Below are 117,440 nucleotides of genomic sequence, written 5' to 3' on the forward strand. Positions count from 1 at the left end.
AGTTTTTTTACATATTTTGCAAGAATTAACATTTTTCGCGAAGATCTTTAACCTTGTATACGTAACATGTAAGCAAAATGTTTTCTGTTCGGAAATTATGGAAACATCGAAAACAACTGTATGATTTTCGTTCATAACATAAAAATAACAAATGACTACTGATTATTATCTATTCGGATTAAACTCAACTTTGGCATTTTTATTTATTCTGAATTATGTGTTGACAGAAAAAATAATGTCCGCATTACTTTAAGTATTAATCAATGTTTAAGCTATAAGAGTAGCGCTTTTATAACAATTCGATAATTTTTCGTTAGTAACACAATTTGACCATTAAACTATTGCAAAAATTCATTAATAAATAAATGTTTTATTGCTAAGACGTGTGTGATTATAATATAAACAATATTCGCAAGTTTACATTAAATCTCTTCTGCAAAATTGTGCAATCAGAAATTTTGCGAAATTAAATTTAGTTGCGTATATTTGCATATTATTTTAATTAGATTATAAAGAATGTGAAATACTACCGCTGAATGCACATTATATTTTGCAACAACAATATCGATGGATCTATTGGGTTATTTATTGTGTTTTTATTTTCATTTGAAGCGTAAGAAATTCCATATAATACTAATTTACTTTCATTTATTGATGCCTGCTGTTGTAATAATGGACATTAATCAATAACTTCTGCAGCTGTCATAATGGGACAGGAAGCAATCTTTAGGTCGTTATTACAGGATCAGTTACCTTCAAACAAAAAGTAAGTATTATTATTGTACCTACTGAGCTTTAGACTGCTACTACTTTAAAGATATATTTTATACAATGTTTTTGGAGACCGAGGACAACCGAAGAGAAACAGAAAACTTTTTCAGTCTTCAAATTCGTACTAGTGCTTAATGTTGTTAACAAGTTGAATACAGCGACGGCTCCTCCTTTCTTGGCAATTTCTTATTGAACTGAATCACTACTAACTCATACGCAAAAACTCCTCCTGTTAGCTAAAACACATGATTGTGTGATTACAAGTTTCATGTGAACACCTTAAACTTACACTTAGCACAAGATTTTTTGTTATGAGGAACAATTTTTTCCCTGAAATTCCTATAGTTTGATATCTGCAACTTTCTATAAGTCTGACGATCTAAAACCCTACAATGTAAAACAATCTCTTAAGTTCTTAAATTTACCTCTGTGTTGTAAATCTCAATCGGAGTAGAAGCGAGAATATCCAGCGGTAGTTTACTTTGTTCGTGTACACGACTGGCATACAAACAAATAGAAACTATTCGCAAAATTAGCAAACCCAGAGATATGAAATAATAAGTGATTTCTAACGGTGTGGTCATGACCAAAGTCAAACTCGCGTGAACTTGAAAAATGATGAAATAGAAATTGTTGAAAAAAGAAACCAAGATGAGCCAAGATATTTTATCGTTGAGGTAATCGCAAAAACTACACAGTCGGTTATAATCTTCAGTTACTAACATCCACTTCTTCACCTGTCTTACCTGAAATGTTAAAGAGTGTCATGTTGGTAAACTAGTAAGTGATAATTATTACTTTGGAGTCGCTTAAATGCCGAATTCGTTGATTAATCTGAGCGAATCTTGCTGTCAAGGCGCAACTCATTAAAATAATGAACAAGTCAATAAACGTCCATGAAAAAGCCATTCGCGTGTTCATACACTGAAGGATGATGGCTAGCAAAGGAATGTAAGGAAGCGTATCAAATACCATTGAAAAAGACATATTGACAGCGTAATGTTCGAAACCTTTTGAAAAAGAACCATTACGACAGTATATCGCAACTATTAATTTGTTAGCTTGGATGGAAAAGTGTTCAGCTGAAAACGATTTCGTAGTGATAAATTAAACCTAGAAACGCATTTTACTACCTGCTTCTAATATCAAAAACATCAATGATATTTTTTTCAAGCTTCGATCTAGATCTTTAGGCCACCCATACCACGACATTTCATGATCCAATTTGATCCACTTTAACATAATTTGTTTCCATTCTGTGGCAAGTTTTATAAAGCAGATTCCAGATAACGTTCCAGAAACATAGAAAACAATAGCATCTGGAAAAATATAAGTTATAATTATTATTACCAAACGACCTTCTAATTTTACTCATTTGGTGCTGCTCAAACCCATCCACAAGTGCCATTTTTCTAATATGACCCACAGCTATCCCAAGTCCCACTGTGAAAGTTATTATCGATGAGAAAACTCGAATCGAGAGCCAAGAAAATCCCAAGCGCGATACATCAGTCTGAAGGACCCCCTGGATTGGAAAAAACCCAAAAACTTGGGCAAGTACGAAGATAAATCTGAGAGATCTCTGCAAGTTATGTTGAGGATGTTCGCCCGACAGTTTAGTTTCTCTTATTTCCATGATGTCCAACGAACTTGATGAAATAAAGTTTGGACAAGGGTGTACTTGAAGTTTTATATATTTATTGATTTTCACAAAACACTGTTGCAGCATAAAAGAGGTTAATGGCGTTTAACATTAGTGTTTACGGGTCTAAGAATTGAGAAAATGTGTTTATTACATTACGAAAGCCGAATAAAAAGTTTTTTGCTAAAGCGGACCCATCAACTTGCTTGTAAATATATTTCGACATGGTCGTAATGCATTTTTAATAGTATTTTTTCTGACGAAAGTGTTCGGTCAATCAAAATATACCTATGTAAACAAATATTTCCCGTGTATTATAGGGTTGAGTTATATCGACATTTATAAAGAATTTACATAATTGTGTAGGAAAGCCACTTTGACCGAAATATTTATTTCGCGTGGTTTTCTGACGTTAGATTTTAGTGTGGAATAAAACCTCATGTTTGGATATGAATGTATTTACAAAACAAAAATCTATTTACAAAATGGGTTTAGACAGTTCTTAGTATCTCCTTTGTTGGGGGGCGGCACTTTTGTAAACAGGTTGCAAATTACTGGCAGCTGGTTGTTCAGGTTCAGGGTGGGCAGCAATCCATTCCAGGGCTCTTTGGATCGCTGGTGGGATTGGTGGGGGAGTGGGTAAATGGTCTCCTTGGGGCTGGAATCCCTCTTCGTTGGCAATGTAGTTTATGGAAATTGGAGTACCATCAGGAGCAGTCCATTGAGCAGACCCTTGAACTTCAGAGGCTTCGTTTTCAGAGCCGGCGTTTTTGAGCTGACCTTGTTCTTGGGCTGTAATTCCGTTTCCAGTTTCATAGCTGTAAACAAAGTTGTTAGAATTTGTGTTTTTTGTAATTAGAGCAGCTAACCTCCATTGGTATGATCCATCAGCGTTAACTCCCTCGTTATCGTATTTGACTATGGGTATGGGTTCTTCAGCCTTTTGGGCGTGGGCGACCACGAAAAGTACACAGAGAGCAATTATCTGCAAAAATTACTTACTTTAGTCACTTTAATCCCGAAAATTCCACTATGGATGAGTATGATCTAGTTTGAGTATGAACAATCACTAACACCGTGTCACTAATAATAAACACTTAAACGTGTGACTACCTACCACTTTCATTTTGATTTTGCTGATAAAGTGGCGAAGAAGCAACTAAAGTTATTAGTGAAATTTTCGTATTTATAGTGGTTTGGTTATCCCTCCTCACTTCAAGAAGGCAATATAATACCTTAAAACTATTATTAGAAGATTAAATAATCATTACATGCAACACACATGAACTTTAAATTATGTGGCGAAATACGGTTTAAGACGATGGTAAATTGACATTCAATTGTAGAAGATTGATGCGTAATATTGATTTTTGTATAGATCGTTTGAGGGTATTGTTATCTTGTCTGCAACGGGTTAGATAACATCGACTTTCCACTGTATGCAAAATATGGGGTTAATTAAAAACAGTCCGACTCTGTCTGCACTATTCATTTGCTCACACCCACGAACTCGTAATTGTTATTGTCGTGGCGGCAAATCTAGGTTGAGCAAAACACCTAATTATCAAATTCAAATTAACGATAATAATTTGTCGAGATAATTTTTTTACACTCCTGATAAAATCTCACCAGATAAACACTATAAATAATGAAAATTTGGGAATTTGATAAGGCACCTTCGCATTTTCTACCCAGTTACGAAATTTAATTAAAAAGATTATTTGTTTTTGCTTCTTTAACGCGTTTGAATCAAGGCCTAGGCGAACGCGTTGAGCAACATGAATATTTTTTTATAACAGTCGATAAATAAAACTGCATTTATTACTTGTCACACAGACAGTTAAATATTTGAAGAGTCGCGTGTAAAATAAATATAATTAATTATCGGCAAACATTACAAAATAATATTGGATGTTATAAACAAGATGAAAGCTGACCTTTGTGTATTACTTATTTCATTTGGGTCATTGCGACTCAGTAATAAATTCTACAGTAAGCGTTTAAAAACATATTAATTTCCGTTTTTTTGTCTCTGAGCACTTTGTGGCTTCTGCTTGTCTGCAAACATCGACGTGTATTCGCTGCAATTTGCACCTATACTTTCGATTGAAGATTGCAACATCTCTATTGCATGTTTTGTCTACATGCTATGAAGAGACATTTTCGCACCACGTTGTGAAATGCGTTAATTAAGGAATTGAGAACGAGAAGTTTAGAAAAGAGCAAAAAAATTTTCACAGTTTTCATCACGAAGAAATGTATGAAAAGTGAAGGAAATTTCAAAAGACAATATTAAGGATGCTCCGAATTGTGACACGATGACTTCATCTCCCTTTGGTAACACGCTGACTTGCGATTACTGATTACATTCTCACGAGAATAATTGTCGGGATGGTCAGTTCTGTGGATAGTTGCGGAAGAGCCGAGGTCAAAAAATTTGAATGTTCGTCTGTCACAATGTGAATATTATTTGTGTAAATAAAAAGAACATTCAGGAAATAATGTTGTCTGGGTTTATTTCTTCGGTTCAACTTCATCTACGTAACTTGATACTGATATGGAATGTACCTGTCGCTTTAAATTATAATAAAGTTATTTTAAGCAACTGGTAAAGTTCAAAAGCTCTAAGAATGAAGCAGGTTAAAGTGATGGGTTTTATTGATGAAATTAATACTCTTTTGACGGTTTTATTATTTTCCTTTTTCCGTAACTATTAACCTAAGACCTGGGTATTGGGTACAACTCGTGACTAATCCAGTGAATTTAAAATTTAGGTACGTTCTTTGCAACACCCGGAATGACATAGCTATATTCACATATGGTGCTGAGTTATTTAATAGTTCAAATTGTTACTATCATCTGGATGGATCTTATTGAGTTGATTAGAGGTTGTTGACCGATGGATTTTTACTTCCTCCCACTAATTTGTCTTAAATATTAGAAGGTATTCTATTCCAGACGACGATAGAGTGTGGGTGTATTGTCAAGTATTTGCGTAAATATTACATCTGGATATTTATTTGTCATTTATTTTGAAAGAGGAAGAATTTTAAATTATGAATAGTTCTTACATCTGCTTCACATTATTACAAAATTTCACATTTTACTATAGCTATAGCCAAGACAGTTACGTCATCGCCACAAGCGTGTGCTCAAAGCTGACCTTGCACTGATTAAACAAAAACGATTCTACGGTCAATTTAACCTATCTATTTGTTAATGTATAAGTATTTCTTCAATAGTCTTTACGTTTTGGCATAGTTATGCGGATCATTTAAGACTGTTGGATTAAAAGTTTTTGAAGAACTTTTTTTTCGATTAAATGTAAAAAACTTTTAATGAAATAAAAGTATGAGTGGAAGCCAAAAGCCAGGAAAGGCGGAACGCATTATAGCATGTTTGTCAATGGAACTAAACTTAAACTGGATCGATTTCTGATTCTAATAAAAATAATTGAACAATTTACCACTAAGAAAAATAAGCTACTAATTTCATTTATACATGTAACACAGTTTGTTTATCTGTTTTCATAAAGTTACTTACAAAATAAACAGATTTTTTTTAAGAAAATATTTATGTCGTATTATCTTATTTATGAATTTATTTTAGCTGTTTTTAAATTCTGCATGATTGTTAAATTTTAAAGTCACGATTAGCTAGTGCTTGTAATTTGTGCTACAGTAATCTATCACAGATTTTTATTTCCCGAGCGTAAGCTAAGAAAGTATTGTAATAAGGGTCCATCGGGCGACTGGCTACTCTAATGTTTTCTCGACGTTTCATGATTCTTAGAGTACGAAAAAACAGATTTCCCATTTCCTTATACACATCTGCCTATTTAAATGATGTTTATGCAAAATGTTTTTTTCGTAAAGGCCATTTGAATTTTATAAACTAACATACTTCTTTAATTATGGTTTATGAATCTACCTTGATTTTGTTTATTGTTACTATATTTTTTTTATTGTTACTATATTTTTTTTATTGTTACTATATTCTTTTATTGTTTAAACCGCTTGTTCTTTGACCGTGTAAGAGTAAAAAAAGTAGATCTTCCCTTTCCCTCTGTCTGCCTGTCTATCTGTCTGTAGTTTGTCGTTTGTCTATCTATCTGTCGTCTGTCCGGATTTTTGTTAGACAGAACATGTTCGAAGCTACTGGACCGATTGTTGTCAAATTGGACGAGGTCATCGTAGAATTTTGCACCATAAATTCTATTTAATATAAATTTTATAATTTTTCTTTACATATAGGACCCCAAATATTTTATTTCTAGAAGGCTGATACAAGTTCATCTGTCTGATGAATCACAAAAATATGTATTTAAAAAGATCTATAATATGCTATTTTTGTCTCTAGTTTAATATTTTTACTTATTGGCTAATCATTTCCATAAATAATTATTTGATGACCTCATCTTCAAAATTCGCAATAGTAAATTTGCTTATATTGTTATAAAATAAGATACTCCTGCACTTGTGGTGTACGAAACCTTATTAGACATCTAAATTTTTTGAAAAAGTCAAAATTGTATAACAGTGTTAATCCAAATGTATTCGTTTATCTCGTCTAGAAATTGATGACGTCATCTTAAAATTTTGCCAAATAAATCCCCTCTCAAATATGCAAAATATTATGACTCTATACTTGTGATTTATTAATGCACTCATAGTTTTTAAAATTACGCATTCAGGATGACTCAAAAAATTAATGAATGGTGCAATTTATTGTACTGATTAAATCAAAAACGACTCACTCCACTTTTCCGAAAATTTTGGAATACAGTACTGTTATTTTTAGTATTACACTGCATCTATCCAAATTGGTATTTTGTAATGGAATATGTCTGTCTGTCTGTCCGTCTGTCCGTTTGTCTGTGTGTCCGTCTGTCCGTCTGTCAGTCTCTTTGCCGTCTCGGATTTTTATTAGACTTCGAAAGTACAGGGCCGATTGTTGTCAAATCTTGTATTTATATTAGGAATATCATGCAGATGGTAAGACCCTAACCAAAATTTGTGTAATCATCCCCACCAATAATGTGATGACGTCACTTCAAAATTATACATAATAAATGGGTTTTAAATTGTATAAAATAACATAGTCCTACACATGTAGTTTATGAATCCATGTTGAGTTTTTACCTGAAACGTACAAATTTTTGGAAAAAAAATCAAAATTGTAAAATAACATTTTGTAATTACATTTTGAATCTGGCAAAACAAATGCTTTGAAATCTTGCAGATGTTTTAATTATGAAGAGCATAATAAATTTTTAGTCAAAATATATTATTTGCTTATCCCCTGTAAAAAATTGATGAACTCAGCTCAAAATTTTGTCGTATACATCCTAATTAAAATGTGCAAAATGATGAGTTTTTACTTGTGATTTATCATTCCTTTAATATATTTTGGATTTGCTTATACAGAGTGACTAAAAAAAATTGAATTTATTTTATTGATTTAATCAGGAACTGCAAAATCGACTGCTTTGAAATCTTGGAGATGTTTTAAAGTTATCATAGGCATGGTAAATTTTTTATGAAAATCTTTTTGCTCATCCCCCCTAAAAAATTGATGACGTCACTTCAAAATATTGCTGAATAAATCATATCTTTAATGTGCAAAATATCATGAGTTTATACTTTTTGTCACTGCATTAATATTTTTTAAATTTATTTATACAGGGTGGCTCAAAAAATGTATTAAATCAGTCAATTTATTTTATTGAATAAATCAACAATTGAAATTTTGCAAACGTTTTAAAGTTATTGTAAGCATGGTAAATTGTTAATTAAAATATATCTGTATATTCCCCCAGAAAATTGATGACCTCATTTTGAAATTTTGTCGAATAAAATTTATTAAATCAGGAACGACTCATTCCATTTTCCCAGAAAATTTTGGGAATAATACTGTTGTTTTTAGTACTACACTGCACCAATCTAAGCTGATATAAGTGTCCTTGCAAAAATGTTGATGACGTCATCACAACTATTGCGTAAAGGAAAAACTCAACTCGAAAATGATGGATATGTTTTATTGTACTTCAGGAGCGAGGAAAGTTCTGTCGAAACAACTTTCGACCAATCTATTCTTCTTTACTTTTTACTTTACAAAAAGTTTATTTTATTAAAAACTTAAGTTTAGACCACAAAATTATAAAGTTTCACAGTTACCTTACGCGTTTTTTCGAAAATTTAGTTAACACAAAAATTTCGTTACAGAATTTTTTTATCCCTAACTAAAAATTGATTACGTCATTTCAAAAATTACTAAACAGATTTTTATTATAAAATACGTCTTTCATGAAGTGGTGGTTAGCACAATCCGGATCTATATTTTGTCACGGGTCAAGACCTTAATCAGTGTAGTTTACTATTGAATAAATTTTTAAATGTTTAGCGATAAAAAATACTTCTGATTTATGCTGTAACGCAACTACGACATTTTCAGACACCTGCTGTCCAAATTTTGTCGAAATATTCTGTCAAAATTAGTTAGCGGTAATTTTGAGTGTCCTTAAGAATTTTCAACCATGCTAAGTTGCCTCCTTGGAATGGAGAATTGCATGATTTGCATTGCGATAAGTTGTAAATTATTTAACATTTTACTTAAGAAAGTGATAAATATGTGATGATAGCAATTATCTAATAATTTAAGAAGATTTAAATATTACAAACATTTGTTACAACCTGACAACAGTTTCACAACAGATACTTTTTGCTATGTCTATTAACGCTGAAGCCATATTTCAAACATAATCCTTGTATTATAATGTATACTGTGAAAACTACTAATGGAATTAATTCAGTGTTTTAAGACTAATATTTATCAGCTACTTTTTTGGAATGTCAACAGAATTTTTGAACACTTCATCAGGAAACCTATTTCATCTTATTCGACTTTATTAGTAGTTTAGAATTGTGTTTATAATTTGACTAAGTATTTTAGCCACCATGAAAATTTAACGCTTGTGGCTAGTAAGTCCTCATAAGTAATCACTATGATTATACGCTCGTTGAAAAACATGCTATTATAGCGCCAGTTTTATTTGCTCCAAACGTAGGGAAATTACGTAGGTTCGCCAACTGAACAAATTGGTACGCTTTTCAAAATTATGAATTATTGATTGGTAGTGTCAAAATTACTTAACAAACCAAATATACTTTACAACATACATTTATAAATCGTGGACTGTTTATTAAAAATATTTCTTATAATATTAACGCAATTTTTGTACGAATAAATATTCAATAAATGTTGTAATATTCAAGGGTACAGATTCTGCTACTTATTCGTTGCAAAATTACTTGAATTATTGGAATTTTATAAACATCTTACCCAATAACAAGGATTAAATTAATTTTACATGAATGAAATTTTTCAGGCTCGTGTTTACCTACATTTTTATGAAGATGAGTGGCTTGTATAGATAATATTTAGTTGATAATTTTTTAAGTCAACATAAAATATTTATTTTTTCTGTTTGTTTATAAAATACTACACAAAATACGGTACACAACAAATCTGGCAATAAAAGGTGTGAATTCGAAGAACAATAAACAATAAAAAAATAGCAACAAAAACAATTGAAAAAAATTGTAGAATATAGTCAAGGTTGAAAAAACAAGTTATAGCTACCATAGAATTTAAATTAAAGTATAGAGTCAAAGTTTGAATCAGCAGACTTCGCTAGTCTGTTCACACATAAATAATTTGTAGGGATCGTGAAACAATTAGACACTGAGTTTCCAGTCTCTTTTAAAAATGCACCATTTAATCGTTTCCAATGACAGTGCAGTTTGGAAGTTCACAGCGCATTCATTACAAAAAATAATTATTGACTGTGCGAAATTTATCTCAGATTGTATCTATATAGCGTAATTTTAATTAAAATTAATTTATTTGTGGTATTATTAAAAAGTAAAAGGTATACATATTTACATCAAACATTCCAGCTTTCAGCAACCCCCACGGTCACTTTCAGCCCGCGGCGAAAGATGACATTTACATCAGATTTCGCTACGTGGGACAAAAATATGAAGGATTTATCCAATTAATGTTGACATCGTGACTTCGAAAAATGAAGCAAGCATAAATTTGCGTAGGCACCTTGAAAAATTAGCTTCCTTAAAGTTTACTCCTTTTGAATAATTTTGGTAATTTTTCAGAATATCGTGTAAAGCATGTCACAACTTGTAATCCGCTTTAGAGGTCTATTTCTTGCACACAGTTTTTTATATCAAAACAAATTATTACATAACGGAAAATGTGTCTTACACAATGGCTAAATAGTGTCGCTTGAGGATGCTTCTCAAATTGAAGCGATTAGCAGATGTGGGCTAAAGGTTATTGCAGTGGTATATTCCCATGTGTGAATGACTGATGTCCATTATTTTCATAAGTTGTTTATTTTTAATTAGAAGAGAAAATCAAGCGTTACTTGCAGTTGTGTTAATGGCTTCGATCATTAATTTTCGTTACATTTTATAATCACACAAATATCTAATTCTCATCTTTATTTAAACTACAGCTCTTTATACAAATTTTTTTTGAACACTAACGTTGTTTTAGTGACTGTAAAAGACTGATACATATTTGTTTTATGATCTCTCTCTTTGGTTTTTACAACTACAGTCCTGTCTCAATAATTTTACACCAAATTCTTTGGTTTCCATTCTTCCGTGAACTTGAGAGTTCATATTGCTATAAATCAATGAACTTTAAGCTGGTTGTAAAGTGAATTTATAGAAGGAAACTTTTTAAATGTCGCTAAAAGATTTCTGTAAAATAACTGGTTCGTAGCAGATATTCATGCAGATATTTTATATGTTATGCTTTAAGTCAATAGATGGCTAAGATGCGTTCTAATTATAATAAATGATTCTGACCCTCGTCGAATTTTGAAAAAATAAATATTTAATTAAATAAATCAATGTTAAAATTTACAGTTCATCTGTAACTTTATGTGTAGTGTAAGTTAAGTCGTTTTAAATTTCTCTATTTCGATTTCGTGGCAAATTGAAGAAATTATGTTTTCTATAAGAAGAAAACAACGTATACGTATATGGAATTGTAAACTGATATTGCTTGTTACTTATTCCAGGCGTTATAGAAAATAATAATTGTAATGCTTTGTAATCAATCACTGCTTATTTTAACTTTCATTTGTTGATTAAAGTCCTTTATATTGTCGGTCACAGGTTACATACTGTTTAAAACCGCAGTTCATTTCGAAATCAAATACGTGGGAACAGCGCAGGATTAAATGAAAACTTTTTTTTGCTGTTAAGCACAGAAATGTAATTTCATTTTTTACAACTTTGATGTTGATACAATGACTTCAATTTCAGAGGTGATAAATTATTAATCTGTTGGTGTCAAGCTGCATCATCGTTAGATGATTACAGGTATAACTGTTAATAGTGTCACTAATATGAATTAACACTTCTTGGATTCTGTTACGTGAACGAATGTTTAAGTGACACTATTTTTAGTTTCGTCACCATATAGGCAAATTAGACCAGATGTTCATCAATCCAAGGGCTACACCTACGAAAGTTTGAAACAAAAACTCATGGAACCCAGTGGACATTCATTTTACAGTTCTTTTTCACATGAAATTATACCTTAATTCGTAATCGGAACGAGAAAATTTTAGATGAACAGCAACATAAAACCTTGGATGTTAATGTAATCATTCCCTGTATTCATATCATGTCATACACCTTTACGATATCACTGTAGATTCTAGGGAAATAATATTATCTAGCGTGGATTTGTGAAACCACTTTAGATGTTTGTCAAGACAGGTCAGTTCAGGTCAGGTCAGGTCAGATCACTTCAGATCTGAAACCATTTGGATGTTGGTCAAGTCAGATCAGGTCAGGTCAGGTTAGGTCACGTTAAGTTGGTTAGGTCAGAAGACTCAATATGGATTTACCAAGGAGCAAAATAAAAGAAGCACGCCTTCGACTACGACTTCGCAAGATCTGGAAGAACAATACGCAAACATGAAAAGAGCCCTACGCAACGCATTAAAAGATCTAAGAACGAACATTGGAAACGAAGATACATGGAGCAAAGGCTACCAAATAGTTGTAGGGAAATTGTGTCTTAGACGACTGTATGACATGCCAGATGATATAACGAAAGCCATTATACCAAAACTATTCGATGTAGGCAGAGAAAACAGCAGCTGTAGAACGTTTGAGTGGAAGGAACCACAAATTACGCCTTTTGATACAGAGGAACTAGAGTTGGTGGCCAAAAAAATGAAAAGTGGTGAGGCGCCTGGATTAGATGGTGTGCCACCAGAGGTTATCAAAGAAATCGTAAGAATAAACACCGATTGGATATTAGGCGTTATAAATGACCAGCTTAAGAAACGGTCGTTTCTCCGCGTATGGAAGGTCGCAAAAGTCATACTGCTACTAAAACAAGGAAAAGATCCTGAACAAGCGAAGTCTTAGTCGAGAAAACTTTGGTTCCGATCCCGGTATAGAGCCAAAAAAAGGTTAGGTTAAGTCAGTCAGATCAGGTCAAATCAGATCAAATCACGTCAGGTCGGGTCACGTCAGATCAAGTTAGATCTAGTTCGGTCAGGTCGGTTCAGATTTTTTGTTTCAAGATAACATAGTAGGCTTTTGAGAATTTTTCAAATATTTTGCACATACCTAAGGAGACTGGTCTCTACGAAAAATGGTTAAAAGTAATCAAATTTTGGTTTTAGGATAGGTATGTATGACAATGGATTTCGACCAAATTGAATGAAGCGATCGGGTTATCCAAATGCAATTGAATAATTTGACTTGAGATCATTTTTACTTGCTGGAGGTAGGTTGGTGCCGAAGGAATATCCCAGGAACATCATTCGGTTCAGAGCTGGTTCAAGTTCATCTTGGTCGAAGTTTAAGTTTTTTTACTTTTCTTAAGTGTGAAACGCCTATGTCCTTTTACACTGATGAACAGCCTCAAAGTACGCGATATTCTATCATGGGATTGATTTGGTAGGATTGTTTAATTTTTTTTTATTCAATTACGTCCCCAACAGACCGGAGGCCCAATTACACAACACCCAGAAGCAGGGCGGAGTAGTAAGGGAGGGCAATTAGTGCATTTTTAATTACTTTTTAATTACCAGCGCGGCAAATTAGCGAGGTCTTAATGACCAGCGCTGCAAATTAGCGATGCCTTAATCACCAGCGCTTTCACCCTAAATTACCAGTGCTGCAAATTAGCGAAGTCTTAATTACCAGCGCTGCAAATTAGCAAAATATCTAAATTATCAGCGTCATTATATCCTTTTAGTTACCATTATGGTTTGTTAAAATTATTTTAGATAAATTAAGGAATTAAATAAAAATATTGACATTTTGGGAATCACGAGAGTAAATAATTCATGCATTTATTTTGTGTAATAAATGCATGAATTATTTAATCTCGTTATCAAATTAATAATACGCTAGTAATTAAGGGTTGAAAAGCTCTGGTAATTTAGATATTTTCCTAATTTACAGCGCTGGTAATTAAGACTTTGCTAATTTGCAGCACTGGTCATTAAGACCTCGCTAATTTGCAGCGCTGGTCATTAAGGGTGAAAGCGCTGCTGATTAAGACATCGCTAATTTGCACCGCTGGTCATTAAGACCTCGCTAATTTGCCGCGCTGGTAATTAAAAAGCAATTAAAAATGCACTAATTGCCCTCTCTTACTACTCATGTAGCAGCATTAGACTTTAGAAGAACAAATTCTTCCTGGCTCATATCCCCTGGTGTTTTTTTGCCTGCTAGTGTTGTGGCTTTTCTGGATTTTAATCATATAGTGGCTGACCGTAGCCAGCCGGCACTTAGATCTCGTCTTTGGACTCATTGTGCCTTCTCCAGGTTCATATTTCGATGCCTTTCCGCTCCTCTACTCGTCAAGACAACCACCTTCCTGAATGTGCTTGAGCCACTATTCTAGCTCTACACTGATTTGTGCGTTCAGTTGTTCGGAATAGATGCCGGCACCTAAACCACCATCTGTTCTGGTAGCATCGACATCGGCTCCTTCTTCTGAATTATCATTCTATGTTTTCTTATATATTAATTTTGAGCCCATTCGGTCCCAACCCATCCCTAACAGAGGTATTCGGTTGAACCTCTTCGTCAAGATACGAGTATTTCCACTACCCTACGACATTCGCTGCCAGTATTTCTTCAAATATGTTTTTATGTTCAAGTGTGTCATCCACTCCGCTCCTAAAAAATTTAACGCGCAGCCAAAACTACAAGTTCAAAAGCATGTTTGGTACGTAGTTCTCTGTTTTAATGTATAATAACAACATTCAAGTAATGTCAGTTACTAATATGTTACAACTGAAATTTTGGCAGATTTGATACAAAATGTATTCAGATAACGAAAAAGACTTATATCAGGGACCGTCCAGGTCTCCCCGACATCTTGGGGGTGGTGCCCAGACCAATTAGTACCGCTGAGAAACGTTTGGCCGGTCTAGACGATGTGGTCGCTTTCACCTCACGGGGCTGGCGCCTTCGACGGGGCGGTTTGCTCGGACGCCAGTTTTCTCTCCGGAAAGGGAATACTTCGAGGCGCAGTCTCGTTATAAATAATACTCTGATTCAAATGTAAAAATAAGTGGTCTTTATTCCCTACCACGAGCTATACGGGTACAATAAAAAATTTTACCTCATTGGCGGTGGTTCATCACTGGACGGAACTACTTCAGGACTCTCTCCTGAACAGAAATAGGCATCTTCCGGTTTGTCTCGATGGGGCGGTTCCGGATTAACTCCTTGTTCTTGGTACCCTTATCACGATTTTCGGCCCGCCAAAATTTGCATCGTTACATTTTGATATATGGTGAATGCAGAGAAAATTTGGCTACTACTTCAAATTTGTAGTGAGAACAATATCCGTATAGGAGACGAGTTCTTGTTTTGAATTTGTTTGCTTTTGCTTTGCTTTGTAAAAACTGATGTTTATTTCCAAATTACCAAAATCAAATAGCTAATTATGTTTTATTTAAAAAAATACTGATAGTAAATCAACGACTAGTACACAAGTGTATTGTTGGTTGCGTTTTGAGCTTTTAAGAGAGGAGCTTCTAAATAACCTTGTGTGAAGCTTTATTATCGGTTAGTTGGTCCTTAAATGCGCTGTTGTTCTAACAGGCACCAGGATCGTCGTAGTAGGATGAATCTTGTTTAGCTTAAAATAAGGGTGTTCGGGCCAAAATGCAGTTATAAGTAGGTATATTTAGGTAGTACTTTAGTTAACTTGTGTTGTAATAATACTTACCGGAGGCAGACGAAATAAGGAAAATAGTTGTCAAAGCAAAATGAAAGAGAACATTTTTTAAAACATATTTAAATGCATGTATTCAACAGGATTAAACAACAAATATGTAAAAGTTCACATTTTTTACTGCTTATATGGGTACTCGACAACTTAATAAGAACAAATGGTTATGCATTAGCTCTGCTATTTTGCACTGATAGTATTTCTTGACCCAAAATTAATGAATTTTTGAAAAAAATAATAACTTTAGTTTCGTAACAAATGCTACAAAATTTTAATGTGTATGTATACAGGGTTAAGCTCCACGTCCCAAAAATTGTAAAGGCCCTCGACAGGGTAGACTGACGGAAATATGGGAAATATTACACAGAAGGTAAATAGAAGAAACAACAATTAAATATATAATTATAGAAAAAGAAGAAATCATGTTATAATGAAACATGAACAGTCAGGGTACTTTGAAACAACAAAACGAGTTCGGCGAAGATGCATTTTGAGCCCGTTACTATTTGAAGATTCATTTCTTAAACCAAAGTATAAAAGAAGCAGGGAAACAAAATGACAAAAAATCTTCTTTGACCACTCGCTGTACGATAACACAGAAAAAGATAAAGATCTCAACTAGAAACAACGATAACGAGAACTTTAGAATACTCAGTAAAAAAGAGGAAAAGATAATATCCATATAAATACAAACAATGATAAGAAGCAACAGGGAGAAAAAAAATCAAGGAAACCTAAAGGGTACAAAACTAGAAGAAGTACAGAGTTTCGTATGCTAAGTAACAAAAGTGACACCAGAAAATTTTATAATGAAATTTTATCGACAAGCTAAAGGTTGTCAAACTAAGAATTGATTAGAATTTCAGTGTAACATTTCAAGCAGTTTTAATTTTTTTTTAATGTGTGCGCTGAAAGTGTATAAGTATATTCATGGGATCATTGATGTCTTCCTGGGAGATTTAAGCCCATGCTACCTATACTTGGTCCTTCCAAAGTTCCCTCCTATCCCAAACATTTTCGACTGGGGATAGGTCAACAGATCTTGGAGGACAAGAGAAAAGATTGATTTCAGCTTCTTTAAAGGGTCTACACTCTAGAGTAACCCTACCAATATGTGGTTGCACATTGTCTTGTTGAAAAACATATATTTGCAGGATGTGAAGAAATAGAAAAAGATGGGTCTAACGAAAACCAGTGGTGATCTAGACACTGTTATATTGTGTCCAATATTTTACTAAGACCGTTTAGAAATGAAAATCAAACACAAAATCAGATTTAAAGTATTTAATATTTGAAATTAGTGACAAGTCACATTCGTCTAAAATGAAATATGTATTTATTATTATTACTCTCTTAGAATTAACACGACTAATGGCGCTAAAAAGTCCCCTCAAATCCTAGTTTCGTCAAAAGTAGTCTAAGTACTTTCTTCATTAAATAAATGAGAAATTTAAATATAAATATCAACTAAACATGCATATTTCTGCAAACAAACTTAATGGAGATAAATCAGTAACGGTGCATTTTAGCAAATATTGTAGCAAATATCTAATTGTAAAGCTGGAACAAAGCAAACAGTCAAATGCACTCTAATGTAGTTCTAACTATTTAATTGATTTTGCTTTTTGTTGCTAAAACTGTCGTTTAAACATATAAGCAGATATTTATACCTTAATCTGTCCGTATTCCGGCGTTTTTCTTGAAATTTCTAGGTGTAACTTTTGATCTAATCTTAAATTGTTCCAAATTTAAGAACACACTATTATGTACAAGGAAATATATATTTAAGTTCTTTTCAAGGAAAAAATAATCAGCTAATAATAATGGATAAATTAAATGAGCGAATTATTCAGTCTATTTAAAATTACTTATTGAACATAAAAAATAAATCACAGAATGTTTCTATAAATTACTGTCGAAACTGTCCATTAAACTCCTGTGGAGGCCCATTGTTCCTAGGTCCTTGGGGTCTGTCACGGGCTTCTCTTTCGTCAGCTTCCTAAAATTAGAACCAAATTAGTCGTAATTAACCCTAAGTAAAAAAGATCTTACTTGTTGGGCCTTAATTCCAGCATAAATTAAATCAAGGCCTTTTTGTACTTCTGGACTAACAGGTGGTGGGGTGGGTAAATGATCTCCCGAGGGATGGAATCCTTTTTCATCAGCAATGTAATTTACTGTAATGACTTGGCCTTCAGGAGATGTGTAAGTGTAAGATCCTTGTTGTACTTGAGCGTTTAGGTTTTCGCCTTGGGAGTCTGGATCTGGTCCCAAATCCTTAATGTAACCCTCTTCTTGGGCGATAATGTTGTTTCCGGTTTCCCATCTACAAAAAAATATATATTAATAAGAAATAAGAAATTCGCTTCATAAGTATTCAGTTTAAAAATAATAGTTTTAACAATAGATTAACCAGGAAATAAACCTAATTTTAAATGATATCTTTTAGCCCTAAATTAATGGGTGATCACTTTCACTACGTTCTTTTGTATAATGCATATAATTAACAATAATTAATCAAACTGTTCTATCTAAAAAATTTGTAGATATTCTGTATTCAAATATGTAGATAAAAATCTATCCTTGTATTCAAATAAAAAAAAGTGCGTTTAGTCGTACACTTGGGTAGTTAACGAAATTTAATTTAGTGGAGGGTTTGACTCTGATCATTTTTGGGTGCGGTTTTCGAAGTTATGACGTCATAAATAAATTTTTACATGGGCGTAACAAAATAAAATTTTTGCAAGTTACAGAAGCGGTACTATTAATGTTCATCAGTGTTAATCAAGTTCTAATATATTTCATATGAAAAATTGTATATCTTTTAAGTGTTTTCAGAGTAACTACTATCACATTTTTGTTCTTTTTTAACATACTTTTTTTCATACAGTTTATACTTAGCTACTTAACTTCTTTTAAATACAATAGACAAATGGGGTTATCATTTCAAAAAGTTATCGACGTCATAACTTTGACAATATGAACAAGACAGTTTCAAATTTTTTCCTTATCTTCCTAGATTTTTTCCATTTGTTAGGGACAACTGTGTACGTTACGGGAATAAATTAATTACTAATGGGTAATCGTGTTTTTAGTACAGAGAATAAAAATTTGCTACACTCCCATTGGAGAAAAAGTAAACTGGCGCTAAATTTAAATGCGAACTGTATTAAGTACTTACGCTGCTTTGTAGCTTCCATCAGCGCCCTGTTCCTTGTCAAATCTTATGATGGGAATAAACGTGGTGGAATCGTGTGCTCTTGGGCGTTGGTCTTGATTCTGTTGCTGCTGCGGCTGTGGCTGATGCTGCGGCCGCGGTTGGTACTGCTGGTCGTCTTCGTATTGGTCTGGGCGTCTTTGTGGTGGGCCTTGAGCGAGACACGCTCCGATTAGGAAACTCGTGAGGATCTGAAGCAAGAACCTTACGGGTCAAGACGAGTCATTACCATAGCAAACAGAGGATGGGCACTAATTTGGGTTGGATTATTAGTTATCGGTGTGAAAAATGCACCGAAGATCAAACAATTACTTGCGTAATGTTTAACCTTTATCTAGAAATTGCACCACCTACAATCAACGAAAGTGGGATCCTCCTTATGTAACAGTTTAGAAATTTCAAAAGTCAGAGGTCAGGAAAGTGAAAGGTAAGTATGACTTACCAAAAACTTCATGATGATGCTCGAGAGGGACTAACACATATACAAATTGTCGATAAGAGAAATCTGTATTTATACCCTCTCTACTGGAGCAGCTCCACTCTTCTAGAGCGCCACCACGATTCTAAGCACTCATCCTTAAATAGTCTAACATTATGATACAATTCCCATAAAAATGTTATGGGTGTGTGAACATCATCTCCATTTGTGCAATAAAATTTTCTGAATACCAATAGTACACGCTGACATTTTCACGAATTTATGTGTGCGGTTTAATAAACGGCTTTGTTTTTCGAAGAAATGATAGGCACCTTTCTTTGTGGCGAAAGAATTTCGTCAATCTGAGATATTATTAATGTTAAAGTCATTAAAGTATTAAACAGAATTCTTTTGTATTGCAACAAAACGATTAACTAAACAGCTGGGAAAAGTTAATTACGTGTCATACACAAAGACCAGGTTTTGAAAAAAAGTCATGTAATAATAAGCTAACCAAAGACGAAAGCATTGATGATAAATGAATTTCACTATTTTAGTACTAAATTTCTAAATATTTCTTTTAGGAGTACAATACTAGTAAACAATACAACGATCCAAATTTCTACACCCCTGACTTTTTTTGCTAGTTGTATTTTCGTATTTAAAATTTTACTAATCTTTTTAGAGATTAGGATTTTAATTGTTGTTATTTTCTAGTTATGTATGAATTATATTATATAATAAGGTAAACGTTTTTTGTTCTTCTCTATTAAGATTCCCAACGCACTGCCATAAAGTGATTTATAATTTGTTTGTCTTTACATTTTTTTATTCACTCCCTATCCTTGAACTTTATTTTTCATGAAGTTCCTTTTAATATAATTTATTTTTTAGTACCAAGTGTTTATTTCAAAAATCGTACTTTTGTTCGAATTTTTACCAATAAACGTCATTAGTCATGACCTTTTAGAAGACTTTCAAGCATCTTCCAGTGTGTAACTAATAGCAGTGCATTTAAATTAATATACGGTGAGAGAATCAAGATTCTTCCATATCGTATGAATGGTTAAATTAAAATTTATTCCAATCGTTTATTCTTGCAAAATAACTTAAAATAAGTGTAAACAACCCAAGGAAAAAGAAAAGTTAATGTGAAAATGAATAAAAGTGCGAATAATAAATACGTGCTTAGAGAATACTTGCACTACTTTTAACTTGTTTTTTCTAAAGTTGGTGTTTAAATCGCACTTCGTACACTTCTCTCTATGATGTTGTAATGGAAAGTATGCAGGATCTAATGTCTAACTCATAATTAAAGCATCAAAGTGACATTTAAACCACCACATATTTTACAGATTTCAGGAAGTGATGAAGTTTATTCGTGTCTTGATTCACAAATACGTTTTCTTTTAATACAAAATATAATACTACTCGTATTTAAACAGCACAGTAGTAATCGTGATTAAATTTATTTTTATATAATTCTAACAACACTGTATACAATTATAGTGATAAGTATTTGTGAAATATGTACGTAATATGCGATTAAACTTCTTATGAAATTGTTTGTGGATTTAGGAAAAACTGCCCAAAAAACTATAATATATAGTATTTAATTTGCGGCTATGCAAGTTTACGTAATTTAATAGAAAAGCGGAATGCACAACTTTTTGCTTTCAGGAAAAAGACTGGTTTAAATGATCTTTTTTTCTAGCATTTTTAGAAACTTGTTTTATTTTCGTTATCACGATTTCTGTTTATTTTTTGTTTATTAGTTCGTTGAATAACGATGAACGCTTCTATAGTCTTATATAATAAAAAAATCCGCCTTTGTATTTACTTTTCTGTAAAGTGAAAGAACTAAATAGTTTCTGAGACATCTGTAGGAATAATTTAAATAAAATTATTCAGCATCTGTAATTTAAATATTCCAAATATTATAATTAAGCTTCCTACAACGTGTATAATGGAAGAATTTGGAAAGATTTCGTTTCGAAATGTCTCGCATAAAAGGAAGAGAGAAAATGGATGTCTATTAGCTTACCTTACTGCACCTGGTTGGTTATAATGAAGAGAATTATTATCTTTAACTTAGTTTATCGCCTAATAATGAGAGATTTCACTCATGCTTTAAAATATCGGAGTGTGCTAAAAAATACGAAAATTAAATGTTCAGTAGTTTGTTGTTTGAAATTATATGTAAATTATACTAAATTAGTGTGTCGTTTTGCAGTTTGAGGTATGTTGTAATTCTGGGCTCTATTGTAAGGTAAATCATGAACACTACACAACAAATAAACTACAATGAAATTTTAAATTCGTTTTAAAGGCTTTTCAACACTCCTACAAATTTTATCTGTTCATCCCCTTTAAAATATGATGACGTGCAAAAAAAAATAGTAGACGTATGGCCTAATTTGGAGCACACATGAACATCATATTTAAAAAACCAATAAGAAAAATGACACTAAATACAAACGGCAATTGATCTGCGCCCTACGTCTTTTACTGCTTTGCCTTTCACCGCCATTCTTGATGAGAAATTTTTTTAATCATATACCTAGTATTACAGTACTTGTTTCTCTTAGCTGTGGTAGTATTTTCTGAGTAATACACTGTAGATAAAATATAATCTCTGTTGAACCTTGGGACTTTTTGGATGCATAATTTGTTTCTTGCTAATGTTGCAAAAAAGACCGAAACAGATATGATCGTAACACATAACCTCAATTCGTCTTCAACTGTATTACTGTACATCGATCAGTATTATCATTAATATGAAGACAACGTTTAACGTTGAACATATTTTATACTTTGTTACTTATTTATATTAATAAAAAAACACTTTTAAGTACCATTTAATATGAAAGATGATTTTATTAATGAAAATGTAATCACGTTTTACAAAAATACATCTCCGTATGCACACCAATCCACATAAAGCTCAGCGTTTTAAAAATAAAACTTATTCTAAAATACTTTCACAATTCACAAATTTAAACTTGTGTGACTGGACTAGGATGATCGGTGACAGCGGCAGCTAATGCCTGTGGTTGTTGATGTTGCAGAGGCTGTCCAGGTTGACCAGCAGGTTGACCAGGCTGCTGTGGCTGCTGTTCTAAACTACGAGCAATCCCTTCTGGTACTGGTGGAGCAGTAGGCAAATGGTCCCCTTGAGGTTGGAACCCGTTATCATCAGCTACGTACCTAAAAAATCAACTGCATTAGCTTATCTAGTGAAGGAAAATAACTGACTTAAGAGAAATTTCTTGTCCATCAGGGGCGGTGTATGAGAAGGCACCTTGGATAACTTGAACGTCGCCACCGGCATCTGGGTTGTTGGGGTCTACAGATTTGGGCTGAGCACCCTGTTTCACATAACCACCTTGTTCAACATGGATACCGTTGCTGGTGTCGTAACTAGAAGTACAACAAGTTTAGAATAAAGTCTTTTGCTAGGTTACAATTTGCCTGTAATTGAAACTTCCATCGGGGCCTATAACTTCAGCCTGATTGACTATCGTCACAGGGGTTGTAGCACCTCCACTGGCCGCATTTGGTTGAGGGTGGGGCTGGGCTGCTACAGGGGCATGTTGGGGGGCGGCTGCCTGGGGTTGTGGGGGTGCTTGAGGACGAGCAAAGATAGGGGCTATCAAAGCAAAAATTGCGACCTAAAAACGAATTGAATCACCGTCTGAAACTGTTTGTTTATTTTGAAACACTTGATACACAAAAAACACATTTTGATTAATCACATTAAAAATTAAAGAACTCACTAGATGATACTTCATCTTGATAAGAATCTACACAGTGCACAGTTGTACTACAACCACTAAGCACGTATTTTGGCTATTTATACTAAGCAGTATTTGTAGAACCTTTGGTAATATTTTCCCATAAAACGTGCTAACTGATGTAACCTCGTTAAAAATTTAACGCTAGACAAACATTACACAAACAGAAAGTATTGCGAATAAAGAAGAAATGGGCAATAGAAAATTAACTAACTTACCTCAGAGACTTCAAATTTCAAATATTAGTACAAAATAAAACACAAACATTTTTCAAAAAAGCTTTATTGCGTCGTTAACAAAATATACAAATCACAAACACAGCTAGATATGTGGCAGTTCACAAATTGTAACGAAATCAGTATTTGGAATCTTTTGGTGGAGGAGCTGTAGCCAGGTAAGCCAAAGCGCGCTGTATCAGGGGTGGTGTCTGAGGAATATGTTCCCCTTGTGGAACGTAGCCATTCTCATCAGCAGTATAACTGACCTTGTAAGTTTTGCCATCTTCGCCCTTATATTCGTAGAACCCTTGGACGGCTTCACCTGCGTTTTCTTTGTCGATGGTTTTCAATTCTCCATCCTGTTGCACTTTACTTCCGTCACCCGATTCGTAACTAAAATGGAACTTTCCATTGTAGTCCACTTCACTTTCTTGGTTTAAAATCGGAATTGGGTCTTTTTCTGCTGGGGCTGCTGAAACAACAGCCACCAGAGTAGCGATGAACACAATCTGTTTTATCATTTTGGACAATCGCATATAGTCTCTCGGTAGTATTTATACAAAAGTCCCTCCTTCGATTACATAATAACAGGTAGAAGTACTCTTTTGCATATTAAAAAAAGTCCTGTTTATTGTTTTTTTGTAAATGAGTGATTTGTTTTTAATATTAAGAGGCAGTGATGATACTGGAATTTGGCTATTTATAGATGATGGCTTAACTGCAGAAATGTTAAATGTCCAAAGGTTGTACGTTTTTCAATGAATGAATGTTCATAGTGATTTTAGACGGAGTTTTCGAGTAAGATAGTCCTGTTAGGTGTGAGTATTATGGTTATTAGTACAATAAATAACTTAATCAATTTGTATTACGTAGATAATAACTAAAGTAACCTTGGTTTTCTTTTGCCACTTTGTAGTGATGAGAATGACAATTGCATTAAACCCATACGTATAGACTGAAAATGTTAAACATAAATATTACTCAACTTTTCAAATATCTATAATTACTAAATAAATATTTATGATCTTTTTCATGTAATTTATCTGAATTAGTGGTTCTGTGCTGCCGCTAGTCATTAATAATGAAAATGTTATTTAGTGCCACTATGAACAAACAAATCCTACAGTGGTCAAAAATTTTAATAGGAATACTGTTATCTCACAAGTTACTTTAAATTGGATCATTTCTTTTGAATTGCTAGTACATTTTGTATTACTTAAGTACATGAATTGTAAAATATTTAGTTTAAACAAATACTAGGAGTTTATGGATTTTTTTAACCTTAACTGTGTACTAATATTTTAGCTTTTTAGTTTCCAAGTTATTTAAGACAAATCCAAATTCTGAAGTTAATACTGGAAAAAATTGCTAGTTTTTCTAAGCTACCACACCCTTAAGTTTTAAAACTATTAAAAGTTGTGATGAGATTGGTAAAGAAAACAGCAAGAATAATATAACAGAATACTTTACCATGTGGTAAACATAATAATTCAAATAATAAGGAAGTAACATCTATAACTTTTATTTTGGAGCTGATTTTAGGAATAATTACTTTATAAAAACTTAAAAGCTTAATACTTAAATCACACAGCTAAGGATAGATACACGTAATCTCACTTAATCGGTTTCATAATAGAAAGTACGATGTCCTTGCAAGGTTGCTCCTAAATCGACGTTCATTTTCGTCCTAAGAACGTTCCTAATAGAATTTAAATCAGTTCATCTGATATTTTTACCAAGTCGTGTTACACCACATTTCATTATTAAAATTCCAGACATTTATATCACCGTGAAATTTATAGGTACCATCACACCGTGAAGTTCAGGGTTTATCTTAGAACTGACCATGACTCTCACAAACTGGTTAATTTGTTACACAGACGAAAAAAAAAAGAAGTCAAGTTCACAGAAAAACGGTAAACACAAAATTTCGGTGAAGTATGTCAAAACGATTTCATTTGATTCGAGAATATTTTGCAATTTGTTCAGTGAGAACAATTTTTTCTAGGCAGAAATAATCGGTGGAACCTTTCACGATTCGATAAAACACGTCCTAATTTAAATAACGTGAAGCGAAGATTCGTAGTGACGTCTTGCAGCTGAAAGTAAAATCGGTCCATAATCTTGCAAACTTGAAACTATGTGGATCGATATTTCATCTGCAAAAAGAAAAAAAGTCATGTTTGCTCAATGCAAAATAAACCGCTGAAGGTGCGTAATATCTGTGTACATATTTGTTCAAAATTCTAGCTGTCAATTAAATGTTAAATATTTTATTGTCGGTTATAAAAAGCGTTAGCGTTACAGCAAACAAAATTGGCAATTTTGTAACGAGATATCCGGTTCCGACCATTGTTCTTTAAGGTCGAATGTGTTACTTTTAACAAAACCAATAACATTGTTGGAATGGTGCCAGATAAAATCTGGACGACCATAGCAATAAACAGATTTCCACCTTCATATGGGTTATGCACGCGTCTCCTTGACAATGCCGTTCACAAGATGAAACTTTAGTGAAAGTGTCGTCTCCGAGTTTCAATTATTAAGCGAAACATATTTATAATTCAATTAGTCAAGTAACTAATGGTTAAATTAATTTATCGAATAAATTATCAAATTAATAAATAATTAATTAGTTGTTAAAATTGTTTTCGACGCATAGATCAGGCACCACTGGGTCACTAGGTGATGACTGGTGATGAAATTAATTTCGTATCATTTGTGTACACATTTGCAAATTAATGTAATTGCGTAAGTACTAGTGTGCAAAATTTTATCTGGGATGTTGTGTGTTTATTGCAGATATTGAGAGACCTCTGTTGCAGAGAAACAATACTTTCCATTTATGGTGTGGCGGTAAAGATGTCTCTACTGTAATTTCATCTTGGTTGTTTATAAACAATTAAACGTATTTTCCATGATTCTCATTTACTTTATTATGTATAAGTAATTTAGAGGTTAAATATTTACTGAAGAATTTTGTAGAGTTAACTTAAAAATTAAAAACGCAGTTGATAAGTGCTTACAAAATTGAAATTACAAATTTTAGATTTCTCTTCTTAATGCCTATACATCATTTTGCGTACAACATTTTAACGCTGAATTTTAATAAGAAAATTGTTATCATTACTAATCGAAAATGTAAAGGCGTTAATGAGAAATCAAACAAGTTTGATCTATTACTAAAGAACTAACTATTTGAGTTTTCATTATATAAATATTTTATTATATGTACACAGTACATATTTTCGCTTACCCAATAGTTGACTCATTTTAGTTTACAATATTTAGAAATTTCAAGACAGTCCTTGAAAATGGAACAACTAATGTGAGAATTATTATTAATCGATGGTTTGTACATTTGGTAAGCTTTATTTCCAGAAACGAGCGTATAAGGCAAAACCACAACCTGGAATTTCTTTCGCAAGACGATTTTCTTATTATTCGTATATATTCATCCTGACTATAAAACACTTGTAGCATATTTTGTAAAATAATAATTACTGTTTATTTTTTAATTGTTGTCTTTGGAAAGAAAATGACTTTGGTTATATTAATGATCTAGCTGAATTGAGTCGAAAAACACGTTGTTCTTCGTTTTTGGGTTCGTCCTATGCAGGCAACGTTACACTATCGGCAAGCTATCATGCTATCCTGCACACTTCTGTTGCAACAATTTATAAATCCTTTCAATGTTGTGTATCGTTTCTTACATTAGCGATATAAAAAACATTTTATAGTTGTGCCCTCGGTTAATTAGCGATATAAACACAGTGCACTATTCGTGTCTATTGAATGCCACTATTGAAAAATTTAATGATTAATTTTTTGCTTCAGGCAAGGTTAAACTCTCTGTGAAGATACAAAAGATGGTTCTATTACTATTAACCAGGTACAACAATAGGTTAAGGTTTTAATGTTAACACTAAGAATATTTCAAAACATTGTCTTCTGTTATTGTAGATGTTTTAATTATAAAACAACAATATACGTATTAGTAATGGAATAATTACAAGTCTTCAACGTTTATTATAAAAGTACCTACTTAATTAAATAAATACGTTCAATATTTAATGCAATTAAAATATAACACAGCTACACAGCCTTATTCTGCAATTGAGCACGAACGGTGACCATTTGTAGTGATTACTTGAATGTTACCCTCATGAGCCCGGTCTCTGACTGGTATAAAAAATAAAAACACACAAAAACTGATATCATTGCTATATCTACCATGTTTACAATGTTTTTGAATAGCTTATATACGATAGTACAGAAAGATTAAAACATAAAATAAGAAAACTATTATGAGAAAAAGAAAACTTTTTTTGAGACATTTCAGAAACCCTAATAAATGTCAAACGAATATTTCTCCCCAAATTTCTCAGGAGGATTCTTTGATAAAGTTTAGTGTAACCCCAAGTGAACATTAGTACTTATCCCAAAATGACGAAGAATTGTGAAATCTTCAAGGTACCTAGATGGTAAAATTTGATGGTGTTAAATGTTTTTTGGGTCAACTTTTAAACGTGAAGTAGAAATAAAATCGGTTGTACAAATGAACGAGCGTGTTATTACGCTGCACCTTTAAACTGAGATTTATTTAACAATATTTTTAAATGAAGTCACCTTTTTTGGAAAGGTTACATTTATTTTATGTGGTTAAGTTTTACTATCTGTTCGATTTCATTTCAAAGAATGCCATATTTTTCTTGATAAGCGACATACTCGTAGTATTAAAATTTTGAAAAAACAGAATGACAATCGGCACCGTTTTTCATATTTTATGTTTAAAATTTTTACAAAAGTCACTCTGAGCTGACATTACGACTATTTAATGAAACACCTTTGCTTGTATTACGATTTTGTTAATATTGAGGGAGCTAGAAAAATGCGATTAAAGGTAGCCATGGATTTTTGAAGATTTGTCTTTGATATAATTTTCATCTTGTCTGATTACCGTCAGTTTTAAAGGTCAAAGTGAAAAAACAGCGACTAAAAATACAAATCTCTCTCGGTACTTACGTTACTTTAGGAAATTAAAAAGTTGATCGATGGTTTTTTTGACAGAACTTCCCTCGCCCCTGAAGTGCAGTATAATTTATAAAATTTGATCTTTTTTTATGATAACTCCTATAAGTTAAAATAAAGATATCTGTGTAGTAAAATAAAGGCAAAGAAGGATTTTATTCGCATGTCTCAAGAAAATTGTGATGACCATTTCAACAAGGACACGTATCTCAATTTGGATAACAGTAACATTACTATATTCACACATTTTCTGAAAAGTCGGGGTAGCCATTTTTTATTTAAACAAAAAAATAAATTGTTTATTGGCAATTCTAAATAAAGTGTCAGTTAGAGCAACCACACGCATCAAAATACCAAAAACAAAAAAAAAACTAGATTTTACATTGATTCAAATGCATTGTTCTAATAAACCATAAATGCATAAGAGGCCGAAGGGGACAATTCACAATTGTTTCTATTCGATTGATAACTTGCCTAATTTTTTGATTTCAAAAATATTATTTTAGCATTTTGTAATCAAAGAAAAACAAATTCAGTTTTATGGAAAAATTATAAATTAAAATAATCTTAACTAGTTAGTCACAGTGTAAGGGAAAAAGATCTAGTCTTTTTTCCCTTATTGGAAGATCGAACCTGAGATCCTTTAGATGCCAAGCTAACCTAGTGGTCACTGAGCCATCACCCATGTTTCCAGTACTTAGTTGAATAATAGAAATTATAATAATAACAAACCAAATCAAGACGGATTCATAAACCACAAATGAAGGAATATGTTAATTTATAAAATTTTTATACTAAGATCACTTTAAATACATACTAATAATATCTTACAACTTTAGTCAAAGAAACTAATCTGCAAAACTCTAAAAGCATAAATTATACAGATACGACCGCCAAAAACCGTCTGCTTGGGGCAACACAGGAAATTCTGTAGGCACGCAACATGGCTTACAAGTTTAAAGCCGACTCAGCATTGTCAACCAAATAATCCTACTTATGTCATAAAATTTTATCAGTATGCATTTAAAGTGATCTTCTAGTACTATACACAATTTTGATGTGACTTCATCAATATATGTTTTTTATAGGAAAATCTCTGTTCGAAAATTAAATCTAAGGATGGAATATTAAATCTGGAATAAAGAATAATATTATGTTAAAATATTTTTTAATTTATTAAGATGACGTTATCAAGTTTTGGAGATGAGCTTTTTCGTATCTCCATCAGACTTCTAAAGGATGCTTAAAATTTCAAAAGAATCGGTTCCATAATTTTGAAGTTATCTCTCTAATAATTTCAAGCTGGAAAAATCGATAGATTGCCTTGTCTGTAAATCAGACTCATATCAGGTTTTCTGTAATTTATAATTATAAGTAATTAGCGAGTGTTCAAATAATATGTGTATGGTAAAATTGCCATTAAGTTACATTTTCATTGTGCTAACTGTATTATAAATATGCTGGATTCTTCATCACATACCCTTTCAATTCGTTGTAATAATGATTATTAAGTATTCGAAATTGTTTAATTTAATGGAGAGCAGCTATTTTTTATGTTGTTATGAGATTACTTTCTGCTAAAACCAGTTCTTGTACTTATTATTAGAAATAAAATTTTCTAAAAATGTCATGTTACTTCCTGACTGTACTTTCATGTTTCCTCACGTTCCATGACAGCTAGAATACGAAAAAATAGGTCTCCCGTTTCCGTGTGCTTTTTATCAGTCTGTCTGTCTCTTCATCTGTCGTCTATGTCGATTGTTATTAGACAGATTTCCAGAAGTGCCAAACCGCCTGTGTGAAATTCAGTAATCTAACTTCTAAGTTTGTCTGACTAGCCACATCAACAATTCCATGTAACCCCCCCCCCCCCTCCCTGTGAAAATTTCGGCCAATTTTCGAAATTTATTCAAAGACATCTTTTGGTCTCATTTTTTCAGAATTGCCCACTAAAATACTGCAGTTTTTTGATACCTTTTTTCAAAACAAGCATTATTAAATCTTGTTAAATTTCGATCTTTACAACTTAGTTTTGTACTCATTTCTTCGATAGCTCCTACCCTTTATCCAGAATTTCCTACTGAAATATTGCACTTTTTCGCTTTAAAATTTTGTCTGGTAAATACTGTTTAAATTTGATAAAATAATATACCTCTGTATTTGTAGTTTATGAATCCACCTTGAGTTTTACCCTAGGCATCCAAACTTTCCCAAATTATATAATAATAACATTTTATACCAGTATAAGGGCAATCTCAGAGTTTTTTTTCTTACACTGTGATTACTATATTTTTTAACTTATAGGGGTCATCATAAAAAACTAATTTTCGCAAAATCAATTTTTATAAATTTTCGGGAAAGTTTTATTTAAATAATCTTAGAGCATTTTTTTTTTTTCAAAACTTAAACTGGAATTTATCTAAATCCATGATAAAAAATTGATCGAAGGTTATTTCGAAAGAACTTCCCTCACCCCTGAAGTGCAATAATAATCACAATAAAATTGAAGAAAAATTGTAAAGTTTGATTTTGCGTATTTAATTTTTTTTATGAAAACTAAAAAATTGAAGTAAATGTAAAGACACATTCTACGTGTGTATTCAAATGGGTTTTCCTTTCCATAATTTTGAGATGACGCCATCAACATTTGTGGAAGGCCAAATTTTCCGGAAAATGGAGTGAGCCGTTCCTGATTTATCCAATAAAATAGGGGTAATAAAATAGACAAATATACACTGAGTCTCAAAAGGAAAAGAACACCAAGAAGGAATCGTGATTTTCTAATGAAATTTTGTGCACATAGTAAAGGTTGTCAGAATAAGAATTGATAAGAATTTTAATGTGATGGGTCCAGTGATTTTAAGAAAAACATTTTTGTTTGTGCACTGAAGAAGTACAATTACATTTCATCTTATGCCGCCTATACTTGGTGCTGAAATCCTTCTGAAGACTCTGAAGGGCGGGATACATTGGGTAGCTTAATGCCTATCAAATCCCAAACATTTTTGATCAAATTTTGGATGGCAAGGGTTAAGATTTTATTAAGACTTCAACTTCTTCCACAGGGTCTAGAGTGACGCAAATTCTAAACAAATCTTATTTTAACAATCCGTAGCCTATATATAAAATTTTATTACAAAATTATTATTCCTTCATGGTGTTCTTTTATTTATGTCACTCGGTATATTTTGATTAAAAATGTACACTACAAGATTTCAAAGAATTCGGTTTTGCAAATTCATAATTATAGTGCAAAATATTGTTATACAATTTTTTTTTTTTCCAAAAATGTATATATCTGGGGTAAAAACCCAACAGGGATTCATAAACTACACGTCTAGGACTATGTTATCTTATACAATTTAAAACTCATTTACTATGTTCAGTTTTGAAGTCGTCGCATTATTGGTGGAGGTGACTAGAGGAAGTTGAGTTCGGTCTCCAGTAGTTTCGAAGATTTTCTACACAACAAAAATTGACACAAACGGCGGACAGACACACAGACGGAAACGGGAGACCTATTTTATCATACTCTGCGGATCACGACACGAGAAAATATGAAAGTAGCTAGCCAGTCGTTCGATGAAGGAAGTAAATAAATGAGCCCTCGAAGCATCTAAAGTTATTTAGATCGAACTTTCCTTGTCCCTGAAGCACATTGAAGCAAGTTATATATAAATTATAAAAGTTGACTCTGCACATTTTATTTCTATGAACATGTCTGTAAATAAAATAAAAAATACTATCCCACAATTTTGGAAAAAATAAATAATCCATATGTGATTTAATCAATATAAACAAATTCATTAAACATTATTTCTTGTTTAACAATACAAAAAATTCAAATTACATTACTGAACCTTATATCTTTTGCTAGATTTATAAAAAAAATATTCGTGTTAGTTTTTGACTTTAAAAGATGCTATAAAATTTGTTTTTAAAATTTATTTATTCATAATGTTTAAAAACATGCATGCATTATTAAACCACAAAGAAAGAAGCTTAACTTTTTACTACGATACTCTTAAAACAGGTAAATTGCACAACAATCAGTTCAGTAATATTGGAGATTGTCTGTCTATAAATGCTAATAGACTATGTATGCCAGACAAACATAATTGGAAGACCTACTTTTTCATATTCTTCGAGATACGACGAATCTATAAAATATGAAAGTAGTCATTCGTCAAACTGACGTTCCTTACATATACCTCAATTACACGAAAACTAAAGTCGTTTACAAGATAAAAAAACCTGAAGACAACAATTCGTGACAGATGTAATACCTTCAGAGTTAATGCATGTAAAAAGTGCTGCTCTCATCTTTATCACCTTTTGTTTACTGTGATTTTATGGTGAGCGATTCTAAACTTTTATCTTATATAAAATCATTAACATTCCTCTTATAGTTATAGTCAGTTAATTAAGTAAACACATTCCAGATACAGGTACACCAAAATAATGACCCATTGTTTATGTGTATGTAAGTCATTGATCAATTTTGACTTCTGCATCATAAAACTAAAACCCCATACAACCACAGAGTCATTATATTTATTATCTTCGTATTTGCAGTAATAGTGTAGTAAAACCACGGATTGTCACCTCCTCACGATGTTTACCAGCGCGTTAACATTAATTACAGATGAAGCGCAGTTGAAAGGTCAAAACTGCAACCACAAAAAGTTGTTTTGTAAGTGTAAATTATCATAAGTGAGTAAAACAAGATGTTAAGACTTGCACAAAATAAAGCATTTATTTTTTATGAAATAGTATAATACAAGGGATATAAATAAAGTAGAAACCGAGTCATGATAAATGTCCGTAAGCAGTAAATCCAGAAATTGCTGCCACCACAGGTTTCCTCTGTACCTGCATCCGAGTTTGCTTATATGTGTCATTTTCAATTACATAACTTAATCACAGAAACATGCATATTTACAATCGTTTGCAAGGTCGACAGCAATACACATACAAGAATCCCATTTCAGCCTATTTTCGTTTTCCCGCTCTTTCGGTGGTGGACGGCTGGGACGCTATCCAGTCCAGCGCCCTTTTGATATTGGGCGGAATTGGGGGCGGCGTGGGCAGATGCGCTCCCTGTGGCTGGAAGCCGCCCTCGTCGTCGGCCACATACGTAAGCGAAATTTGGTTGCCCTCGGGATCCGTGTAAGAGTAGCCCCCGTTTGCGACGATGACGTCCCCGTTTTCGGGATCCTTCGTCTTCTTCAGCGTCCCAGTTTCTTGCGCTTTGATCCCGTTTTCGGCTTCATAACTGCAAAAATCATTGTGTGGTAATTACAACAGTACACAAAAGCAAAACCAATTGCATTATCCAATTTCGACACGGATTCCTACAAATGTCATTTCCACACAATATAACAATGTTGTGTGATAAGTATCTTTATGCAATTTTGAGCTTATTATTTTCTGGGATTGAAGAAGAAGCAAATGACCTTTAACTTTCTCCGGATTTTTCACCCTGAATGCGAATATCGCAAGGATAATTATTGTGATAGTTTTATTAGTTGTCGTGGTGGGTTTTGCTAGGTGTCATCAGGCTACAGGTCAATTAAAGGTTTCAGATAGTTTATATTACCTCCACTCGTAACCGCCGTCTGGCTGGATGTTGTTGGTTTGGCTGATTATCTTAATTTCTCTTTGCGGGGACTGGCCGACCTGAGGAGCTCCACTTGCCAAGTACAACCACGTCGTCAAAAATAAGACCTACATTTCAAAAAAAAAAAGTTATAAATTTTGTTATTTTTGACACACATTCCAATATCAAGAATTTGGACAAACTTTTTCACTTTTGTAATATTTTTCAAAAAAACCACCCCTTATCAAGTCAAATTAATTTGATAAAAGGTATGGAATTTTCCAGTAGAAATAAGTTTGGTCATTGCAAGCCAACGAAAATTAAACTTTAAGATAATAATTTGTTCAGTTAATATTTATTTAAATGCAAAATTGTGTAATAAAAATTTCAAGTAGACCATAAAATAAACAACATCTAGATTAAATATTGATAACTTAAATTTGAATGAAATTTAAAAAATGTTTACAGTCAACATTAAAAAAAAAGTTAATAGTATCAAGACTTCAGGATTTTTTTTGTGATAATATTAATAAAAAATGACCCTTTGAATCACATCACTGTACTTACGTTGGTCCAGTCCATCGTCACAATGGGCACAGTAACAAATGGCAACAAAACAATATTTAAAACACGGACTGTTGAGTCTTCTCCTATTTATACTACCACATGTATGTACTCGGTGTTATTACTTCCCCCTTCAATTGCATATCGAAGACGTTTATTACAACATTGTAAATGGCATCATGCTGCGTCTTCCCACATCGTTATAATCTGTCATTGTTTGTAGAGAAGTGCGATTATTTACATGGTCCATTGTAACTCACTGTACGCAGTACATTTTATTTTTTCTAAACAATGCGACGCATCTTTATGCCTCTTTGCTGGTGTATTTCATTATCGATGCTAACGATATGATAATGGTGACTTAAGTAATCTCAAAGAATGAAATGAATGAGATTATGAGATCAGATTTATTGACGCGCTGTCAAAGGTTGCACCCTGTTTATGAGCGTCGTTGCGGGCACAAAGCATTAAGAAATTCGAAACATTTCTGTGAATTTATAAATTCATTATAATTTAGCATGGTTTGCGCCCACTGTCGGTAAATATCAAAATAAATTTCTTCTCATGCGTGCATTGTTGAAGCGAGTGTTGTGGATGCCCTTAAGGGAGATTCATTATAAATACTGTTTTTACATAAATTGGAAAAAATGGTGTTGGAGAGTCCGGTCACGACACATCTTGCAAATTTAATCATTTTTAATGAAAATTGATAATAATCTGGAGTTTCCAAGAATTTAGTAACCTTGGACGTTTTCAGAATACGGATGCTCTAAAATCTCCATGATGTTATCAAGAAAAAAACAGTTAGTGCGTGACGAATTGTTGTGTAATTATCAGAAAGGTGAAGTTTAGTTGCATGTTTGGCAGCGCGAAATAACTGTTATGTAGGAAGAGAGAAGTATTTGGCAGGCACAAAGGACCAGCTGGCGTGGATTAATTGATAATTATCAATTGATTATAATAATCAACACCACGTTACAAATAAAAAAGAAAAGTGTATAGTGTATATAAATAATTGCTGGTCCGAACAACCAAGGGAAATTTTAATTTTATTACCTATTCTATTCATGTTTCCACAAGATAACACAAAATTCCAAGTCAATCCTGCTTATAAAGATTTTTTAGCAAAAATTCTCCAACGTCTTCATTTTAAATGCATCAGCAGTTCTTATAAAAATCTTTTTTTTTTAACAATTTATCGTCATTCATCACAAGCGTTGGTTTAACATAAGAAATCAAATATATTTTATTCCATGGGTAATACAGAAAGTTTCTAAAATGCTGTGATGAAGAAATACCAACATTTTTTTTATCCTTCAGATGTGTTGCCAATCCAGATAATAAGGCGTTATAAAATAGTTCTTACAAAAACTCTAGACCACTCGAATTATATTGACAATGGTGCGAAAGTAATCTAAGAACAAGGTTTAATTAAATCCCACAATTGTTTCTTCGAAATTTTTGTAACAAATTCGACACTAGATATTCCTGTGACTTTTGTACTACAAAAGGCGTGTGGTTTTGGAACTGAACGTAATATACGGTGCATTATCCATAACCACCACACATTCTTGGTTTAACTTGGCCAAAAAAAGTAATAATAAGCTCTCTAACCACCCCATTTTGTAAAATTGTTCCGTACATCGTTGTGCGGTAGCCTTTGTCGTCATTTTTTAATTTAATACATTGTCACAACACTCTAAAAACACCGTAGAACAACTTAAATTGTGAATGGTGAAGGTCCATCCTTAATTTTTAATTTTAGTAAGTTCACGTTGTAGATCTGTGTCATGCACCCAGCGACTAATGAAAGAATCGTTTTGATAAATCCATGTTTCATCGAGGTACACAAAAGTCAAATTTTGACTAGAATTTAGAAGTTGTGAATATCTTTTCGAAAAAGTAATTTGGGTTACGATATTTTTTTCTTAAGAATGTTGTACAATTTTTCAATTGCCAAATCCATCGTTGTAGGTATTTTCTCAAAATATAACTTGTGAATAACTGGGTTGGTTTCGGCTGGCAGATAATCATTTTTTAATTTTCTTCTTTTGTTGACAACACTTGTACACAGTTTTTCTTCCAACTTACGACGGAAAAAGAAATTAACAAATATTTTACGATATACTTTTTATCCCACAGAAAATAGTCTATCTATAGTCGCAGCCAGAAATTCTTGGACATTATTTTTCTGTCATTTTTAAAATTTTGATATAGTCCATGGCTTACTGTCACTTTGACGTCTGAAGTTTCAAAAATTTATGAAGCTGCATCCAGTGTCAGCACGCCCGCCGAACTGTGCACTGAATGAATAAAAAATGACGAATAAGATCGATGTTAAAAAATCTCTGCACCAAATTTTAAAAAACATTTAACTTCGAAGTTGAAGAATAAATTTCTTAATTCAATTCCGATTTGCTTTAGTGAACTGCATCTCTAACGCACAGTTAAATATTTAGTGATTTATAATTTAATAACAAATTGTTTGATTAAATGATTATTATCCACAAAGGCATTTTTTACTGTTGACAAATGTCATTTTGGAATGACAATTAAATTCACATTAACATATATCAGAATTACGTAGTTAATTGTTCAAATTTGAAGTTTAATATTTTAAAAAATTTGGCTCAGGGATTCTTTTAACAATTTTTCTCGAGTCTTTAAAGGCTTCTTAACAACTTACCATAGAGCTTATCCGTCATTTTTTAATCACCCTGTATAATCACTTCATAATGAAGATCCGGCTTATCCTTACAAAGTTGAAAAAACACCTTTGTAAGTATTGTTTTTATTGCAGTATATTAAACGTTTTGTTTATGTCGTTAAAAAAATGCATTTAACAACTGAAGTAACTAGAAAACTGTCAAACTAGCTCAAAGAAAATGTTGGAAAATTATTTCTGACTACTATGACTATGACTATGACAGACGAAAAACTATATCATCCAATCAGTTTACCCACAGTTTAAAATCAAGAACCCCAGCTTAATATACCCGCGATTTTTTAAATTTCTGATCCAGTTTTTGCCGTTCATTGCGTCACCTAATTACGTAGGTCGTCTCTTAAAACATCCACTTGTGTTGTGGTAGGTTGCCTAAAATCAGTGCCATTTCGCAAGTTCAACCTTCTTTTCCGCTGAATTCTTTTTTTTGTCAACAAATTCTTGGATGACTAGGTCAAAACTTAAACCGGTATTTTATATGCATTATGTAATAACTAATAATAATTTTTAAATATTGCAACGAAGATCGTTAATTAAAAATCAGCTTGGGTAAAAGTCAGCAATTTATTTCTCGGTAATACAAAACTACAGGCCTAACAGTATGTACAGCAATTATGTACAGAATAATTCCGACTCGACTGGAGTGGATTTGACTAGACGCTACTTCTCCCATTGTCTGGACTCCAATGACTTGTTTCTGACAGTGGTCGCTGTTTAAATCATCCTGTGTTCCTCTGGAGTTGCGTCGAGGGTTTTCTGGAGCCCGCGATCGAGACTTCCGGCAACCCGCTCCAGGCCGTACATACAAAGAAAGCCCTTGAGAAAACTCATAGGCGTCGTACCGGGGTGGCGTTATTTCGTAACAATATAATGGTTCTGGGAGTGTTTTAAAAGGGTGCACAATTATTATCGCTAAAGAATTTTTCAACTCATTGAAAAGCTGAAGACTGAAATATAAATTGTAGAATAATGTTACGAAACATGGTTTAACAATAATAAAAAAAATGGTCGAAAGTTGTTTCGACAGAACTTCCCTCGCTCCTGTCTTACAATGAAACATATCCAGCATTTTCGAGTTGAGTTTTTTCTTTACACAATTTTGTGATGACGTCATCAACATTTTTACAAGGACACGTATATCAACTTGGATTTTTTTTGGGGTGGCGTCATCAATGTTTACATACATTTTGATCAAAAATTTACCATGCTTATGATAACTTTAAAAATATCCAAGATCTCAAAGCATTCGGTTTTGTCGTTCCTGCTTAAATCAATAAAATAAATTCACGCATTCATTAATTTTTTGAGTCACCCTGTATATGCAAATCCAAATAATATTAATGAAATGATAAATCACAAGTACAGACTCATAATATCATGTACATTTTAGATAGAATTTATTTGGCAAACTTTTGAGCTGACGTCATCAATTTTTTGGAGGGGATAAGTAAATATATTTTGATTATAAATATATCATTCTTATCATAACTGTAAATCATCTTCAAGATTTCAAAGCATTCGGTTAGGCAGATTCTAAATTAAATTGCAAAATGTTGTTTTACAATTTTGATTTTTTTCCAAAAATTTGGACGTTTCAGGTAAAAACTCAATACGGAATCGTACATTACATTATGATATTTCATACAATTTAAAACCCATTTACTATGTGCAATTTTAAAATGACATCACCATATTATTGGTGAGGATGATTAGGCAAATTTTGGTTAGCCTTTTACCATCTACATAATATTCCTAATATAAATACAAAATTTGACAACAATCGGCCCAGTACTTTCGGAGATTATCTAACTAATAAAAATCCGGGACGGCAGACAGACGGATAGACAGACGGACAGACAGACGGAAACGAGAGACCTATTTCTTCGTACTCTAGGGGTCATGAACGGTCGGAAAACTTAAAAGTAGAGCGTCGGCCGACGTACTCGATTACAACACTTCCTTTGCTTACGCTCAGGAAGTAAAAAGTGTGATCTCTGAAGTTCGAAGTGGGAGAGTAATTAAAGTAAAGTAAAATCAGAACTAAAACAAGAAAAATACAATACAGCGTAAGCGAATTAAATAGCCGGAAATTGTAGGAAGCTATAGAGCGAAACTTAATTAAGAAATAAACCAGGAAAATCAGGACATGCATATTGAGGATAGATGGAAGTGGATAAAAACTACATTTACTAAAGACAGACAGACAGCCATACGAAGTTAAATATGAAAAGACAGGACAAAAGGTGCTCCGACGAAGACTGCAGAGAACAGACAGAAATAAAGAGCAACCTACGGAAGCAAATACTAACAAACAATAGTGAAGAAATAACCCAGAAATATAGAAAAATAAGAAAAAAATTGAAAAATACATATATCCAGACAACATATCGATAACAAGCTACACATGATAGAAGACAAATTACTGGAAAAAAAAGAAATAAGATCATTTTATGAAGGAGAGAAAAAAATCAGTGTGTAACTGCGTGGTCGTACAAGAAGTTTATTAATATATGTATATTTACAATTAAAAATAGGGACTGATCCTCTTGTGAACGTCAGGGTCCGGAGGGGACTGCACTACTCCAAGGAATTTGCAGCTTCGTGAGTCGGGTTGAATTAGGTCACGGTTTCAGTGAATTGCAGCTCTCCGCTCAATTCGCTCTTCGCGCAAAAAATTATGTCACTCGGCATAAGTGCAATTCTAAGAGGAGCAGCGAAAATTACGTAACCCCTGACAAGCGTCCCTTCCACCCTGGATGATGGTAAGGGTGACAATCAAGCCTTAGAAGGTCCGTTGGGGTTGCCTCGATACGCCCCGGTACTAATCGTATATACAGTGGTAATTAATACAAATTCGAAATAGTCAAAAAATTAATCCACTTAGCGATAACAATAGAGGATGATGGAAAAGAAGAATAGGATAGCGACGGGGAGTCAACATTTTGGTACTCTATGCATGCTAATGTTGTCAAAATCAAGAAAAATAAAAGTGAGAATACACCAGACAATCATTAGATCAACAGTAATTTACGCGAGCGAAACCTGGGTGCTAAATAAATCAGAGGAAACAATTTTACAGAGATGCGAAAGAAAATAGTAATGGTTCCCATGAAGGATAGATAATAATTAATTACAAAAAGCTCTGAGAAAAACTAAAATCTAAAAATTCTTGCATATTATAGAAACATTTGTTCAAAGGTAAATTGTTAAATTTTACTAAAATTTGCCAGTCAAAAATTTCAAATAATAGGGTGTTGTAAAATTGCTATTTTTGAAAAGTTGCCAAAAAGTTCTCCGAAAATTCTGAAATACAGATCCCGACGAGCTGATTCTGGAAACATTACGTGTTAGTATCCCGAAACAATATTTGCAAAATATTCGATTTAAAACTGAAATTTTTTAAATATCTCGAAAATTGTCATTTTCTTACAGACCAATTAGCTTAACATCATTCTTGCTGAAAACGCTAGAAAGACTAAGCGAAAAAGAGATTCGGGAGGCTGCTTTGAGCAAGCAACCTCTACATCCGAACCAACATGCCTACATCCAAGGAAGATCCACCGATACGGCCTTACACACAGTTGTAAACCGTATAGAGTGGGCGATGGAGAACAAACTCTTCACCTTAGGAATGTTTTTGGATATTGAAGGAGCGTTTGATAAAACGACCTTCAAAAGCATAGAACTAGCCCTACGAAAGCACGACGTGGACCCCACCCTAAGTAGGTGGGTGGCCAGTATGCTGAGGAATAGGGAAGTAATGATTAATGTAGGTGGCACTGAGATCGAGGCTGTTGTAGACAGGGGATGTCCTCAGGGAGGAGTTCTCTCTCCTGTACTGTGGGATACTGTCGTTGACAGCCTGATACGATGCCTCAATGATCTTGGCTACCACACAATTGGATACGCGGACGATCTGGTCATTCTGCTAACAGGAAAAAACGCAGATACATTATGTGAGATAATGCAAGCTGCAGTAAAAATAGTCGAGGAATGGTGCAACAGACATACCCTCTCCGTTAACGGAGAAAAGACGAAACTAATCCTGTTCACCAGGAAAAGGAAAATTGGCACACTACAGATGCCAAAAATATTTAACACAACGCTTCAACTTTCGGACGAAGTCAAATACCTGGGAGTTGTATTGGACTGGCGACTGAATTGGAAGAAGCATGTAGATGATAAAGTAGAAAAGGCACGCTCGGCTCTTTGGCAATGTCGTAGGGTGGTGGGAAGGTCGTGGGGTTTAAATCCCAAGATCGCCCTCTGGATCTACACGGCAATAGTCAGACCGATGCTGTGCTATGGAGCTTTAGTTTGGTGGCCCAGAGCCAGACAAAAAACAACAGCCCTGCAACTTGAACACGTTCAGAGAATGGCGTGTCTCAGTGTTACAGGAGCAATGAGGACCACTCCCACAGCGGCTCTGGAGACTCTCCTTTGCTTAGCACCTCTTAACCTTTACATAGAGGAAGCGGCAATGACGACGTCTCTAAGACTTCACTCTCTGGGAGTATGGAACAAGCAAGGCCGCACAACGAAGCACACTCGGATCTTAACGGAGGCGTTCAACAGAATACCCTTGTTGAGGATGGGTTGTGACCGAATGGGCACAAAATTAATATATGAGAAGACATATAGAATATCAATGAATGATAATTCAGAAGGACGAGCCGACATAGATATCTATGTCGATGGTGCCAAAACAGATAGTGGTTCAGGAGCCGGCATCTACTCCGAACAACTGAACGCACAAATCAGTGTACCTCTCGGCACCCACACGTCTGTCTTACAAACAGAACTGATGGGAATAATGCTGGGAGCTAGAATCATTGCTGAACGTGAAATCGGCAACAAATCAATACGCATACTTACTGACAGCAAGTCTGCACTACTAGCCCTGGACAGCTGTATGGTTCGATCCGGGCTGGTTTGGGAGTGCAGACAAACGCTAAAGTATGTAACGCAGAGGAATAGTGTGGAACTTTGTTGGATCAAAGGACACAGTGGCAACGAAGGAAACGAGAGGGCAGATGAGATGGCGAAGCGAGCCGCGCGCATGCCCTTCTGGGGACCCGAACCGGCAATCACGCCTTCGGTCGCCCTCTCGAACGAACTCGTAAAGCAATATACCCATAGACGCCATGAGCAGATATGGGCGACGTTGAGCAGCTGTCGGCATAGTAGAGCTTGTATGGCGACACCAGACCGTAAGTTGACAAAATTTTATCTCTCACTTTCAAGGGACAAACTGCGTAAACTGGTAGGATTCCTTACGGGACATTACCAGTTTAACAAACATCTACATACGATAGGGGTAGTAACAGACCCAAACTGTCGTGGATGCAATGAAGAAGAGGAAACAGCTGAGCACATTCTTCGTGAGTGTCCAGCCCTAGCCTCCTACAGGGAATCCATACTAGGGGACATCTGGCCTAGTATGGCAAATATCAGGGAGTTTCCACCCTCTGCATTACTCAAGTACATTCAAGCAGTTGGATGGCTTGACGAGTAGAGGAGCGGGAAAACACCCTGATATGGACTTGGGGAAGGTACAATGGGCCCAAAGGCGAGGCCTAAGTGCCGGCTGGCTACGGTCAGCCCCCATAAATTAAGAATCCAGAATCCAGAATCCAGAAGGATAGATAATAATTAATTACAAAAAGCTCTGAGAAAAACTAAAATCTAAAAATTCTTGCATATTATAGAAACATTTGTTCAAAGGTAAATTGTTAAATTTTACTAAAATTTGCCAGTCAAAAATTTCAAATAATAGGGTGTTGTAAAATTGCTATTTTTGAAAAGTTGCCAAAAAGTTCTCCGAAAATTCTGAAATACAGATCCCGACGAGCTGATTCTGGAAACATTACGTGTTAGTATCCCGAAACAATATTTGCAAAATATTCGATTTAAAACTGAAATTTTTTAAATATCTCGAAAATTGTCATTTTCATTTTATTGATTCTGGAAAAATTGTTGGAATTTTCGAAGAAATGAAGCCGAAAGTAACGTCTACGGGTCTAAATCTACAGCAAAAGCATTTGCTCAATGGCGGTCTGTTTCATATTTAAAGTTTGAATACAATGTTAGTACATCATTTCAACGTAATTGTAATGAACGATGACAAAAAGAAATATATAGTAACAATGATAACAGAAAAATTAATGTATGAGCACATGATTTCGTTCCAAATAATAATGAATGTCAAGGAATACACTTTGAATTAATTCCAGACGATATGTATGTTATTCGGTATGTACTTATATGGCAGACCTGAACGATTAAAATATGAACTGATATCACCATTACCAATTGCTAAACCATCGATAAATAAACCAGTTAATACAGACGAACCATCTAAGTATTATTGGCTTTGCCCTTGACTTATGTTCAATAAATCATCCATACAACCTATTAATAACTTCAAATCCCCATTTGAATACATTTTACAAAAAATGGGTTTAGATATAATGATTGCAAATTATAAGCGATTTAAGAGATCCAAAATTAACATCTGAATATATGTCATTTTAAAACAGACCTCTCACACCTATCAAAGACCTTCTGGAAAAGTTATAATTATGGATAAAAATAAGCATTATTTCATTGATAACCTGTTTTACCATCTTCTTGAACAGACTTGTTCTAAATCTGCTATTATTACACTTTGTGGAATACATTCACTAAATAACAAATTTAATATTTTAGAAAAATGTAAATATATAATTATAAACTAGTTCTTAACTGTGCTTTGCAGACGACATTTACTTTTTTGTCAACTCTTCAGTTATATTATGTCGTTTGCTACTTAGTTGAATTGTGATATCTTTGACTAGAACTTTTGAACATGTAATTTTTTAATAAATAATAATGAATAAGTTTAAGTTATTTTATCTCTTTGTTGAGTTTTGTCGTTTGTATAAGTTTTTTACTTAAATTGTATTAAAGAATAAATGTTAACGGAACATTTAATAATTAAATTACTAAAAATACCAAAGTTTATTACAATAGTATTCAGCAGTACTATTTAAATATTTAAAAAATGTCTATGACGTCATAGCTCACTTGTTAATGACGTCACAAACAAGTCCCATAATAAAAACAAGAAAAAAATATTTGACCTTTTAAATTAATGAATTTACTTCTTAAGGAGTGTTCTATGCGATATAAATTATTTCTCGTGTACGTGACGAACGGATGATGATAATAAAGTAATTTCAGTGTTCGGTTAAGGTGGAACATTCTATGTATGTACATACAAAACGAAAAATGTGACTTAAAAAGAAATTTTATTTAGTGAGAGTGTGACATTCAGGTAGACTAATCCGACACAGAATTTAAGTACTGTATACATCGACATATGCAGTACCGTACAATACCAGAAATATTTTTATCGTGCTGTTTATTATTATTGTTGTGCGCCGTTACGACATAAAATAAAATTTACACTCAAAGTAGTTGCTATTACACCTACTTCTGCATTCTAATATTCTAAAAATTGTTATTATGCCGATGAAACAATATTTTTGTATTCTTAGCACACGTCTGGCTAATAAAGTCTTCCTATGTCTCGTTTTGCAGTTCATAAGGTCGTAATGCAAAAAAAGTTCAACTGTTTTCACAGAACATCTTCCAAGAAATTGCTATAATAACGGAGACAGGTGATGGCATTGACATTTATAAACGTGACTTATTAACTTCGAACAAGTGAATCCTATACTCTTGAATATGCAGTTAGTGAAAATCATCATTTTATCAGTCTTATCCATCATTCGTGTGAAATTATTATGTCATATTAAACGTCCAAACCACTTCTGAATAAACTCACGATGATTAGTTTAATAGTGGCTTTCTTATACCATCAACACTCATCTTTACACTGATTAATTTTACTAGTTGTTGACTAATTAGAATTAATTAAGTGTTACATCATTTACCGGCGTGAATATTCAAATTCAGGACGATAAACTCTCGCAGTAATTTGTTAATTTGTCGAAGAGACTTGTTATTTACTGGATGTTTTGATGTCTTATCATAATGATGCGGCGCTGGAAGAAAGGGAATGCAAATGTGAAGGTCATTGTTTTTAATTTAATTAATTACTTGCAAATAACATCATTCTTTAACATTTTTAAGTAATTACATTTGAACTACTATATAGAACAGGGATGCATCTGTTTTGGTTTCAAAATTTTTTAGTAATTTACTAGTGAATTTTTATTTACTTTTTTTTGTTCAAGGTTTATTTTGGAATGCAAATTTAATACAATTGAAATTGCGCACTATAACTCTAGTTTCTCCACATAAATCATTTGATTTACGACGACCAAAAGAATACAAATAAAAAGTAGCTTTTTAACTGTAAACAATGCACTATTCAGTTTCTCTGAATATTTTGCTGTCATTCAAGGTTGGTACTCTGAGAACTGGTGAGAATCATCGTCTGAATTACAAAATAATGCATGAAAAACGTATTCGTTGACATTTAGCTTTCAAGAAAGAAAATAAAAATCGTTTCGATGGGATTCCATGATTTACACATCCAGATATTTTAACTGTGTACAGACTGCACATACTATATAACTTGTTCACACGTTACTCACACATAGCTTATTTACTATTGTTTTTTATAAACAGTTTTAAAATTAATATTCCATGTGTGCACCTCTCTACGTCGTTGTGTAGTGTTTGTAAGAAGAAAAAAAATTACAAGTATGCACACAGTTCGAGAAAGTAGATTTTTTCAGTCAGTCATCTAATGAGTTTGATGTTTGGCCACTACTTATAATGTATGCTAAAATATATCCTGAATTATATATAACAGTTGATCCACCAGTCAAAATAGAAACATTTAAATAAAAGATCAAATGACAAGAAAATTTGTGTCTCATGATGAAGATGAAGGTCAGCTGTCTGCTAAGCTTTTAATTTATTATAATTATGGCTATAAGGTGATAATATGATAACTTAGTCTCCTGAGGCTATACACATTATGCAAAGCTCAGTTCTATTTAGCAAGAAAACGATGCCTACAGTGGAGCGTTATAAAACCATGGCGTCAAAATCAAAAGAGAAGATCAGTTGCACCATAATTATTATTAATTATTGTGATTAAGCATTTACGACGTACATAAATAAACATGTACCACAGCGATTCTTCTATTATTAGATATTAAATGCAATGCTGAACCGAAACTTAACATATATGGTTAATTACATAACATAATTGCTTTTCTTCAATAGATAAAATGAATATTTTTTCATTTCTTAATAAGGCAAGTATATTGCATACTAATTCACTCGTGATAATACATAAATTATTATTTACATTGCTAATAATAATAAATTCGAACCGTGAACTTGATGTCTAGAATGTACCTAATATTTTACTCAAAATATAGTTTAATGTCAATTTAGTTCGCAATAAATTATAAACTTGTAAATTTTAAAGTGTGGGAATTATGTCGACAAATGTCAAATCTGCACCGTAGTTTATAGTTGTATTATTTCTTTTTAGTCACATTTTAACAATAATTTATTAGGTATTATTATTCAAACTGCATGTTTTTGCCATTTGTGAGTCCGAGCGTTGATTTAGCGATTTCAATGTATCACGGTTTTTGTATTTTATGTATGAAATGTGTAATAACTCTGTAGTTTCTATGCTAAAATGTGGAGTAAGTGCATCCAATTTTATAAAAGGTTTGATTACGTTGTTAACAAGCATGTTTCGTTTTTTAGATAGAATTTAATTAAAATAAATAAATATGGGATGATATACTTTAGCTGTAGTTGCAATATATACTTACTAAAATAGAGATTTTTTTTACTTTTTACTTCGCTATGATAAAATGGTAAACAGTAGTAATAATTTTTGTCATGGTATCCTCCACTTCCATTAAATGAAAATTAGTTCTTAAAAATTACTTAAGACTGATTTTCAACTATGCAAGAGACTGTCTAAAATTAAAAGAAACTGAAAGTTTTCCCGTCAAAATGAAGGTCAAAAATTAAAGACATTTATCAAATTCCTACTTTTATAATTTTGTTTAGCAAAAATAGTAGAATACCTTAAATGTGTGACCTTTTACGATTATTGTCAAGCAAAAGAAAAAAAGCACATCCTTTAATGTTATTTTTAGCATTTAAGTATAAACAGGTATTCATTTAAAATGTTGATTCAAAAGGACAAACTTTTTTCATTTTGTTGAAAATGTTATCAACAACTTTCTTGATACTGTTTAAGCAGTTCTAGATAATAAAGGTAGGTATTTTTGAGTCAAATTTTATTTCATATCTTTTTCAGAACATCTCAAAAACCTTTTGGGGAGAACGGAAGACTGGATTATCAAATAAACATAGTATTAATGCTTTATGCAAAGTTCAAAAAGTCCTTTATAGTATTTAAAATATATTGTATTGTTTTTTTAAGTAATGAATGTAGAACTTGTAATTACCAGCAGAGTTTATACTACTCAAAATTTCGAAGTAATCAGCTCAATAGTTTTGAAAACTGTTTTGTCTAATAAAATCACGGATACACAGTAAATAACACCATGCTTTAGTTGTATAAGAAACAAAGTATTTCAGATTTGTATATTTATATATTTTTTCTCATAATTAAATAATATTTTAGTTTGCATAGTTTTACAAGTGTACATAATAAACACACCTGATGATTTGTATCTACAATATCTGTTTTTATTATTTAAACAAGAACGCGAAGTAAGGATGAGTATTTTTTACATAAATTAACTTTATGGTGCAATTAATTCTTGATTGAATAATTTTGTGAAATAAACAACAAATGTAAATTAAGCCACCAATAACGATTCGTGGTTAATTACATAATTCCACAGGTGCAATACTTTAAAATCAACAACTCAACTCTTTACAGTTAGGCAACACTCCAAGCACTTCTGTTTAATTGGGTACATACCCATTTACACTGATTTAGTAATAATATACAAAACTCTAAAACAAATTGATTTGGTCATTTTTCAAACATTGATTTAATTTTATTTCTATTAATCATAGAAAGTGTTCATGTTATCTGCACTTATATGCAGTAGTTAGCAAGTAACAAAGCTTGAGTATTTGGCATATACCATTCGAATAAGATTACTTGCTTTATGTTTTTTTTTACCGAAAGGAACATATTATGTAGAACATACAGCAATATGTAAAGATCAAGTACAAAACAGTTCCCAATTATCTTTATGATTTATCATCACCAACATTAAAAGATTAAAAAATTAAAGTGAAATGTGTAAAATGTATGATCTGTTCACGCCTGGATCACAGTATAGAGATCACAGTGTATTTGCTATACTGTGCCTAGATTTTCTAAATAGGCAACACATTTTACTTTCGTTAAAAAATTTCGTCTTAATTTTTTTTATAAATAATAAACAACGCATAAATCAATAATTATTCTAAAAAGATTACAAATTATTAAATTATTTTCAACTTTTGCTGACAAATGTTTTCGAATTCCGAAAAAAACGATATGCATTCGCTTTGGAAAAGTGTGATGGACATTTCGATGCTGTCGATCGTAAATACGTTAAACGACATCCGAATCGTACAATTCCATCTAAGTACTTAGAAAACTCGAAAAAAATTTAAGAGATGAAGGAAATTTGAACAGTCATATTTCTAAATTTTTAAAAGTAAGAGAAGTAATTTGATTTCGAAATGATGGTGCTTCGTCTCATTAGAAACGGTAGAAACCAATTACAGAGAGAGCTTTTAGAGCAAGAGCTGAAAAAAGAGAAGTCAGGCGATTTGAACACTCATTATAGGATACCTATTTATTGCTATGAATATGATTTGATTGTTGCTAATTTAAAAACATTACTAGGCTCGACAAAATTGCTTGTAATGTGCATAGTGTGTTGCCTACAAGAGAGTATTCAAACATGAACAGATAAAATAATCACTTTGTATTTCTTAAATTACATAAGCTGCCCCATATACCGTCTCTAATCTATTTTTTTTATTAATTTTTGGGAATGCTTTTACTTGAACTGGTGAAGCTTTGCCTTTATCCCCAACTCTGCTACATTTTTCGCTTCCCGTTCAGATTCGTACCTACACTGTTCCCTTTAATTGTACCAAAATCTCTCTGTCGGACGCAAATGTAACACGTTGAAACCATTTCAGCACTATTCATGTCTTTTTATGAATTCAGATAACCATCCAATGATTAATGAAAAACTTGGCTTAACAAGCATATTTTGTCTAATGAATTGTTTAGTAAGTAGTTTAATTGTATTCAAAAAGAATCGAGAATTTACCAGGAGTGATGGAGCACTAATTTCTTTTGATAGCAAGTTCAATGTGGAAGAAATAACATTAAGTAATCCTGATTCAGAAATTGATATCCTATGTGGTTTACTAATGAGATAATATGTAAAAAACATCAAGAGTAAAAAATATTACTGCAAATTGTGTAAGAAGACCAATTTTGAAATGTATCGCGACAAAGCAAAAAATTTACAAAAGTCAGTAAAGAGAAGCACACAACGTAAACAGAAACAGTTTATATGTTCGACTGAATCTGATATCAAATTGAAACCAAATAACTTCTGGAGTTATATGACTAACAAAAGAAAAACCAGCAGTATACCAGGAAAAATGTTCCAAAATGACATTTCCTATACTACAGCTCAAGAAATTGTTGATGGTTTCGCTGATCATTTTAAGAGTGTCTTTGTTAAACCTGTCAACTCTTGTCGTCAAACAAGTGATAATTCCTGTGACATGTTTCATTCATCTAATGATAACATCGATCAAAATTTTGATGGCGTTGTTAATCTTAATCTTAGCTGTGATAAATTTAATGTCTGTGATATCCTTGTCAATTCTGATATTAATGTTTTGCATATGTTTGAAATTACTGTTATTGATGTACATAAAGCTAGTCTTAAACTTAAGCCAAACTTTACAATGGGCTGTGATCAATTACTCATTCTTTATAAAAGACTGTCTTAGCTGTTTTGCGGTCACTCTTTGTGTAATATTTAATCGAATTATTAGAAATTGCACATTCCCGATATATGGAAACTTTCTAAAGTGTGCCCAGTTTTTAAGTCTGGGAATAGATCAGATGTTACAAACTATCGTCCCATAGCTATAATTCCCAACTTCGCAAAAATTTTCAAAAGTATAATACCACACAAATTATACAGCCATATCTCTTGTTCCTGAACAACATGGTTCCGTTAGAGGCCGGTCCACAAGTACAAATAATAAACAAAGATAGAAAACAAGTTGATGTCGTATATACTGATTTCAGTAAGGCGTTTGATCAAGTAGTCATCAATTTGTAGTAAATAAGCTGCACACTTTTGGTGTCTGTGATAATAATATAGAATTATTCATTTCACTTTTATATGACACATTTAGTGGGGCTACTCAAGTATCAAACTTAAGGCCTCTTATGTTCCTAGTATTCATGAATGACATTGTCAATTTATGTTTGATGATAGTTTATTTATATGCGGATGACTTGAAAATTGTTAGAGTAATCGAATCATATGAGGATTGCCTAGTCCTACAATTTGACATTAATGCTCGATGTGGATGGTGCAATGGTAATAAACTCCAAATAAATAAGAAGTGCGATGTCATGACTTTCTCATGGAAGCCTGTGAATATAACATTTGGTTATACTTTCGATATCGATATACTTAATAGGTGTGAGGTTAAAAAAGGTTTAGGTGTCATATTTGATCGAGTATTGTCATTTATACCACATCATCAGTACGTTGTATGTACTCGTAAAAGCTATAAGATGATTGGTTTTATAATAACGAATAACGAAGTTTTACAGATACTGATAGTTTCAAAATATTATTCTTTGCATTTGTGAGAAGTCATCTAGAATACTGCAGCATAATCTGGAACCCGCACTACCAAATACATATTCACAGCATCGAATCAATTCAGTGCAAATTTTTAAAATACTTATATTTTGTTAAACATAGAGAGTCCCCAGAGAGTGGCTATCAATATTACAATCTTGTGACGGAATTTGATATACTTAGATCCACTTTATGTAAGACGGCAAATAAGTTCTGTAATGTGTTTTTATAACATTATTCATAACTACATAGACAACTTTGAATTGTTAGAGATGTTAAACTTTAACGTTCCTAGATTAGGTGTAATGAATTACAAATACTTATTTGCAGATATCTTTTTAAATAATAAAACAAAATCTATTCTGATATTTCAGCAGCACTTAAAATGAGTGTATTACTGTTAGTTGGATATAACATTAATAGCTGATATGAAATCTTCTGCTTAATTTTCGATATGAGGGCAGATTTCTATAGCGAGAGCACTAAAAAACATGATTAAAGACAGTCATGGATTTTGGCAAGTTCGTCTTTGATGGTTACATTTTTAATTCAAAGTTTTTAATTCATGGTAATCTCACAAGACGAAGATTCTGTTAAAGACAAGTTGTCAAAAAAATCCGTGGATGTCTTTGGTCGTGTTTTTTATTGCTCTGTCGGTAACAGACGTTTCTAATCCTCTGAACTTATTTTAGGTATTATAGTCGCGGTCACAGTACACTTCCAAATTAAAAAAAAATACGATTTAACTAAAAATAATCACATCAAATAATTTTGACAAAGTCACTGTCCCGTGTTTCAAATCAGGGGCGTAAACTCAAATTGCTATTATGATATTAAATAATAATAATAATAATGTTAAACATAGAGAGTAGATGTATTAAAGGATCCTTGGGTTGCAAAGAGCAATTAATCATAGATTCCATCATCTGTGAACAAGCTAGAAAAGAAAACCGAAACATATATTGCTTTTATTGATTATAAGAAAGCTTACGATTCTGTCCCTCATTCCTGGCTATGCAAAATTCTGGAATTATACAAAATTGATACTAAAATCTGCACTTTTCTCAAATTTTCCATTGAATGTTGGAAGACCACCCTCCAAATAACCTTAAATGAACAAACAATTCAGTCAGATCCAATAATGATCCGAAGAGGAATTTTTCAAGACGATTCTCTTAGCCCATTATGGTTCTGCTTAGCAATAAATCCCCTCTCCGATATCCTGAACAGCTGTAATTATGGGTTCAATATAAGAATTAACAAACAAAGAGAAAACAGAATAAGTCACTTGCTGTATATGGATGACATAAAAATATATGCAAGTACACAAAATCAGTTAACAAACCTATTAAATCTGACTGAACAGTTTTCCGGTGATTTGGTATTTGTTTTGGTATTGAGAAATGTAAGACCCAAGCAATCAGAAAAGGCGTCCAACACCAAATATCACATATGACCCAGAATAACGAAATAATCGAAGCCCAAGAACGAAATGATACATACAAATATCTGGGTTTCTGTCAATCCTCCCACATCAATCATACCAAAACGAAAACACAGTTGAAAGATCAATACCTAGAGAGATTAAAATTAATATTGAAGACACAGTTAAATGGAAAAAATTTAATGAAAGCAGTAAATACATTCTGCGTTCCACTGCTAATACCTATATTCTTTTGGAGTCATTAAATGGTCCAAAACAGATCTTGAAAATTTAAACATTCCAACAAGGAAAATCTTCACACAGTATAGAAAGCATCATCCAAAATCGTCGATTGAAAGATTCTCATTACCAAGACAGAATTGAGGAAGGGGTCTCCAGAACCTAGAAAACTTATATCAGAGACAAATCTCAGATCTGAAGAAGTATTTCTTGAAACGAGCAGAAAGAAATGAAATGTTTCTCACCATCACAAGAGCAGATTTGAACCACACACCCTTAAATCTATCGAACACCGAAGAAATCCACACCCCCCACACAATAGACAAAATAATAAGTGGGCTAAAACAAAAACCACTACATGGAAAATTCTACAAAGACTTAGAAGAAACTCATGTCAATAAGAAGATGTCATTGATTTGGTTAAAAAAATCAAGTTTGTATGGCGAAACAGAAGGATTTGTGTTTGCTATTCAAGACCAAGTAATCAATACCAAGAATTACAGAAAATACATCATCAAAGATTCGAACATAAGAAACGACTGCTGTCGCCTCTGCAAAGCAAAACCTGAAACGATCCAGCACATAATCTCCTCCTGCAGCATCCTGGCACAAACTCACTACAAAGCTAGACACGACAACGCAGCCAAAATCATTCACAAAGAATTAGCAACACTTATGAACTTAATCGAAGATACGGCACCCTATTACACTTACATTCCATCTCCGTTCCTTGAAAATAACAAATACAAATTATACTGGGATCGCACAATACTTACAGACTTAAACATTACAGCTAACAGACCAGACATCATACTTATCAAAAAACACACGAACGAAGCGATTCTCATTGACATTGCTATTCCTAACACAAACAACATTATTCAAACATACCACACCAAGATTTCAAAGTATCTACAATTATTAAAAATTTCAATTCTACCCCTCCTATCCTAGTTATCTCTAATGTAGGTGTAGTCCCAAATAGCTTAGTTGAGAATTTAAAGTCTTTGCATTTGAATGATTCAATAATTGTCAAAATTCAAAAAGCTGTTTTGTTAGGAACATGTCATATTGTTCGTAAGTTTCTCGAACAGTCTGATCATGTCAGTCAGGTTAGATTAGCACCAGTATGTCGGAGTAGTGTAGGTCACTTTCCAAGTGATGCGCGGATAAATGATCGGTAGTTACGCTAAATTTTTGGGATGGGCTGAGATTAGAGAATAATAGCAGACTAATTTGTATGCTGTAATTCTAGAATCTCGAAAGTTGTTTTGTTAATCTAATCAATGCATATCATTACTTGGTCTTAGTACCCGTAATGATAGAAGTGTTGCCTGAATGCCGGTCATTTCCGGGTCAGTGATGGGTCTTAATAATAACTAAAACTTAGTTAGTGGTCAAGTTTTCTATGGCCGCAAAAAAAAAGTACGTGATCGTGGTGTCTTTTTTTTTAACTCAGTCAAGAACATATTTTTTTTTTGAACGGGAAATTTTATCATATTCTTGTTTATTATCCACAGAAATGAAAAACATTTGTGCTAAAATAACAAAACAAGAGGTGAAGGTACTTACTAAAAGTATGCTAAGACCTATTTCTATACTGTGCCCGGCATGGGCGCCGGCAGGATTATTTGCAGGGGGGTGCACCCATACATTATAGGATATAGTATATTTGCTCCATTTTCGAATTGAATCTGGGGATGAAATTTTAAAAAATCATTTAGAGTCAGGAGCAAGAAACTCTTTGTATATATCGCATCAAATTCAAAATGAATTGATTGAAATTTGTTCTGATGTTCTGAAGGGCAAAATAATTGAAGAGGTGAATCAGGCATCCGTTGTTTAGGTGTTGGCTGATGAGACTGCTAATATTAGTGGCACAGAACAATTATCGATTGGAGTTCGGTATTTACGTTGTGATCAAGACAATAAAAATCCAATAATTTGCGAAGAATTTTTAGGATATGTCCCGCTGCTAGAACTGAATGCGGAAGCTATTTCAAAAACTATTATCCACTTCCTAGAAGATTGCAATTTGGATTTAAATTAAAGTGTGTATTTTATACTAAGCCAGGGGGGTGCAAGTGCACCCCCTTGCACCCTCCTGCCGGCGCCCATGTTGCCCGGGATCACAGAATTAGTGATCGTATGCCCGGATTCGTGCAAAAAATATAATTAAATAGGCAACATTCTTGACTGAGAAGCTAGAAAGTTGCATACTGATTATGATAACTGATTAAAGCTCTCTATTCTGAATTCGTTATAATAGTAAAAATTATATTTTCGCGTTTTTGTAGTAATTATTTATTCTTTTCTGACCTATTTGTTATAAATTACGGAGGGTGATGAAGGTCTTCTGATTTTCAAAAAATATTTCAATATATGATTTTATATTTCAGTCGACCAGTTTCGGAGAAGTTACCCATATTTGGGACTTTTAATAAAAGTAACATATTAAAATGAAATTAACAAACTAAATTAGAGTACCCAAGATTTTTTCTTTTTTAGTGGAAACTCTGCTCCTGTAATGTCATTTTCATTGAATGTTTCGTCACTAGTAAGGTATATAAAGTAAAAAGTACCTACATCAGTGTAATGAAATATTTTACAACACATTCCGTAATTTAATTACTCCAATATGTATGATCCGAAAATCTCAAAATAAAATATTTTGTGGAAAAATAACGATTTAAGTTTTATTTCATAAAAGAGCGGACAAAATTATGCAGCTCATGACATAATTCTATCTCTCAATTAAAAAGTCGACTATAAAGTCTGAGACCAAACTTAGCGACAAAGTGGATTCGTAATAATATGATTTGTCAAAATTTTGAAGTCTAGACACTACCTTTAAGTATTAAAACAGACACAAGTTACGGATAAATATAATGTGGATTTGAACACATTTGTTTTATAAAGTCATATCACAAGCAACACTAAATTTTTATTTAAATTTTATCTGCGTAAGCTTTTTTTAAGAGTTAAAGAAAATGTTGCCTCTCTTTCATGGTCTTTAAATCTTTAAAGCGTCCGACGATTTTCATCTGGATTTTTTTGTATTTAGTAACCACACACAATTTTTTCTACTATTATTTGTCAAATAAAATTGAACTTTAAATTTTTACTGGGTTATTCAGATTTCTCTCACCTAGATTTTGTTTGTAACGAAAAACAAAAATAAAATATGTTTAGCTAAAAATATCCAATATGCGAGTAGCAAGTCGTCGTAACATCTTCGGCATTTCATTGCCATGTTTTAATGTGACAATTTAATAAATTCCTTGTGTCACAAATGGAGAAGGTCACTTGTCATAAAAAACGAAAAAGAAAATTTATCCTTGTGGACAGAAAATGTTCTTTTAATCTAGTATACTTTTTTTTTATTACGTTGGTATACTTATGTAAATATATGTAAAATTCTAAAGCTTTGACCAGCTTTACAGAAAATGAGTTGGAATTTATATTCTATAATCTACATAGTAAAATTGTCATAGTAGTATGTACTTAGTTCGTATTACCCACAACTATTACAATAATTTGTAGAAGAAATAATACAAGCCATAAAAGAAAAACTAGCAATGAATTTATTATGTACATTGGATTGCATGCCTTACAAACAAAACTGACCAATCATGTCCCAACAAAAATAAAAGCTTTTTTCTTTCTTTCCCCTTTTCGTATATAATTTAATTTACTTTAATTTCTACTAATCTCAGTTAGGTATTCGTCATCGCCGATTTTCTAAAGTTTATTATTCGCTCTGTCCGCTTGCAAGGCCCTTGCAATATCCTCAGGAACCGGGGGCGGCGTTGGCAAATGATCTCCCACAGCATTAAAACCATTTTCATCAGCAGTGTACTCGACAGCATAAACTACATTATCAGGACCCGTATACTGGTAAAATCCTTTGGCCCGCATAGCCTCTGCATCAGTTCCCTCATTGTGAACTTTCCCCGACTCTTCAGCAATGATTTTGTTCTCAGTTTCGTATCTGAAAATATAGAAACATCCAATTAAGTTGTACACGCTTTAGAAAACTCTTACTCCCAGTGATATCCGCCATCTGTGTCTATGTCACCTAGTTGTCGCAGGATTTTCCATTTTCCTTCTTGATAGTTCTCGTATGTTTTCAAGGGTATGCGAGGTGCAGGGGCAGGTGTTGGAGGCTTGATGGGGGTGGTTTTAATTGTTACTACCGGTTGAACAACAGGTCTGTGTTTCGTACCAGATGGTAGCAGATTACCATTTAGTCCTAAACGTACAAAAATAATGATTTCTGTATTAGGCATGTCATCGACTAGTTAACACAATTATGTAAATATTACAAAAGATACGAACGAGTACATGCTGGGTTTATGAATCTAAATCAAGGTGTTGCTTCTTTTTATTATGAAAAAAATATGACACAACTGGTATTTTTGTAACTATTTTTTCAAGCTGTGAGGGTTATTGCTGTTACTAAAACCTCATACGCAATGGTTATAAATTTAATTACATACTTATTATAACAGTGTCATTAATTTAGTTCGCTTTTACTATTGCTATTTGTTTTGAATTTCAAAAACGTTGTATGTAAATTTGTTTGTCTAACAAAAAAATTACGTAAAAATTCGGCTTAACAAGTTCGTTAAACGGATGAATGAAAACAATATTGTTTATGTAAAATATTTAGCCTGGAGATACACTTTAGAGAAAATTTTGCCTCAATCTAATATTCAAATTCGTTGATACGGTTTGGTTTGGTATTATCTAGTTATGAAATTTTTCTGATGTTGGGGCTATATGGGAAAATTATTGATAGTATGAACACATACACGCGATCAATTTGTGCGTGTTGGAGAAAATAATATGAGTGCTTATAATTTAAAAATTCTTGACCTCAGGATTCAGATACTTTAATTGATGTTGACATTGGAGAAGATTGACAATACATAAAGGATATTGATACCCTCGGGTAATATTTTATTTTTTTAAATAACAGGAAAACAACTTAGAGCATGAAACTCAACATTTTTGCGTTAAATGTAATTTTAAAATTATTTATATTACGGATCGAGCTAGATTACATTTTATCAAATTTATCCGACAGTTTATCTTTTTTTTTTGAAATGAAATTATTTCGGATTTATGTTAACTGTCTCTTATTATATTACACTTTGGAAATCGAGTTTTATAAAACTGTAGACTAGCCCAAATCTGTACATTTGCACATTATATTTTGACCACCTTTATGTTTTTGGAATGTTTTCCTGTTGTTCATCATTGATTTATTATTTACCTTACATTTTATATTTTCATACACGCAAGGTAATTGTTTCTGTTTTCCGCTATTTTGGAGTTGCCAAAACAATAAAATATGCTTATTCGGTTAGAGTGACTTCCTTTCACTTATCCTTGTTGACGGCGCTGACATTATGCCAAAATTTTTGTTAACGTAGTTTCCTAATTGACCACGGGTGAAAGAGAAAACACGATCTTTTGTAACAATTAACTAAAAAATGGGTAGTTTCAAAACATCTTTAATATCATCCAAATTTATCACTTTTATCTAATAAATTTTAATTTAATAAATGCATAAACCCAAATCTACTAGATTTTGAGAGCATAAATATAACTTTCTCATTTTACAAAAAAGATATACTTCGTGTTTTAAAATAAGTTTTATAATAAAGAAAAGAAAACATTACAAAAAATAATAATAATAAGGAAAGTAGTATTTATATAATACATTTTATATAAGTTTTCTTATCTGTCTTCTCTTATTTTCTGAAGGAACATATTCACATTTTGCTTCATAATTTTCCATAATAATCTACTGGCAGTCCCAATAAAAAAATCTACTCTTTAGCTTAGGGCACAGAAGTTAGTTAAAACAGAATTATAATTTTGTAAAAATTGAACTGAATAAATGTTGTATTCTAAGTCAAATTAATGCTAATTATGTGTAAATGATCATCGAATAATTAACTTTTAATTAATTACACAATTAAGTAACGGAAAATAAATCACGTGAGGCAGTTAGAATTTTTTAAGTCAATTTGTAATTTGTTATCTTATTTTCTCAAAAATGAGGAAAAACTGTAATTTTAAAATTTACTAGAACTCAGAGAAATTACAACACATTCGATAAAAATTCGCACTTTAACTAGTTCTTAGAAAATTAAGCCATGCCAAGTGATTGTTAAGTTTTTTCAGTTTCAGAATACATTAGATTGTAAACAAATAAAATAAATATCGCAAGTATTTAAAGTGTTTTCTGCTTCTTGTGTTAATAAAATCAATAAATTTGTAAACTTTTGTTTCTTATTGCTTCGTGTTATTGTAAATGTCCCTAGAAGTTGAAAGTAATCACTGAAGAAATCCACAAATTGCTAAGAATTTCAACAATGTGAGGAAGATTGTAAATTGAGGTGTTCCTGTTAGTTATTTTTAGTGCTGATGTGCAAAGTATAAAGAATAAGAACAAAAATAGGATATAAGATCACAAAATAGTAGCTTCATTTTGTACTGAGTCTGCCATTATGGCTTTTTGAATTTTACAAAAATAGCAGTTTTTACTGGTTGGTCAAAAAATTTTGATTTTAATCATTTTCAATCATAGTTTTTGCTCACTGTACAAAATTAGCTATCTTCAAAAAGTGTTATTATTTTATTTCCTTGTTATTAATGTTTAAGGAGGTTTGATTAATACATCTCAACATCTTGTCTGAACTACATAATGTTCGTGTGTAACCAGATTAAATATTTCGTTTTTGGTTGTCTGCGTAGGTGGGATCATTATTTATGTTGACTTATATTTGTTAATATTGTGCTACCGTTTTAAACCAGAAAAATATTACATTTTCATATTAAATCACTGACTAATAAATTCTTTCGAGATAGTTTTTTTTATACGTCATGAAGAAAAAAATAGAAGATTTTTTACTTAAAATACACATTCTATTCTTCTTTAAAATTTCCAACACTTGAACAAATTTTTCTGAATTTTTAACAAAACATAAGCAGGAATTTTTTTGGGTAATTTTTTTTTGTATTTTAATAATAAAAAAATTACCGTCAAATTGTCCCTTATATCTTCCGCTTCCATCGTCGTTATATCGATTACCATCGTGTTTATAATTTCCAGTTCCATCATGAGTGTACTGTCCAGAAAAATCGGGAACATACTGCCCTTCATTACTCGGTACATACTTTCCTGAATCGTCATGCACATATCTTCCTTCATGTTCAAGCGCCAGACTCACAGAACAAAGACAAAGGATTACCTGTTATAAATAAACCATTCATTAATGAAGACTGAAGTTCAAAGGTGACACAAATTAGCATAAAATCGTTAAGATATTTCCCAAACTGGATCACAGCTTCACTTTCTATAACCTCTTACATAACAAGGCGCAAAAATATTTCCTGTGCCTTAAACAAAATGAATGGATACCGAAAACAATGAGATCTTACTCAGATAACGTTAAACGGATGCATGTGGTCCAGACATTATCGAAACCTTTAAATAATAAAAATAACCTTCACCCACACGAAATTTATATGTTCGTCTGTATTTTTAGTAAGTCGAGTTATTTTAGCACGGAATCGTAGATGTATCAGATGAAATATTACTGAGGTCGTATGTAGGTGCTAAACCTTTCCCAGAAGCATTCTTAGCAAGTCAAAATTGCAATAAATTTATAAAAGTATTAGAAACTGTCATATTAATGTTATATTTTTAGCAAGAATGGATCGAGCTTTCGTTCGGTAAAACCCCGCCAAAATTTATGTACTTGTTTGTCACTTAATTTTCAACTCGTCACTTAGATAAATGTTACAGTTTCGGAAAACTTTGCACACATTTGTTTCAGACAAAGCATGCGCTCGGTAATAAAAGGTCTGTTAAAGTAAACACACAATTGTAGAAAATTATACTAATTATGAAAGACTCCATCACGCTATTAATATTTGAAAAATGCTCACCGCTCACCGTTCACAATAAATTGTTTTAAACTGAAAGCACGCATAAACAGAGTACAAATGTCAGTGAAATTAAAAAAAGGACTATTACTTATCTGAAAAATTGCCCGTGATCCCACTACCACCTCACTTACCAGAACTTTCATTATCGTGCTATAGTGTGATTCACAGTGTATCATCAACAACTGGTCGCCATCAAACTTTTCATCGCTTATATGTAAACTATAGGGTGTGATGAGAACAGATAGGGATGTAGCTCAACCTACTCAAGCAATGTCAAGATTGCATAATTTTATAAGGATTACTAAACCAGTTTGGATTTTTGTAGATCATGTATCATCCTTTAGACATTCAATAGAAAAGGTGCACTCTCATGATAGGCGAATATATTCTAATTATGCGTGACATTCGGGCGAGATTAAATCCAAAAAAAAGTGTTTTGTTGTTTTTTATTGTTATTGTTTTTAATAATGTTACGCTGTTTTATTTTCGGTGTTTACTCATTGAATATTAACAACTGTGATGATTAAAATGAAAGAAAAATAATTAATTGTGCAGTTTTGGCAATATGTTTTTATAAAAAATTTATTACTGAGTGTCTGTGTTGAGAACCGCCTACCTATTACTCTAAATAATAGTTTAGATTTCTGATTAAAATTACAACAAAAAATTTAAGAGCAACGACATTGCGATATTGAACTAACCAATTAGTGAGTAAATCGATTGGTGATCAGTTTGTAAAGTGACTTATAAAATAAAACAAGATTTTTTGGGTTTATCTATTGCTCACTAGATTAGTTAAAGTATTATGTTACTTTGAAATTTGCTCTGTTCGAAGTCAATCTGTAATGTGTAGTGATGAGTGATGACGCACTGACCTAAAAAATGCACTTATTTTTTTCAAAAAATAACATTTAAAAAATTTGCAGTGAGATAATTCATTGCATAACCACATATTTGGACGTGTTAGTCACTGATTTAAGTTTTGGTTTAAAATATATTTTCTTACTTCTGAACAAGTTTGTTTTTAATTGTGAATTAACGGAATTAAGTAAATAATTTTTTGAGGTTAAGAATTTTTAAGACAACAAATCTCATGCTGATTTTTTTTTAACTTGATCTGAGAATAAAAAATAACTGAAAATTTATTTAAATGTAACAAGTGTTTTTGTACAATTGTAATGTTTTACCTTGCAACCAAAAAAAAAGAAAAAAACAGGGAATCTGAGTTGTCGGTGAATTCGGAAGTTATACTGCAATAATTTTTGGTGCTGATCATTAATTTCTGTTTTTTCCTTTGAGAAATGTATAATTTAGTAGTACTTAAGGAAGCTGCAATTAACGGTACAGTTAAAAATAACTCAAGTTCATTCACTAAAAGTGAGAATTATCAAGCTGTCAGCAAATTCTCAAATTTCATACACAAATTATGCGTCATAAAATGTATATTGAAGCGATGCATATAAATATTTAATTGCATTTATTAAAATTTCAATAAAAAGTTCATGGTTAATCGTAGGTTCACAAAAATCTTGCTCATTTTGGCAGGGAAATATATATTACAACTTTAATAAACAGGATTTTGATATAAAATAAGGCGGTGAGTTAGTTTTTGGCAAACTGTAGACACCTACACCACTTTTTGTGTAAGTTTGGCTCGATTGAGAATACGATTAAGTTAAGTATTATAAGAAATTTGTTAAAACGTCAGCGCGTAAGACAGGTAGGAGGCTGTGGAAAAAGGTTAACAAATCTTTCAAAAAGCACAAAAAAACACTATGACGTAAATATGGTGTGTTGCATGGTTTCAGAACTTGTTTTAACAAAATTCAAAAAAAAAAAAAACTTGAGGGGCAAGATTATATTAAATTATACTAAAAAAAAATATATCCCATCTGTCCCTAAAAGCATTTTTTTTGTTTTTATGTTATATGCATATTTAAATATATTTTTTAATACCCCTGAAACATTAAAATATAATTATACGAATAATATTTTAAAAATAGCACTGCGCTTCCAAATTTTTTTTACATTTATTTAATGCATTTTTAGGATGACGTCATTGAAATTCTAGAGGATACTATACGTAAATTTTAGTTGTAACTCAAATTAAGTAATCGGCTAGTTTGCCAAAACTACGAAAAAATCCGTTTCTTTTTCCAAAAATCTGCATGATTTATAAAAATTTCGAAATTTTCATTTTGAAAGTATTTTTTTTTAATCCTACACATTGCCATATTATAATTACCGATTGAAATGTACAAAAAATGCCTTTAGCTAATTTTCAAAGGTTGTTGAAAAATGATAAAAATTTCATCATTGGGGGAGTATCTATTGAAAAATTAAGCTTTTGGAAAGTTTGCCAAAAAAAAGAATTTTCAAAAAAATGAAGCCGAAAGTGAAGTCTAGGAGTTGAATTAAAAAAAAAATGGATATTTAACTAATTTTCGAAAGCGGTCGAAAAATTATCACAAAAATTAAAAATAATTTGGGCGTTTTGAAAAATGAGCTTTTGGAAAGATTGCTTAAAAATGAAATCTAAAATACAGATCTCGACTTGCTAAATCGAAAAAGATAGCATGTTTATGTTTCTGGACTAAAATTTTCGAAATAGTCGATTTAAAAAAATGCAAAAAATGGCCATATTTCAATTGGTGATTCTGAAAAAGTAGTAGCAATTTTCAAAGAAATGAAGCCGAAAATAACTTCTGGGGCTCGAGATCTACAAGAAAATTTTCGAAAGTGGTCCAAACATGAGATTAAATTTTTAATGGAAAGGGTTAGACAAAGTGTAGTTAGTGTTTTACCCTCTACATAATATCGTTAGAGCATGTGTAAAATTTCGTAACTGTTAAATCGGTAATAAAACACTAGTACTTGTCGAGATAAGACTGATCTTGGCAGATGACCCACTCTTCTAAGAAAATAAAGGGTGGGTGGGCGGGGCTAGTACTTGTCAAGATGAGACTGATTTTGGCAGATGACTTATTCTTCTAAGAAAATAAAGGCTGGATGGGTGGGGTTAGCATTTTTTTTAGTGTTTAGATTTTCCAACTTTTGAATATTTCATTTGATAATTTGTTTGACAATTTTGCAGTTTTTAATTCCAATCTTTTGATTTTTCAAGTTGTAATTTTACATTTTTTTTATTTTTTGATTTTTAATTTTTCAAAATCTCAAGTTAAAATTTTTCCTTTTCATGATTTGTCATTTTTCGATTTTTTAACTATAAGAATAAATTTAAGTTATGGTGAGTTAAGAAAGTTACGGTAAACGTGGCAAATCGCTGATTAAAATTACTTTTTACTCCCTTCCAAAAACTCGGTGACAAAAAATCAAAATCGAAACTTGAAAAAAATAAACATCTATTTTCTCGATATTTTTAAAAATCAAATAATTGAGAAATCGGAAAACTGCCAAAATTGTAAAATTAAAAATTGAAAGTTTTTTTCAGTTGCCCAGAGAAATCAAAAATCGAAAGACAAATCAAAAAATTGAAAATTTAAAAAGCGAGAAACTGAAAAATTCTAAAATTGAAAAATCGAAAAACTGAAAAATCTAGTAGTACGATAAGACTGATTTTGGCAAATGATCTACTCTCTTAAGAAAACAAAGGGCGGGTGGGTGGGGCTAGCACTTGCCAAATAACCTACCCGCTAAGAAAATAAAAGGCGGGTGGGTCGGGCGAGTATTTGCCAAAATACGACTCATTTACTCTTCTAAGAAAATAAAGAATAGATCATCTGCCAAAATCAGTCTTATCTTCGCAAGTATGAGACTAATTGTTGCAAATGACATATCCTCTAAGAAAACAAGGGTGGGTGGGCGGTACTAGTACTTGTTAAAATAAGACTGATTTTGGCAGATGACCCACTCTTCAAAGAAAATAAAGGGTGGGTGGGCGGGGCCAGTACCTTTTCTTAGAAGTGCAGGTCATTTGCCAAAATGAGTCTTATTTTAGCAAATACTAGCCTGGCCCACCCGCCTTTTATTTTCCTAGAAGATAGGTTATTTGGCGAGTCCTAACAAATTTCTACCCATTTTGGACGATTTTCAAAATTAAAAAAAAAAATTCTTGTAGATTTCGGGGCGCAGAAATCACTTCCGGTTTCATTTCTTCGATAACTTTAATTTTTTTTCCAGAATTAGTGATTAATTCAGTGCATTGAAATATCACAATTTTTAAAAATTTCAAAAAAGTAGGTGCATGTTTTCAATTTCAGTTAGAATTGTAGAGTTTTTGTTCGGATTAAAGAGATATCGAGTTCCACTAGCCTCTGTTCGGATTACTGGATATTCGGATAATCATGGGTCGAGAAAACATGAAAGTAACCATTGGTCAAAATTGTAAATTAAAAAAATCTTTCTTACCATAGTCTAAACGAAAAATCCATTTAACAAAAAAAAAATACTGGTACTTTTAAAGAAATCAAACCTTTAATACAACACTTGAATAAACGTCAATAAATTATATGACGGACCAAAATTTTGGAAACTTGTTTGAAGACTTGAGAAAACTTAAAATTTGAGCTTTGGCAAAAGAGATCTGGAAATTTTTTCACCTCACTCTGACAACCTTCATTTTGACTTGTTTAGCATTCGTTCTTTTATTTCAACTAATTTTTGAAATCTTGCAACTTAAATTCATCTTATTTTATTAAAATAGTTAAAATGTATAGTAGCAACTTAAACATCAACAAAATTATTGTAGAAAAAAAATTAATACTGCAACCAAACAAAACCATCAGTCATCACCATTAAGTACCATTCGGAACTGAAATCCTACCTCATCTTTTCTCTCAGCAGGATAACATGGGCAGAAATCACGTTTAATTTTTGTTTAATCTTTTCCTCCATTTCTTTTTTTTTTAATATTTAGAATCTCGGTAGCGTGGATGACTAAATATAAAATAAATAGATGTATAGATATTTTTATTTCTCTTCGAAAACTAATTGCCGATGGAACACTAATTAAATTAACCTTTTTTCGTTGCATTTTCTTTAACATCATTCTTAATTTACTTCACACGAAATCTTACCGTATCTTTCAGTTGCATAAATGAAAGTTTTCCGCTGCCGTGGATGCTATTTGTGCTGTCAAAAACAGTGACCTGTGTATTTCAAAGGTTCCTGTTTCTTTAAAAATATCGCTATTTGACTGTTTAAGAACTCAAATGTATTTATATTACATGAAAACATTAAGAAAGGTTAAAGCTGCCTTTTTCGACTACGTGACTGCTTGCTGAATTTTAGTTTTTCACGTTTTATATTAACTAGAAAATAAAACCAACTAGTTTCATCGTCATCGACTTTAGGTTAGTCATCCTTTCTTCTACAATTCCTCAAGTTAAAGTCATTTTTTGAAAGCAATGCAGAAATTATATTTGCAATACACGATTTCAGGATTGTACAAGATTTTGTTGTTAAAATGGGTCCTTGCTTACCTACTACCATCAAATAACGAGACCTCAGTTGAGCTATAAATTTCCAAATTCTTAGAGAGATGAGCTTACAACACCTTTCTGCATAAATTTTTACCTTCTTCTACATTAATAGACAATTTTTTTGTATAAAATTATTTTCACTTTTTGGGCAACAAAGATGGTGGCAGACAATAATTTTTCTTAGACTGTGCTATGTACTTTTCCATTTTATAATGTTTAATTCATTAATATATCCCACGACAAAACCGTTTTTTTCAATAAATAGCTGACTAATGTTGTTTAATTTCCTTGATATTATGATCAATAAAATTTATTCAAATCCACAGTAATTTCACTCTTGCTGCAAGCTTTTACTTGCGACAGAAAAAACCTTGTTCCCGCTTTTTTATAGGTATGAAAAACCATTTCTGTGACGTTAAATTCGAAATAGAGCTTCAAAAAATCGAGCGCTAATTAAAAACTTTTTTATTTTTTAGAAATACATAGGTATTTGATTATTTTCATATATTGTTAATGAATTCATAGACTAGAGAAAGAAATACCGAATTATAGAAATTGGAACGACAGAGGCACCTCCTTTAACTGTGGCAACAATAGAGTTAATGATATTAAATTTTATTCTGATTTCATCATCTCTCCTTCACTCGTCATTTTTTTATTCATTTAAACTTTATATAGCTTAGTTAAAATATTCTACCACTTTATTTAAATTAGAGTCATTATTAAGCGAAATTATCGCCTTTGAAAAGTACCCAAAAATCCACTTATCCTTCATTTATATAACATCTCTTAACATTTACTTGTCAACGGAAATAAACATTTTAACAAGCAGAGACAGTTGTTTTACATTGTGATCTGAAGCAGACAAATGATTACTCCACTTAAACCACCTTTCTCTATAACTTAACCATACCGTTCCACATATTACGTATGTAAATTTGCCATTAAAAGCTGTGAGAAAAAATCAAAGCGTGGGCCTACTGCATAAATCCTCTCCCTTAAGCACCTGATTTAGAATGAAAAAACAAAAACTTTCTCTCAAGACATTTATTCAGTGACTTCATCCGAATTTTCCTAAACCCCAATTCCAAATCGGGTTTGTCACATCTTGCATCACGTGAATTCGTTTCGAAAAAAATAATTTTTTCGAATGGGCAACAATCATGAACTTGATACATACATTATTTATTTCGCATTGTGTCTAGGAACAATGAGATGATTTATCGTGAAGACAAGGCGGTATTCTTGACACTATAAGAGCAAAATGGGTTTATTCAATAACGAGAGTTTACCAGTACAGTTTTATGTGTCAGCAAAGGCTACATCGCTTTTTCAGTAAATACCACGAAGTACAAAAATTTTGACATTAAGACAAAAATTTATCAGTTACATACGTTGCTAAACGAGGAAACATCCAAGTTAAAATACCACAACAAGTGAAGATATATTTCTTACAATTAATAGGAAACATGTTCCGCTATATAAAATTATTATAAATTTATGCAAAGTGACAGAATAATCAAGTTTCGATTTCATTATTACGATCTATACAAAGATGAGCAAGAATGTGGGCTCGGTTAAATGCATGGTTTACTAATTTTGTTCTGTGGTATTTAGTTCATGAATGGCAAGGTCACTTTACGTTTTGATTTATTAAACGTAATTGAATTTACCGAGTCTTAAGATGTCCAGGAAGCGGAAAGAAACATTCCAATCGTGATTCGATCGAAATCAATCTGAAACCGTCAATCATCTCTGCACAATCTCAATTACTCGGCAGAATTACACTGTGCATGTCACATTGTAACATTTAAATGTATAGTGTCAATGTTAAAATTCTTGCATGCCAGGTTTTCGGCGTGAGAGGACATTAATCTTGAAAATATTTCAGTGAGTGCAGGAATGTAATCAATACGCTGCTAATTGGCCACATAGGTAGTGAATATCACTGTGTCGAAATAAACGTTTCATGATATATATTTCTGAACATCTGTCTCTAACAATGCTGAAATAGCCTTTTCATTTATAAAATAAACAGTGATTATCATTTATATTGGAGAAGCAGGTTGGGTAAGTATGAAATGTCAGAAATGAATTAGGTCATCGAAGAGGATGTGGTGTTATATTGATTTGAAAATTAGAGCTTATGGAACGGTAATATTTGAGCACTGAGTGATGCAAGATAATTTCGACAAAACTGTTTGATTTTTTTTGCTCAAGATGATTTCAAGCTCAGCTGAATTAAAAATAATAAATGTAGTGTCATACTAATAAGCTAGGTGGTGGAGATTTTATCTGCACACCCCAATTTTGTTTGAATAAAGATTGTCCTAGAAACAGTTTTATGACACGGTCTATTTACCTACACTATTTTGAAATTATTAGATGTTAATCTGTCTAACAATACTCTGATAAGAAATGAATTTAAAAATTGCAAACAGAATGGTTTCCGTTGCACCGGATCTTTTGAAACAGCTGCCGAAAATTTGGCTATGGAATTGCTAAATAAGTACACGACAGAAGTGCTTCTTTTAATTTTCATGTAACTATATTTCGTATAGATTTATCTTATCTGAAAACAGATTGCGTCCTTCCAGGTGTTATTTTGGTTTTTGATCTTAAAAAAATTAAATTTTTTGCAGGTATTTTTTATTCATTTTAATGAATGCTATGTTTTCTTATGTTCCTTCCTTTCACAAATTTTAAAAAATAAGAAGATCTGTGCATCCTCGTTGATAACCTAATTTCAAGATATGCTATTATTGGTTTTCTAAAAAAAATAAGCTAAATTTAGATAATAACAGAAAAAAAATTCGAGCTTACATCTCAGTTTTTATTACTGATTTTTACACTTGCTTCATATTTTCTAGACATTAGGAATTTTGTAGTTACTGTGTTGGCCATGACTCTAATAACCTTTGTCTTTGACGTACAATTTTATTAATTAATAAAATAATTGTTAAATTTTGTTGCTATATATTACAATAATTTCACCACAGGTATTGCAACGTTCTAAAAATCAAAATTACCATTAATTACTGGCGTCCAGCTGATTAACTGTAAGCAACTTTTTAATTTACTAATAATTTTAATGTTTTTGTGTCGTGTATTTTCATGTTTTTTTTGGGTTTTTACGAAAATTATTTATATAAAATCAATTTAAGTAACTGAATAAATTTTAAATCTGTTTTCATTTTCTTGTCGCAGCAATACCAGAAATAAGATAAAATACAATTGTTTGTAATCTTTACGCAAATCCACACATAATAAACTTCTTTTAAGAAAACTTTTATTGATTTACAATTTTAATTTGTGTAAATTACTTTTGATTATGTATTCCTTGTACTGCAGAATATACTGGTTATAATCGTCTGATGTGTGGATATACGTTAGTTGGAATTAACTAGTAAGCGCCACTTAAGAAATAAGGAAACATTAACTGTCAGAATTATTTACATTACATTCTTGATATTTTGCAAATATTCTATAAATACCTAAATTCTTTAGAAAATGCAAGCAAACACTGAAGTGATATAAATTCTTTCTTACTTTAAAGTAGTGACGAAAAATTTTAAGTATGCTGAACTAAATCAAAAATAGTGTAAGTTTCAACATATACTATTTTATACCAGTTATTCTAGTTTTTTTAAAATTTTACTAATTCATTGGTTTAGGGATCAGCTTTGGGCGAAAAGTTAGTTCAATAACAGGTTCAATAGTATCAAGTTTAAAATACTCTAGCGTTTTGGTTCTGCACTGTTGCCCTCCTTGAGTGGTTTAATTAATTTATTGTGTAAGATATAATTTGTTGACATAATATATGTGTAGCTCGAAACAAAAATACTCGTGTCCATCTTGCTACTTTAATATTTTCTCGACGTTTCGTTTCCTTATAAAACTAAAAAAGTAGTCTTCATTTCCGTTTGTCTGCCTGCCTGGCATCTGTGTCCTCCGAAACTAAACTAAATAGTAAGGGTAATTTTAATTTTATAAAATAACATATACTATACTTACTCCTATACTTGTGGTTTGTGAATCCACATTGATTTACCCTAGGCATCCAAATTTCCGTAAAAAAATCCTAATTCTATAATAAATAACCTTTTATACTAGAACGAACGACATGTTTATCATCAGCGCACATAGATATATATGTTACGGTTAAAGTGAATACTCGGCTAGTTTCCAAACTATCTGGTTGTTATGCAAACTAACCAAGTCGCTAGTTATTATAGACGAAAAACTATTTTCTCTTACATTAGCAGGGTTTCTTGGTTAATTTGTAAACTGCCCAGCTAGTTTATAAACTACCGTACAAGTTTGGATAATTTACATACTTTTTTTAAAGTACATAAATTAACCGAAATAATTGGTTAGTTTACAAACCAGCCACTTTGTTCTGGTTAAAATAAGAACTTTTTCTCTAGTACGATAAAATAACTAACGAATTGTATCATATTTTAGGCAGTTAGTATGCAAACAGACAGTTGTTTTAGTGTTCAATGCAGGCAATGATACAATTCATTGGTTATTTTATCGTACTAGAGAAAAAGTTCTTATTTTAACCAGAACAAAGTGGCTGGTTTGTAAACTAACCAATTATTTCGGTTAATTTATGTACTTTAAAAAAAGTATTTAAATTATCCAAACTTGTACGGTAGTTTATAAACTAGCTGGGCAGTTTAAAAATTAACCAAGAAACCCTGCTAATGTAAGAGAAAATAGTTTTTCGTCTATAATAACTAGCGACTTGGTTAGTTTGCATAACAACCAGTTAGTTTGGAAACTAGCCGAGTATTCACTTTAACCGTAACATATATATATATATATATTTTTAGACCGTGACTCTTATTATTTATATTTTCTTCATATGGTTTAATTTTGTTAAAAATAATTTATTTCTGTGCGAGAATAAAATGTGCCGAGATCGGCCCGGAAAGACAGGAAATCCGGATTTAAAGGGTAGGTAAATATTGCTGGTATGCCTATTTACCAGTTTGTTATTTATTGTAGAGTTATTTAAATTTTTAATTTAAGTGTGTGTAGATATATAACAAAGCGAAACTAGAATTTAAATACAATTAAAATAAATTTAACAACGACAAATGAGTAAACATTTTCACGAAATAATTTTTACTGGAAATTATGAATATCAGTGGTGTCTTAGTTCGTTTTTGAGTTATAATTTTTTCTTTATCATTGGTAGATGAACTGCATAATTTTTGTAAAATATTAGTCATTAAAATTACATGAATTTTCATATCTTTTAAAAATACGATTTTCTGTGAGGTTTCAAGACCCATTCCAAATTTTGTACTAAGTAAATATTACTCATTCTAACATTACAATTTTTGTTGTATCAAAGTTTTTAAAGTTCAAAAAATTTGTTTCTTTTTACCTGCACTAAACGTGTATTGAAATTTTTGGCATGAAAGTTTTTTTTTATTACTGAAGATTTTAACTCAATCAGCAGAAGAATTGTAGATCATATTTTAAAATCATCTTTGGAAGAAGTAGTTAGCAAACATTTTTTTATTCGAGGTTAGTATTTTAAATTTGAACTATACATGTATATACAAAGAAAAGGGAACTCGCTAACAATAGCAAAAGAAAAAGCCATAAAGATTAGAATTCTGTATTAGTCTTTACATAGTGATGGATATTTTAGCCTTTCTAAAGTTGTTTCTAAACAAGTAGGTACACAATATTTCTACTTTTCATTTTATTGTGCTGCTGTTTTGTATTCTTAAGAAAATTATTATAAAAGAAATTGATTTTTAGTTGAAGTAGAATTTGATAGTTTTGTTTCCGGAGTGAAAACCAAGGAAGTATTGTAATCGAGTTCATCCGACACTTGACTACTCTTAGGTTTTATCGATGTTTAATAACCCCTGGAGTAGATTTTTATTATCGTGTAGATGGAAAAAGACTAATCAAAATTTGAGTAATCATCTCTACCAACAATAATATGATGTCATCTCCAACTTTTACACTAGCAAATGTTTTTTAAATTTTCTAAAATAACATACTCCTCCACTTACAGTTTATGAATCCGTGTTGAATTTTTATTCTTGACATGCAGATTTCTAGAAAAAAATCAGAATTGTGTGCAATTTAACTTTGAACCTGCAAAACTCAAACGTTAAGTTAGGTTTTTGGAAGCATGATAAATCGTTAATCAAAATTTATCCTCTCCCAAAAAATTGATGACATCATTTCAAAATTTTGCTGAATAAATTCTCTAGTAAATGTGCAAAATATTATTACTCTGGTTTATCAATGTAATGATAGTTTTTATAATTAGTCATACAGCGTAAGAAAGAAAACTGGATTTGTTGTACTGTACTTCAGGAGCAAGGGAAGTTCTGCATAAATAATATTCGACCAATTTTTTATATTTAATATATCTACTATAAACTGGAAACGAGGAACATCAATTTCGATCGTGGTGAATGAGCATGAACAAAGAGATTATACCATAATTTAACATAATAACAGCTCACAACGACATAGATTAATATATACTTGTACAATGCATTGTTAACCTTTGAAAAATTCGATACTACTAATTATACTTAAACAGTTAGCGAACATTTTTTGCTCATCACGATACAGAAAAAAAGATACCAATTTATTAACACCAAACTTTCGATTTTTGAAGTAATCAAATTCCAAAGTTATTTGCATTCAACTTCCTTCGCTTATGAAGAAAAATCCCACTAATGTCGAAATATATTTTGTGATTAAGATTTAAATATCAATTTTTTGAAAGATATACTTGAACAGGATATTTATTAATGTTCGAGTTAAAGTTAAAAATTTAGCGATCTAAACATATTGATTTTTTTTATAACAACTTGTATGCGTTTTTTTGTTAGCTGCGTTTGTTGTTAAAATGGAACGTCAAATTTAATTCTTCAGAGATTGTCACTTTTCAATCATAATCATTTACAAGTATTCTGTAGAAGTATACAGAAACACTATTTTTAATTTTGTTTATTTTTACACATTTTTGTTTTGTAGCAATTGATTCATTCATGAACAGAAACAAAAATAAATTAATGAAATCTTCAAAAATCGATTTTTACAAATATTTCACAAACTTTAAGACACAATTATTTTTTGTTCTGTGGATTGTTATTTTCCAAAAAATTATTTAATTCAACAAAAGTCGTTATTTCCTCCTTCTTGCGATTCACTGTCAGTTGAATTCAAAAGTCAAATTTTAAAAATTTTGATATTATCAAACAAACCCTTTAGAAAAGTATTCGTAGATTACGCTCGGGTTTAAATAGACTAAATAGATTTTTCTTTTATTCTAATTATTTTACTCCTATTACCTACCTGAATGAATAAAACTGTTCGACAAATTTGGTTTTTGCAGCTAAATTAATTTCCTAACTGCTTATAAATGCAAAATATAAACACTGAATAATAAAATGAACATGAACCATGTTGTAAGTTATGGTGTTCAAGCATTCTGATCTCTATAACCAATGTAAATGTGTTTTGTCAATACTCATCCATAAATATAACTGTATTTGACTTCCCGAGAATTTATATTGACCTTTCTCATTTTTTTTTGAGTTCTTCTATTTCCTCTTTGTTCATTTCCCATCTCGTCATTGTTCTTGACTTTCTCTAGATCAGGTTATACATTAATTTCTTCTATTATTTTGTTTTCCCAAACTATAATTAAGGAAATTAATAATACAAACAGTCTCGAAAAATATTAGTTACTTATTACTTATTAGTTGGAAATTTTAAGCGCAGACGAAATAGTTTAGCCTTTTTAAAAGAATTATGATTTTACTCAAAAACGCTTCATCACCTGTACTTCAAATTATCAAAATGCAGGTTATTGCGAAAAACTAACATTTTGAAAGTTTTACAGTTGATTTTAAAAAATATGGAACAAATTTCGAAAAATTTTGGTAAAACATTAACGTTGAATTAAGAATTACAAATATAATATCAATTTTTACCCTCTCAAGAAAGTTGTTTTCTAAAAGAATATTCCATAAAACTTTATTAAAAAATACTTCTGACGTATATACATAGATATGCAGTATTTGGTGTGGTTTTGTTAACAAATGGGACAAAAATATTTTTATTGCACATTCACAGTACATTTTTGAGAAAATAAAAACCAAATTTAACAAGTTATTTCGTGGTACATCATTCACTAGGTATCTCTAAGTATGTACCTGGTGGGCACAATAATACTGCGTGGTAATATGAAAGTAAACACAGATTTGAAAGACAAACAGTAGGTAGGCACCTTGTACTACACAGCTATATTATTAGTCATCTAATGAAAGGACTAAACAGTAATCACTATACAACACAGGATCTGACCACAATTTTTTTATATATTTTTTTTTTTCTTATATAGGCTTTTAAAAATTATTATTTTAAATATTTTTTACTCAATGCTGATTTTACTAAAATTGTATTAAAACACAACAAATAATAAAATTATTCTTGCATTATGTCGGCACGAATTTGAAACACGTAAAACATCTGCGTATATTTGCACTTCTCTTAATTTTCTGTGTTTAATGCATGGTAAATTTGTATTTAAATAACACTTGCGTAACTACTTAATCCTGCAAAATATACCATAATATTTTCTAATTTTTCTATAAACTTAGACAAGACAAGTAATTTATTTATCGATGTAAACATGCATTGCAGCCAATAAGGAAAGTCACTTAATTACCCTCAAGTACCGATTAGTATGATTATTATGTCAGTTAAAAGTAATAAACGTTTAGAAACGTGATATTCTCTCGACAACCTCTAAATAACAACTTTACATACTTGCCTATTATTGTCACCTAAAAATATTTTCATATTTAAATATTTCTACTACCGATATTTTTTTAAATTTGTTATTCTAAAATACTGATTTCGTCATCTCTTTGCATCTCTAACCTTTACCCTGTTTAAAATCAAGGTAAAAGTTCTGACCGACCATTATGGATGCTATAATTTTAGAAACCTTATCACCTTTTTAAAAGACACGTGATCGAATTTAAGTAGCGTTTTCCAATGTGTTTATTTTATCGTTAATTACAGTATATACATGGTATAATTAAATCGAACATAAAAGGGAGTTTTCCATTAATTTGAAAATAAATTATAACTTCCCAATGGATCGCAGGTATTCGAGAGAACGCACAATGGCTTCTGGAATTGGTGGTGGTTGTGGTATATGGGCAGCTGAAGGAAGGAAACCATTTTCATTGGCTGTGTAGTCCACCCTGTACACGACGTTGTCAGGACCGGTGTATTCGTAGTATCCATTAGCCTGTATTGCCTCATCTTCTGTCCCTACATTGGCCAACTTTCCTTGTTCTTCGCCCAAGATTTTATTTTCGGTTTCATACCTTAAGAATAATTGTCATTAAAATTCGGTAAGACGTACATAAGCAGTACTTACACGTAATGGTATCCATCTTCACCTACTTGTTCTTGTTTACGAATAATGGCGTAATTCCTGTTGTCATAAAAACCAGAGCCGGAACCTTGACTGACTTTGTAAATTTCGGCACCACCGGCACTACCAAAACCGGCTCCTGAAGCAGCACCAGAGCCGGAACTAAGTCTAGATCCACTAACGCTCCCATATCTGCTACCAGTAAAGCTGCTTACTCCAGATCCGGTAACGCTACCGGAACTGCCATAACTACCACTAATTCTTGAACCAGTAACCGTGCCTACTCCAGATCCGGCAACACTACCGGTACTGCCATAACTACCACTAACTCTCGTACCAGTAAGCGTGCTTACTCCGGATCCGCTAAGACTACCGGAACTTCCAAAACTACCCCCCGTTCTGGTTCCACTACCAAAACTGCTCACTCCAGATCCGGTAACGCTACCGGTACTGCCATAACTACCACTAATTCTCGAACCAGTAACCGTGCCTACTCCAGATCCGGTAACACTACCAGTACTGCCATAACTACCACTAATTCTTGAACCAGTAACCGTGCCTACTCCAGATCCGGTAACACTACCGGTACTGCCATAACTACCACTAACTCTCGTACCAGTAAGCGTGCTTACTCCGGATCCGCTAAGAGTACCGGAACTTCCAAAACTACCCCCAGTTCTGGTTCCACTACCAAAAGTGCTTACTCCAGATCCGCTAAGGCTTCCGGAACTGCTAAATCCACTGCTAGCACCCCCAGAGCTGGAACTAACCCTAGATCCGGTAACACCAGTTACCCTACTACCTGTAAAGGTACCCCTGCTTCCGCCAAATGACCCACTAATAGTACCGGTAGTTCTGACAGGTTGTACCGCCACCAAAACAGCGGTAGCAGGCCCCCTTCTGCCACCCCCAACGAAGGCTCCACCTGCGCCAGCACCACCAGCGCCGCCACCGCCGCCGCCGCCGCCACCGCCGCCTCCGCTGCCTCCGAACTGATCCGCCGTGTGGACATATCTCTCGTAATCTCCGCTGTATTTGCCCGAGTCGTCGGAAACGTAGGCACCGCTGTTATCAGGGTGGTACGACCCATCGTCGCCCCCGTAGTACGATCCTGAGTTGTCTGGCCGATATTGTCCTTCATCGCTGGGGTAGTACCGCCCATCTACGCCATTTGCGGACAAACTGGCACGAGGACTCTGAGCAACGCCCAAAGCTATCACTGCTGATATAACAAATAGCTGTAATGAAGAAGTGATTGGAATTGGTTAAATGTGTGATTTTCGAGACTCACGACTCTCATGGTGACAAGTTCAAACTGTGAAAAAGCCGAGTCGGATAGTGAATTTATACAAAATGTGGCAAACTGGCATTTATCTTTTTTAATGGGTTGGTTTATGCTTATAATTGTTCCCCCTCTTTGCTCAAACTAATTCATATGGGTTCATCTTGGAGCACAGTGGTTTTCAAACGTTCGATGTTGGATTTGGTTCAGATTTATTATTTTGATTAAGAATGCATGTGACACAACGGCGGGCTGGTATGACCTTTTATTTTAATAGAATGTCAAGAGTATCAACACCCAACGGTATAGGCTTCTTGACGAACATAAATTTTTAGAAATTATTGCGACGACAGTTTTATTAGTAAGATAAAATATAATTTAATTTCTTTTGTGTGCTTTACTAATGAAGATATGTACATCGTGAATTAAACTTGATTATCATTTTTATTTCGTTTTCACAAAAGAAAAAAAACAAAAGTGAATCTACATATTTGTGAACGAACGTAATACTATGACACAGTGATCACGTCAGTGTTCCTTTGGAATTATACACCACAGTTACTAGATGTATTCAAATTTGTTTTACCTGACGTATTATTACCACTATAAAATCACACACAACGATCATATTTCATTACACTTCGTTGAAGTGAAGGGTGTGTTTATTCTTGGCATTAAAACGTGTCCGCTTCACCCGATTTTTTTTGTTTTGAATTTTGAGATTGGCAAGTTCAATTAGACGGTTCACATTTATCATTTATTTAGAGGTTTTGACGATCTATTAACAATTTAATATTAATTAGACATTTAATCAACAAAATATTACTTCGAACTCCCGTTTAAAAACATGAAAAATCATTCCAATTCAAAGAAACAAACGAAATTTCGAATAAAACGAAACTGTTTAATACTAAGAATAAATAATATCTTCAAATCATATTAACTGTAAAGACCTTTTTACTTTTAAAAATTTCTCTCCACCACTGAAACATTAATCATTGACCCTAACAATATATTGCATTGACAGTTAAATTGCTGTGATCATTTAACTATTTTAACCAGGGCATGTCAGCAAAAACCAGACTAGATCAGAGTAGTGTAGATCAGCCACATTTTTGAAAGGACACGTATATCAATTTGGATAGATGCAGTGTGATGCTAATAATAATAGTACTGTATTCCCAAATTTTCGGGAAAATGGAGTAAGCCTTTCTTGATTTAAATTAAATTTAAAATAAATTGTATCGTTGATTAATTTTTTTGGGTCACCTTATAAGTATAATTCTAAATTCCAGGAAATAAACGCATAAATTTTCATTAACGATTTGATTTCTATAACCTTAAAACGTTTGCAAGATTTCAGAGCATTCAGTTTTGCAGTTTCAAAGTTAAATTGCGAAACGTTATACAATTTCTATTTTTTATTTTTTTTTTTCAAAAAATTTGGATGTCCAGGTTAAAAACTCAACACGGATTCATACATCGCAAGTGAACGAGTATCTCATTTTATAAAATAAAAAACATATATTGAGCTCATGAAACTTCAAGAAAACATAAAAGTGGCAAGTTGCCCGTTCACTTGCTTGGTTTACGCTTGGGAAGTAAAAATGCATTAAATTATTCATACCAAATACACAAAATTGAAGAATAATACTAGAAATTACCTACTCTGACATTAGTAGTATCCACTTTAGAGTAGGGTGCCGGGTGACGTCATAATTATACTGAACCAATTCGTGAGGTGGGACCTAAAAGTCGTTAAAAAATTGTTTTTGACTCAATTTTTTTTTCCCACAACAAAAGAACAAAAAGGATGATCAAGAATTGAAATTCATTCCTAAAATATTTGATTTTATGGAAAAATGTAACCAACATATTTGTAGTTTGAGTGGTAATAATATAATTCGCTCAAATTATTGGATAAGAAATTATTTTTCGTTTGTTTTCGATTCCACAGACGATTTTTTTTTATAATTTGAACTTATATTTAAATTTACATTTAAAGTAAATATACTCTGAAAGAAAATTTTTTTGATCATGTTTTCGTCCAGTGTATCCACAGAGTTGTGTCTTTTTTTTAAACGTACACAGTCACATTTATGAGTTTGTTAAATTATTGTTCTAAATTTTTTCAATGAAATTTTTTCTTTCTATAAAGTTTTGCTGGGTGTCCATTTACATTTTCAAAACAAGTTGTTTTTTTTTTAAATTAAGCTACCTAATAAACGAAAAATAATTCTTATAAATAATAATTGCCTGAAGTTAACTTTTTGGTAACTAAATAATTATCGCATTTTTTTTATTTGTTCGTAATTTTTATTAACGTTTATAACTTTATATGCAGTTAGTGAGTCTATTGATCGAGGAAGTACAATAAAAACAATAAATTCAATTTGTAAGAAGTGATTAATTTTCTCAGAATAATCGAAGCAATTTTTATAGAAAAATTTATAAAATCTGTACGCGAAGTACACCTTAAAAACCTACAAGTGTTGTTTTGAGTAACAATTATTAAATTTAAATAGATATAATCGATAATAAATGCATAAATATTTCATCATTTTACATTGATCTTTTGAGGACCGCTGGTGAGGTGTCAGGAAAGGATGCTTCGGTAATATTTTACAGATTTAAAGCTTTACTAGAAAACTATAAAGTACAACGATGTGTAACTATGTTACATTTTTTATTCACAGAACAGGTCCACCTTTAAGACGGCTAATTTAATATTCAACAAAAAAACAACAAATTTGGGCAGACAGAGTAGTGGGAAACGTGTAACCTTTGTTTCCGACGGAAAATTCTAGTAGCGTTTTTACAACTATTTCTAATGCAGTGTAATTGATAGGAAACATGATATTTAATATCCATAAATTTATTCCATAATAGAAAAGAATAAATTGTGTGCAACGCTGCAGGAAAGTTCAAAGCGTTTAATTCAGACACATCATAAACTAAATAGATTGTAGCGTGCAGTTTTTACACCCCAAGTAATGGATAAACTAGTAGCTGTTGTGGAAAATTTTAATTTAAAGAATTTTGGCAAGCTAAAAATGGATGGATTCAGCGTTGGAAATAACGACATCCTGATAAGTTTATGGGTAGTCATTCTCCGACTATGACCTAAATTTAAATATTAAATGTCAACGATACGTTTAAAATTCATGAAGAAGCCACCTCAGTATTTCTGTCAAAAAGTTTATTTGTAAAATATTATTGTTTTTGTGAAAAAAGCGGTCTTTTCAATGTCGTCCGAGAAAATTTTATTTATTAATTAGGTAACTTTTTCGAAACGCTATAAATGTGCTGATGGAAGATAACAATCTGGTAGTTCCAATCACAAATACAAGATAATAAAATATAAATAGCTTCATTATTCCTACTGTTCACAGATTTATGGTAAACTTATGATTACATAATTTTTAATTGCCACATGGTGGCAAAGAAGTAGAATTTTAGAAATTATAGCTCACAATGAGTGAGTGAATATAATTTAAATACTGACACCAACTAAGTAACTATATATGACACATTCATAATTTCGTTTTTTTTTTTAAACTACACCTGCAAAATACTCGTGTTATTTATTAGATTATCACTATATATGCAGTTATTTTTGAGATAATGAGATCCAATTGTGTAGAAATTTTTCATTATTTAGAAAAAATATGTAACTTAAAATAAATTAGTGTAGATTTAATACATGCAGATATTTGTTAAAAAAAATAAACCATATGAAAAAATTTCCTGGTAATACCACTGTTGTAAATAAATGAAAGATAAGTTATGATATATCAAATTACATAATTATTTTGTCTAAATTTTTAACAAGTTGCAACTAATAAAGGTCTAGCAATCTTTATTAGTAAAAGTATTTTAATTAACAGAATTAAAATTCTTTTCTCATCCGGGTTTAAAAAAGAGATAAAGATCTAACGATAAGTTTACAAATTGATTTAAATTAAATAAATTTTTATTCTTTTTAACAAATAAATTGAAACTAGTTCAAGATCACCTCAGACCACACTAAACTGTCATAAAAGATTTAGGCAAGAGAATTTTTTGGATGCATTCTAAACTGTAGGTAGGTAATTTGGTGGGAATTTTTACTAGACAACTTTTTTTTATTTGAGTAATACTTATATGTATTTTGATTTTATCACACTCAGAGTTTGTCAAGAAACCTTAATAAAATGCCTAATATTTCTCTGATATAACAGAATAATTTTCTTAAAATGTAAATGTCAAAATATCAACAAACATAAATATTTGTGGTGGGTATTTATTATCAGATGAAGCTCAACAGTATATTGTTATGTAAAAATTGAAATGTTCATGTTTTTCATCGTTGCAATAATTATGACAAAAATATAGTTGTCTTTTTTGGTATAATTTTTTATTGTCCAAGCGTAAGCAGGTCGTTTTTCTTGTCTGTTTGTCATCCTTATCAACGATTTGATGATGTCATATCAAAATTTTGTTGGATAAATCGCATCTAAAATATGATGCGTCTAGTGTTGTGGTTTATTGGGGTACCCATATGTTTTTTAACGTTTATCCAGAATTTTTGAAAAATGAAGCAGTTTATTTTAGTGAGTAAATCGTTCTGAGAGAATAGTGTAGGTTTACAATATGTATCTATCAAAACCGGCTAAAGGTTGATGATATCATCACAAAATTTAATCAAAATAAATCTCACTTCAAACAATAAATTGAGCGTGTTTTTGCGGGTTGTTAATAATCCACCGCTATTTTGTTTTCAAGGCATAGTCATTGTAGTAAAAAAATAAAATACTTCAACTTTACATGCACTTTATTCATCAAAGAAACTAGAATTGCTTAACTGATTGTGTTTCAGAGGCGGTTTTTTTTTTAAATGACTTTAGACCATTTTTTAAATAACACTATAAATCTTCTGATTTTTGTTATTTTCTTTAAATAAATGTAACATGTGTAGTTTATTGGCAAGTGTTCGATTTCTAAGCATCTAAACCTATGAATAATAAATTTTTAAATAATTAATTCTGAAATTATTAAATTAGGTACGTATTTTGTGGCTTTTGTCATTTCTTTTTTCTTCGGAATACAAATGAGATAATTATGCGTATGTTGCTCACAGTCGGAAACATGTTTTTTTTATAATGTTAAATATTGAATTCTACAATTATAAAAAAAGCTCTAATATTATTTGGACAGAACTTCTTTCCTGAAGCACAATCAAACCAATCCAGTTTTTCATACAAATTATAAAATTTGATTCTGATAACACCGATAAGTTAAATTAATAACAGCTGTGAATTATTAAACTACAAATAGGAAGCACATACCTATACATATTTCAAATTAGTTTTTTTATTTTGTTATCAACTTTTTAGTTGAACCCAATAAATGAATTTGGATAGGTATAGCGCAATACTAATAATCAGTGAATCACAATAGTACCAGGTTTCCATAAAAATGAGATAACCCGTTTTTGATTTCGAGGCGTCCTACACAAGCAATTCTGAAAAATGTTTTTATAGATTTAGATTTTTTTTTGAAAAAAGTTGTCGAACCATAGAACTTTTGTTTTAATTTAAATAAAATTTACTTATCACAATTTTGACGTACTCCACAGATTGAGAATTAATGATTTACCTGATCTAAATGGTGGTGGACAGTTTCGGTAAGGTATTACAGGGATCTGAACAGATAATGAGGGTACGGATTAAAAAAGTGCACAGTTTATGAACTCCCGTAATAACAGTATCCATTGTATTCTCACATTATGGAGAAAATCGTGTGCCTTTTTTGTTTTGATGGGGGAAAAAAATTACAACGCTGTACTCGGGATTTCCACTGGAAAAGCAAGTAAACTAAGCATTCTTAGTTTACGGAGTCGTGTAAAATGTGACAAAAGAGGAGGAAACTTAAATAAATTTACTGATTCATTAATTTTTATGACTCACTGTGTATAAGCAAATCTAAAAAATATGAATACAATTATAATTTATAAGTATAGTTTGATTACATTTTACACAATTTTCGAAGAGATTTATCTGCAAAATTTTTAATGAGGTAATCGTTTTTTAGGGTTGATAAACTGATATATTTTGATTACAATTTACCGTACTTAGAATAACTTCAAAACGTCTGCAAGCTTTCAAAATATTCAGTTTTGCAATTCTTGATTAAACCAATAAAATAAATTGACTCAGTTATCAATTTTTTTGAAACACCCCGTACAAGCTTATATATATTTATTTATTATATGATCTAAGCGGACAAGCAAATCTAAAACATATGAATGTACTGGTAAATGACAAGTATTGGACTCATCATACTTTGCACATTTAAGATTGATTTTGAGGTGACGTCATCAGATTTTTAGATGGGGACGAGCAAATACATTTTGATCAAAAATTTACCATGCTTATTGTAACTTTAAATTGTAACTTTAAAACATCTCCAAGATTTCAAAGCACTGGGTTTTGTAGTTTCTGATTAAATCAATAAAATAAATTCACCCATTCATTAATTTTTTTGAGTCACCTTGTCTATGAAAATCCAAAAAATATGAATGGAATGATAAATCACAAGTATAGACTCATCATATTTTGTACAATTTAGAATAGACAAAATTTCGAGCTGACGTCATCAATTTTTTGGAGAGGATAAATAAATATATTTTGATTAAGCATTTATCATGCTTATTATAACTTTAAAACATCTGTAAGATTTCAGAGCATTCGGTTTTGCAGATTCAAAATTAAATTGCGAAATGCATAATTTTGATTTTTTTTTCAAAAATCTGGACGTTTCGGGCAAAACCTTAATACGGAATCATAAACTACATGTGTACGACTATGTTATTTCATACAATTTAAAACCCACTTACTATGTACAGTTTTGAAATGACGTCATCACATTATGGTTGGGGATGATTAGACACATTTTTGTTAGCATTTTACTATTTACATGATATTTCTAATAAAGTACAAAATTTGACTATCGGCCAAGTTCTTTCGGAGATTATCTACTATCTACATGATATTCCTAATATAGGGGAAAGTCCCCCTTAATGGACCAGTGCCTGAATTGAACCACCCTATTTTTTTAAATCTAGAATAGTTGGCGCCAAAGCAATGTTGTGCAAAATTCCATTCTGTAGCGGTAAGTGTCTGCTTGTTAAATTGCAAAGAAATTTTGCTACCATTGTTTTTAAGGATATATAGCCTAAACTATTTCATAAATACAGTGCACAAAGACTACATTGGTCAAAGCGTAATAAAATTAAGAACCTAACCTAGAAATAAATATGTTTTATTTCGTTATAGCGTTTTAACACAAGAAAATAGTAAATTTTGTACCAGCGCGTAAATTGGACCACCTTATATTCTGCTTATTTGGACCGGTCTAATTGAAGGAACTCCCGATTTGACCAATCACGTCACAGTATCTAGGCGCGTAATTTTAGAACTTCGTATTACAATGCCCAATAATAAATTTTCTTGTTATAATCTATTAACTATGATTTTATACTAGATGGATGCGGAGATTTCACGATTGATGAGCACTCTAATCCAAACAATAAGACTGAAAAACAGCTGATTACTGAAGTAGAGAACAATACGAAACTGGAGACTGAGGAATTAAGACTTGATGATGAAACTGCCACTCTGCATTATTATACACCTCTAGAAATTTCACCTATGCCCAAGATAATTAAGCAAACAACAAAAAGAAAAAGAAAGACGCAAAAAACTACAATATTAACAACGACACCTTACAAGGAACAGTTGGAACAAAAGAAAAAACAGAAGACTAAGAGCAAATTTGTAGATGAACTTAAAGAACCCAAAGCAGGTCCATCTGGTTTGCGTAAGGACAAAATACCAAATACAAAACAAGACGTTATTATAGAGGCCAATGTGCAAGAATGGTACTGCTTCCTCTGCGAGGAAACAACGCTGGAAGACATGATTCAGTGCAATGGATGCAAAAAATGGGTTCACGAAACATGTTCAGGAGCTGAATCGCGCACAAAGCGTTATTTATGTGATTATTGTACCTAATTATAACAGTATTGTTCAGTTTACATGTAGTTCTAAAACGTTTATTTTTGTTATTATTTTTTAAAATTTAATATTGTTTTTTTTCACATTTTAAATAAAATTATGTTCATTTCATGCATTTTTACCAAGAAGGTCCAATTTAAGAACCGGTGGTCCAATTCAAGAATATAGTGGTCCAATTTAGGAACCTAGTCTCCTATTTTGGACCACTTGCAGACCTTCAAAAATTATTTTTTTTAACCAATTTGGATGTTTCAAAAAATTCTAAAAAAATTACCGAACATTGAAAACATGTCAAAGTTAATGGCTCAACACTAGATAAGTTAATATCGTATTACATTTTGGTTTTAATTAAAAAAATGTCCCACTAGGTCCGAATGAGGGGACTTTCCCCTAAGTACAAAATTTGCTATCGGCCCAGTACTTTCGGAGATTATCTATCTAATAAAAATCGGGACAGCATCGGCAGACGGACAGACAGACGGGCAGACAGACGAAGAGACAGACGGAAACGGGAGACTTATTTCTTCGTACTCTAGGGGTCATGAAAGGTCGAGAAAACGTAAAAGTAGAGGGTCGGCCGACGGACTCGAATACAATACTTCCTTCGCTTATGCTCGGGAAGTAACAAGAGACGACAAACGACGGAAACGGAACCTATTTTTTTCATACGTTAGAAGCTAATTATTATGGTCGACAAACCATGAAATTAGTCATTTATAATAATATTAATAATAATAATAATAATAATAATAATAATTCATTACCAAGACAGAATGGAGGAAGGGGTTTCCAGAACTTAGAAAACTTATATCAGATACAAATTTCAGATTTGAAGAAGTATTTCTTGAAACGAGCGGAAAGAAATGAAATGTTTCGCACCATCACAAGAGCAGATTTGAACCACACACCCTTAAATCTGTCGAACACCGAAGAAATCCACACCCCCCACACAATAGATAAAATAATAAGTGGGCTAAAACAAAAACAACTACATGGAAAATTCTACAAAGACTTAGAAGAAAATCATGTCAATAAGAAGATGTCATTGATTTGGTTAAAAAAATCAAGTTTGTATGCCGAAACAGAAGGATTTGTGTTTGCTATTCAAGACCAAGTAATCAATACCAAGAATTATAGAAAATACATCATCAAAGATCCGAACATAAAAAACGACTGCTGTCGCCTATGCAAAGCAAAACCTGAAACGATCCAGCACATAATCTCTTCTTGCAGCATCCTAGCACAAACTGATTACAAAGCTAGACACGACAACGCAGCCAAAATCATTCACAAAGAATTAGCAACACTTATGAACTTAATCGAAGATACGACACCCTATTACACTTATATTCCGTCTCCATTCCTTGAAAATAACAAATACAAATTATACTGGGATCGCACAATACTTACAGACTTAAACATTACAGCTAACAGACCAGACATCATACTTATCAAAAAACACACGAACGAAGCCATTCTTATTGACATTGCTATTCCTAACACAAACAATATTATTCAAACATACGACACCAAGATTTCAAAATATCTACAATTATCGATAGAAATGAAATCCATGTTGAATCTTAAAAAAATTTCAATTCTACCCCTAGTTATCTCTAATGTAGGTGTAGTTCCAAATAGCTTAGTTGAGAATTTAAAGTCTTTGCATTTGAATGATTCAATAATTGTCAAAATTCAAAAAGCTGTTTTGTTAGGAACATGTCATATTGTTCGTAAGTTTCTTGAACAGTCTGATCATGTCAGTCAGATTAGATTAGCACCAGTAGGTCAGAGTAGTGTAGGTCACTTTTCATGTGATGCTCGGATAAATGGTCGGTAGTTACGCTGGACTTTTGGGGATGGGGTGAGATTAGAGAATAATAGCAGACTAATTTGTATGCTGTAATTCTAGAATCTCGAAAGTTGTTCTGTTAATCTAATCAATTCATATCATTACTTGGTCTTAGTACCCGTAATGATAGAAGTCTTGCCTGAATGCCGGTCATTTCCGGGTCAGTGGTGGGTCTTCATAATAATTTAATATTGTCCAACAGGTTTCCCTAATAATAGGACAAATCTAAATAAATATGTACATATTATAATCAATACCAGAATAATAATATTAATAAAAAAAAAATTATAATAATAATAATAATATAAACATAATTCCGAGTATAACTAATTTAAATAAAAAATATCAGCCACATATCGGTCAGCACATCGACACATCGTGGTAATTGGCGAACGACGAAGGAGATTAGTTCGAGCAGCAGAGATGTGAAAGGTGTTGATATATCTCGATGCTGGCCGAGGAACATTAAATCTAACCTGTGATAATAAATCAGGACAATCAATTTTGTTATGAATAAGCTTACACAAGAAGTTAGCCGCATGTAGATCCCTTCGAATCGACAAAGAGGACACCTTGTGTCGTTGGAGAAGACTTTCCATCTCAACACCTCTGGCCGGATAATTACCACTAATTTTGAATGAAAGAAACTTCAAAAATTTCCTGTATACTTTGTCAAGAAGCATGTGCTGACACATGTATATGGGATACCATACTAATGACGCATACTCTAATTTAGGTAGAACATATGCAAAAAAGAGGGATTTAATCACATCTATATTGTTGAAAAATTTTGACGTTCTCATGACAAACCCCAAAGATTTATTTGCAGCATTGCAAATATTGGTAACATGAATATCAAAAGTCAAACAGCTATCAAAAGTAACTCCAAGATCTTTAATTGATGTTTTTCGTTCTAACAGTGTACCTCCTATTGAATAAGAAAAATCAATGATATGAAGTTTTCGACAAAATGAAATGTAGCAACATTTAGTACTATTAATAATAAGTCTATGTAGATAGCACCACTCAACGATTTTCGTAAGTTCACCTTGTAAAAGCTCAGCATCATAAAGACTTGATATTATGGAATAAATTTTCAGATCATCAGCATAAGCTAAGAAACAGCAGTTTAAAGATTCAAGCAAGTCATTAACAAACAAATTAAAAAACAGGGGTCCAAGATGAGAACCTTGTGGAACCCCAGAAGTAGAGGTGAAGAGAAAAGATGAGAAACCATTATAAAAAACATAGTTGGTGCGATTGGTTAGATAGGATTCAATTAGCTTCAGTAGAGTTGATGAAATTCCATATCTATTCAGTTTCAGTAAAAGAATGTCATGTGGAATAACATCAAAAGCACGGGAAAAATCCGTGTAAATTACATCAACCTGCTCCCGTTTATCAAGTGATTCGCTAAGATCCTGTTGCAGAACAGCAAGATTCGTCACTGTAGATCTTCCAGTTCTAAAGCCATGTTGCCCCGTACTAATAAATGAACGAGTGTTATCATAAATAACATCATAGAGTACAATCTCAAAAAATTTTCCAAAATTACTTAATATAGATATAGGTCTATAGTTTCCTAGAAATGAAGAATCACCTTTTTTAAAAACTGGACTAATTCTAGCCGTTTTCCAGCGATTCGGAAAAGCACTAGTGTTAAGCGCAAGGTTTATTAGTACAGACAAAGGTTTAGCAAGCACAGTTCTGCAATCCCGTATCAGAAAACTGGAAATCAAATCATCTCCACTAGTATGCTTATTGGGTAGTTTCGCCATTACAGCTGACAACATCTCAGGAGTTACAGATGAAATTGAGAAACAATTGTTATTCAAAGCAGACGTCAACTGCCCAGCAAGGGAGGTATTGTTAGTTTTACTAAATACACTAGCAAACGTTCTAGCAAATGCATCAACTATTTCCTTGGGGTCTGAATAAAGCGTTCCATCATCATCAGATAACTGACTAGGAATCCTAGAAGTACCGTTCTTGGAATGTAAGAATTTCCATAAAGAAGCAGGATTAGACTTAATTTCCTTTTGCATACGATCGAGATATTCATTATAAGAGTTTGTTAAAAGATTTTTTACAAGAGATCTTAATCGTTTGAATTCATTGTAGTGTCGACAATCTTTTGTTTTTATCCATTTCTTCCTGTAATAGGCTTTTAGTTTAATATATTGTTGAATGTTAGAGGATACCCAAGGAGGAAATTTAGATGAATAAACACCAACAAAGGGCACAGAAACATTCATTAAGTTGTACAAATGAGAATAAAATTGTTCAACTGCAAAGTTAATATCTTCCAGATTATCAAGGAAGGACCAATCCGATTCAAAAATATCCTTATATAAACGAACAAGGTTGGCACGTCGAAAGTTATAACGTCTATTTGTTGATACAGGAAAAGGTGAAAAATCAGCTGACGTGATTGAAAAATGTATATGAAGAGCCGGATGATGAGGATCTTCACGTACTAACGCAGGTAAACACTGGAACACTACTGCATTAGTGTCGTGGCTAGAGAGAACTAAATCAAGCAATCTACCATTGCTGTTTTTAACAGAATTAACTTGTGTAACCTGCACGACACTACATAAATCCTTGACAATTCTCGATTTACGACAGTTCGTAACATTAACATTTGAAAATTGAGGAACATTGATATCCCCAACCAAAACCACCCGATGATTAATTAAAATCATTTCGAGAGCGTTAAAAAACAATTCAAAATCCTCTAATGATATATCAGGAGGAACGTACAAAGCAACTAAAAGGAAATTGGAGGAGCCAATAAAACAGTTACATATTATAATATCAATTAGCGGAACTAATTCAATGAGATTATTAGTATCGATAACAACATATTTAAATGTATTAGAAAAAGCAACTAGAACGCCACCCCCTCTGGATCGACCAAGCAGTGAAAATATGCGGTCACGACGAACAACGTTATAGTGAGGAGGAAACAGTTCAGAACTTAAAATAGAATTATTCAACCAAGTCTCACCATGATATAATAATTCTCTAGGTATGATACTCGTGCGGCTCAAAATGAAACCAGTTCGCGCAGTGACGTCACTCGGTGAGTAGAACTATTGGGATTTCAACATAAAAGCACGAAGAATCGCTAATATTTTTTATTTTTATTGTTATAATTCATTTTATATTTAAAAAAATGTGTTGTACAACCTCTATATTATAATATAATAATTGTAATGCTGCATTAAACAACCTGAAAACTAAATTTACGTGAATTATCTGAATTAAATTGTAAAAACGAATTTAACGGAGTTTGATACGTATTTCTATTGTGTGCATCAAATTAAAATTTCGCGTTTAATATTATTTTTCGTGTACTCAATAGAAAAGTGCGGCTTTAATTTGAAGATAATTATAAAAAAAGTGCTATTTTTCTCGTTAGTAGCGCACAGGTTATCTGAAAATGCCAAGATCTTCAGAATTATCCATTTTTTGCTTTTTTAGGTTTTTATTTGATTATCATGAACAGACTTGTTGTTATGGTAATTATGCACATTTAACGTGAACATAATTATCTTAAATATAAATCTACTTTAGAAATTCTGTTCTAATCTTTCAAAAACTGAGTACAAGAAAAAGTAACCACTAAAAATAAGTACAATGTACTATTGAACTGTAACCTACATGTTAATTAACAATTTTTCGATGATTTGTCTTGGAGTGAAAATTGTTTTCATAGCTTGATTTTCTTTTGAAAGTTCGTCGTTTAGTTTTTTAAGATAAGCAATTTTTGCTTCTAGATCTTCTGTCTGTATATCTTGATCTGTATTTGTATGTACTACGTAAAAAACATAATTAAATATACAAATAATCGTTTCCCTTGAGAAAGAAATATACATCATGCAAAAAAAACCGTGCAAACATAAAAGTAATTGTGCAAAAAAAAAGAATCCTTGAGTAAATACAATAAATGTTCAATATACCCAACAGATTTACTTGTAGATTCTGTTTTATCATCCGAAATAGCATTTGCGTCATTAGTTTAAGTGCTATAGAATAAATGAAAATATAAAATAATTGCTAAAAAAAGAGTACTACAAGATGTTCTTTGGGAACTTTTTTTTTTAATTGAATTTGTTTGATTTATATCAATATTCAAGTAAAATAACCTACTTAATTTCTGAGATTTCATCCCTAGAACAAATGTCTTTAACTAACTTGGCTGATCTCCAAATTTTAGGTTTTTTTTTTCCTTTTTTAGGAAGATAATTTAGAAGTTCGTGTTGCAAATTTCGCTCGAAATCGTCTTCACTAAAATGCTGTGAACACACTCTTGCATTTTTTACTATAAATGAGTCCGAACGACAAGAAATAACCCATACTTGTCCCTTGGAAACGAATAAAATTGTATGTCTTTTTGAAAATGTCTTGATTGTTTATCGCTATTACACCCAAAAACGCCACAACGCATCGTTGTAACTTTATCAAATTATTAAAACATAACGTGCAGCCACTAAACCTTCTGAAAAATACGTGGAAGACAGAAAAACGTTGCAGAATACGCGCGAAATGCCTGTGTTTACTCACCCAGTGACGTCACTCCCCCACTCCGTACGTGCGCAATATCATACCTAATATTTATTGTATCATGAAGTCTCACTGATAACTATAATATCAAATGAAAAGTCACAGACACTAACATAGAACGACTGAGTTTTAGACGAAAGACTTCTAGCGTTTTGATAATATAAATTATAGGAGTAAGATGTAATACTTCTGTTGGACGTAACTAGTTTTCCAAGGTGACAATACTAGGGATACCATTACGATAACGTATTTTCAAATTATTTTCCCCATTAGCTACTCGCTTTTCCAAATCACATTTAACAGCCTTAAACACATTAATCTGCATTGGAGTACGATCTCTGGATAAGTTAATATGCGACCACTTCTCAAGTGATTTTAAAACTCTAATTTTTTTACAATCATATCAACGTCATTAGGGCAAGTAACCTTAACTTTAATAGGGCGTGCTCTGTCACTTTTAGTAATATCAAATTTACCTAAGCGAACAGGTGGTAAAATTTCTGTGTTGACTTTTAATTCGTTTAGTAAATCATGTACTAAATTCGTATCAGCTACAATTTGTTGATCTTTCGACACACAGTTCTCAATAACATTGTAAATAATAAGGTTGCATTCACGTTTTTTACGTTCTGAAAGCTCATTTATAATTTTTTCAGTTTCAATAAATGGAATATTACTGGTGGTTATATTAGTAGGTGCAGATGGAATAATATTATTAATATTTTTCTTTAATTCCTCAATTTCCGCTTGTAAGTTATCAATCATAGCAATAAGTTTCGGAATTTGTTGTACTCCTTGCTCACATGTAGCACAGATGTACTTTAAACGTCTAGTAGATGATCTTAATGCAAAACATTTTAATTCTTGAGCAGAGAGCTCAGAGCAGGAAGAATGTATGGGTCTATTGCAACAATCACACTTTATGAAAGAATCAGATTTATCATCAATTGCAGTTTTGCATTTAAGGCAAAGCATGATTGCGCAATTATGTAAAAAAGAAGAGAGGTAAAAGAAAAACGGATAAAATCAACGGGGACACTCTTCACATTCACGGGGTCTATCGTGAATGACTAACTAAACGAACAAGAGGACCACGGATAGGACAAATCTATTAAGACAATAAAGGCAGGTTTTTACCTCGGTTAAATAGTACTGATACAAAGTAAGAAGGTTTAAGGTTAAGTGAAAAAGTAATGTGATATTAAAAAAAAACAGTGCAAAAGAAAGAAAAACATGTGAACTTACGTGATAAGTCACTTATAATTAGTTGAAAATATTAAAGATATTAAGAGAAACTCACTAGAAACAAAACAAAGAGAATGAGCCAATGAGCACACGTCCGTCTAGTTTAGCGTTCGGAACAAAAATTTATCCAAGGAATCCTAGCTTATGCTCGGAAAGTAAAACATTAACGTTGTAAGTATTTTAAAATGTAAACTAAACCCCTAACAGAGTGGTGGGGTGATACTACATAGGGATGGACACCACACCGCTCACCCAACCGAGCTAAAGTGTTCTCTTTGCACGTTTATGTGACATTCAAGAGGTCCCAGGTTCGATTCTGGGTACCACCTCACTTTCCAGGAGGTTTTTCCACTGAGGAAAACATTGCGGAACTAGGCGAATTTGGAGCTAGTATTACCCCCTAGTTATCTAACTCCGTTTCTTCCGAATCCTTCGGCAACCGCAACCATCCTTTTGTGATTCTTGTGTAGCTGAAAATGACCACGAAGTTCTATAGCCCATCGTCTAGAGTGGAAATGAACCACTACATTTTACCTTTGTCGTGCACCCACAGCATTGGATGTACATCCAGTGATTGTAACCAGTTGCTCCAACCAGGAACCTGCGGTCTCCTAGACTTTCATTTTATTGTTTTCTTTTAATCTGACATCAATTGGTAAATTAATAAACTCTATGGAACAAGTAAAATTGGCTTTAAGATTAAAGCGTCACTCACAAAGAGACTGACTACCTCAATAACCTGAAGTTTAATCTTAAGGAACGTGGGAGTATGGGTGAGCAGATCATCTTAATTAAATATATACATGGCATTCCTCAAATTGTTAATTGTTACTTGATAGCGAACCTGGCACATCTTCAAAATACAATTGACAACCAACAGCCATAATTCTCTCCAAATAGTTTATCAGAATGTACGTGGGCTAAGAAGGAAGGTTAATGAATTTTATGTCTCAATAATTGATAACACCGGGGAACAGTGGATCTGCGGTAACCACTTTGAGAGTCGATTTTGGGTATTTAAAGTCTGCTGAATACGAAAAAAATATTAGATTTGCCGAATTGACTCTAATTTTTGAGATAAATGGATCTTCATTATACGACCTCAGATATGTAATAAATATATGAAATTTATTTTAAGACTGTTGTTTTCAAACCAAACTGCTAATATATGTTAAGTATACATTATTATTAATTAAAATAAAAATAAAAGAGAAAGAACATGTTTTTTGTTGGATTTTCTTCGATATTTCGAATTAAGACAATTTGTTTTTGAAGTTCAACAGTAATCTGTCGTCATTTGCGGTTCCATTGGCCTTAGTACCTTTCTTCCACTACCCTTATGTATTGGTGAAAACATTTTCACTGCTATTAGCTGGAATCGTTAAGACTGTTAGGAAATGGGTCCAAATGGCTAAGCAACAAATGAATTTTTAATGCTCATGTTAATTCCTAATTTTTCAAATATTTATCTAGGATATTGGCAACGCAATGGCGATACTCTATTGTTTTATGATTCTCCTACAAATTTTTGTCCGCTAAGATAAAGCTGTAATAAAGAAACAGAAAGATTTGATGGGAAATGTTTGAAAATAACATTTTTGGATGAATTTTCGTGAAGAGCCTATATCTTGCGAACTAGAGTCAATTCAAATGTTCTGATCACACAACAGATTACTACAACACTAGCAGTAACTGAAAGTACAATCAAAGCTAATGCCGCATAAAATTTGATTTTTTTTGTTCCCCTGTGTAATGAATGTGATGTTGTCTGTTTGTCTGAAGATATCTTGAACATTGAATTATTTTTCTCAGAATACATAGTATTTCGTGTGATAGGCGCTTTGAACTTGTTGATTTCTCCCAGTTAGCAGTGAATGAATTTGAATTATTTATTGAAATTTTTGAAAATTTTTTATCGACACAATCTTTGGCTAAGAAACTAGTGATAGAAGATCTTAATGATCCAGGATTTTACTCTAAGTTCCGTACTCGAAGGTATTCTTACTTTGTCAGTTTTTATCGTTTACAGACTTATCAGTTATCGCAAGTGAATAATATAGTTAATGACAGCAATAACCTTTTAGATCTTGTACTCTCGAATCTGACATTTCTAAATATCATGAAAGTGAAGTACGCTTTTGTAAGGGCAGAAAGTATCATTCAGCTCTATTAATTGATATTGAACACTTATTATCTTCCTTCTTCCAATGCGAGATTTCCTGTTTATGAAACTAAGAGGACATACAACTTTAGACGCTGTGATGTTTATTAACTATATTGGTCCCCTTTGTTTCAGATTAATGATGTAAATAGGGCGTGTCTCTAATTCTATGATACAATAATGAACATTTTTGAGCAACATGTATCTAAATTGTACATTGGTGTGAGAAAAAAAGTCTTTTCCTCCATGGTTTTCAGGTGAGGTAAAGGCGTTGAGATGTAAAGAAAGAGCTTTAAGAATATTAAGAGATACGGTGGGAGCAGGCAAGTGTACAATGACTTAAGAGCAAAAATAGGCACCAAAAGATTGTGGATTTTAAGGTTTATTTGGAAAACATCGAAACCTCTATAGTGACTAATCCAAAAGAGCTCTGGTCTTGTATTCGACGATAGAAAAATACTACCAGACTTCCATGTTAAATGAATTTTAATGATGTTATATTAGATGAAACTCAACAAATTGTGGATTTTTGCTAAATTCTTGTCTGAGAATTTTGCAAGCTCGCACTAGCTGCTTGCGCGGTGATATGCTATCGGGTCCAGATCAAGTTCCTGCATTTTTAATTAAAGATTATTCTGGTATATTTGTTGGGCCTGTTTAATTTGTCATTGAAATGTTTTCAATTTCCAGATGTATGGAAGGTTTCGAGAATTGTGCCCGTTCTTAAACAAGATGACCCAACATCACTCATTCCTAAGTATCGACTACCGACAGATAGCAAAGATAGCAATTACCACTAACTTCTTTAAAATTTTTGAAGTGGTTATATACAATTGTATCTCTCTCATGACCATACAGCTTGTATCTCAATTTCAGCATGGATTTATTGGTCATAGACCTACTGTATCTAATTTAGTTCACTTTACACAGTATGTCGCTGAAATAATAGATAAAGGTGTACAAGTGGACGTGACATATGCGGATCTCACAGAAGCGTTTGATCGGGTATGTCACGAGATTTTGATTTATAAATTGGATAAGTGGGGTTTTCAACGATAGTTGAGAATTGAATACAATGGTTTCTCCTCGGGATTTTTTTTGCTACTTCTGGTGTCCCTCAGGGATCTGTTTTGGGCCCGTTACTATTTCTAATCTACATTAATGATATTGTTGAGGTCATAAAGCATTTCCAAGTTTTGTTGTATGCTGATGATGTAAAGATTGTTCGTACTATTACATAATATGATGATTGTTTAAAGCTGCAAGTAGACATATGCAACATATGTTGGGACCAAAATAAATTTGAATGTAATAGAGAGAAATGCAAGGTGATGACTTTCACAAAAAGTAAGAAAAACATCTATTATAAGTATAATAGATCCCCTTTCTACCTTTAGTTTCGCTGAACATATATCATTTCCGTGATGGTAGAGAAGTCACAAAAGGTATTGGGATTCATGGCAAGGAACTGCTCCGAATTTAAGAATTTGACTGCTTTAAGAACTTTATGCATGACTCTTATTCGCTCCAATCTGGAACATGCCCCGGTGGTTTATAGAGAACAAAGTAGATATCCCGTAAAGGGTATTTCAAACAATATCTTACTGCATAAATTTGATATGGAGTCTCTTGAAATGACGAGGTGCTTAGCGTCAGCTAGGCTTTATAACAGGATCGTACAAGGTAAAATAGATTCCCCGTATCGTTACTTCAATTTTCAGTATCGCGTTTCAGTACGAGGCAGTGTAAGATCTTCTATCTTGCAAATTATAGAACAAACCTCAGTTTGAATTCACTTCTTAATGTAATGGGAAAAACCATGAATCGAGTTGCCAAGGTATGTGATGTCCACAAAGATCATCAGAGGAATATTATAGTTAGAAGCAGTTAAGAATTCGTTGATGTAGTTATAAAGAGTTTACATTATTTTTAGGACTGCATCTATTCACTTATTTCATTTCACTATTTTTAATGTTTTCTTTTTATGTGTTATGTTAGAGTTTTTATTGTAAATAGTTATCCTGTAATTGGGTGTTATGTCTGTTGGGTAAATAAATTATTATTATTATTATTAAATTAACATAGCTACACTATATATCTACTTTGAGTGTGCTATAACGCCAAATAACTAGTAATAACATGTGACATGTATTGTGACAATATACAAGCACTAGCGTAGCCTTTGAAGATCTTGATAAGATGGCCAGGGGTCATATCATCTAATTGGCACAAAATTTTAGAACTCCTAGAATAGTATGTGCATATTAGTCATTGTAGTTGTCTGAGGAATCTTGTTTTGGCACATACAATAAAAATAAAATTATTGTATGAGTTGCTTACGTACCTTATCCAATGTAAATTTTTTTAAGCAACCCTATGTATTCACATACTATCCTACGGGCTCTTTACATACGTTGAAACGTATTTAACGCAGATTTTTGAAACACATTCGAATTTAATTTGGGAGCAATATTTATAACGGAGTTTATGTTTGCTGCAATACGTAATAATTAGCCAAATACACTGACGTCATCCAAGGTCATCAAGATGGCAGCGTTTGACAACTAGCCGGTTTTCTCATAAGAGTCAATGCTAATATTTTCGGAATTCATTTAAATTTGAGAGTGTGTCAACTGTGTTTTTATAGTTTGGTAAGTTTGTTACAGTTTCTAGACTGTGTAGATATCTGTAAAACGCACCATAACGTTTGAATATCCTTAAAAAATAATGTTTTCCAATGTGATGTACAGGTTAACTTCGCTGCATCTTATATTATTTGTTTTGGAAATTAATTCTGTGTTAATGTACATCAATGATTTTTAAATACACTAGCATCTTAATGTTATAATATTTTGTACTTTAGGAGAAAATGCCTAAATTTTGTGCTGTTGTGGATTGCGCGAATCGAAGCACCAGAAATGCGGAGAAATTTTATTTTCCTTTCCCAGCAATTAGCAACGTAAATATATACAGGATGGGGAAAAAAGGCGGAAGCTTTGGTTAAAAGCCTTGAAACGAGTGGATTTAACGAAGCCAAAGTAAAGTATTCCTATATTTGTTCGGATCATTTTATTTTAGGTACAGTAACTACTTATTAGATTTACAGTTTCTAATAAATGACTACATTGGTGCTCTTTTAGGTAAACCTGCAGATTTGTCGGATGTGGACCACCCTGATTATGTTCCATCACAAAATTTAGGATATCAAAATAAATCCACTCATAATACTTGTAATGTTGAAAAACACAGTTGTTTAAAAAAAGAGAAAACTGAATAAATGCCTCTAGACTTTTGAATGCACGAATTTCATTGTGAGTTATTTTACTTACTCCAAAAAGAAAAAAGTTTAGAATGGTATTCATTGTTATGGTAGGGACATCGTCTAAACACAAATTAAAAGCACTTGCACTCATTATATAAGGATCTACGCCGTTTAAATTGTTTAACTTTTGTACATATCTGTTTTTCTCTTTGACGGAAAGACATCGTGCATAATCACTTAAATTATCTATACTTTAAAAACAAATCACACGCCTTCACTTAAACCCGTCACATTAACCTCAAACGAAAATATTAATTTTCGATTTACCGCTTAAAACACACGGATTTGGGTGACGAGGAATTCAGACCAAAACAGTGTTCTGTATTTTTATTTTTATTATGTATTTTTAAACTCAAATCGCCAAAAAAAGCACCCTGATACACAGAAAAGATATGAAAGAAGCTATTTACGTGTTTATTTTCTAGATAAATAGTCACACTTTTAAATAAAATGCGAAAATGTTACCATTGTCACTTATGGAGTTTCACGGCGCTTGTCAAACGCTGAGTTCCCGCCACAGCGTGACGTCACGTGTTATTGGCTAATAGCTTTTTGTCCTGGTACCAATAAAAATAGTACTTCATATTGAACTAACAACAAAAGTAGTAATAACAACACCACTTATTTAGTTCTATTTTTCTAAAGAACTAATTACGTTTTACAGTAATTTTGATAAACTAGGTATAACAGCAAATATATATTTATTTACTTATACAATGAATATACAGTGATACAGTGCATCTTTTTAAACGTGGCCATAGGGATTCCTATATGAAATTTTAGACCCCATGTTAACTTTTGTTAGGAAGAAACCCCTAGATGATTTTTGTGGTGGAAGTAGCCTTAAGGTTCTACGTTAATTTACACTACCACTTTTTGCAGTAAATTGTTAATTTGTGATTAAAAAAGTAACATTATTTTGGTTAAAATGAATAGGTGCATCATAGAAGGTTTTGACTTATCATTTTAACCTGTCATTTTTGACAGCATAATTTTAATTTAGTCATGAAACACCTTTATTGCAGTTTTTAAAAAAGACACAGAATGATGGAATTCAAATATAAATGAAAAAAAGCAAACGAACTCTGTCACAAAATTTTTGAATTGTGCTCTTGCCGGGTATGGGAGAGTGTGGAAATGCTGCAGCAAAATTTTGCGCAAATTCTTATATCGATAAGCCTTTAATGTATCCAGTGACAATTTCCACGTTTTCTTTAATTGCAATCAAACGAGTAATCAAATTTTAGAAACGTGAAGCAAATATCCGTTTTTACATGACTGCCTATAATATTACCGATAAAAATAGCCAAATAATTTAATTTTTTTAAAGAATTACCCTTTAATTTAAAGCGTAATCTTTAATAAAATCGACAAAAAATAACCCAAATTACATCCATTAAAAATTTCTGCTCTAAATCTTTTCACGAATTTAAGTTAACATGAGGTGTAAAATTTAACATTGAAATCACTATGGCGACTTTTAAAAAAAAAGCACCGTTTATCCAAGTTTAGTCTAATTTTGAGCTAACTTTTGGTGTGTAAGTCTACAATTAGTATAGTACCAAGGGCGGCTATGGAATTACTTTGGTTTATTAAGTTGTCGTCTTATCTTCTTAATTTATTTTAATTATGTGACTAGTTATACAGCTAAATGTTTGAGGTTGAATATCATGCAGACTTCAAAAATTTCATTGCCCAGCAAGTAGAGGCACACATTTTTTTGATATTTCAAAGCCGCCCTTGATACCAGAATTTTTTATAAACACGTTATATCATTTGAATTATTCGTTATCTAAAATTACCACAATATTTATTTTTAATACAAAATTTTCATCTATGTGAAGTCGTGTTAAAAATTTACTATAAGAATTTACAGGCAAGTGTATAATTGGTCATCTATATGCACAATTTTACTTGTTAACAATATTTTATAAATATATATTGTAGCATAAAACAAAATTATCGCGCTGGTTCATTTATACAACGGTAGTGTGTTGTTTTGTCACACTTGATTATATCTAAATAAGTAACGGAGCAAATTTTCTATCCTAATTATTCAACAAAAAACTGACGAAAGCAGTTCTAAAGAATAAGAAGGTGCTCTTCATTTAGTTCTTAAATAAGTATCATTAACATAAATAGCCTTAAAAAATGAAGTCTGATTCATTATAGTTTATCTTGATCCGAAAAAACTATCCTACTACCCACTAGACAATTTCTCCATGAGATTGCCTAAAATTGCTTTGAATGAAATTTCATATGGCTACTTCACCACTATCTATGGCAATATAGTTCTTATCTTTCCATATTTTACATCTAAATGAAAATACAGGAAACTAAAAGTGAAAGCATTCTGTCAAAAGCTCACAAGTTATTTGCTCTAAATTAAAATATACAGCAATATACAACATGTTTCAAAAAATTACAAAATAATACTAAATGAGTGCAAATGCCTACAATCAATAGATACTGAGTGTGAAAAGTTTATAGTTAATTAGTTACCTATTACATTTGTTTTATTGTAATATGTAGAGGGTGAGTTAGCAAAAAAGAAACATCTCGAATAACTTGTTTATATCAACCTAACCTAGGGTTAACGGAATTTAGTCTATACATATGCATCATTAACATGAAGTATATAATATAATAATTGTTAGAAAGCAAAATAATTAACAAAAAACCGTCACATTTTTTAAAATTCAATTCATCGTCCCATTTTATTATAAAATTAAGAAAAAAAAACCTCGCCAATGTGCAATATTTATTACTTTTGATACGCTTTATTGGCTTTTGTAAAATAATATTTTCTTAAAGCATTTTCTGCGCTTTGTTTTCTAAACGCGTTTTTAGGTAAGCAATGAAGATCTGTTTTTCAGACTCATGACATTATTTCTTTTATTAAGCAATTTTAAGTCAAATTGCAAAATCTGAAAAACAAAAGCAGTGAATTATCATTACTTTTAGCTAATAAATAAAAAAGTTATTCGAGGTGTCCCTTTTTAGCTGACTCGGCCTGTATATATATGTAATTATAAATATTTCTGACAATGCTACTTAACCTATACCTCCACCTACTAAAGAAGACAATACTGCTGAACCAATGTATGGACGAAACGGTCCCCTGGGTTTTTCTTGAGATTTTGGGGGAGTTCGCTGAAGCGTGGATGCTTGTTCTGAATTAACAATAGGCCTGTAACCATTTTCATCGGCCACAAAATTCACTCTGTATGTGTTCCCATTTGTTGCAGTAAAACTGTAAGAACCACTAACAACAAGTAGTCCATTTTTCCCTTTCGTCTCGTCTACAATGCCATCTTCTACTCTTTCGGAATCGTCTGTTTTATAACTAAAATTTATAAATTGCATAAACTAATAATACTAATCACATTAGTTCGTTACAAGTATAAAAGGGGCATTTTCTTTACCTGAAATGGTATCCCTTGTCAGTTAATTCATATTTAGCTTCAATATCAGTTTTTTGTGAGCTGACTACAACAAACGTAACTTCTAGTAGAACCACTAAATAATATTTTTTAAGTATTTCCATTGTGTTAGTAACTTGAAGAATTGATGTGTGTTATGGAAATTTCTCTCTACGATAATATTCATCAAAGTCGATAAGCACAACTGCACTAGGGTCTGCAAGATATCAACAATTTATAAGCGAAATTATTGGTAACGTATATAGTGTTAAGTAATAACTGGGAATATTTAATCATTTGATTCAATAGCTCATCTCTAGTACACGGAAAAATTGTGTTACATAAAATGTCATGCTAGTACTAAGAAGTACCCAGCGAGTAAATAAAATCAAGTATTTGCTTGTTTAATGTTGAAAGAAGAGGAACCTGTTTAACAAATAACATCTGGCTATTTCTTCAATTTTAATTGGTTATATGCACCCAAATTTTATTACTAAAAATTTTATATTTGACTTTTGTGTATAGCTGAACAGTTATCAGCATGAACTGTTACTACAACTTATGGAAACTCCAAAAAAAAAAAAATAAAGATCTCAAGAGAAAGCGGTGATGTTATAGTCAACATTAAGGCTTGTGGTTTTTATTTGTCTATAACTTTATATTTTAATTTGCAGTTAATGAATCATAAGTACTTTGTCTCAAAGTTTATGAAACTAAGAAGATCATTTTCTAAGTTTTATTATTATTATTTAACATCTGCAATAAAATTAAATGATCTGAGTTTATTTTCTCCTTTGGCAGAGATTTCATATTTTATTGACATTAGAAAGATACAAACATGATTATCTACCAGTAAATTAGTAGATATAAATTTCCGACTTACTTACCTCAAGTAATAAGAATGACCTCTCACACAGCAGTTCTTTTTCACCTGCAGGCGTACTCACCATTAATCATACTTTTCAGTAAAAATATAACATCATAGCTTCTAGTTTGACCATGAAATAGTCATTTAACGAAACTTGTGAAATAATGGAACCAAATTGTTCTAAAAAAAGAAAAAGCGAATAATGATATGATCATTTTCGAAATGTGAGTAGAAGTTAATTTTTATGTGCATACTTTATAAATTTGTAGTGACCCAGAGTAAAGTATAATCAGAACGTTATTTTTGTGTCCACTAAAATTTTATGACCCAGTTATGCGGGGCTGGACGACACAATAATTAGTGGTGCAACTGTCACAGTTATTAAACTTAGCATTACCAATCAAATCTATTGGATACAAAAATAACGTTCTGAGTATACAGTCAATAATCAAGTAATCAATTTAATGGCACAAATCACTATAATGAACAAAATTTAAACAATAATAAATACCAAACTGCAAACAAACTGATTTACCTATTAATATAAATACTGATTTTGTCAAGGTAGGGGAATATTTTCCTTTTCGTTGTACTTGACAAATAGGGGCCTCCAGAGTGCAGCGTTACTTATTCTTATTTATTTCGGATAGATCGTGGAGCCTGAGGCCATTTCATTAATTTTTCATATATGCCAATATGGTTAATCCTCGTTATTTCATTTCCTTTCTATTTCTAAGTGCTGAATGCCATTACTTTTTTGAAACCTAAAATAAAACACATCTATAAATAAACTGTCAAGAATCATCCCGGAATTGGGCAGCATTTTTCCATATTTTGTACTTGAGACATGTGCTATTCCATTTTTATTAGCTTCAAAAAATAACACTATAGGGTTAAACGTACTTTAGATAGAATTATTTTCAACAATAATAAAAAAAGACTATTATAAATAGAGTTAGATAAACGACTAATTTAAAAGTAATGCAAGAAACAGATTTCAAGGATCACAAGAATAATTTTCCATTTTTGAAAAAAAAAATTGCAACAGCGATACATAATTTGTTGTTACAATAACATATGTGTGTAGCCTAGGTATGTACTGTTTTATTGTCGATCAAGGGTAAACAGTCAACCTATAATGGTGCATAATTAAACGCATGTACTTAGAGTTAGGTACTGTTACATAGTTCTGTTGCATTAGATTTAAACTTTTACCTATTAACTTGCATGAAGATGTATTTGTTTACAAGGCCATGGAAGGTAATTACCGCTAATTGATGCATGCTTTTTTAAAGCTTCATCAGTTTTTTCTAACATTCTTACTCACCAAACAAATTATGTAGAATTCGAACATTAAGAGCCAAAATTAGTACTCGGCAAGATTTTCATTATTTAAATGAAGTAATAGTGATTCCTAGAGTACAAACCTTGGTCAACATAACGAAAGCAGGCAAAGAAATTTTGTCTGTTGGAATAACCAGACAAGTCAAGAGTATAAATAAACCAAGGCATTACCATAATTAAAAAAGTCAAGTGGGTATAGAAACGTTAGTATAATGGCAAATGCTAAACTCATTCAGGTATTCGTCTTGTCACAATTGTACAATTTTGCTTCAAGCTTGATTATTTTGCTTTATTCATATAACAGTGTAATAACGATTTGTGTAATAAAACATCTATTTAACATAGTTTCAATTACCAGTTACAAATGTTGTTACAACATTTTACTATATTAATGTTTCTTCAGTGTCTAGATTGTGCATACAACTGCAACAAAAAACCAAATATAATCACAATTTTTTGTCAGAGTAATTAATTTTTTAATAAGTTACATTACTGAAACTTAGAGTTTATAGTTCTGCTATGTTATTGTTATATTTTTCGCAACTGTTGCACAACTTTTAGCTGTAGACAGTTCCTTATAGAAATCGTGCTTTAAGTACTTCAGAACTCAAATATTAAGATTATATGCAGTAATTGGCCACGCCGACAATGTGACACAAACAATGATGTTATAATACATTAATGAGGTTCTTCTTGCAACAATCTTAAAATTATTCAATTCCGAAAGTTATAAGCAGACAGTCGCGAATAATCGGCTTAGATTTCTTGCTAATTTATAGTTAGTGTTTGCAAGTGTGTAATGAATTGTAATTATGGGAGAAATCCGTTGCTAAAGGCGTCACATATCATAATATGTAATTACCACATTTTGCATTCAATTGAAAACGTAAATTAATAAACCGTGCGTAACAATTTTTTTTCTATTAAAATGTTTTTCTATTTAAATGAATGTGATTGAATATATTTATGTATAGACGTCTGTAAATATTTGGAGTTAAAATGCATTCCAACCAATAAAGCTGCATGTCAAACTCGTCAAGAAATAATTTAACATTTATTTATGTTATTCTGGCCATAAATAGCTGTAAATGAGTGCTAACGACTGGCAAACACTCACAAAAAACAATGGTCTAACATTTAAATTATTGAACGTTGAAAGTTCATAAGAAGCCACGTAGATAGAATGGGATTCATATGTTATTATTATACAATTGTGAAATATTTGTTTTTTTTTTTTAATTATTGAACCTTTGGCAAAAATGTTGTGTAATTTGTGCTATATGGCAGTCAAGGGCAAAAACGGAAGGTTTGTGTAACAAATATGTTTTTTTTAATACATAAATAGTATCTAACTTGTAATTTTGTCAAAAGTTCGTTGTGAATATTGTGATATACTTTGTTTTCTTTTATTAGACCTTTCGTGTACAATAGAAAAATTATTATTATTAAAATGATAAATCTTTGGAGTCAGCTTCCCAGAGAGGGTGAGTAAGTAAAATTAAGCTAATTATCTGTAATTATTAGAGACGTTCGTATGTAATTGCACAGATAAATTGTACAAGTTTACTTGTATCGACATATGTGTTTCTTCTAGTATGTAGTATGCCTCATCGGCCGGGCGGCCGGCCTTCGCTAAAGAAAAGCCTGGAAGCGGAAGTCGCAATGGGCAATCTAGAAAGACTTCGACTGCGGAACTTCTAGAAGGGAAGCATGGCTTTAAATAGAGGCCACTTTCGGGAACGATTATTATTAAACCAGTCCAGTCAGCAAGTCGAGTCGAGTGAACGAATGTATTCAAGTTGCACCACCGAGTTATTCTGTACATAATCGCTGTAACAGTTATTCGTTTAATTCGAGTTAGTAAGAAATAAATTGTTGAGTTTAACCCACGCCAATTTTATTCGCCCGTTTAACGTAACAATATTTTTTAAGTTAACTCCTATAAATTAGTAACAAATAATATTTATCTATACATTTTAAATGAGATTCACTTGGCACAATTTTTTCAAAAACGTCATCAGGAGAAGGTACAAATTTTCATTAATTCAAATAAGAACTGTTTCACTGTCTCAAAAAATTACCAAAAATACAGAGACTATATGATAGTTGATAACTTAATAACTGCGTATTGTCAAAAAACAAAATGAACACTACATATTATTAACAATTTTTACTACTGTAATCTACGTCTTTTAACTTAAATTATGAAAATCGTCAGTGGAGTCATTATTTTATAGTGATAATGAAAGAATCTAACATAGATAACGAGGAAATAGACTAATTTTTTAAGATCAACACTACAAAAATTTCAAATAAACTACTTAAGTAAACTGTATGTCTTAAGTTGCAAAAAATAATAGAGATTTAGAATTTTTGAAAAAATGTGTTTGTACTTTTTCAGTGACACATTACCAATTAGAAAGTACAGAATAAAAGGCTCCTAGAGCTGTACTTTATTAAGCTACCCCTATTTTTGTCTTACATATTGTATTTAAATTTTTCGAAAATAATTGGAAACTACAAGAAATTTTTATTTTGACCAATTGCTCTGGAAGTTTACACACACTCTAAGTCTAAGGTTATCATGGAGACAGTAATAAATTACTATTTAAAATTCATGTGTTCATTCCTTTCAAATTTTAATGTCAAAATTGTACTTCATGGGCGTCGAAAGAGCTTTCTAAATAACTTTATACAATTTTTTTAGTGATTTCTTCATGTACCCAAAAGTTTTGGGCCGGAAATAGAAAACCATTCATTTTTCAACCATTATTTTTCGTCATCCTATTTCAAAAATGGAAATGCGTTCAAGAGTTTCTAATCCATGCAGCCGTTTAATAAGGTTTTTGAGCTGTTTTTGGCGATTGACCGGCTAATGGGTACATTCAGGTTTTCTCGACGTTTCATGATGCATGGAATTTGAAAAAATAGTTCTCTCGTTTCTTTCAGTCTCCCTGTCTGACTCTCTATGTGTGTGGGTAATTATAACTATGTGTCGTCTGTCCATATCGATTTTTATTACAGTTAATCTCAAAAACTACTGAACCGATTGTCGTCAAATTTTATATATGTATATGTTGGGAATATATCATATAGATAGTAAAACGGTAACCAAAATTTGTCTGATCTGTCCAGTTTTACACGGTAAATTTTACTTAAATTTTATAAAATAAAATACTCATACACGTGTAGTTTATGAATTTGTTTCGATTCTTTCTTAAACCTCGAAATTTTCAAAAAAAAAAAACAAATCCATTCAACATTTGAAAATTTATTTTGAAACTACACAATCGAATGGTCGTAAATCTTGCAAACGTTTTCAAATTATCGTAAATTGTTAACCAAAATTTATTCGTTGATCTCTCAAAAAAAAAAAAAATAATAATGACGTAATTTCAAAATTTCCTCGGATAAATTTTACCTAAATTGTGCAAAATATTGAGTCTATACTGGTGATTTGTCAGTGCATTCATATTTTTTACAACTGCTTATAAGGGTGACTGAAAAGAATTACTGAATATCCTTAAATGCAGATGACGTCATCACAAAATTTTGTTAAGTTTATTTTAATTAACTCATAAAAAAATCCCAAAATCAAATTTTATCGTTTTTCGAAAAAACTTCATATGTTGTATTGTACTTCAAGGCGAGAGAAGTTCAGCTTAAATAGACTTTTTTTATAATCTTTTTTTTTAATTTACTGCATATTCGAAATTTATTTGAAGAGTAATTTCCGCATTTTAACAAGAGTAAAATACACACGTGAAACCTTATCGTTTCTACAGGATTTTAGTTCTTGCATTTTTTCCAAAAAAAAAATTGGTTGGTTAGAATAGATAAACGGATATATTTTTATTAACCATTTACCATTCCTACGGTAATCTTAGCGTTTACAAGATTTCAGAGCATTCGGTTTTTCAGTTTCAAAGTAAAATTGTGAAAGATTTTTATAGGATTTTGATTTTTTCCAAAAATTTGGCAGCAACTCAAGTACGATTCATAAACTGGAAGAGTAGGAGTATGTTATTTAATCAAACTGATATCACAGTTACTAGGCAACATTTTGAGGTGACGTCACCATATTGTTGTGGGTCCGATTTGACAAATTTTGGTTAGTGTATTACCCTATACACGATATTCCTAAAACACAAATAAAATTTGACATCAAAGTGCCATGACACGACGAGAACACATTACAACGCCATTAGTTTACGCTCGAACAGTAAAAACTTGAAATTTCCTCCTTCTCGACCGATAAGTATGATAAATATTTAAGAAAAAATTGTGGTTTCTTGTTTCCTATGTTTCAAATTTTATAACATACGAAAATAAAAAAGAAGGTTTGTCGTTCTGTGGGGACGGGATACTTGCCTTAAAATTTTGACACGTATGAGCTATCTCCAATGACTTACTTAATTAATCACAGAATTTAAAAAAAGCTCTATTAATGAATATTGGATTTTTGAAATTTTGCTCCACTGCTTAATTGAGTGAGTCCCTGACGACCAACTATTTTTCAAATTATAGAATTCCAACCGGGAAGCTTCTTCCACTAAGGTTGGCTTAAATCATGCTAACAGTGCCATAAAATTTTATTAATATACTAATCTTGTCCTTGTTTATTAATTATTTAAAAATGAAACTTTTAGCATCCCTAAAATGTCCATGTACGCACCCAATATGTAAATAAATTATCAATAACTTAAAAAATGTTTTTCACAAAATATCAAAAAAACGTCTAACATACCAGATATGTTTAAGGTAACAACTTGTCGTGTTATTTCGGCCACTTATGTTCTTTTATTCACATTTAGTTGATAACCGAGACCAACGAAGAAACTTTCTTGGTTAGGTCTTTTACTACTTTTGTGTTTTATCTTTGCGTTTTATCGCATCGTATTTTTGACACCGTGAACAATTCCTCCACATTGTCTTTCTTTCAAAGAAAAATTGTGAAAGCATCTGTTTAATTTTATATAGGAAATTTTTCAAATTTCAAAAGAATAAAAAAAATCTGCTTTACTTTCCAAAAGACGTTTGGGCACGCTATAGAAACTGTTTTTTTTTTTTTTAATTTGAGTATGTAAATGTAGTGTCTACATTGTTATCAATGTTATCATACTATTAAAATCTACAATGGACAAGCTTATTATTACAGAAAGCACAATGGAAGGAATACCGATTAGAAATAAATTTTGAAAATTTAAATGTGTTTTAAAAAAATGGAAAAACTGCTGAAAATCTTTCGTTTAATAGATTTTTTGTAAGCTATGAGTTTTGTCTGTTACAACTTATCAGACCTTGTTATCAGTTTCAAGATAAACCAACAAAAATACAACATTTTTATTTCCAGTATACTCCTCACTGGAAATAAAAATTATTACTTGAAAGTGAGCGATTTACGTTCATATTATAAATTTAGTTTGTAGAATCTTGTGTCTTACTTACACATTTTTTTTTTCTTAACATTGCAAAACATTAATTCAGTTAATAACACTTAAAAAACCTAAACTCTGTGATTTTCCTTTATTATGTGTTAATTGCCAATTTAGTATAATTTCCCGTGTAATTGAAATCTTATTACAAAAGACGACCATCAAAACCCAAATTATAAAAACAAGTGCATCAGCTTGAGCAATAATTATAATCTTATAAGATTATGAATTCCCACACCATTTATGAAAATGTCGCAACTTTCACCGACGCGCCCTGTAAAACAATATTACAGAGTCTATTCATAAAAACATAAATAATGACCGGTTGTCATACGAAATACTAGTAGTTAAAATAATATGCCACGTAAAACCACACGTTGATTTAAGAATGGAAGACGCTATATTAAGAAAGCCACCCATGTTTTCCTTTAATACTCTGAATGGCATTCGAATTTCCAAAATGTCAATATATGGATGTGCAACCGTAAACTCGACTTAATTTATCATCGTTGCGAAACAAAATCCTCCAGCTGTAAATTCAGTTTTGACACGAAGATATTGCATCCCTATGTTAATAATACATAATTATGCTCATTATATACAATGATAGAAATATTAATAAGTCTTCCGTAATTTTTAATAGATCAGTCACGACGGTCCACAAGGTCTCAACTGGGTTATAAAAAATAAGTTTCCAGGTTTTAATGAAGTCCATATTTGTCTTTAGACTCGAACTTCCATTAATTAATAAAGTTGGTTTTATCAAACATGGTTGCGTCATAATGCCATCTGTGTCTTCTCTTTTTTTGTCAATGGATAGTAATTTTATAGTTTGCTAAAGGTTCCTTCGTCAATTTATACTTCACCACAAGGTCTCAGTTAGTTCGCAGAAACTCAATTTTGTAGCAATAATAAAACCCAAATTTCTGTTAATTTAACAATTTATTGCCTTGCATAATCCGCAATCGAATCTTAATCCGTTATAATATAATAAATCACACGTCATAGTAATAAATATGATACAAAGGCAGCCACAGAGTTACAGTCGGCCTATTGTCCAGCTTATTGTCTCCTAAATCCTCCTCCTCCTCTTTGTTGCTCGGATTCTGGATGGGCGGCAATCCACTCCAAAGCCCTTTGGATCTGTGGTGGGATTGGTGGAGGGACTGGCAAATGTGCACCTTGAGGCTGGAACCCGTTCTCGTTGGCGACGTACTGGACGGAAATGGGGGTTCCGTCAGGGGCAGTGTAGCTGAAGGAACCTTGAGCCTCTTCGGCGGGTTCGGGACTATTGGCATTTTTCAACACACCTTGTTCTTGAGCGGCAATGCCGTTTTCGGTTTCGTAACTGCAACGCAAAGATTAATCAGAGATTTTGACACGGATAGCGTTTAGACAATCACCTCCATTGGTACGAACCATCGAAGTTCACATCCTGCGATTGTCGGAGGATTGCGATGGGCTGGCCTGGCTGGGGCTGTCTGTAGGCACCTCTTTGGGCCAACACGCAGCCAAGTATCGTCACGAAGACTATCTGGTTGCAATAAATTACCATGTTATTCTACAGATGTGTTGGTGATAATGTGGAGGTCAGGAATTTCGTAAAGCGGTTATAAATTATGGGATAGTTTCTAAATTAACAAGACAGTTATGGTCGGAACAAATTAATTTTTTTTTGTTGATGGCGATAACTCAATCAGTGGGTTTGGAAGGCGGTCTTTACCCAGCACGAATGATTTTTTGAGGCTTTGACGTCAGCGCAAAATAAAATTATGTTCTAAAAAAACGAATTTATTTTTAAAGTAAATTTATGTGAAAAATTATCAACAATCAAATTTGGACAATTGTTTTCAAAAAACGAAACCAAAAATGATATTAGTTCAAACTCCAAAATTTGTATTTATTTTTTTCATAGCACTTTGAACATATATTAACAACTAAAGTATTTTATTTCGAAAATAGGTTTTAAAATTTTAAAACCATGAATGTTCTTACCACGTTGTTTTTGTAATAAGTACATTACTAACACCGTTGAAAGAAGATTTCAAAAGCAAAATGACAAAAATTATGTAAAAAAGGAAAAAGTCAAGGAATTAATTTTTCACTATGGTGATTCGCCTTTATTATTTTGGATTTAATCTATCACCAAAAGTTTTAAAACTAAGTTACAAAATGTTCTTTTAATAACAAAAACTCCAAAACCATAAGTTTCATATACCCAGTTTGTTACATTTCATTCATATGAAAAAACTCAAAAATATTTACATTTAAAAAATGGCAGCAAATTTTTGCATACAAAAAATATTACAAAAGTATACAAAGTATTTTTGCAAAATTACTGTTACCCATAAACATAAATACTATTCATTCGATTTTTTAGAATATATTTTTTTTAATTTATTATTTATTTTAAATTTTTTTTGGTAGATAAAAGCTATCTTTATTTCCTATAGAATTAGAAGTGCTACGATAAATTTTATGACATCCTTAAATTATTTTTAAACATAATTTGTTTCCTATATAGCAGTTTGAAAGTAGTTTTGATACCAATAAGTGGAGGTAAAACATCCTGTATATCAATTTTACTAACAATTTGATTTTGAATTTGTTGTAGACATTTTGTAACTAAAATGCATTTGTCAAATACCTTTCTAAGAGAAACATTTAATGTTTTCTCTTTGTAGCAGTACCTATAACAGTATACTCTTTGAAAAAATATATAGTAAATTTCTAATCTCAAATTTTGGATATTTACGTTGTTTTAAAGATGTTTAGGATAAGCGAAAACACGAATTATATTTGTTTAGAGTTTTATCATTTCCTTAAAGCGTCGAATAATAACAAAAATATATAATTTTTCAAAAAACTTAGTGTCCCCGACAATTTTTTCATGTTTTAACATAAAATATCTAAAATATATATTTTCTTTAATAATAAGTATAATATATAACATAAAAAAAAATAAAATAACACAACAGGGAGCCAAATATAATTAGTGCCTTCTGGTTTGTGGATTTTAAATTGACCAACTATATACACAAATATAAAAAAATTTGTTTGATACTTACTAGAACATTAGTTTTTAATTTCAATATTGTCAACCGCAAAATCAAAAATCACACTTTACAGCACTAAAAAATCATCAACCGAAAATTCGCAGACTTAACCCGCCTGGAGTCTTAGAACTACTGAGGCACTAAATCAACGGTTACTTACCAAAGAGTTCATGATTATGCCGTTGGTGGTCACTAAAGCACTGTGGATGAGCCAGGTCACAATCCAATTTATACTTGAGATGAACGGCCAAGGGGCAAATTCGCATACCCTCACCTAAAGATGCTGGAATCATTGTAAACTTTTTTTCGGTAACATGAGTATTTTTTCATGAAACTTTGATGCACCTGATGCGAAGGTCATTGGAAATTATGCATGCTGTATTAGGTAAGGTGCGGTAAATAGACGGATTTAGCGAAATTTAATATTCATTCGAATTATTATTGTTTCATGGGTGAGCTTTAGAATGCCAGGCCACAGCAATGACGGCTGAATATTTAACAAAGATAATTTCCTGTTGTAAAAATTAACGAAACTGAAAACAAAACATGAAATGTCAAGATGATCTAATAAAAGTGCTATTTATTTGACTAATAGATTATAAAAGCTAATGAGCTTGGAAGGTTGGAGTGATGCGATGTTCGATCGGTTTTTTATTTTTTAAATTTTTGCGAAAAAGTTCCTGTACGAAATAGTATTGTAAAGAGTGTCTACCACACCTGTCGATGAGTCTTGACCTCTAACCTAAAAATTACACAATAACCCACATCTCATTCAGTGCGCTCACCACGAAAATTCCTCGAAGTGCAGAAATAATCGTTATTGTTATATTAAGACAAAGAGGATCGAAAATATCGTTTTGTTTGTCGTGAACTGGTTGCAATCCGCTAATAACCAGCCGAGATTTTATTACAGATGCATTAATTAGAGAAAAATTCCGTAAGTATCCTTCTTTGCAGCCTTTGCATAACATGCATGAAAAACTCTAAAGATAATCAACTTTTACTATTTGATATTTCTACAGTAACATTTAGAAAATGTTAAACCGAAAATTAAATGCGGGAAAATTTATGGTTTCTGTTTAAGTAAGACAATTTAATTCCATACAAAGTTCAATTAAAGATGATTCTTCATTACTAAATTCACAATTAATAATAAGGTACAAAAACAATTCTAACGTCTTTACTTACATAACAGACAACCATCGAACAATAATAAAAATTCATTTTGATGCTATGTCAAGTAAAAGCTAATGAATTTCATTACTGATAATTCCACTCTTACTTGACTCATGAATGACGTTTCAATGCATCCGCTGTTTCTATTAGCCTTTACACTATTTCATTATGTTTAGAATCTGTCACTTTTACACATTATGAGGTCGCAAGCTGATAACAGATTTTTCTTTCATGAAGAATAAATTCACGATTATCTCTTTACCACCTGAGTACAACTCAATAGCTAATAATAATAATTGTTTGCTATTACCCGTGTACAAATCTCTAAATCAAATCGAGCTTTAAATACCATGAAATTACACCACACTTTTACCTTTTAGGTAATGCCATATTGTTTCAAAAATATTTTTCACATGTTCAATATGATAGGATTTTTTTCGATTACTTTACATAATAGCGAACTATTTCGAAATATAACATCTGCAATCGACTGTTATTGACATTTTTAATACTAATGAAGTTCCAGGATGGCGTTTAACGTAAATTGCTTGCTTGTACTTAATTTCTCTTCTGACAGTGCAAAAACTATGACCTATAACAAAAATTGTATGCGTTACTGTTATTATATTAGACAGAAGGAAATTTATCATAGTTATTGCACAAAAAAAAATTAAGGTGTTTGACCGCGGAATTTAAATACCAGAGGAACTTTATGAAAGAGGTTAAGTTCTTGAGGGTAATCATTGTTAAGCCGTTAAGTAAAGTTTGATGAATTATAAATATTAAGCACTTAATAAAGTGGCAACTGCATTCTCAACAAATTTCTGTCCAAATCGGATTTATTCGAGAGTTCATTTTGATAAATGACTACCATTAATTTAATCTACGATTACCGAAAGTAAAGTTTTCATTTTTTATTTTTCGTGTATCACGAAAACATATATCCACACTGTATTTTCAAATTATTTAATTTATTTTTTTAAATTGTTTAATTTAATTTAATTACAAGTAGACATGCATTAATCATCTAATATTAATTGGAAAGATGTATTGAAATTTGAAAAATATAACTGCCATAAATTTATAAAGGTACAGTTTACAACATCTAATATACGTCGATTATAATTTATGTATGTGGATAAGCACCTAATAACTTAGGTAATCTCGACACATTTACTATTCAGTAATCAGATTTGTATGTCACAATCACCTAAAACAAAAGTACTAGATTATTTAAAACCCTTAGATTGATGTTGACAACAATGTGGCTTCCTCGATATAAAAACATATACGATTCGCTCGATTTTTTTTATCTCTTAACTAAAATTTCAGGGATGGCACCATTTACAAGAGTTTATTTAGAAAACAAAAAGGTCATTTACACAAAGGCAGCCACAAAGATCAGTTACAAACTCTTGCCGGGATGTTGTAAGCGTGACTAATATTTTGCAAATTTTAATTTACGACAATATTCTTTCAGGTGTTATCTTACTTAATTTAATCGGCGTTGTTGTCCTTTCACTTCATACCCTTCACACGTCAAATTCTCAAAACATTGAGACTATAGTGATGTTGTTTGGGTTCGCACAGTGTTTTGTAGGAAATGCAATGACAGTATGTTATGTCAATTTCAACATATCAAAATTGTTCAAAATATTTGATCTGATCAACATCATTGATCACAAAATAACCAGTTTAAAGATTACTCTTAAATACAAAAATTTGCGAAATTTTCAGTTAGTGATAGTAGGAGTTTATGTGATTATGTGGATTATTAATATTATTTATACTATTTTATTTCATTCAAACTATTTTTATATGGACGTTGCACAATTTCTCTGCTACGCAATTAATTTTAACAGTCAAGGAATATGTTTAATCTACTTCATGCACTTTGCTTGGGCGGTTGGTGAAAGACTAGAGCTTTTGACTAAAAGCATAAAAAGAATGAAAAATTCTGACTACAATTCAATTTTTTTGCAACAATATATACTTGATTTTTCACAAACATGCCAGAAAATACAACAAGTTTGTATTTACGTTGGTGATCTTTTTCTGATCGGCATTCTTATATTATATCTGACTTCTAATTTTATGCTTCTAATGGGTATATTTACTATCCAGAGGATTCAGTCAGAAGAGAACAAAGGTCAAAAATTTGTCTGTGGAATCCTTTATAATTTACTGGTAATGTTGGTCGTCTCAGCAATAGAAGTAATTAAATCTAAGGTAAGTGAAATTTAGAGTACAAAGATGAATTTTTTATTATTTTTTTTTCTTTGACTGCTTTGGACAGTTTAATGTTTTTTTGAAGTTTCGTGGTTTGTTTATTGAAAAAACTACCAGACCCAATACTTGGAAATTTTAGTCGTACTTTAATACTGTTAAAAATACCTCAAAATATTAGTCTTTGATCGAACTTTCGTCTTGTCAGATTACCATTAATTTGAAAAAGCAACAATCAAAGACAAATCTTCAAAAATCTATGGCTACCTTTTATCGTGTTTTTTATTGCGCTTTTGGTATATGTGTATATGTTTTGAACACAAAATCAAAATCATACAACAAAGTTTTTCGACTTGTCTTTGTTTTTTTTTTTAAGCTGGTTATGCAGGATTAATATTATGTGAAACAATATATTTTATTCGTTAAATTAAAATGTTTCTCGTTTCCGTCTGTCTGTCTGTCGGTCTATCTCTCTGTCGTCTGTATCGATCGCCTTCCACATAGAGAACAACTTTGATCACTGAAAATTTTGACCATAAACTTGGATCTTTATATTTCTTCAACAGCTCGTTCAAATCAGCTAAGAGCGCAGGTTCATTAACATTTTTTAGTCGGTTTTTCTTACACCATCCCATGAAAAGTTCATATTCGGTTTCATAAATTTTTTCTAGAATATTTAGCTTGCAGCGTCCGCTTTCTCCGTCATTACTTCGTCATCGCCTAATGCACTGATTTTCTCATTTTTATAAATTTTAATTCACAAATTATGAAAAAACTTGCCAGTTTATCTTTCGTTTTCAGACCTAGTGTGGTAACCATTCACCGTAGCACTAAATTTCAAGCGTTAAATTCAAAATACGAATAAAATTAATTGATTTTGAGGCGAAAAAACGAGGTGATGTATGAAACCCATTTATAAAGCACTTTTTTCTGCTCATGGGTTTACAACACTCGCTGCGCTCGTAATAACAAGACATATTTTACAAATTATTAAACATTTTATTAAGTAATTCTACATAGCAGAGCATAAATAACATTTTTATCAAATATTTTCTCCATTTTTTTTCTTAAAGTTTCATTTGTATTCGACTACTTAAAAAAAACTATAATCCATATTTTATTGATCTGCAGCAACATACTTTATCAATGGTTTACGTGTAATATCATCACTTCATATATTTAATAATGCATTTGCAATATTGTTATATTACCACTCTCATTTAGTACCCACTAACACATCAAACGAACACATTAAGTATTTTCTCTGAAAATGAATTTTGCTCGTTGCGAAAATATTTACGACACTTTTAACCTGTTTTATCCTTTTGCAAAAATTTCCGGTTTAGTTCCATTCACAAGAACTAAACTCAAAAATGGAAAATATTTCTACACAGAAGACCGACGCAATAAATTTATAACAGGTTTCGGTGAGCTTTGTTACAGATTACAAGTTCCTGCACTAATTAACACATTTTAGCTATTATCGTACTCAATATTATCGGTGTATCGATTATTTCGATAGATACCATTTCCAAGATACAAACTTTCAATTTTGACGCTATATTAATGTTTCTCACACTCAGTCAGGGCTTGGTGGGAACTATAAGTACACTGCTCCATGTCGCTTTTAACGGATCCAAATTGTTTCAAATTTTCGGCATGATAAATACCGTTGACCAACAAATGAGAAATTTGGGAATTTTGACGAAGTACAGGAATGTTTGTTTATTTCAGCTGGCAATGATTGCAGCGTATTCAGCTA

General features: G+C 31.9%; 7 protein-coding genes across 7 annotated transcripts; all 7 read right to left on the bottom strand.

The window, feature by feature from the left end:
* Positions 1-17,550: 17,550 nt before the first annotated feature.
* LOC135120112 (endocuticle structural glycoprotein SgAbd-8-like) lies at positions 17,551-19,500 on the bottom strand. Its single transcript, XM_064044459.1, has 4 exons — positions 19,378-19,500; positions 18,900-19,126; positions 17,771-18,044; positions 17,551-17,717 (listed from the first exon to the last, which is right to left on the bottom strand). Exons 1-4 carry the CDS (start codon positions 19,387-19,389, stop codon positions 17,628-17,630), a joined length of 603 nt encoding a protein of 200 aa, XP_063900529.1. The 5' UTR covers positions 19,390-19,500; the 3' UTR covers positions 17,551-17,627.
* Positions 19,501-22,198: 2,698 nt separating this feature from the next.
* On the bottom strand, positions 22,199-23,232 carry LOC135120127 (endocuticle structural glycoprotein SgAbd-4-like). The gene is made up of 4 exons (XM_064044461.1): positions 23,130-23,232; positions 22,825-23,024; positions 22,609-22,773; positions 22,199-22,560 (listed from the first exon to the last, which is right to left on the bottom strand). The coding sequence occupies exons 1-4, from the start codon at positions 23,142-23,144 to the stop codon at positions 22,350-22,352; spliced, it is 591 nt and encodes a 196-aa protein (XP_063900531.1). The 5' UTR covers positions 23,145-23,232; the 3' UTR covers positions 22,199-22,349.
* A 181-nt stretch (positions 23,233-23,413) lies between these two features.
* Positions 23,414-23,907, bottom strand: LOC135120140 (endocuticle structural glycoprotein SgAbd-3). The gene has a single exon (XM_064044466.1). The coding sequence runs from the start codon at positions 23,899-23,901 to the stop codon at positions 23,503-23,505; it is 399 nt and encodes a 132-aa protein (XP_063900536.1). The 5' UTR covers positions 23,902-23,907; the 3' UTR covers positions 23,414-23,502.
* A 9,219-nt stretch (positions 23,908-33,126) lies between these two features.
* LOC135120150 (endocuticle structural glycoprotein SgAbd-4-like) lies at positions 33,127-34,671 on the bottom strand. Its single transcript, XM_064044477.1, has 3 exons — positions 34,563-34,671; positions 33,996-34,123; positions 33,127-33,671 (listed from the first exon to the last, which is right to left on the bottom strand). Exons 1-3 carry the CDS (start codon positions 34,575-34,577, stop codon positions 33,389-33,391), a joined length of 426 nt encoding a protein of 141 aa, XP_063900547.1. The 5' UTR covers positions 34,578-34,671; the 3' UTR covers positions 33,127-33,388.
* A 21,725-nt stretch (positions 34,672-56,396) lies between these two features.
* On the bottom strand, positions 56,397-61,027 carry LOC135120162 (endocuticle structural glycoprotein SgAbd-1-like). The gene is made up of 4 exons (XM_064044488.1): positions 60,912-61,027; positions 59,870-60,080; positions 56,860-57,067; positions 56,397-56,806 (listed from the first exon to the last, which is right to left on the bottom strand). Exons 1-4 carry the CDS (start codon positions 60,954-60,956, stop codon positions 56,557-56,559), a joined length of 714 nt encoding a protein of 237 aa, XP_063900558.1. The 5' UTR covers positions 60,957-61,027; the 3' UTR covers positions 56,397-56,556.
* Positions 61,028-75,284: 14,257 nt separating this feature from the next.
* Positions 75,285-77,015, bottom strand: LOC135120170 (uncharacterized transmembrane protein DDB_G0289901-like). Its single transcript, XM_064044494.1, has 3 exons — positions 76,955-77,015; positions 75,667-76,901; positions 75,285-75,613 (listed from the first exon to the last, which is right to left on the bottom strand). Exons 1-3 carry the CDS (start codon positions 76,961-76,963, stop codon positions 75,364-75,366), a joined length of 1,494 nt encoding a protein of 497 aa, XP_063900564.1. The 5' UTR covers positions 76,964-77,015; the 3' UTR covers positions 75,285-75,363.
* A 33,128-nt stretch (positions 77,016-110,143) lies between these two features.
* On the bottom strand, positions 110,144-112,533 carry LOC135122878 (endocuticle structural glycoprotein SgAbd-8-like). The gene is made up of 3 exons (XM_064047354.1): positions 112,437-112,533; positions 110,624-110,754; positions 110,144-110,568 (listed from the first exon to the last, which is right to left on the bottom strand). The coding sequence occupies exons 1-3, from the start codon at positions 112,446-112,448 to the stop codon at positions 110,283-110,285; spliced, it is 429 nt and encodes a 142-aa protein (XP_063903424.1). The 5' UTR covers positions 112,449-112,533; the 3' UTR covers positions 110,144-110,282.
* Positions 112,534-117,440: the final 4,907 nt, after the last annotated feature.

The sequence above is a fragment of the Zophobas morio genome, unplaced genomic scaffold, assembly GCF_036711695.1.
Source record: "Zophobas morio isolate AGI-343-1 ecotype UQ-CSIRO unplaced genomic scaffold, CSIRO_AGI_Zmor_V1 ptg000005l, whole genome shotgun sequence".
Taxonomy (NCBI): Eukaryota; Metazoa; Arthropoda; class Insecta; order Coleoptera; family Tenebrionidae; genus Zophobas; species Zophobas morio.

Bases quoted from the DNA above. Each gene is read 5' to 3' on its own strand.
- LOC135120112 (XM_064044459.1), bottom strand. The intron at 18,045-18,899 runs GTAAGTACTTAA...ATTTTTTTGTAG, and splicing joins GATGGAAGCTACAAAGCAGC to ATGGGAAACCGGAAACAACA. The intron at 17,718-17,770 runs GTAAGATCTTTT...TTCTAATTTTAG, and splicing joins CTGGAATTAAGGCCCAACAA to GAAGCTGACGAAAGAGAAGC.
- LOC135120127 (XM_064044461.1), bottom strand. The intron at 22,774-22,824 runs GCAAATTGTAAC...TTGTACTTCTAG, and splicing joins GATGGAAGTTTCAATTACAG to TTACGACACCAGCAACGGTA. The intron at 22,561-22,608 runs GTCAGTTATTTT...TTGATTTTTTAG, and splicing joins GGACAAGAAATTTCTCTTAA to GTACGTAGCTGATGATAACG.
- LOC135120140 (XM_064044466.1), bottom strand. From the start codon at position 23,901: ATGCGATTGTCCAAAATGATAAAACAGATTGTGTTCATCGCTACTCTG.
- LOC135120150 (XM_064044477.1), bottom strand. The intron at 33,672-33,995 runs GTAATATAAACT...TGATTTTTGCAG, and splicing joins GACGGCGGTTACGAGTGGAG to TTATGAAGCCGAAAACGGGA.
- LOC135120162 (XM_064044488.1), bottom strand. From the start codon at position 60,956: ATGATACACTGTGAATCACACTATAGCACGATAATGAAAGTTCTG. The intron at 60,081-60,911 runs GTAAGTGAGGTG...TATTTATAACAG, and splicing joins GCACGATAATGAAAGTTCTG to GTAATCCTTTGTCTTTGTTC. The intron at 56,807-56,859 runs GTAAGAGTTTTC...CTATATTTTCAG, and splicing joins GATGGCGGATATCACTGGGA to ATACGAAACTGAGAACAAAA.
- LOC135120170 (XM_064044494.1), bottom strand. The intron at 75,614-75,666 runs GTAAGTACTGCT...ATTATTCTTAAG, and splicing joins GAAGATGGATACCATTACGT to GTATGAAACCGAAAATAAAA.
- LOC135122878 (XM_064047354.1), bottom strand. The intron at 110,569-110,623 runs GTGATTGTCTAA...TTTGCGTTGCAG, and splicing joins GATGGTTCGTACCAATGGAG to TTACGAAACCGAAAACGGCA.